The sequence below is a fragment of the Onychomys torridus genome, chromosome 11, assembly GCF_903995425.1.
Source record: "Onychomys torridus chromosome 11, mOncTor1.1, whole genome shotgun sequence".
In the NCBI taxonomy this organism is placed as follows: domain Eukaryota; kingdom Metazoa; phylum Chordata; class Mammalia; order Rodentia; family Cricetidae; genus Onychomys; species Onychomys torridus.
This window is the reverse complement of record NC_050453.1, coordinates 21,956,897-22,101,075: the sequence shown is the minus strand read 5'-3', so window position 1 is coordinate 22,101,075 and position 144,179 is coordinate 21,956,897.

Genomic DNA, 144,179 nt, shown 5'->3' with positions numbered 1-144,179 from the left:
GGTGTAAAACGTGTTTCTCTTGCTTGAAGAAAGCCACACATTTAACTACACTCCCACTGTTGGAAGATTCATCCCTAAATCTATGAAAATACTCATGTGGAAAATTTTTTTTTTCTTGCCAAAATTTTAATCAGTTCTTAGAGTTTTTTTTTTTTTAAACTTCCTTAACTCAAGTAACTTATTTAATTTAGACTAGCATGGCTGTAATTTTTTTACACAACCATTTTTAACAGCATTCTTTTTAACATTTTATTTCTATATTATGTTCATGGGTGTTTTGTCAGCATATATGTCCATGTCTAGTGGCTGTAGGGACCAGAAGAGGGTGACGGATCCCTGGGAACTGGAGTCATAGATGCTGTGAGCTGCCATGTAGGTGCTGGGAATTGATCTGGGTCGTCTTGGAAGCAGCCAGTGCTTCTAACCACCAAGCTATCTTTCTAGCCCCCATAATCACTTTTTATACTTGGAAAATTTTCAAAAGAGTGAAGCTTTCTCCCAAAGTAATTAAACCAACTTAAAAAATGTCTTCAGTTTTTAAACAAGTTATTTCCTAAGAGAAACTTATTTTGAACAGTGAAGTGGTTCTGAAAATTGTTTTTTGTTCCTACCATCAAATACATTTATTCTGAATTGGGTGGAGGTGTTAGTCAAAGTTTACAAATTAAAGATTGATTTATTCTTTAACTGATGAGGAAAAAAGCCTTCAGAAAACATCAATATCCACATGAGATGAATTGATTAAATTCTTATCTTAATAATTGAGGGGGGACACACACACAAATTTGACTTACTTAGGAACCTGTAAGAGCCTGAATATTCTCAAAAAATAGCTGTAAGGCAAAGCTATTAAAGTTTTCATGGCTCACAACAAACATACTGGAATGAAGATGGTGTTTCAGAATTGATTAAAGAAAGTTGATTGCGGAGACCATGAGTCATTTGAAATTCTTTAATCATGTGGATGTGATGAAAATGATAACTTTGGTGTTGTGGAGAACAACATCATTACTATCTTTGCTGAAAATTCTTTCAGTGGTATTTCCCCCTAACAGTATAGTAAACTGACCGGTGGCTCAGAAACATTGTAGCCTACAAATGGAACAAGTGTCTTGACTTTTCAATACAAAAATATGCTGATCACATTTACACCAGGCAGCCATTAAACCCTCACTGTCAGTTATTGGCAGGTAGGTTCCTCATCTAAGGGGTCACTCTGACGTGAAAATAAAATATAAAAGCAAGCAAGTAAGCAAACAGCCTCTGTGTCTAAAACACAAGACTATTACCCCCAAATTCTATTTCTATCTGTATGAACAAGCCTAGACTCTTGAAATATTATGATACCAAGAGAGATAAGAGAAATTGCTTAGATGTTGAATCTGATCTGTCAACTGTCAACTGAGTCCAGTTCAGTCCAGGTTTGCTAAGTGACATGCTTTCTACACCACCCTCAGGAACTTGCCTGCTGGTGTTGAGAAATATGGAAAATGATTTTGAGTAATTTTAAACCTAAATAATTTATAAAATATCAACATATTAAAATTAGGATGTAAAATATGCATTCCTTTTATAATAAAACATAAAACTGTGAAGACTCTTCATATTTGTGACAAGTTTGCCCCATGGTGTAACTCATGCTCTATAGAGGGATATACTCCCACTCACTTATTTTCAAGTGTGTGTATGTGTGTGTGTGTGTGTGTGTGTGTGTGTGTGTGTTTGTGTACATGTATGTGTGTGTACATGCTCTGAGTTGAGTGTTCCAAAGTCAAAGCTTAAAGCATGTATGAGGCAAGTTGATAGTCAAGGGTAAGGTACCTAATGGGAAATGAAGTTCATGGGAAATTATATAACTAATGTTCCTGGGAAGGGGGACTGGGGCATAAGAGTTGACTGGAAAGGAAAATACACTCAATACAAATATAACTGTATGCTGATCTCTGGTTCTGAGGCTGAGTTATACTTAGAGTTTGGGCACACAAACAAAAAAAATGAGTATAGTTGCATGCAAAGCTGGGACTTTGATTTTCACACAAAAGAGTTAGAGAATTCCAAAGCTTCTGGGAAGAAGATGGTCTGACAGGTGTGAGGAACTGAGCAGGAGAAAGGGAGCTCATCACCACCTTAAGCCTTTGCTTAGAGGAGCCTAGCTTTTGAGACTCTAACATAATGGACATGTTAGAAGAGGGATAGGCTGGGTTGATTTAAGGAGGTTAAACCAGGACCTGTGAACTTCAAGAGCACGCTTAATCATGAACCAGATCTAGCTCCATCTTTGGACTGTTTTCTTTTTTATTGGTAGTAACTTTTTGTACATTTAATAGTATGAAGAAATATGGAGACTTGAGAGAAAAGTTTATATCCATTTTGGGTGCTCAATCAAAAAGAGGGGAGAAGAATCCCCAAGACCATCATGTAGTGTAGATAGACTGTCAGCCTCAGGGAACCAGGGCTAGGGATACCAAATTCACTTTCTCCTTTTTTGTGAAGAAATGTTTTAAGAAACCCTTTAATTGGATGGGTTTGGAGAGATAAGAAGCAATATGTCTGTCAGGACACCCTGTGTGCACCATGGAAGAAGTTCTGGGCAGAAGTAGATGAAGAATGAAAGCTTGCTTTTTTAGGGGAAGGGGTCAGGGTAATTACTTATTTCTTAATTCTTTTTATTCTCCTTTGCTCAGACAAAACCCAGTAATTTAATGTCTCTTGAGACAGAGCTGATAAATGAGGATTAGGATAGTGTCTGGCACAAAGTAAAATGAAGATGCCTATTGAATAAATGAATTAATGAATCAATGAAGGTAGTGCAGCCTCACTTCTTGTAGCTCACAGTGGGGGAAACATGCACAAATGCATTCCAATGAGATACATGTTACTACAGGCCAATGAATATTAAACCACCACTCCATAATAATGTTATTTTATCTTTGACATGAGGGCAGGGTTAACAAATTATTCAGAGATTTTGAATGTAGTAGGAGAATATATTTTTTTTTCTGGTTGGGGAATATTTGAGAAAATTGTGATTAGCTGGACGTGACTTCTTAAATGACTCAATATTGTGTGATCAACTTATGCTTGGCATTGAAGATGTAATGTTTAGATCATCCCACAGGGTTCAATTATGCGTAGAGGATGACACAGTCAAAACACTCAGGTAATCAGCTATAGAGTCAGAACTTTCTGTAGGAAGGACAGAAGAGAGAAATTCACAGACATTCTGCAAATCTTAAGTTCTATGTAAATCTCAAAGGATTCCAGCTGTCATAGAAGACATCTTACTCCTTTGTCTGTGGTTTAGAAACAGAGATAGATAGGTGAGACCAGGGAAATTAAAGGCAAGCATTCTGCTATAAAACAAACCCCATTACAGCTTTGTGTGTGCAGTAAACACCACAGAATACAACTAAGACGGGGCAAAATAGAGCCAGAACCATATGGGGTTTGCCCCAGGAGTTTTTTGGCCTAAAGAAAAGAGATGACAGTTGTCTGGGCTCTTTGGGAAAAACTGGAGATGGGATGACAGCTAAGTGTGTATCTTAGGTTGGCCTTGTCCATTTGTAGTTGAACATTTAGGGGGTTAGGGCTCCATAGAAGCCAAATAAACTGACCTTTTAAAGGACTCAACCAAAACTTAAGTCCAAGTGGATCAAAGACCTCAACATAAATCCAGTTACTCTGAACCTGATAGAAGAGAAAGTAGGAAGTAGTCTTGAACGCATTGGCACTGGAGAGCACTTTCTAAATATAAGACCAGTAGCACAGACACTGAGAGAAACAATCAATCAATGGGACCTGCTGAAACTGAGAAGCTTTTGTAGAGCAAAGGACATGATCAACAAGACAAAGCGACAGCCTACAGAATGGGAAAAGGTCTTCACCAACCCTACTTCTGATAGAGGGCTGATATCCAGAATATATAAAGAACTCAAGAAATTAGACATCAAAATGCCCAACAGTCCAATTAAGAAATGGGCTATAGAACTAAACAGAGAATTCTCAACATAGGAAGTTCAAATGGCTGGAAGACATTTGAGGAATTGCTCAACATCCCTAATTATCCAGGAAATGCAAATCAAAACGACTCTGAGATACCACCTTACACCTGTCAGAATGGCTATGATCAAAAGCACAGAAGACAGCTTATGCTGGAGAGGATGTGGAGCAAGGGGAACTCTCCTCCACTGCTGGTGGGAATGCAAGCTTGTACAGCCACTTTGGAAATCAATATGGCCCTTCCTTAGAAAATTGGGAATCTGTCTCCCTTAAGACCCAGCTATAGCACTCTTGGGCATATACCCAAGGAATGCTCCATCATACCACAAGGGCATTTGCTCAACTATGTTCATATCAGCATTGTTTATAATAGCCAGAACCTGGAAAAAACCTAGATGCCCTTCAACTGAAGAATGGATAGAGAAAATATGGTACATATACACAATGGAGTACTATTTAGCAGATAAAAACAATGACATCATGAGGTTTGCAGGCAAATGGATGGATCTAGAAAAAATCATCCTGAGTGAGGTAACCCAGACTCAGAAAGACAAACATGGTATGTACTCACTCATAGTAGGATACTAGATGTAAAACAAAGATGACTAGACTGCTACACAACTCTAGGGAGGCTACTTAGAAAACAGGACCCTAGGAAAGACACAGGTATTGCCCAATGACAGAGAAATGGATGAGATCTACATGAGCAACCTGGATGACAGTGGGAGTAATGAAGGGCAAGTTTAGAGGGAAAGAGAGCTTAAGGGAGCAGGAGATCCCAGCTGGATCAAGAACAGAAAGGGAGAACAAGGAATAACAGACCATGATAAATGAAGACCACATGAGAACAGGAAGAAGCAAAGTGCTAGAGAGGTCCCCAGAAATACACAATGATACATCCACTGTAGACTACTGGCAATGGTTGAGAGAAAGCCTGATCTGACCTAGTCTGGTGATCAGATGGCCAAACACCCTAACTGTCGTGCTGGAACTCTCATCCAGTAACTGATGGAAGTGGATGCAGAGATCCTTGGCCAGGCCCCCAGGTGGAGCTCCAGGAGTCCAATTGTTGAGAAAGAGGAGGGGCTGTAAGAGTGTAAATTGTTGAGCCCAAGATTGGAAAAGCACAGGGACAAATAGCCAAATGAATGGAAGCACATGAATTATGAACCAAAGGCTGTGGAGCCCCCAACTGGATCAGGCCCTCTGGATAAGTGAGACAACTGAATAATAGCTTGAACTGTTTGGGAGGCACCCAGTCTGTGGGACCTGGACCTGTCCTTAGTGCATGAGCTGGCTGTTTGGAACCTGGGGCTTACACAGGGACACTTTGCTCAGCCTGGAAGGAGGGGACTGGACCTGCCTGTACTGAATCCACCAGGTTTAAATGAATCCCCAGGGGAGTCTTGGCCCTGGAGGAGATGGGAATGGAGGGAGGAGCTGGAGGAAAATGTGGGGGGTGGGTGGAAGGGGGAGGACAGGGGAACCCATGGCTGATGTGTAAAATTAAAACACAAATATAATAAACAAACAAACAAACAAAAAAAAAGGATGCAACCATCTAGGAGGAACAAACAATTCAGATTCTTTTGTCCCACTGGATAGGGAAGAGATGCTTTTTTCATTTTAGGGAAAGGTAGTGTGAATCCTCTTCACTGCCTTGATTGAGGGACAGCACCCACTTTGGCACTCACAGGTGAAGGCAGCCTTCAAAGTTCCAGGAATAACATTGGTGGGGAGATGAACTTCTCTCAGAGGCCAGCGTGACGGAGTGAGATACCACTTGAGTAAGGTTTCATGATCTACAGAAAAGTGGATGATAGCAAAAGTCCAAGAGGAGACAGAACTTCTATAATCACGTCTAGGGATTCTCAGAAATAGCTGGTATAATTCTGAAGCTAGGAGCAGGATCATGATTTTCTCTTAATGTAAAACCTTTTTTCCCCCCTGGATTGATGAGGTCTGGAAAAAGTCAGATACTGTCCACAAGCCAATTGGGATGGCTATGATTCAGACATAGGATTGGAATGTGTCCCTCTAGTTTGTATTTTAAAAACTCAACTCCCACGGAAGCATTGTTGAGAGGTGGGGTCTTCCATGTATTCAGTCACGAGGGCTCCTCCCCAAAGGGGATGAATGCTGTCATCTAAAGAGTGACAAGAGTTTATTTTCTTGTTAGATTCAGGCCTCTTGACCTATAGCTTTCTAACCTCCAGAAGTGTGAGGAATCTTCTTTTTCTAGAAAAAAATATATTACTCACTTTGTGGTAATCTATCATAGCTGCATCTAAGCAGGGCTAAGACAAACTGAGGACTCCAAAGCTTTGTTTTGAGTAGAGGCACAAGCATGTGCTAGGGCTTGATCATCAAGTCATCGAAGCAACGTTGATAAAACTGTGACAGATTGTGCGATATTGGGGGCCCAGGAAGCAGCATCTGGATCAGAAGGGACACTGGTTCATTTATTTTGCATGGATGGAAAATTCTTCCTCCATAGGTTGGAACAGAAGAGGCAAATCATCACATGTAGTCCCTACCCATAGAGGCCAAATAATTACGGCTTCACCATATAGTAAACACATTGTTCTCATCATAGAATGTGAGTATTTTTATTCTCAATGGATCCATTCGCTATTTTTCTGAACAATTTTTTATAAAGATCTTCGAGGCATTTTTGTATTGAGAGACCCTGACTGAATAGACCCAGATTTTTAGGTTAAAATGAGAGTGTCCAGAGAGAATAAAGGCAGGTAATAAGCACTATTTATGGGGTTTTGTCATTGTGAGGCTTATTTCTCTCTGGGTATGTCACTGTTAGTTTGAATGACTGCTTATTATTTCATCCATCACATGGATATAGCATAAATCACTAAGCCATCCAGTTATGTAGTGAGTATAAATCTTATTCAATAAACTCAGGTGAGCAAGAAATGTCACATCTCTATTTGCTTTAAATCAAATTAAATAACTCTCTGGGCTTTTGTCCTACAGGGTTGCTGAAAATTCAAATTTAGTCACCACTGGGGTTTCCCACCCAGTGTCCCCATCATGGAAAAAAGTTCTGGAGTCTTACATTGATACTCTAATGGCAGGGAGGTCCTGATGTGACCACTGTCTAAGCCTATATGGAAAAATGTATTTGTGTTACTTGAACCAAGTGGGTCACAGGTGTTTTGGTCCAGGTTGTGAGCCCTAAGGTGTATGGATTACATATACCTTAGAACCATTCTCTCAGGGACTCTGCTTGTATCTCCCAGGGCTGGCAGAGAGCAGAACCAGGATTCCTAATACCCACCAGTTCTGCCAGACTCAGTTCTTCTCCCTGCTTGGTATTCTTTTCATTCCTTCTGAATGCCTCTGTGTTTCTGGCCTTTTTCAGCTTCTAGCACGATTTCTGTAAGAGCTCAGAAGTTTGGAGGACAAATAATCAATAGAGAATTACCCCTAAAACCTCAGTGTCTCCCGTTGCACACTCAAGATGAAGAAGCTGAACCTGTGTGCCTGGAATAGGGTGTCCTCCAACATATTTTAGAGAAACAGAACTATATACGATAAATTAGCTGGTAATCATCACCCCACTCTTACTTAGGAGACACACTTACTCAACAGGCAGCAATGACTACTCACTGTGTGACAGGATTTATGCCAGGCAGTGAAAACAAAATAACAAACAGGGTAGGGTCTGATCACCACCCTCAAGGACTTTGTCATAGAGGACAATATGTATATACAATTGCCAAAGACAACATAGTAGATAATTTTTTGTGGGGAGCATTTAACCTAGAGTGGAGGGATGCAGGAAACAGTCCCAGAGACTCTTTCGCACAAATTGAAATTCGAAAAGGAACAGAAGTTGCCTGAGCCACAGAGAGTAGCATGTACAAGCATTTGGAGTTAGCTAAATCCTGCCATGCTTTAGGAACTGAAAAATGAACAGACGATGAAACTCAGGTTCAAGGTGGAGAAATGAAGCAAAGGTGTAAACAAGGTGCTGGTTGCCTAGGAGCTTGTAACACATCCTAAGGTCCTTAGAGTTAATAGGATTGACGTCTCCACTTCTCATCTGATCGCATCTTTTATTCCTACCTTACTTGTTTGCATTGCAGTAGCTGGAAAGTTAAAACGTTTAGCTTTCTGTCCTCCACTGGAGTTGGGAGGAGTCTTGAGAAAGAGTTCTGGGCTGTGAATAGTGAGGTGAGGAGACTTCTGTGGTTGATATATTGTGCATCCCAATAAACTTATCTGGGGTCACAGAACAGAACAGCCACTAGATAGACATAGAAGCCAGGCATGGTGGCACACACCTTTAATCCCAGGACTTGATATCTCATGTCTTGCTTGGGAAAGACACATGCCTTTAATCCCAGGAAGAGATGGCAGGAAGCAGAAAGGTATATAATGTGTGAGGACCAGGAACTAGAGTCTTTTTAAGCTTTTAGGCTTTTAGCAGCAGTTCAGCTGAGATCCATTTGGATGAGGACTCAGAGGCTTGTTTGAGGAAACAGGATCGGCTGAGAAATTGGTGAGGTGAGGTTAGCCAGGGCTTGTTCTGCTTCTTTGATCTTTTAGAATTAAGCTCAATATCTGGCTCCAGAGTGTTTTTATTAATAAGACCTTTTAAAATTCATCGACAGATTTCTGTAGTTGCCACTGCTTCTTTCCTCAGTCCTCTCTGCCTGCTGGTTCCAATGATGGGAAGTCATCATCAGGGACGGCAGAGATGAAAGATAACCATCGTGTTCAGGGATGGCTTAGTGAAGCCACTGGACCCAGGTTGAGCGCCCATGATGCGGACTGCTAATGGAATGGGGTGAATCAACAACATGTGTTTGCTTAAGTCACTTTGAGTGTGTTTCATGAGGGTGGGAGCCAATGACAACATGGGAACCGCTGGAGTGTTTTAATTGTGAGGGTTGATAGTTTTCTTTTAGAATGATGGCTCCTGCTGCCTTGTGAAAACTAGTATGGAAGGGGACAGAGTGGCTGTGAGAACACCAGTCAGAGGTGTGTTAGAAATCTAGGCTGGAGGTAAATAGGTCCAAAGCAGTAGTAGTGTTAGATCTGAGAAGTGTTTACAAGACTGTAGGGTGGGTGGAGTTAATTGGAAATAAGGGGGATGAAGCTGCTGAGGAGATTTTGGTTTAGATCATCAGATAGAAAGGATATTTAATTTATTTTAATTTATTTTTTTATCCATTTAAACAATACTGGGCTAAAATACCACCTTTTCAATATTTTGAATAATTTCTTTAAAATGGTGGATGGAATGAGTTTTCCCAGGGTCTCCAACCCAATAGTAGGGATTTGGAGCTATGGAAATGCCTTCAAGCTATAACGTAAATGCTTATCGTTAGTAGGGTCTAAATAAGGCCACAGGGGTTCCATTCCTCCTGGAAGATCTGGGGGAAGGGAGGAGAATCTGTTTTATTCCTTTATGTAGCAGCTAGAGCATGCTCACGTTCTGTGGCTTGTGGCTCTGTTCTTCCACCACAGATCTCTTGCTTACATTTTTATAAGGATCCTTGTAATTGCATTAAACTCATCTGTACATTCCCGGATCCTCTTGTTATCTCTGGATCCTGATTATACCTGGAAAATCCCTCTTGTATATAAGGTAGAATAAACACAGGTTTCAGGTGTTAGGTGTTAGACCATTATATAGTTTATAAATCTGTTTTACAAGGAGATATAGTTGAGATCTTAAGAACAAAAATTCTGAAAACTTGCAGGGTTAGCCTGGGTTATGACTAGCCCACAGCCTGTTGATGTAGGAGTGGAAAGAGCAACTCTATGCCAGAGTTCATGGATGTGGGCAAGCTAGTAGCTCTACCATTCTATAGCTGAACTTCTACTCCAGGCACTCTAGTGCCTCATCCCAGCTCACTACCCTTTTGTAACTGCCTTCAGGGATTATCTCAAAGAAGCTGGCTCAGGAAATTTAAGGCACATACTGATGACACCCCTAATATCACCAGATTGTGTTACCTGTGGACTCTGCCCTAAGGATCTTCCTCCTGTTCACCTCATGTGACATAATTTTCTTCCTATTATTTTATCTATAATGCTTCCTGTTCCACCTTGTCATTGTCCATAAACATCTTCACCTCAGTCATAAGCTCTCTGTTTTATGTCTGGGAAGCTTGCATTTTGCTCTATAACTTGACGAGTTTCAGCCACATTTGAAAGGGCAAGACATTTTGCCTGTGCATTTTATAAATCCTCTGAGGCAATGTTACCTTTCTACACCACCATTGCAGAGTGACTTTTCGTCAGCCCAGATTGGAATAGGACTTCCTCCTAGCTCTCCCTGAGCAGTGGGATTTCTGGTGAAGGTGGAATCATTCTGTATCTGTCCTATGTGGTTACCACTATGCTCAGGTGGGTACTGTTCTTAGCAATTCCACTTGTTTCATCTTAGTAAGAATGGAAGTATCTACAGGCAGTTAGTAACTGCTATATCAGACAGCACAGACCTAGACACTTCTCCAGACTTAATGGAAGATGAGAATAGGCTACAGGAGAGGAGCTTCTCAGTAGAACTGTATAATGAGGGAAGGCCATCACTTGGATAAAAGAAGAACAAATCTAGGAAGTTCTAAAAATTCCACCAAGCTGCCTGGCCCAGTTTTCCTTTTTCTACCAGATGGCAAATGAGTTGTTAACAAATTGTTGAAGGCATTCTGGAGATCCGTGGATTATGTTTTTATTCGTTTGACTGGGCAATATTTCTTGTTACCATTTTAAGTTCGCTTACGGAGTAATGGTTTTCATTATGGCATCTTTATGCTATGTCAGCCTCCCACTGACCTCTCCTGACCCCCGCCCCCCTCTTACTGATCCCTTTCACTTCACTAATAGATTCCCTTCTACATTTATGTCACACGTATCCCTAACTATTGTCAGTTATTTCTCTTTTCTTGTTTCATTTCTCTGTCTCTGTCTCTCTCACTCTCTCTCTCTTTCTTCACACACACACACACACACACACACACACACACACACACACACACACACACACACACACACACACACTTAAATCCTGGCTCCACTTATAAGGTGTTTAAGTTTGTCTTATTTCAAATAACATAAGAACTCCAGTTCCATCTATTTCCCTGAAAATGTCATTTCATTTTCCCCTTATGGCTGAATAAAACTCTGTGGTGTATTTGTACCACATATTCTTTATCCATTCATCTGTTGATGGATGTCTAGACCAGCTCCACTTCTTGCTATCATGGATAGAACAACAATAAGCATGGATGTGGAGGTGCCTCTGTAGCATGTTGAACTTAGAGTTCTTTGAGTTTATATGCAGGAGTGGTATGGCTGTGCCATACTAAAAATAGTATTTTATCTCATTTCCCCCTGTATTGTTCATTCTCTCTCTTGAATAACAGTGAGCTCATCCATACTTGCTGTTTAGTTAAAAAAAAAAAAAAAAAAAACAACCCAGCAAGCCCAGCATGTGCTTTTTGCTCATGTTGCTGTGCAGGAAATAGAAGAGTACAGCAGGGCCCTTCCTGTCTGGATTGTGAGGCCCAAGTCCTGAAGGCAGTCAGAAGCACCATGTTGACTGTGGCATTTGATGTATTGCCAGTTCAAAATTATGCCCAGGATGGGTTTTATTTTAAGGATCTGAGACAGATAGAGAATTGATGCCTGGTCCAAGAGAAAGCCCAGCATCGGGGAGGATGCTTCACATTCAATGCTAGGCTAAGGTTCAGTATCCTTCAGGAGCATGTGGTTTCTCTCACAGATTGGTGAACATGGCCTTCACTCAGAAGGGAGGGGTGTGTGGTGACCAAGACTGGGGGATGTCTTGAGAGCATAGGTGAGGTCAAGCTCAAGAGGAGGTTCTGAGGTTAATAGGAATGATCCAGGCTGAAGCAGCAAGACGAGATCCTGGAGGAGATGGAAAGGTAGTGGCAGCATCCTCCTTTCTATGCTTTTATAGCTGTGGGTGAGGAATTGTATGCACCTGGTGCAAGCAGAGCAGGGGAGCCTGAGAACGTCATCACCTAAACCAGGGTCTATCTGTAGGAAGTAACAGGAGAGCGGGAGAAGGGACAGAAAAAGAACACCAGAGACGGAAAGTCAAAGTGATGAGGATAAATACCACAGTGCATGATGCTTAGTGCCCTTTATACTCCATCTATTATTAAAGGCACTGAGACACTCAAAGGAGGACAAAAGAAAGGAGAGCAGTTCCTGACAAGTTCCCAACAAGACGTGATAGGATGCCAACAATGGATGGCTTTCTCCGACACTTGTCGTGCAGGGGAGATAAGCAGCTGCCTAAAAGAGATTACAGAGATGAGAGTCCCTACTGCAATGTGTCCTGAGACCTAGTTTTGTAGTCCTTCAGCTTGTTCAAAATGCCCTTTGCAAGTTATAGATAGTAAAGGACATATGTGTCCGTGAGGAAATATGAAGACTGAGAGCAAGGAAAGGTAGGATGCTTCTCTTTCTAAGAAAACGTTAATTCTTAACAGCTGATTCCCCAATGAGCAAATGTGTACTACCCCAAAGCCTTTTTTTTGGTCCAACCCCACGAGAAAGACATGATTGAGGCTGTCCTTGTCTCAAAGGAGTTCTCAGGCTAGGAGAAGAACCCCGTAGATGCCTAGTTATGCTCCCATGATGCAAATGTGTGAGCGGATAATGGAAAGGGCCATTTACTCTCTCTGGGAAATAGGAAGGACAGCAAGAGATGAACCATCAAGGAAGTCTTCACAGGAGCAGTGGGATTTTAGGCTTTACAAAATGAAGTAGAATTTTTCCCAGCAAAGGTCTTTGAGAATTAACGTTTATGTAGAAGTTCTGGAGCCAGATAAAGCAGCTACTTAGTGTTATGCTTCAGTGGCCATAGTGACTGAGGATATTTATCTCACTTGGTACAGCTAATGCTGAGGAGGTGCCACTGGGAACCTAGGACATTTATGTCCCCTCTCTCTGACCTCTGTACAGGATGAATAGGAGAAAGTCCCCAACATTCAGACCAATGGAGGTACTTCCTGAACTTTAGGAGTTTACCCCTATCTTTATGACAATCAAAAGCACCCCACAAATGTTCACCATGGACTGTGGGAGGGTGGTGTTACTGCCCAAGAGGTAGTGGACAGTGTACCTACTGACATAGGACAACCCTCTCACTTTCCATGAACAATCACCAAGCTTTAGGGAGGAAGAATACTTCTCTAAAAGTCATAGGGTGGGTTGAATTCAGATGTGGGACATTTGACTCAGGTCTCCTCATCTCCCAAACAGAGTGATTTGTGTTTTTTTTTTTTAAAAATCTTTTTCTTAAAATTTTACATCTATCTGTCTACCTATCTACTATCATCTCTCTATCTCTCTATCTCTCTCTCTATCTACCTACCTACCTACCTACCTATCTACTATCATCTATCTCTCTATCTACTATCTATCTATCTATCTATCTATCTATCTATCTATCTATCTATCATCTATCTATCTATCTATCTCTCTCTCTATCTACTATCATCTATCTATCTATCTACCTATCTACTATCATCTATCTATCATTTATATATTTATTGATGTGTATGCATATGCATGTGAGTGCCATAGCAAGTATCTGGAGGACAGAGCACATGTGTGGGAGTCACTTGTCTTCTCCCCCCATATGGTCTTAGCATTTGAACGCAGGTCATTAAGTTTGACTTCAGGCATCCTTACCCACTGAGTCATCATGCTAGTCCCTTTTCTACCCTTTCTTAACTCACTAACACTTTGGGATTTGAGGGAATGGCTTTATTTTAAGTTTCTAGGAAATTTTACATAGTTTTAAAATTGTCCATTATTTCCACTGAGTTCCTCAAAGAAAAGGTATATTTGGAGGATAATTAAGTTTATATAATCTCATATACTATATCTTTTTTTGCACAGGGGATTGAACCGAGGGCAAGTCGACAAGCTCTCATAAGATATTTATTAGTCTTGTTCACGTTTCTCACATTTGGAACTTTGATATTTCATACTATAAAATATCTTTAACATTTTATGCATGTGTTTATATTTTACCCAACACATAGATGCCCATTATAAAAAGATGAGGGCTGGGGATGAAGCTCAGTGGTAGATTGTTTGCTTAGTATGTTCAAGGTCCTGGCTTTGTTTGATCCTCTGTGCCACAAACAGAGAACTACAATGGAATGAAACACCTACAAATTAAAAAAAAAAACCTCTAAAAGATGAAGAATAATATAGAACTTGTTTTTTTTTTTCTTAGAAAAGTGATGACCTCTTGCCTCATTAATATCCCAAGTTCTATTTCACTTTGAACTTTTAAAATGCATGTTTCTATGGAGGTAGCCACCACTTTTCCAAAACAATGACAACCAGTCTGAAGCACTACGTTTGTTCGTGTGTTTTAAACAGTATCGACAGACCTTTTATCAGGACAGAAAATAGTGATGCATCTTGACCGCTTCTCTGATGGACCACGTCTGTCACCTCCTTATATTGCATCAGCTGCTTTGTAATCTTAGTTTGATTCCAGACAGCAGAGGCACATCCTAATATGTCTGTCTTCTCATCTTGCATTTTTGAGGACGGAAGTCTAATGTAATACTTTCTGTGATTTCTCTCCACCCCTTTGCCCTTCTCTCCTCATACGGCTTATATTTTCAGATCACCTGTGGAGTGTGCAGTCTGTTCTTAACAGAGTAAGAATTATGTGCTTTGTCTACAAATGGATTTTAAAAACTGAAGCTTGGGAGTGTTTATGTGATTATGATTTTGTGAATATTGTCTACTGCAGAGCCAAGTGATATAATTATCTTTTTCTTCCCTTGTTTTGCTGTTCCTTAGAGTTCCCAATCTTTCTCCCCCCTCTTGTATATCCTGTCTTTGCAGCAGTAAGGATATGGCCAAATCGAAGGCATTAGTTTTTCCTACCATCTGCTTACCTATCAATGCCTTATTTTTGGACTAAGCTGCTCTTTCTTCCTAGCCTGGGCTGACTGTGACTTAGGTTGGCCTAAGAGATGTCATTTCAAGTCTTCTTTTCATTACTCTCTGTGCTGTGGTTCCAGTCTCTTTAATCTCATCTCTTTCTCTTTTTGGCTCACCTCTTAGTTTTTCTAGAACGTGTCTTGAAGTAATTTTCCACAAAAGGCTGGGAAGGTTCTTACATACCTGGCAATGCCTTTCTTCTGTTCTTTCAGATTAATATCAAAATGGCTGTCAAATTCTAAGTTGAAAATACTCCCTCCATGTGTGTGTGTGTGTGTGTGTGTGTGTGTGTGTGTGTGTGTGTGTATGTGTGTATGTGTGTGTAGTATGTGCTCCTGTGGAAGTGTAGAGGCCATAAGAGGACTTTGAGTGTCCTGTTGTATCACCTGTTTGCTTAATCATTTGAGACAGGGTCCCTTGCCAAACCTGGAATGAGGCTGGTGACCAGCATGCTCCAGCCATGCCGCCATCTCCACTCTCAACAGCAGTGACATTTATGGTTACAAATGGTTACACTAGCCTGTGACACGGGTGTTGTGCATTTGTGCTCCGGTCTCCATGCTTGTTCAGCAAGTGCTTTTATCCACTGAGCTATCGATCCAGTCCCCCAAACCTTTTTCTCCCCTTGCATGTGATTATGAGGAATCTTCTCCACTAAAATTTATATTCACTTTCCAAATTTGATACCAACTTGTTTCTCATAATTTAATGAATTGTTTTTCTGCTGAAGAAAATTTTAAGATTTTCCCTATATTCTTTTTTTAAAAAAATATTTATATTTATTTTTATGTGCGTAGGTGTGAGCAAGTATCTGCAGATGCTAGAAGAGTCTCAGAGTCCCTGGAGCTGGAGTTATAGGTGGTTGTGAGCTACCTGATGTGGGTGCTGGGAACTGAATCTTGGTATCCTGAAAGTACATCCAGCGCTCTTGACTGCTGAGGCATCTCTCCAGCCCATTGATACCCTGCAATTTCCAGAACTTGGGACCAGGTGTGAATATTTTGGTTGTTTTGGGTACTTGGTAGACAATGTTTGTTTGGAAATTGGTTGTCAAATTTGGGGCATTCTTTTTTCTTTTATTATTATCCAACTGAAGTTTTCCCTTTCTGGAATTTATGCTACTTGGATATTGGAATTTCTTGGTTCAATTCTCAGGTTTTTCTCATTATGTAAATTAATTCTTTGTTCATAATGTTTAATTGGTCAATCACATGTTTTCACTTCTGAGTGTCTAATTTTTATTATTTGTTGATTTTTAAAATAATAATTTCTTCCCTATTAATGGGAGCTCGTATGTGAAGTTATAACCTGTGAATTTTTAGATTCTCCCCACTCATCTTCTCTGGTATTGTTCTATGTAATGCCAGCTTGGCACTCAGGATTCTCCTGCCGTAGCCTCTCAGGTGCTGGGATTGCAAGTCTGTGCCATCCATCACACCTGGCATAGAGTTTTATTTCAAAATTTTCTCCTGTCCCCCGAGCAGCCCGCACCACCTCCAGAGTTAATTTTCTCTTACCTTATCTCAGGATTTTCCTTCTTAGTCGCATTCACCTCAAGTACAAGCGCGTAATGGACTTTGGTCATCCATCATATTTAAGACTCAGGGAAAAAATTCAATGCGTGTATGTTTTCTGGATGAGTGTGTGGTGTGGCTGCTTTCAGGTGGTACATTCTTTAATTATGCAATTTAAAGAGCTCCCTACACCTTTGAGAACCCCCAAACATCACTCTCTCCATTTCTTTGCTTTATTTTGCTAATTCTCCTTAGAAAAGTACCCTTTGTTTAAGCATTTGTTTTTGGCATGGAAATAAAACACTTATTTTTCCAGCCAGTGTGATTCAAGGATTAAGGGAGGATGGTAGAATTGGTATTGTTAATAACCTTCAGGGTCTAACATCACCTGTCTGCTACTCTGGGTCTTGGGGGCAGGGTGGCGATTTCTAGGCTCTCCTAGGGAGATTATCTCCCTGCTTGCCTGCAGCCCTCCCATTGTGGTCATATATTCTAGACTACAGTTTCCCTTGCCCAGCTTCAGACTGTTTTATCCACTTTTCCTCTTGCAGAAATGTTTAGAAATATTTCACTTGCTAATAGCTACTCTCCTATTCTTTTCATTGCAGTGAGTTTATATCATTTTTATTCTTTTAACATCTTGTTAATGTTGCCTTGGGAGAGAGAATAAACATTTTTGCACACTTTGCAGATTTGAGTTAGAGAATCCTTCATTCCCTCCCACTGGATATTTTAAATTTTTTGAATTAAATTTCTTTTGTAGATGTAATATATGTACATCCTGTAAAATTCATGAAGTCCAAAAGGGTTGACAGTAAAATTTAAGTCTTTTTCTCTCTCTTGTTCTCTAGGTACCCAGTTTCTTATGCATCCTCCCAGACATATTCAATGCAAACATATAATATTTTTGTAATTAAAAAATTCAAGCAGAGGCTACAAACACACTCAGTTGGATTTCCCCTTCATATTCACCATTATCTCAGACTTTATACTGCTTTTTAAGGATTATTTTTATTTCTGCATAATGTTTCATGAATGAATACTTAAAAAAAAAAAGCATTGTCCCTTCCAAGGGGATTTGGGCATGGTGGATATGATCATATTTCATTGTATATGAGCATCTTAGTTAGGGTTTCTATTGCTGCAATAAAACACCGTGACCAAAGCCACTTGGGAAGGAAAGGGTTTATTTTGCTTACATTTCCATATCATTGGTCATCATTGGAAGAAGTCAGGACAGGAACTCAAACAGGGCAGGAACCTGGAGGCAGGAGCTGACGCAGAGGCCATGGAGGGGAAGTACTTTCTGGTTTGCTCTTCATGGCTTGCTCAGCCTGCTATCTTATAGAACCTAGGGCTACCAGCCAGGATTGTACCACCCACAATGGCTTGAGCCTTCCCACATCAATCATTAATCAAGAAAATGCCCCACAGGTTTGGTGGATCTCATGGAGGCATTTTCTCAAGTGAGGCTCCCTCCTCTCTGATGACTGTAGCTTGTGCCAAGTTGACAGAAAATTAGCCAGGACAATGAGATTCTAAAAAAAATTTGAAGAGAGGCATTTCTTTATTGGTGACCTCTTAATTTCTCCTCTAATCATTTACTTTTGTAAAAACACAACAGTTTCCTTTTTTTTTTTTTTTTACATAGTATTTCATGTATGTATGGGTATATCTGTCAGATAAATTCCTAGAAATGAAATCACAGTTAATTGCCAGCTTTCTTGGAGTGTTACCTTTTCTTGTGGCTGGGACATCATAGCTAACAAGAACAGAAAACTCATGGTTCAATAGATACAATCTCTCACTTCAAGGAAAGCAAAGGGTGGGTGGCTCCACGAAGGTGGGCACAGGGGCTGCTGGCTTTTTGGCCTTGGCAGTCAGGAAACCAAATCTAATTAGAGCCTCAAGACTCATGTCCCAGCACCATTCTCTCCACCCAGGCCCCATCTCCCAAAGGTTCTAGAGTCTTTCGATACAGTGCCATGAAGGTGGAGTTCAAACAAACATGGGGGCATTTCACACCTAAACCATCACAGGGAGTATCAATCTTCCCTCCAACAATGTCAGAGAATGTGTCTCTATACCTTTTGTAGCATAGGGTTAAGATCCAGTCAAAAGCCATACTTATTGTTTCAGCTTAGTTTCATATACAGACTTCTCAAGAGGTCCAAAGGTTGTAAAGAAGAGAACTAAGGCAAGAAGACACTGGGAATGTGTGTGTGTGTGTGTGTGTGTGTGTGTGTGTGTGCGTGTGTGTGTGTGGTTAGTGATTGATTACAGGAAACAGTTTCCATCTCTAGAGCTCAGGAACAAGCAAAGATGTTGAAATGATTAATTCAGAAGCTTGATGAAGAGCCTTGTAATACCGAGACTCAGACCTCTGTGGATTGGGAATGGTTTAGCTGGTACTGTGAAGCTGGGTGAGGGACCCTGTAGGGCTGAGATCAAACTCCCTGGAGGGTTGACTAGGTTGGAGACCGGGACCCTGCAGGATGAAAGATCAAGTACTGGAAGCCTTGCAAACTGGACTCCGAGGCTGCAGGAATTGGACAATGAGCCCGTGGGTGGAAACTGGACTGGTGTGTTGTTGGCAGGAACAGAAAACAGACAGGGGAGAGAATTTATTCTTTCTCTGACAGCTTTCCACTCTGTAACTCCTGTGGTGCAGAACCAAGGTCTGGGATCCCTACACTGGTACCTCTGAGTTTACTTAGAAAGGTAGGGCTGGAATCAGGACACAGTCAAGAAAACCAAAAAACAACAAGCAAACAAAAACCCAAAACAATAACAACAGCCAAAAAAAAACCCCAAACAACAAACAAACAAACAAACAAAAAACCTATAAGACATCTCAATGAATTGCTTTTTGATAATGTAATAGATGGAAAGCCATAGCCTGTCAGAGGTGTGAAATTTTTTAAATTTATTTACTTATTTAATTTTATTATTGTATGGGATCTTCCTACATTGTTTTGGTTGACCCTGAACTCCTGGGCTCAGGTAAACCCTACAAGCATGTTCTGAGATTGATTTTTTTTTTGTAGTATTGCTTACCAGTTTTCTTAGTAGGGCTGAGATGAGATGGAACACATCTTAATCTGGGATAGTTTGAGGATCCTTTCTGTAAGCCATCTCTGGATGTCCTCTGTTCCACTCACTTTCCTTCAAGTTACTGCTTTTGTTTCTCACCAATAAAGGAATTATTTAAATATGTAATAATATGGCCGGCACAACCCCCCCTCCCCTGTTTATAATCTACTTTCTGAATCATGGTGAATTTGTTCTGTATAGTTTGCATTTTAGCAGAGTCAAATTTGTCAGTATTTTCTTTTGTGGCTTCAGGATATATAAAAAAAGATTTCTAATTTTGAGATCCTAAACGTTTATTCTGTTTTTCCCTTTACTGTTAGGTTTGATTTTAAGATTTAGATACTTGATAAACTTGGAATTTTTCTGGCATGTTATTAATCTAAATGGTTTTTTTTTTTTTTTGCTTGCCTTGTTATCCACCCATCCCAACACTTTCATTAAACAATCCACATTCCCACCTATGATTTTAAAATTAATTTTTATTGTAATTGTTGTACTTTTAGGTCTATTTTGGAGCTTCTGATTCATTGACATGTCTATTCATGTATTAGCACATTATTTTAATTACTCTGGCTAGAATGTATTTAAAGCCCTTCTTATATCCCATTTTTAGAATCTTATCTTGAGCCATTTGCTTTTAAGATCTCATGACAATATAGGTTAACTTCAGGAGAGATGACATTATTACCTGATTGAGGTTTTCTATTTGAGAACATAGTCTGTCTTCCCAAATATTTTTCTACTTTTGTTTATTTCTCAACAACTTTATTATGAGTACGTGTTCTGTTGCTTTTCCCCCCCCGTCAGCAGCCACACCTTGACTTGGTATGTTTTCTGTCCCTAAATGTACACCTACCCCTCTTTTTATGTGAGATTCAGAATGGTAACATCCTATAGCTTTATTGAAAATCAACTTGCCTTTAGGTTTTTTGTTGTTTTGGTTGATTCAAGAGAATAAAGGAGAACAGCTGTATTTTCTTTGACATTTAAAAGTCAAATGCTCTCTCTCTCTCTTTTTTTTCTCACATTAAAAACACTAAAAGTTGTAGCTGGAGTTTTCTCCAGTCATGCCTGGCCCATCCATGGTCAGGACAAATCGCTCTCACCCGCCAGTCCCGCAGCCGCTCAGACCCAACCGAGTAAACACACAGAGACTTATATTGCTTACAAACTGTATGACTGTGGCAGGCTTCTTGTTATCTGTTCTTATATCTTAAATTAACCCATTTCTATAAATCAATACCTTGCCACATGGTTCGTGGCTTACCAGTATCTTACATCATGCTTCTCCTCATGGCAGTGGCTGTCAGCATCTCTCTGTCCCAGCCTTCCACCTCCCAGAATTCTCTTCTCTGTTTGTCTCGTCTATACTTCCTGCCTGGCTACTGGCCAATCAGCATTTTATTTATACAGAGCAATATCCACAGCAAAAGGTCCCATCAATTGACTGCAGGAAATCCATTTTGGCATGCGTGTGTGTGTGTGTGCATGTGTGCGTGTGCATGCGTGTGAATGTGTGTGTTGTGCCTGTACACATGGAGGACAGAAGACATCGTGAGTGTTGCTTCTCAGGTGCTGTTCACCTTTCTCTTTGAATCAGGGTCTCTTGCTAACTTTGAACTTGCAGATTTGACTATGCCAGCTAGCCAATAAGCCCAGGGAGCTTGCTGACTGTTCTCAAACACTGGGATGGCAGAGAAGGGGTTCAGGAGGACAGAGTCAGCCCCTCAGACTTGAAAGGCAAGAACTTTACCTACAACTGAGCTGTCACCCTCGCCCCATGAAATCCAGTTTTTGTCTCTGAAAATTTCTTGAAATTTCCATGGAATAACATAAGCTTGCATAAATGTTTGTCATCTCAGTCAGTCACCCGCTACCAAGCTAACTTCCCATGCATTCTGTAGACTGCATTTGTCTCTGTGAAGACCAGCATCCCCTACTGTGCAGCTGCTCTCATGGATCTCAACTGCTTGAGTACTGGTGAGCACTTCCCTGGAGGTGCATGAAAACATTTCCAGGAGAAATAGAAACAGCATCCAGAGGCGATGAAAGGGGACCACTCCAAGTGCTTGCGCTGGTGTTGAATAAAATGACTGTAGTCATTAGCAACAACCCTGTTTACAGCTTAGGTAGTTTCACCTCTTTGCTTTCAATAACTTTGAAGGAAGACTTCACCAGGTTGTCAGTGGAGGGGTGACTTTTGTTCTGCACATAATTTGAAAAGAATTGAAAGCGAATGAAGGACATTGCTATAATAAAGCTTCCTGCATTGGCATCTAGTTGTCTATGGGAGCAGTTGCTTTTATGTTTACATTAAAAAGAGAATAAAATTGATGACAAATCCTGTCTTACCATAGTAATGAAGAATGTTCATCCATGTATATATAAATTAATTTTCTAAAAAAGGCTCATTTATCTTATTAAGAAGCATATTTCCTGCCCAAACATGTTTTTATGTTTAAAATTATCTATCAAAACTACATACAAATAAAAATGGAAAGGACTACTTTATCCAGAGAAGGTTCTTTACAGTTTAGAGTTTTTGGCTACTGGAGATTAAATAAAAATGCATTTTAATTAATTCATTTACTTATTGTTGTTTCAGGGCATTATAATATGATGGTCAATAACATAGTTTGAACCATTAAAATTTACATTATGATAAAGTTCTGTGGGGGAAATGGGCTGAAAATATGAGTTCAAGAAAAAAAGGGATAATGTAAACTTTTGACTGGAAAGTTTGTTTGTGCATTTTCAAATGAATGAAATATATGAAATCTTAATATTCCTTGGCGTATATGATGTAATATAATTTTTAAGATGTCAAAACTTATTGTGTGTCAAAAACTATATAATTACTTATGCTGTGATGAGACATTTTAATTGATGAATTAAAAGTGGATGAGAAAGGCACATACATACATTTTCTCAATTCTTCCAGACTTTAGGCAACAAACAGAGACAAAGCCAAGAAGGAAACAATACATGGCTACTGCCTAAGTTTTATTGTTTGTAAACAGCTACTTTTAACTTCTAAATCTTTAAGACTAAGATAATTAACTAACTAATGTGTAGGGAAGGCAAATCCATCCAGATAAATGCAGTTTTGGAGTCTGGGCACATACTGCTGGATGTGTGTACTCTGCTACCCTGCCTTTGCTCCCTTTATAACGGCCTCCCCCTATTCACATGAAATGATCCCCCTTATTCTCCACCTCCACAAGAGTCCCTTGGAACCTGGCCTCTCTTTTAAATGTCAGACTCTGGCTTTTAGAGACCCAAGGATGTGAGACAATTTCCCATTCTGTTTCCCTGAAGCCTACATTTTGCTGTTTGTGCAGGTCTGCTCATTTCCTAGGATTGCAACATGACTTGCTCATTTCCTATGGGATACTAATGTCTGTTCAAGGAGCAGAGGTCTTACCCACAGCTTTCAGAGGGCAGCAGAATGTGGTCGAGGGACTTAAGTAACTCTCACATCTTTTGTACTGTTTTGCCTTAAACAGCATCACATATGGGGCATCAACAGTCTATTGGGGTAACTGTCTCCTCCCTGGTGATGAAATACTTGGCCTAAACATCTTTTATAGAATCTCTTCAGTCTCTTTTGGTAAGCAAAGGCTTGAATAATAACACACCGACCTTCCAGGAATCAGCAAGGAAGTCTCATACAGAGAAGATAAATTTACCTATTAGAATACAATCTGCAGAGATAAAGATATGTTAAATGGCATATGCAATTTATATCACTTAACAGAATGCAACCTACTCAGCTGAAACCTTTTATATTTCAATCCTTTCTAAGTTCAATGGACTAGCTTAAATGACATGAGAAAATTAAAAGAACCTTCAAGTGATTTTTGCCCTAGCACAAATGGTGGTCTTTCTGAAGCCTCAATTGCTTCTGGAAACTCTTTGAAGAGATTACGGGTCTCCTGGCAGGTCCCAGTTTCTTATTTTCAGTTTACCAAGGTACAGAACACAGGGGTTTCCTCCCCAGAGTGTTTTTTTTGGGTTTGTTGCAGTTTTAGCCCACAAGCATAGACTTCTTGTACTAACCTGCAAGAATAAGAGTTAGAAAGACATGTAGAGCAAGGACAAGTGGGGTGCCTCTGCTGTCTCTTAGCTCTGTTGTTTGCTTGCTGTGGGATTGGGGCATATGAAGATGTAGGACTTCTGGCCTAGAACTCACTATCCCCCAACCTCAGCTGCTAATTTCTGGGATTATACACACATGCCTCCAGAGCAAGACTTCTTTGGACATTTAGTTCTTAGGGTAAATAATTCAGACTTAATAATAGTGGTGGACGTGGTGGGGCTGGAGAGATGGCTCAGTCCTTACCTACATATGCTGCTTTTTCTGGATTTTATTCCCAGCAACCATGTGGTCATTTACAACCATCTATAACTCCAGTTCCAGGAGATCTGATGCCCTCTTCTGATCTGTGTGGGTACCAGTGTGCATGTGGTGCACATATAACACATAAATAAAACAAATAAATCCAACAAAAATAATAAAGAGTGGTGAATGTAGCTCAGTGCAAGGTCCCTAAACACACACACACACACACACACACACACACACACACACACACACACACACACACTAATTTAGACGAATATAAAATCAAACAAGATAAAAAAATCAACTCTTTATTCCTCTTCCTCTTGTTAAACATAAAAATACAGGCATTTCTTAGCAACTTAAAAAAACTCAACAATTTTGAAGAACTCTCATAAATATTGAGATCTCATTAAAATTATATTCTGTAACAGAAATGTTAGTTTATTTAGAAATTTGTCTCTAAACAGTTTTCTTCCCTTCCAATACTTTTCTGGATTCCAGTTTCACAGAATTTCTGCATGTCCCTTTATCTGGTTTTTGATGTACACATGAAAAATTTTTCTTCACTTTTTTCTTTTGACTTGTTTGTCTTTTGGTTCTGGATTTTAAAAAGTGCATTTAAAAATTTAGATACTAAATGTACTGTCAGTTTTACACTTTGCAAAGCTCTTCTTCATCTGCTTCCCATCTTGCAAGTTTTTAATACCTTTGGCCTTGTAGAAGTTAAGATTTTGATGTAATCAAATGTATCAATAACTTTTTTATCATTTATATTTTTGTTTAAAAGGCCTTAGTCTTTTATGTTCAATTCAGAAATTTTATTGTATGTATTTCTTCTGTTTTCCATATGAATAATTGAGAAAGCCTTAAGGTTGAGCAGTAACTTTTTATTTTGCTTCTAAATCGACAGCTGATTCTGCCAATACTTGTTATTGACCAGGATGATTTTTTGTTCTCTAAAATGTCACTGTACTGTTCATTTTATATTGGATTGCCCTTGACTCTCCATTGTGTTCATTATAGTCCCGGTAATAGGCTATTCTAGATGACACACTTTATAATGTGATTTGATGCCTTCAAGAATGATTTTCCACCTTTCCAATTTTGATTTTATTGTATTTAATTGCTTTTGTTTGTTTCTTTTTGCTACTAAAATTGGTTTTATTATAATACCTTAATGATTTATTGCTTTTGTGAAGAATGCTTTTGTTTTTTATTTAATGATTATTATAATTTCTGTCAACTTGAAGCATTCCTAGACATACCCAGGAAGAGAAAACCCCAATTGAGCTATTGCCTTCATTAGATTGGCCTGTAGGCATGTCTATGGGACTTTTTTTAAAATTGCTAATTGATCTGTGAGGGCACATCCCATTGTGGGAGGTACCATCCTGGTGGGCCTGCACTGTACAAGAAAGTAAGCTGAGCAAGCCATGAGGAGCAGGCCAAGGAGTAGTGTTCCTTTATGGTCTTGGCTTCAGTTCCTGTGTGGGTTTCCCTCGATGACAGAGTATAAGCTGTAAGCCAAATGAACTCTTTCCTCCCCCAGTTGCCTCTTTTGTTGGTATTTTATCACGGCAACTAAAAGCAAACTGAGACCCTGATCAAACACGTGGTGGCTTTCTCATTACTTCCAATTTTCAGTTGGTTGTGTTGGGTTTTCTAGATAAGTGATCACATTGTTTCCAAGCCTGATAGTTGTAAATCTTCCTTCCCAATATTTATGCTTTTAAAATTAGCATTGTTGCCTACTGCGAAGACTTCTGGCTGATTTGAATGGTGGGTGTGACAGAAGGCATCTGCTTTGTTTCCTGATTTGCAATGCTTGTGATATTTCAGCATTTAAAACACGTTAAATTGAGATTTCCCCCCTCTATTTTAAATTTACTAATTCAAAAATGGATTTAAATTTTGTTACATTCTATTTCTGTACCTACTTGATGGTTTTTGTTTTCCTCAGTTAATGAGATAGAGTATCTCAATTGTGGTCTTCTATGGCACGGCTGGCTACATTCCTGGGTTGGATGCTGCCTGGTTACTATGGATATCGACCTTCATCAGATACTCTGAGTGCTTTGATTTGTTCCTATTGTTATAACTTTTATGTAAGTAAGAGTGATGTATGGTTTCTTTATGCTTTTCTGGCCTAGAACTTGTGACTGTTAGATTAGCGATATAAAGGCAGCTGTTTTGGCTTTTGTTTCCATTTTGTATTTTTAAACAGTTGGTATATGCTGGGAACATGTAGTTCCCTAGTAAGCCGGGACTTACTATAATCTACCTGGTAGACCTATACCTGAAGAAGGAATGATGCTTTCCAAACAATTTCTCCTGTGGTTCAGGTTTGTAAACATTTGTGCCTATTTTTCTCAAATTTTGCAAATTCTACTCTTAGCAAACACTGTCCAATTCATTTAGGTTTCACCTTGTTCTGTAGAACTTACACAGCATTCTTTCTGTAATTTTGTCTTGATAATTTTTATTATTGCTTATACATCCTTCACTGATCAAAAATACCATCTATTTTATCAGTCGTTTCTAGTAATTGGCTTTGTCTTTTAATGTTCAAGTCTGTTAATATTTGTTATTTATATTTTAATAATATTTGCTTTATTGTAGCAGGAATCTTAGAAGGTCTTATTAATAAAATAAAACCCAAGCCCAGTTATTGGGGTGAATGCTGGAAGATCAGAGAGACAGAACAAGCCACAGCTACCTCACCTCGCCAGTTCCTCAGCTGGTCTTATTTCCTCAGACTAGAAGCTTCTGAGTCCTCATCCACGTGAATCTCAGCTGAACTGTGCTGCTCCAAAGCCTGACTGCTTAACCAGCCAAATGCTTCTAGTTTCTGGTCTTCACGCCTTATATATACTTTCTGCTGTCACTCCCTGGGATTAAAGGCTTGCTTTCTGGGATTAAAGGCGTATGTCTCCATGCTGGCTGTATCCTTGAACACACAGAGATCTGCCTAGCTCTGCCTCCCAAGTGCTGGAATTAAAGGCGTGCAACCACCACAGCCTAGCTTCTGCAATAGCTTTCTCTGACCCATTTTCTAGCCACCATTTTTGGCTCTGTATCTAGTGGCTGTCTGTTCTCTGATCCCAGATAAATTTATTAGGGTGCACAATAGTTTGGGGAACACAATACCACCACACTTTATCTTTATTTTTATGACATTTATTTCAAATTATTTTTACTTCTTTGAATTAAAAGTACATTGTATTTTAAATCTCTTTGTGTGTGTGTGGTATAGACATGTGTTTCTAAGGGCATATGCATGTGTGTTCAGGGTGTATGTATGTGGAGGCCAGAGGTTGATGTCAGATGTCTTTTTCAAACATTCTCCACCTTAATTTTTTGAGACAAGGTCTTACACTGAACCTCACGCTCACCAATTTGGCTAGAATGGCTGGCCAGTGGGTTCCAGGAATCTCTGCCTCCCTGGTGTTGGGATTACAGTCCAGTGCTGCTGTGCTTAACTTTGCATGTGGTGCTGGGGTTTCAAACTCAGGTCTCATGCTTACGTGGCAAATAGTTTATAGAATGAGCTATTTCTCTCGCCCTTCATTTTATTTTTAAAATGTGTGTGTGTGTGTGTGTGTGTGTGTGTGAGAGAGAGAGAGAGAGAGAGAGAGAGAGAGAGAGAGAGAGAGAGAGAGATATGGTGCCATCCATGGCCAGAAGAGGGCATTGGATCCTTAAAACAGGAGGAGATAGAGGTGGTTGGCAGCCTCCTGATGTGTGTGCTGGGAACTTGGGTCCTCTGAAAGAGCAGCAAGCCCTGTTAACCATTAAGCCATCTCTCCAGCTCCATCCCTTATTTTAGATTTTAATAATTTTAAACAATATATTTAAGTGTTTATATTCACATGCCAATTTAATTCATTTTAAGTGTTTATAAATAACCATTTTCATCTTCAAGTTTGCTTTAAATATATTTTTGATTAATAATTAAATTGAGTATATTTATAGCATACAGTATGTTTTGGAGTATGCATGTTTTGGAAGTTTTGGAATGGTTAAATCTAGCTAATTAACACATGCAGTACTCTGTGTATTTAAATGTTTGTGTAGTTAGAACACTTAAAGTTTATTCTGTTAACAATATTCAAGTAAAAGGATACAGAGTTACAATGGTATAGGGTTCAGTTCAACAATGGGCACTATAGTTAGTAACAATATATTGTGTCCTTGAAAGCTAGAGGAATTTTAGCTTCCAGTGGGTAGGGGGTGTTGTTTGTAAGATTTTATTCCCAGTTTACCTGTATTTTAGTTACTGATTATACTACTTGTGACATCTGCTTCCTGGACCATGTTGAAATTGGCTTTGAAGCCATTGTGCAATCAAATATATCTGTTTCCTATGAATAGTCATATATTTACAGTGTATATACAACATATGAACATGCATATGTCCTATGCATGAGATTAACATTATTGTTTTGACTCTTCTATGTTTTGCTATTTTTTAAAAGAGCATCTTAAAGCACTGTCTTAGTTTGGGTTACTATTGCTGTGAAGAGACACCATGACCACTGTAACTCGGACAAAAGAAACATTTAATTGTGGTGGCTCACTTACAGTTCAGAGGTTCAGTCCATCAAGGCAGGGAGTGTGGTGGTATACAGGTAGGCATGGTGCTGGAGAAATAGCCGAGTGCCCTACATCTTGCAGGCAACAGGAAGTCAACTGACTGTCACACTGAGTGAAGTTTGAGAAAAAGACCTCAAAGCCCATCCTACAGTGAATCACTTCCAACATAAGGTGTGGCCCAGTTTAAAGATGTGCCCTCCAACCTCAAGGTCTGGATTAAAGGCCAGTGTCATCCAGCCTTCTTGAACAAGACTAGACTTCCTCCAACAAGGCCACACTTCCTAGTAGTGCCACTCCCTGTGAGCTTAGGTAGGGGGTCAAATACATTCAAACTACTACAAATACATTTAATCTTTCTCATTTTTACTTTTTGACAAAGATCTCACTATGCATCCCCAGCTAGCTGGTAACTCACAGAGCTCTGTCTCTCTCTGCCTCCCCAGTGTTAGGATTAAAAGTATGAACCACCACACCTGCTTGATCTGCTTGTAGAGAACTTTATCTTAGTAATGGGAGTAAATATTTGGCAATTTCTTATTGTGGCTTCTTGCCACTAAGCCAGGTTGTTTGTTACATTCTTTGTCATTGATGCTTATTATTTGAAACATTATTCTCAGTACAAATATATATGTTCACTCATTAATATTGTTTCCATTGTTAATATCAAGTATCCCATTTCTTAAAAAGCATTTGGCATTGAACTCCATTTTTTTCCTAATTCAACATTGTTCTATTTTATTCATCTGACACTTATTTTTCCTATTTTGTTATTATTTCTTTGATTGTGCCATTTTTAGTGTTTCTTGTAAACATTGTTGATAGTTTCATTTAATTAACCCAATAAGTACACTGCCAATTTCTAATAGATGTATTTACTTAATCACATTTAATGTGATGATTGATAGATTTGGACCTGTTCCTAGGCTTTCTATTCAGAAATCTGTATAATTTCCTTCTCTTCTCTCATTTTTGATTGACATTTTTGTAAATACCTTTTAATGACATAGGAGTTAAGTATCTTAGTCTATTCATCAGATGACTACTCATATATTAACATATATTTTAACAAATACTTATTTAATAAGGCCTGAAATAATTAAGCAAATTAGCTAGTGTTTTTCACTCTTTATGAATTCCATGCACTATAACTATACTGGTGTTTTTGATCTTGAGTGCTATATTAATATTTAATAATACTTAAGATGAAAACATTTGGTTTAAAATAAATTTCAGACAATACTTTCTTTATCATAATGGAGGCAGGCAGTTAAGAGCTCCTTTTCCTAAAGAACAACCATGGAGCTTGGTAAAACTCTCAAAAACATTAGCTGCAGCTCTGAATATTTAGTTAAAACAACAACAACAACAACAACAAAAAACAAAACCATACCTCAAAGAGGGAAACCAAGCCTGGTACTAGAAACCTAGGCAACCACTCAGGGCCAGTGACGTCATGGATGTTGGAGGAGAACCTGCAACCACCACTTCACTAAACAGCATAGTCCCTAACTACACTTTAAATATTTGTCCTTATACCCCTTATGAGTGTAGTCCTGCTGTAGGACATTATAGCCAGTTAAAATGCAGAGCTGTGGAGCCCAGTCCCAGTGGATACCTTACAAAACACTGCCACACTCAAGGGCTCAGGGAATAGTGTGGAAGAGGGGTGGGTGGAAGAGGGGTGGGTGGAAGAGGGGTGGGTGGAAGAGGGGTGGGTGGAAAGATGAGAAGAACCAGGTGATCAGGGAGTGTGCTGTGAGATTGTGTCTCCCACTGATGTCAGAAGCTACACCCATAAAATCTCACCAAGGTGACTGACCCACCATGATGAACAAGGATGAAAACAACAGACATCCCTAGGCAGGTGGAGAAAAGCCCACAAGGCTTCAACTCTGCACAAAGAACTGCAGGCAAGGCAAATGAGGGATGCTCAGAGGGGAAGAGTGTCTCTTCAAGACACAAAGCCAAAGACTTCTCTGCAGAAGCTAGAAGATTCTCATTAGATTAAGAACATTGTCCTTTTCAATGGTTGATCCCAGTGGTAAGCTAACAGGGAGGGCCAATGCCCCTACCAGCCTGAAGCTATTTTCCTATTTGGACCAACCTATGGATCAGGAGGCCATACAGGCATTTGAAGAAGAATTCTGGAAAATGAGACTACCACAAAAGATTTGAAGAATTCTTCATTCATCTTGGGTTAGATGAAGTTTTTGTGCTCACACAGATGACAGTGGTGTAGGCATAGATATCCCAGATATCTTTGGCCTGAAGGGTGGGCACTCATACTCAGGATATGTGAAAGAGCCTGGTAGGAAATAAAAGCCAGTGAACCTTGAAAACAGTCTACTGTTTATTGTGTTCTGAAGCCCACACACATTTCCATCAGCAAGCTTTAGTCAAAGTTTTTAAAACTACCCGTTGGACAATATTTGCCTGAATCCCAGGAGTCCAGGGGTAGACATAAGAAAAAGCATGGAAGTGTATGCAACTATATAGACAACCATACATTCCTGGTAGGCAAACTGCACAGACTTAGACAAGTTATCAAACAAACAGTAGCAGCCCTTAGGGGAAAAGAGTCAGAATCCAGTATTGCTTCAATATATTAGTTAAAATGTCAAGTATTCAACAAGATATTATGCAAAACACATAAAAGTGTGGCTCATATTCAGGAAAAATAGGCATTTAATAGATCCTAACTTTTACTAGAAATTGTATTCAGTGGCGAAATAGGTCAAAACAGTTACTATCAGCTCTGTGGTAGAATACTTACCTAGCTTGTACAAAGCCCTGGGGCCACTCCAAAGTCCCACTTGGGGCATACACTGGTCACATACACATAGACACATACCGCATGTGAATACATACATGCACACATACACCACACACATACAACACATCATACACACATACATCACATACATATACACATACCCACACATGAACACACTCCACACATACCACATATATTTACTCATACACACACACACACACACACACACACACACACACACACACATTCTCCACACATGCATACACATTACACACACACTTCACATGCATATTTTATACACACACACATACACATTGCACACACACACTTCACATGCATATTTTATACACACATACTACTATAAGTAACATTTTTATAGCAACATTATAAAAATGATCAAGTATAAAAGAAAACATCTTTAAAGAACTAAGAAGTATGATAAGATAATGAAATGAGGGCTGTAAAGATGGTTCAGAGATTAAGAGTTCTTGATGCAGTGCTCACATCAGGCAGCATATAGCTCCAGCTCCAGGGGCTCCCAAAGCCTCTTCTAGCCTTCAAGGGCATCTGCACCCATAAAGTGCACACAAGCTAAGTCACATAAACACATATGCATAGCAAACAAAATAGATGACACAGAGAATAAAGAATTTTAGAAAGGACATACTGCTGACTTAGCAATGAACAGAAGTTGTGTTAATGGGTTTGAAAAGGCTTATGAACCAAAACCATGTTTTTCTTCATGTCTCCATGGCAGATTTGTATTGGTAAAAAAGAAGGAGGAGGAGGAGGAGGAGGAGGAGGAGGAGGAGGAGGAAGAAAAGGAGGAGGAGGAGGAAGAAAAGGAGGAGGAGGAGGAAGAAGAGGAGGAGGAGGAGGAGGAAGAAGAGGAGGAGGAGGAAGAAAAGGAGGAGGAGGAGGAGGAAGAAGAGGAGGAGGAGGAAGAAAAGGAGGAGGAGGAGGAAGAAAAGGAGGAGGAGGAGGAAGAAGAGGAGGAGGAGGAGGAAGAAGAGGAGGAGGAGGAAGAAAAGGAGGAGGAGGAGGAAGAAGAGGGGGAGGAGGAGGAGGAGGAAGAAGAGGAGGAGGAGGAAGAAAAGGAGGAGGAGGAAGAAGAGGAGGAGGAGGAAGAAGAGGAGGAGGAGGAAGAGGAGGAGGAGGAAGAAGAGGAGGAGGAGGAAGAAAAGGGGGAGGAGGAGGAAGAGGAGGAAGAAGAGGAGGAGGAAGGAGAAGGAGGAGGAAGAGGAATGAATTTTAAGTTAGAGAAATCTGAGTAGCAGGGAATAATGTTGAAAGGAATGGTAGTCTGAGATCTATGTGACCATAGAAAGCTTAGCAACACACAGAGGAAGCGAGAAGAACAGAAATTATTGGAAGAATTAGGCAGCATCCACTTTCAAGGAAAAAAATGTCTGAAAAATGTCCTTATGAAAAAAATTCATCCAGTGACCCAAGAAGGCCAACAGACTCCAGGTAGGAAATCTATAAGGAAATCCACACGCGGACCCATGCTAGTGAATTTTTTAAAGAGCCAAAGAAAATGAAAAGGCTGAAAACCAGAAGAGAAAAGTGGAAATGACATAATTAATTGTCAGCCAACTTCTTACAAAATATCCTAGAGGACAGAAGACAGTGGGATGACACAGTGAAAGACAGCAAGAGAAAAACAACGCCTGCCAAACTAAACATGTGTGTGCACCAAAACTGTCTTTTAAGTGTGAAGATGAAAGACATTCCCAAACAAACACACATCAAATTAATGGACCAGTGCATCTGGCCTTTTTCTTTCGTTGGCATGCTCTTGTACCCATGACATGATCACAGTGTTGTTATTTTATGTTTTGAAGCTGCACAGGCCGATTCTCACATTTTATCAGGAATTCTTGGGCATTTTGGTTTCCAGGTCGATTTATAATTATTATGTTCACTTGAGGATTTGGTTGGATTTTTGCCATTGTGCCAGTGTGTATTATATCAGTAAAAAACAAAACTCAGAAGTCTGACTAAGGGAATCTATCTAAAATGCAAATGGTCTTAACTACAATGGGATTTTTGATACTGGAGTAGTATCTCAGAGAATGAAGATTAAGTGACTGATTAAGGTGAGGAAGGGTGGTGTGGTTTGAATCAGAATGTTTCCCATAGGCTCATACATTTCATGTTTGTGTCGCAGTTGGTGGACTGTTTAGGAAGGATTAAGAGGCGTGGCCTTGCTGGAGAAGGTGTGTCACTGGGGGGTGGACTTTGAAGTTTCAAAAGCACATGTCAGAGGCTCAGGATCTCTCTCTCTCTCTCTCTCTCTCTCTCTCTCTCTCTCTCTCTCTCTCTCTCTCTCTCTCTCTCTCTCTCTCCTCTCTCCCTCTATTTGTACCCTGTTTGTGGATAAGATGTAAGCTCTCAGCAACTTCTCCAGTGCCATGCCTGCCTGCGGCCATGCTCCCTGCCATGATGATCATAGGCTCACCCTCTGAAACTGTATGCCAGCCCCCAATTAAATGATTTCTTGTATAAGTTTCTACTCTAAATTATGGTGTCTTCACCATAGTAGAACAGAACTAAGACAGGTGGCAATGTGACTCTTCTTATCACTTGTGTATCTGCTTTCTGGGTCTCCAGGGTGACAGAAATCTCATTCTCTGGGATCCAGATCAGTAGGACAGTTGTAGATCTTTGGGAAGAAAAAAATTTTAGCATTGTAACTTGGGGCCTGTGTCTCCTCCAGTGTGGTCACCTGTGGTCAGGTGGCAGGGTTTGGTGGTATTGGTGTCACCATGGGACCTACTTATTAGAGATGATCTCATTTTATCTTCTTACTGCAATTGAAGACAATACCATCTGCTAGTTTTTCCTGGAGTCTAAGCTCTTTGGGGGACACTGCTTTCTTCTTTGTCATGGGCGTTGCGGGTGGATGTCAAACTTCTGCGCCATTATTCTTACCTTTATTTCTGCGCTTCCAGCTTTTCTTTTCTGTGTAAATTTTAAAGGCCGATATTAGAGCTCACTGCCCGATTTTGTGACTGTGTCTAGTTATTGTTCAGCCTGTACGTTTTGTAATGCTGCATGCCAATCACTGAGGTTTACGTTTCCAGTGTCCTTTTTAATGAGTGAAATGTAAAACTGTACTGTTCGAGCATGCCATAGCCTTTCATTAAACCCCAGTCACTCCTACTAATATCATCATTTCTTTGTGTTCGAGTGCTATTGTGTCCTGAGCTTTGTGTTTGTCTTTTATGTGCACCTGACTTTTCCTGTGGCTGCTGGGGTCTGAGGTAAAGCTCCCTTGCTGTGAGGCAGCCACTTACCTGATGGAGCCACTGCCCCAGCCCATACTTTCAATTGGTTTTTACAAAATAGGGATTCAATAAAATTTTGAAACATCTCAGCGGTTCTCACCTCTACTTGTTATTGCAAAATCACAAGATGATGGGGGAGACTAGAACCTACCACCTTGAAAATTGTTTTGGTATTATTTTAATTTTTTTGCTATAAACACAGAAAACTACTTTAATCACCAAACAGTTGACATTTAAGTGAATATAGACTTCTTTACATTTTTTGAAATGTATTTGTTTGTTTTGTAAAATGTGTGTTTTACCTGCATGTATGTCTGTTCATCGTGTGTGTGCCTAGTGTGTGCAGAGGCCAGGAGAGGCATCAGATCCTTTGGAACTTGAGTTAACAGATGGTTATTAGCTGCCATATGGATGCTGGGAATTGAATCTGGGGTCTTCTGGAAGAGCAGTCAGTGTTTTTAACAGCCGAGTCATCTCTCCAGCCTCTTATATATAGACTTGTTATAAAATATTTTAATATATGAATGTATTTATAGCAAGCACACAGATACTCATACTAACACATGTATATACATGCACATGTGCAAATACACATATGTAAACACAAATATTCACAAATGCCTATACACAAAAATATCCATGGACACTCATCACATAATGAATGTACACATGTAACACAAATTGCTAAAGGTCTTATAATAAAAAGCCCAGAGCCTGATATTGGAGTGAAAGCTCAAAGATCAAAGAAGCAGAACAAGCCACAGTCAACCTCACTTTGCCAACTCCTCAGCCTAAAAGCCTCACCCAAAAAGGGCTTCTAGGTCCTGTCTCTTCACGCCTTATATACCTTTCTCTGCCCAGCCATCACTTCCTGGGATTTTAATACCACTCCCTGGGATTAAAGGTGTGAGCTTTTACCACCTGGCTCTGTTTCTCTTTTAAAATGGGTCAATCTTGTGAAGACCAGGGTAGCCTTGAACTCCTGATCTTCCTGCTTCCTCCTCCTAATTGCTGAGATTAAAGGTGTGTGCCACCACTGCCCGGCCTCTATGGTTAATCTAGTGGCTTGTTCTGTTCTCTGATCTTCAGGCAAATTTTATTAGGGTACATGTATTACCACAGATGCACCCTTACACACAAACATACACACTCACATTTGCATATGTACACTCATGCACACTCACACAAAGTCACACACTCATACATTCATACATGCACACAATCACAAAACACACACTCACATACATACTTACCCATGCACGTAGGTGCTCACAAGCATCCACACTCACACACGCATGCACACTTGCCTGCCTACACATTATGTAGGTACACTCACGAATGTGAGCACTAACACACTTGCAAATACATGAAGTCATATACATTGACAGATGAAAACACATACATACACACTGACTCATGTAGTTACAACCCCACCTTCACATCCTCACATGCATACAGACTCATACAAACACATTCATGCTATCTTATGCATATATTCTCACACTCACAAAAGAGCACTCATACATGAACATACTCACATGTGTATTCATGCACATGCACACTTATATACACACACTCATATTCACACGTATACACAACCACCCACCCACACTCAAAATGACTACATGCACATGCATACTGACACATACAGCCATAGGCAAAAACATATACATGCTCACACATAAGTAAAAACACACCTCTATACTCACACAGACACACTCACATGTGCATTTATGTATCCACACACACACTCCTATACACACCTACACACTCACAAGTCACACACACATGTACATACACATACACACAGACATTTATTTATAGTCACAAATTCATACACACAATCATGCACATATAAGCAACACCCATATACAGTTATACAAGTACATACATAATACACACCCACACATGCTCACACTTACAAACTTGTATAGTATACATACATTCATACACATGTGTATATATACATGCATATAAAACATGCACACATCCACATTCCACCTCATGTGCATGCACACACTCTCTCTCACAGACACAGACATAAAAACACACAAACATCAACTATCACAGACATAAACATATACAAATCAGCACACAGCAGACACATATAAACTTACGCACATTCACATGTACACTGTGTTAACACATGTGCATACACACAAAATCAATAAGTAAAAATTTAAATCTCTTTAAAAAGAGATAATAAACAAGTTTTGGAAACCACAGGTAATATGAAAAACTAAAACAGAGAATCCAATTTCGACTGAGGTTATGTAGGTTAGGAAAGATATCCCTATGGAGATTTCATCTAAATTGAATACTGTCAGATTAGAAGAGCATCAGAAGTATAGTGGGAAGAGGCAGATGGAATCTGGAAGAAGATCTGGAACCATAAGGAGGTCTCCATAGGCTAAATTGGGTCTCTATGCCCCAAATTTACATTTTATGTATTACTCTCAAATCACCTTAGTGTATGACATTAACAGGACATTTTAGGAAATAATGACGGTCAGTGAAGTCACATGAGTGGACACTAATGCAATGTCACTCCATGGAAGCAGCTCCAGGAGCACGCCCATGCAGTGGGAAAGACACAGAAGGGCCTTCTAGATGTCAGGGACAGAGCCCTGAGACCCTGTTGACAAGATCTCAGACTTCCATCCTCCAGGATAGGGAAGTAAGGAAGTTCCAGTTCAGCCCCTCATGTGATTCCTTTGCACTGGTGGCCCCAGCTGACCGACGGCATGGTCACATTCATTATTTATCTTTCCCTCTGCCTTCTCATGGCTTCTTAGCATTTTCTTCATTCCAGACTCCCTTTTCTTGATGTGCTCCCTAAAGCAACCATCTTTTTTCACGGCCACAGCCGGTTCATAGCTCTCTTGTCTGAACTTGTGGGTTATTTATTTCCTTCGCCAGGTTTATTTTCTCCTATGAAGTCCGTCACACCCATGTTACTGCTCCCATAGTCATCATTGTGTTTCCAGGCACCAGCCAGCCTGTCTCACAAGGGCCCTTAGACGGTCGTTTTCATGTATTTACCTTCTACAAGCTTTTCTCCCAGACCAGGATTTTTCTATTAACAGAGATTTTGTAAGGTTCATTCACTGGGAATGATACTGTGGGATCTTAAACAGCCTGTCATGCCCACTTTCCACTGCAGCTATTCCAACTTGTCACTCTTGGTCTTTAAGGTACCTTTGAATACAGTTAAGGCATGTGTTATGTCTCCCACATCTTACTATTGCTTACAGGATGCAGTTGTTCCTTTGTGTATGTAGGAGATTAATGAATTCCAGGGCCACCCTACAGATAGTCAAAATCAACAAATGTTCAAATCCTTTATACAAACTGGTGTATTTGCATACAACCTATGTGCATCTTCCCATTTGTTTAAAAAACATCTCTAAATCAGTCATGAAATGTAATAAAATGTAATTGGTATATACAGAGCTGATATACTGCGTTGTACAGGGATTAATGACAGACACAGACATGGTGGTTTGAACAAAAATGGCCCCCAGGGGCTCACAGGGAGTGGCACTATTTGACAGGATTAGGAGGTGTGACTTGGTTGGAGGAGGTGTGGCCTTGTTGGTGGAAGTGTGTCACTGGGGGAGGGCTTTGAGGTTTCTGAAGCTCAAGCCAGGCCTAATGGCTTGCTCTCTTTTCCTGATGCATGCCAAGATGTAGAACTCTCTGCCCTTTCTCCAGCCTGTGTGCCTGTGTCTGCCCATGTGCTGCCATGCTTCCCTCCATGGTGATAATGGAGTTAACCTCTAAACTGTAAGCCATCCCCAATTACACGCTTTCCTTTATAAGAGTTGCCATGGATATTGTGTCTTTTCATAGCAAATAAACACTGACCAAAGTGAGTAACAATAATTTCAGTCTTAAGTTGGTTTAATCCATGAATGTGAAACTTTTAGGTTTGGAGGCCAAATATACTGTTAAATTTCCCTCCACCCCCCTTCTCTCTCTTCTCTGGTCTGATGCAGGTTAGACTAGCTTCAATTAGCTGAAGATGAATTTAAACTTTTGGTCCTCCTGCCTTCATGGCTCTGGGGTGCCTGGTTTATGTGGTTCTGTGGATCAAATCTAGCGCTTTGTGCTTGAGAGGCAAGCACCAACTGAGGTTCATCTCCTGCTTGTCTATCTCTTCATATGCAAATTATATAATCCTTTTTTCTCTCCTCTCCTCTCCTCTCCTCTCCTCTCCTCTCCTCTCCTCTCCTCTCCTCTCCTCTCCTCTCCTCTCCTCTCCTCTCCTCCCTCCTCTCCTCTCTCCTCTCTCCTTACCCTCTCTCTCATTGGCTTTCTTTCTTTCTTTCTTTCTTTCTTTCTTTCTTTCTTTCTTTCTTTCTTTCTCTCTCTCTCTCTCTCTCTCTCTCCTCCCTCCCTCCCTCCCTCCCTCCCTCCCTCCCTCCCTCCCTTCCCTCCCTTCCTTCCTTCCTTCTGAAACAGAGTCTCAAATATGTGACTCAAGTTGGGCTAGAACTCACGATCATTTTGCTTACAGTTCTTAGGCACTTAGATTATGTATGTGTAGCACTTCATCTGGTCTTTATTTATATTTCTCTGTTTCTTTTTTAATGATTACAATTAGCATACTAGGTATTGGATATTATAGTGGTCTTTTGAACAAAGTGTTTACTAATTCTCCTTTCTACTCACCCCTCTCACTTCCTGCTACCCAGATTCCTCTTTGTATCCTCCCAAGTCTCTTTACCCCTTTCATGTGCCATATTTATCTATTCTTAAAAATTTGTTTTACATTTTGTGCATGTATGTGTTGTGTGGGTATATGCATATGAGTGCAATTGTCTGTGGAGGCCACAAGAGGGCATCAGGTTCCCTGGAGCTGGAGTTACAGATGGTTGTGAGTCACCTGACATGGGTGTTGGGAACTGAACTCAGGTCCTTGGCAAAAGCAGTATGTGCTCTTTACCACTGAGTTATCTTTCTAGCCCCACATCTATATTTCTTAATGACAAATTCTTGACATGGAGCGGCTAGAATTTATTAGTTATTGCTTGTCATTCACAAATAATGTAAAAAATTTGACATTTCCACCAAACAGGTATGTATTCTATCAAATTCAGTGTTTCTCAGTTGATATTTTCAATCTTTAAAGATTTTCCCAATGGTATAGGTTATAGAAATAAGTCTAATTATTGCTTTATATGTGTGTTCTCCATTCTCAGAGGGCTGAGCATGTCAATCATTCATGTTTATGGCATGAGAAACCTTTTCAAGTGCTTCACACCTCTTCCTACCACATTGTTAAACTGTTTGTGAATGGTTTCTAGGGATCCTCTTCAAGCCAACTTTTGTCTATTGTATTTGATGTATGCCAGATGATTTTACAAGTCTATAAATTGGCTCTTAATTCAATGATATCTTTTCATATATGTATGTGTGCACACGAGTGTGCGTGTGTGTGTGTGTGTGTGTGTGTGTGTGTGGTGTGTGGTGTGTATATGTGTGTGTGTAGGTGCTTATGGAGGCCAGAAGAGGGTATCAGATCTACTGGAGGTGGTTATATGTGGTTGTGAGTCACTTGATGAAGGTGTGCTGGGAACTCAACTACAGTCTTCTAGAAGAGTAGCAAGCACGTTTACTGCTGAGACACCTTTATAGCCCCTCTTTATTTTTTTAACTATATAAAGATTAGAATTATTAGTTTTTTTTTTTCTGGGCTTGTTCTTATGTTTTTTAAAGAAAACCTCACTTACTCAGAGTTACCTCTCTTCTGTTTACATATAATCTATGTCCACATATCTATAGTCTGTAAAAATGTGTCCTAATACTGCTATTTTCAAAAGACTAAAAAAAACCACAAGCATTTGAAATTCTGCTTTATCTATGTTGTGAAAGATGGTCCAACCTTTTTATATTCATTTTGTGTATAGAAACTGAGAAATTCAGTCAATTGTTAGGATTCAAAATCAACATACAGAGATAAGAAGTTTTTATGTGCCAATAAAGAACTCACTGAGAAAGAAATTAGGAAAGTAACCTCTTCATTTTGTGTATAGAAACTGAGAAATCCAGTCAATTTTTAGGAATCAAAGTCAACATATAAAACTCAAGCTTTTTGTGTGCAAATAATGAACTCACTAAGAAAGAAATCAGGAAAACAACTTCTTATGTAAGAGCAATAAGAAAGTAAAATACCTAGAAATAAATCCCAATAAGAAGGGATCAGAATGTGGAAGACAGCCTGTGTTCATGGATTGGAAATTGATTTGTTAAAATATCTACAATCCAAATGGGTCTATAGATACAATGCCATTTCCACCATTTCTTCCACTAGAAGAAACATACAACCTACATCATATGCAAGGACAAAAGACTCCAAAGCTTTTCTTAACAAAGAGAGCAATGTTGGAAACATTATAATACTTGACTTCAAATTTAAATGATGTGTTCCCCATAGTGTTGGTCTTTTGAATATTGGTCCCAGTCGATGGTGCTGTTGGGGGAGGTTTTGGAGGTATGGCCTTGTTTGAATAAGTGCGTCCCTGGAGGCAGTCTTCCAGAAAATTTAAAGGCTCAAGCCATTGCTAGTTCATGCTTTCTACTCTGTGCTTGCAGTTTGAGACATGAATCCTGAGCTTCCTCTTCCTGTGAACACACTTTCACTCCAATCCTCTAGAACCACAAACCCAAATAAACTCTTCTACAGGTTGGAAAACAACATATTATCAATGCTATAATCACAAAACAATATGGCATTGGTGTAAATACAGACACAAAGACCCATGGAACAGAATGGGGTATCCAGAACATAGAGTCATATGTTTCCAGCTTTCTGATTATTGACAAAGGCATTGTATTCGTTTCCTCATTGCTATGACAAAATAGCCCCACATAAGGCACTTAACTGATGAAGGCTTTATTTTCCTTTAGAGTTAAGAGTTAGTCCATTTTGGTGGGGAAGCCATGCTGCTAAGAGGGGAAGGCATTTGTCACACTGTATTAACAGCAGGTTTCTGTCATCCCCCTCCCCCGTCAGTGACCAATTGTCTCCAGTAAGACTCCACTTCCCAAAGGCTCCACAGCCTTCCTAACTGTCTGGGGAACAAGTGTTCTAACACATGAGCCTGTGGGGGAACATTTCACATTCAAGAAACAACAGGCACCTAAGCATACATTTGAGAAAAACCAGCCTCTTCAACAAGTGCTACTGGGAAAATGTGGTATTTTCACACACACACACACACACACACACACACACACACACACACACACAAACCTACATGGTCACATACATGCACACCCCCATATACACTACACACACACAAACACACACACACACACACAAACACACAGATCTGCATGGATGTATACATGGATGCATGCACCCCTATATGTACTACTACACACAACACACACACACACACACACACACACACACACACACACAAATATCCTTTGTAATATGTTTTGAAATCAAGTTTTATTAATAAAACTGACTCATACCTGTACAAACACGAACCCACACAAATAAAGACTTTAATGTGAGATCTGTAATCTCAAAACCACCAGAAGACAATATAGAGAAAATACCTCAACATAGGAATTGGTACATACATTGATTTCCTGGGTAGCTCAAGAAAAAAAAACAAAAACCCCGCAAAAACCAAAAATTCAGATTACATCAAATTAAAAAGCTGCTGCGCAGTAAAGGAAACAATCAATCAATAGATCAAAATGACATCATACAGAATGGAAGAATTTATTTTCTAGCTATTTATGTAACAGAGGATAAGTATTCATAACAAAAAATACCCCCAAAACATAATAAGAAAACAAATAATCTGGCATCCCCCAGATGTGTGGGGGTCACAATCATCCAGGAGCCCGCCTGGTGCCAGAGGCGCCAGGCAATCATACCAGTTACTGCTCAGGCGCGCGCGAGAGAAAGGCAACAGCTAGACACCACCCATTGTGGCTTGGATGGGCAGTACTCACAGTACCAAGAACCACCTGTGAGCTAACCAAGAGCCCTGGCAAAGAGCGGCTGGGCACCATTGTGGTGAGAGAGTACAGGATGGGGAGGTGGAAGAGAGGAAGAGGCAGAGTGGTTTGTGTTTTGGGGAAAGAGGTGGGTCTGGAGAGGTGAAGATAGTGAGGAATGGGCTGATGTGAATGGCCAGCTGGCCACCTGTCTGGGCCTGGGCTATGACCAAGGGTCATGTCTTGATCCAGGGCCCTGGAACAGCCGAGGGGGCCTGTGTTGATGTCAGTCGCTCCTGGCATCATGGGGGCTGTGCAGGGGCCTGTGGTCTAGATTCCTTGGGTGTCCAGGCCTTGCTGGTGTCTGAGGGCTGTGCTGAGACAGCAGTCATGCCAATCTGGGTGGCCTGCACAGCCACCTGGAGCCATGGTGATAGCATCGCCTGGGTTGCTGCCGAGGATCATGTCTGGGTCTGTGGTTCTGCCATGGCTGGCATCTGTGTTGACACCAGGGCCCATGTTAGATGCCCATGTTGCCACCAGGGCCCACGTGGATGCCTGGGGTCTGGGTCACAACCTGTGACCATGCTGGTGTCCAAGGACTGTGCCACAGCTGGTGCCAGTCTGATTTGGGTGGCCAGGGATTTCAACGGGGCCATGGTATCATGCGGACCAGGGCTGTGGAAGAGGGCCATGTCTTGGTCCGTGGCCCTGCTGCATCCAGGGTCTATGTTGATGTCTGTGGCTCCTGAGACCATTGAAGACTGTGTTGATGCTGAGTGGACTTTGGTGTCACTTGGAGCCATGGTGTCATCCAGGCCGGGACTGCTGCTGAGGACCATGTTTAGGTCTGTGGCCCTAGAGCATTCAGGGTCTGAGTTGATGTCCGGGGCTCCTGTTATCACTGAGGGCCGTGCGGATGACCAGGGTTGAGTGGCCACCTTGGACCATGCCAGTGTCTGAAGACCATGCTGTGCCCAGGGCCATGCTGATCTGGGTGGTCAGTGCTGCCACGGAGCCATGGAGACATTCGGACATGGGTTGCTGCCTAGAGTTCTGTCTGGATCCATGGTCCTGCAGAGGCTGGGGTCTGCGGTAGTGTCCATGGCTCCAGTTGCCATCAAGGACTCTGTGGATGCTGGGGTCTGGTCAGCCACCTGGGACCATGTTGATGCCTGGGGGCCATGCTGCTGCCCGAGTCATGCTGATCTGAGGTTGCCTATTCTGCCACCGGGGTTGTAGTGGCATCCAGTCACAAACTGCTGCCAACGGTCATGTTTAGGTCTGTGGTCCTGCTGCGGCTGGGGTCTGTGGTGATGTCCATGGCCAGGGTCATTGGAACTTTTCTATGCTGAGCCGGCCCCACCCTTCACTGGCTCTGGGATGGCCTCACAGGATATTGTAGTAAGCCATCTGGCCCCACCTTGCAGGGGAGAGCTCACCCTAGAACTGAAGAAACAAGGCCCCACCCCTCACCCTAGGCATGCACCTCACCCGGGAAGCACATTAGAGCTGACCCTGTGGTTGGGACCCAGGTGAACTGACCCTGAGGGCGTGAGAGCAGGAAAGCTGACCCCACCTCTCAGCTATCATGTGGTGGCATAGGTGAGGGGAAGAATCCCTGTTGCCTTCATCCATTATCACCTGTCAGGTAGAGCTGGCCCTGGAATCCACAGAGTGGGAAAGCTAGCCCTGACCCTCACTGGCTGCAGCACATGAGAAAGTAACCTCTGCTTCCCATCTGGGCAGCACACAGGAGCTGACCTTGCTGTCAGGGACACAGATGAGTCAGCCCTAAGGATTCGAGAGCAATAGAGTTGACTGCCCCCCTCCCCCATCTGCCATGTGGTGGCATGGGTGAGGAAAAGATGCCCTCCCATCTTTGCTACCTGTGGCAGGTGAGAGATCTGGCTCTGGGGTCACAAGAGTGAGAGAACTAACCTTGCCCTACACCAGCTACAGCACTCAGGACTTGCACCCTGCGTGGGCAGCACATTAGAGCTGACCCTGTTGTTGGGCTCACAGGCGAGCCAGCCCTGAGAGCATGAGAACAGGAGAGCTGGCCCCACCCCACTCCCCTACAGCAAAAGAAAAAGAGTGCCCTGCACCTTGCCTGGACAAAACAGTAGAGCTGGCCCTTATGATATGAATAAGGTGAACCTGGATCTGAGGACCTAAGATCAGGAGAACTGGCCCCGCTCCTTGCTGCAGGCTGCATTGGATGAGTTAGCCATGGCAGTGCTGGAGAGCTTATCCAGATAGTGACAATGAGGGAAAGCTAGTGAGCTGACCAACCCAGCTACTATCCAGAGCCAGGACCAGGGCTATGAGTTGACCCACCCCAACATCCACCAAATCTTTGAACTGTTGGAGCATGTGAAGGGAATAGACCCATATATCCAAAACAGCAGGATCTCCATGACACAGGACAACAACAGGATATCCAAGAGGAGACCCAGTGGGAGCCCATTATCATCAGTGGTGTAGCAGAAAATAGAGATCTTGAGCCAGACCAAAGACACCCCCCCCCCCCCCCCCGCCCAGTAATGACCACTGCAAGTAAAGAGGAATGGGCAAAGAGTAAACTGTGTGTCTCAACGGGCCACACTACAGCTTCCAGGACAAGATTCTTCTCCTTTTTGTTTTGTTTTGTCTCCTTGTTTTTTTTTAATTTTATTTTATTTTATTTATTTTTTTATTTCACTTTTAAATTTGGTTTTGTTTGGGTGGGGGAAGTCACAAGAGCAAAGGATGGATTCGAGGGGACAGGGAGATAAGTGGGATAGGAATCATGATGTGAAATCCACAGAGAATCAATAAAAGTTAAAAAAAGACAAGAAAAAGATAATCCAACCAAAATATGGGCCAATGTTCTGAACAAATGTTTGAAGAAGAAATACAAAGGACTTAAAATAAATAGATGGCACATGCTCAATATTCTTAGCCATTAGGGAAATAAGAATCAAAGCACACCAAGGTTCTGTTTTTATCCCATTTAAAATGGCTGTTATTAAAAACTATCTAAGAACAAGTGACAGCAAAGATGTGGGGAGGGAATACTTACAGGTCATTGTAGGATGTGGGGAGGGAGTGCTCAAGGTCATTGTAGGATGTGGGGATGGAGTGCTCAAGGCCATTGTAGTATGTGGGGAGGGAGTGCTCAAGGTCATTGTAGGATGTGGGGAGGGAGTGCTCAAGGTCATTGTAGGATGTGGGGAGGGAATACTTACAGGTCATTGTAGGATGTGGGGAGGGAATACTTACAGGTCATTGTAGGATGTGGGGATGGAGTGCTCAAGGCCATTGTAGTATGTGGGGAGAGAGTGCTCAAGGTCATTATAGGATGTGGGGAGGGAATACTTACAGGTCATTGTAGGAGTGGGGAGGGAGTGCTCAAGTTCATTGTAGTATGTGGGGAGAGAGTGCTCAAGGTCATTATAGGATGTGGGGAGGGAATACTTACAGGTCATTGTAGGAATGTAGCACAGAAAATGGTATAGATATTCCTCAGAAAACTAAAAATATAACTAATATATGATCTAGATAATGACTTCTGAACATATAGCTAAGGGAAGTATAGTTAGCATACAAAAGAGATATGTGTATATCTATTTTTTTGTTTTATTTTATAAAAAATAATAATAATCCCAATCATAGTTCCCTCTCCCTCCTCTCCTCCCCTCCCCTCTCCTCTGCCTTCTCCCTTCCACTCCTCCTCTCTTTCTATTCAGACAGAGCAGGCACCTCATGGATATCAACGAGACATGGCATATCAAGTTGTAGTAAAACTAGGCACCTCCCCTTGTATTAAGTCTGGACAAGGCGACCCAGTAGGAGGAATAGGGGGTCTCAAAAGCCAGCAAAAGAGTCTGAGACAGCCCCTGCTCCCACTGATAGGCCTCCCACAAGAGCACAAAGCTACACAACTGTAACTTATATGCAGAATGCCTAGATCAGTCCCATGCAAGCTCCCTGGTTGTCAATTCAGTCTCTGTGAACCCCTATGAGCCAAGTTAGTTGATTCTGTGGGGTTTTTTTTGTGGTGTCCTTGTCCCCTCTGTCTCCTACAATCCTTTCTTTCTCTCTTCTGCAGGATTCATCAAGTTCAGCTTAATGTTTGGCTGTGGGTACATCCGTTTCCATTAGTTGCTGGATGAAGCCTCTCTGATGATAATTGGACTAGGCACCAATCTATGAGTATAGTAGAATATCAGTACATTAACTTTTTTTTTTTTTTTTTTTTTTTTGCCAGTCATGTTTGGGTTTATCCTATTTAGCCTCTGGGTCCTGGCCCTCACTCCAGGCAGTGGTGTCAGGGGTGGAATACCTCTTGTGGCATGGGTCTCAGGCTGGACCAGTCATTGGTTGGCCACTCCCACAATTTCTGTGCTGCCTTTACCCCAACACATTTTGTAGGCAGCACAAATTGTGGATCGAAGGTTATGTAGCTGGGTTGGTGTCCCAATCCCTCCACTGTAGCCTGGTTACAGGAGATGGCCAGTTCAGTCTCTGTATCTCCCATTGCAATGAGTCCTGTAGGTTTCAGGGAGTTTCCATTGCACTAGGTGTCTACCTTGCCCCGAAATGCACCCCCTTTTCCAGTCATCTCTTCCAATAGTTTCCCCCTTCATCCCACCCCACCCCACCTGATCCCTCTTGATCCCATCCCCACCTGTCCCCAGTCCACTTGGGAAATCTATTCTCTTTCCCCTTCCCAGGGAGATCCAAGTGTCCCCCCTTGAGCCCTTCTTGTTAACTAGCTTCTTTGGGTCTGTGGATTGTAGCCTGGTTATCCTTTACTTTACAGTCATATCCACTTATATGTGAGTATATATCATGTTTTTCTTTCTGGTTCTGGGTTACCTCACTTAGGATGATTTTTTTTTTCTATGAGCATAGTTGAGTATGTGTCCTTGTGGTAGGATGGAGTGTCCTTTGGCATACCCTCTTTATTATGAAACTATTCTCAACTATCAAGATGTGGAATTAGCCTGGATGTAAATATAATCTGAAAGTAGGAGCAGAATGATCAGGTACTGGACAGGGGTCTGCAAAGTAGGTAAAGAGGGGAGGCTGGGGAAAGGTAGATGAGAGGAGTTACATAATTAATGCTCAGTGTATGTACACATGGAAATATTATACTGAAACTCATGAAGTTTTACAATTAACATGTGTTGATAATTACAGTTAGAAATTTGTTTGTTTATTATTTATTTATTTTTTTTTACTTATTTAAAATTTTACCTTTATGATAAGAATTCACATATAAATGGGTCTTCTGGAAGTTTTCTTCCTGTCATCTGTTGGTGCATTACCATGTCAATAACATACTTAAATTCTGGGAGCTTTATAGTACTCTTTGATATGTATCAGGGCTATTTTCCAATCATTATTTCCCCCCTTTCACATTTTCTTGGTTGCTTTCATGCATTTAAATTCCAGATGAATTTTAGACTTAGCTTATAAGAACATTTCATAAAAAAAAGTCGTGTTGAAAATTAGATTGGAATTTTATTATTTTTGTACCAGTTGTTATATTAGCAGCAGAGGCACAAACTCATGTAAAATATAAACGACTCTGAAAACACAGAAATGAAGTAAGAAGGATCCCGAAGTATCTCAGAGAACCGAGAGGATCCTTTGTTGATTAGCGGCACAGTGCTGTGGCTGTCCTTCAGTCCCTAGCAGCCGCATCTCTGTGTTTTCTCACCTTCTCCTTGAGACTCAGAGCTTTCAGTTGCTGCTATTCATGCACTCCAGGTTAAGTTCCAGTTAGCTCTAAGTCACTGAGTTAGTTGGCTTCCTATTACTGTAACAAAATACCAGAGACAATTAATATATAAAGAGAAAATATTATTTCTGATGACTATTTTGGATCTTCTAGTCCATAACTGAGTGACCCCCATTGCTTTGAGCATCTGGTGAGGGAGATATATCATGGTGAGGAGCACGTGGCAGAGGTAAATTTCCTGTCTCATGAAATGGGAAACAGGGAAGAGAAAGTGACTAGGGTACCACAGTCATTTTCAACACCATATTCTCAGAGATGCACAGACCTACCCACCCCTATAGTACTTCCTAACAGCTCCACTCCCAGGATCAAGTCTTCAACACATGGACATTTGAGGGCATTTAGCATCCAAGCTATAACATTATCTCAGATCACAGGTCTTTGTAGCAGGAATCTTAAAAGTCTTATCAATAAAATCAAACCCAGGAGCCAGGTATTCGGGTGAATGCTGGAAGGTCAGAGAAACAGAACAAGCCACAGCTACCTCACCTTGCCAGTTCCTCAGCTGATCCTGTATCCTCAGACTGGAAGCCTCTGAGTCCTTATCCAAATGAATCTCAGCTGAACTGCTTCTCGAAAGCCTGAATGCTTAACTAGCCAAAAGCTTCCAGGGTCTGGTCTTCATGCCTTATATACCTTTCTGCTTTCTGCCATCACTCCCTGGGATTAAAGGCTCACTTCTTGGCATTAAAGGCTCTTGTCACCATGTCTGGCTGTTTCCAATGTGGCCTTGAACTCACAGAGATCCAGAGGGATTTCTACTTCTGGAATGCTAGGATTAAAGGCATGAGTGCCACCGTTTTTTCTAGCCTCTGTATCTAGTGTCTGTTCTGTTCTCTGACCCCAGATAAGTTTATTAGGGTGCATAATATTTTGGGGAACACAATACTACCACAGGTCTTCATAGTACACATGTCTCTACTGCATGCATGGGTTGGGTTGGAAACAATGCAAAGTTTGATCTAGTTATTGCCTCCTTCAATTTACCTGAATTTAGGCTCTGTGGGTTGTACCCATTATTTCTCCAGTTTGCTATGGTTAACCTCACATTTCTTCCACCAGTGGATATGACGCAAACATCACAAAAATCATGTAGTGTGTAAAATGGCCAATGGGAACAGGAGGGCATAGAATGGAAAAAGAGAACCCTTCTTCAGTGTGCTGAAGAGAAGGAGATGATAATTATATCTCAGTAATAAGTAAGGGGAAGGAGAAGGAAGCCAGAATCCTCGTTTATGTTTTTGGTCACAGACTTTCTTGAACTTTGGCTTTCTTCTGCTTTGGTAATTCTACGTTCTCCTTGTTTTAGACCTTGATATGATTGTGATTTTCCTCCCCTACTAGACTTATCTTCATTCCTAAGGTATCTAAGCAACCAGAATTACTGAATATTAAGGATTTGGGTTGTTTTATATTAACAATTAGAAGAAGCACTTACTTTTCCAGGCAGCCCATGTTATGGTAGCTTTAAGACAAACCTGGTTTCACATGTTCTTGGGTGTTTAGGGCTTAATGTATTCTAGCACTGTGTACAGTTTTAGTAGGAGAGTTTAGAGACAGAAAGGGGGACATGGTTGGTTAGAGCATCTCCTTTGGTCTCAAAAAGGACTGATGTGTTTAGTTACCACTTCTGAGTGGCAGCCCTGTTTCCTAGGACAGCCAGTTAGACACATGACCCGAGGTACTATGACTCCTTTCTTTGGTTCTTTTCTCAGTAGCATGGAGATCACACAGTGGCCTAGTGGCTGCTCTTTGTTCCAAATCAGCAAAATCTTTGCTGGTTTTTCTGGTGTTTATATTTCTGGCATATACACTAAAATTTCCACAGCACATAATTAATTACTTGTTTTTCTTTTATCTAGATTGTCTCATTTACTTAATTTTGAACTAATGTTCTCTGCGTTTCAGAAAGCTGCCTGAAAGCCAGTTTAGAATTAGTTAAGGTAATTGTAAATAAATAGAGGTGCCTGTGTTAGAGCAACTGTTACCTGATTTTCAGATGGGAGAGAATGTTCATTTAGTCCTTAGTAAGAGGTGGCCTCCCTCCCTTTCTTCCTTCCTTTCTTTTTTCTTTTCTTAGACAAGGTCTTATGTATCCTAGATTGACCTTGAACTCATAATATAGCCAAACTACACAGAAGACCCTGAACTCCTGATCCTTCTGCCTTTGCTCTTCAAGTTCTGGACTTACAGGTGTTTATCACCACACCCAGTTGTGTGGTGTTGGAATCAAACCCAGGGGCTTCCTGAATGCTAGGGAAGCACTCTGCCAGTGGAGTCGCATCCTCAGCTTCTGGTGAGAGTTTAAGGATACTTTGTAAGCCAGATGCCCAACTTGCATTTCAGAGCAGACCCCAAGACTGAAGCTTGTGGTGGTGTGTACCAGCCTTTTCCATCTAGTGGTTCACAGCTGCACTCAAATAAGTTTGTGTGTTTAAAAATAGTAACTGCATTTAGTTAAGTAGCTAATAAATTATTTAACACATTTTAGTTTTTCATTTGGAAATGGGACAGTTTTGTCTCCTTTGAGTGAACACTCTGGCTAATGGCAATCAGACAAATGTGCTCAGAAAGCCTGGTTTATGGCTTGATCATTGCGTAGTTTTAAATAATTTTATTCATAGCGGATGGTATTTAATTTGCACCCATGGTGGACTATTGATAAATACAAGAACCATAATGAAGCTTTCTGTTGAAGTATAAGTTAATGGCAATAATTTAGCAACTTCACCTCAAGATATCTTACTAAATTTTTAAGTGGCATTCAGTTAATTAAACCCCTTATGTAGCATATTAAACATTATTCAAATTAAGAGGGAATCATTGTCAGGATGATATTGAACAATGTGTTATTTTCAGAGTTCTGTATTTGGGTTCCAAACCAATGTGCTATAATATCAATTTTTATAGTATACTTAGATGTTAATATTTACCTTAAAGTAAATAGCACGTAATTTGCTAAATATAAAAAAAAATCTTTCTACATTGTGAATTATTAAATATATTATTAAATGAATTTAAATATAGTATTTAATAATACAGTGATTAAAGTTTTAACTTACAATAATTTATTTATTGTATTTCATACAAAAATTAAAAACATTTGTTGAAGGAGCCCAAAGGTGCTCTGTGTGTGTTTGTGTACGCATATGTGTATGTGTCTTTTAATAGAAAAAGCCTTTATAAGTAAAAAAGAAAAAAAAAAGGTTAGAAAACAACTTTCTGTAGGTAGGTATCAAGTTACCTACTATGTTTTGTTGTGAAATGTGTGCCTTTGTCAGAGAGAGTGTTATGCAGGACTCTGTGGTGGTATTGGCAAATAGGGGATAAGCAGAGAGAGTATTGATTTCTAATATGTTTGTTCTTGAGGGAAAATATCTCCTTCATTCATGACAGAGAATGATGTCATTTTCTACTGGAGAATGACGAGTTCAGCATTAAATTAATTGATTTAGAATTGGCAAATAGAAGTCCATGCTGTTGTTCCTATGCCTATCCTCTACCTGGTCATTATGGCCTTCAATTTATTAGTCTTTTTAGTGCTGAACGACTAAGAGTATAATTGGCAATAACAAAATGGATCCCTGATTACTGAGAATGTTGCTGGAAATCTATGGGAACTTATATCTGGTATAAATGTGTTTAGATTTTGGGTTCTTTCTAAATGCCTATTCTGAAATAATAGGCATTTCTCCACTTTTTTATTTTATTTTATTATTATTTTTTTTTGTGTGGAACTTATCATATAGTCCTTATTAAACTTGGAGAACACTGGCTACTTCTTATTTCCAGGACCTATCAATGTAACATCACCAGTGCAGTGCCCTGCTATGGGGTCCAGATGGAGATGATTGGGTAAGGGTACTGTAATTTCAGAGGAGTCAAGAGGTATTATCACTGTAAAAGTTATTGTTCCTCTCAAGGCAGGCATGAGTGACAGATTGCTTCTATGTTTTTCTGCATAATAAAACAGAAAATAATTCATTAAGTAGAAATTAGCAGATAGCTACCTTGGAGGAGGGAAGTTGGGCACAAAGTCCCATCCTAGCTGAAGAGCTTTTGGTATTTGAGAGGTGGGAGGGGGAGAGAAGAGAAAGGACAGAGGGAGAAGTGTGGGGGAGGACCTGGAAAGAGTTGGGAGAGGGAATGAATATGAAAAAATACATTGTATGAAAATCTCAAAGAATCAATAAAAACATTATTAAAAAATAAGTTAGCAGAAAAGGATGTAGCTCAGTAGTAGAGCCCCTGTCTATCTTATACAGGGCCTTGAAGTTAATACCTCATATTATAAAAAAAAAAGGTGATGGAAGAAATTAACTGGTAACACACTTGCAGCTTTCAAATCTTTGATGGTTGTGATAATGTTTTCAGCCTTACCCAGAATGCAACTTGGCCTTCACTTGACTACCATAGAAGACAGAGTAGTACTTACTGACCTTTGCTTGGCACTTACTATTATAGAAGCCAGTCTTCATGAGTCATTGCCCCAGTGTAGGAAATTTCCCTTGGCCTCAAGAGCTAGGGCCAGAGAATCAAGTGAGATGCTCTCATATACACAGTACTCGAATGTACTGGATGAGGAAGTTGTCTTGTCTCTGAGTTTTTTTTTCACCTTTGTGTTTTGGACTATACAAATCAATTGAGATCCTATTGACTGACTGACTTCTGAGACCTTCATAGGGTAAGACAAAGAAAGAATCAGTTCTATATGGAAGCACTATCAAAGAACCTTGGAAACTGTAACATTTAGGCCTAATTTACTTCAAGTGATCCTATTCTGTTACCTGGTCAATCTACATCCAGGATTCTTCCCCCTCCACTTTGATTTTAGAAATTGCCTAAAAAGGCTGTGCCATAGAAAAAAATCATATCCCCCCCCCTTGGGGGATTTATTTTTCAATATTCAGTTATTTCCTTGCTAATCTACCCATAAATGTATCAGAGAATCTTACTTTACATTATATAAATACCATATAATTATTAGTTTTCACATTGTATATTATTTTATAGTATATATCCAATATTTCTACCTTCTGTAGACTTTGAAAGTTTTCTGCTGTGTTTGGTTTGGGATCTCTGTACTTTAGTGATGTTCAGGCCAATCCAGAGTATTTCCCAAACTCTCAATATATATTTTAACAATTATGTGTATCTGCAAAATCTAGTACTTTACATTTATTGCTGCTGATGAATGCATCCGTTGATGGCAAGAGATGTCTGCAATTCCTCCCACTGGGCATATCTTCTTTAATCTGATTCTCCTCATTCCCTTCTTGAGTACCAATTCGGGATATTGTAGAATAATAACAAAAGACTAGGTGCAGCGGGGCTTGTTTTATGACTTCAGACATGCAGCAGGAAGCAGCAAGACATATGGAATGGGAATTGTTTTATTGTGTGGTAGGGACTCATCATCCTCCACTTCCTGGCCTTCTAGACTGCCCACATCCTATGGGTCAATAACCCACTTTTCATCGATACAGAGATTTTCACATGAGAAATATGGAGAAGTTATGAATGTAACAGGTGTTCTTATTTGTCAACTAGCAAAAATAGCTTTTTCAAAGTGATTTTCAGTGGTCTCAGCTTAGTGAGAACTGGCAGTGAGAGTCATTGACCATAGTCACGAAGTAGTCATATTTCTGCTTCATAGTCGAAGTAGACCCAGGGGTGTCTCATTTGTCTTCCCCCTACTCTAAATTACCCAATGTCATCAGAAGCTAACCTCAGCCTACACTTCTGAATTTCTCCGCCATCTGAAATCTCTATGGTCACAGGCTGAGCTCAGTCCTTCAGGCCCCTGGACTCAGGTTTCTTGTTTGTCTAGAGCCTTCTCATCCTTGACAGAGGTTTCATTTGCTCTTTCCCTTGGCCTTGTTTATAGTGTTGACATTTTTAGAGGATGAATTCAAAGTTTTATTCAAACTTCATTCTTTTCCTTTCTATTAATTTAATTAATCTCAGTGCGTCATTCTATTGGTTTACTTTTTATGTGATGTTTTCTAATTGTCTTAACTTCTACAATTTAACATTGAATTCATTTACATTCAATCATACTTGAAACACATTTAAGGCTATACTATGTCTTCTTATCTTCCTTTTCACATACGTCATTAACCTAAATACAGTGGAATTAAGTATGTGTGGAATGAGAGAGTTGATTTGTGTTCTGGCATGTGTGCCTCCCTCCTCACTGTATGGTAAATTTATTGACCAGCACTGTTCTAGAGACCATATCTGAGTAGCACTGTTGTAAAAATCTAAGAGCTTCACTAAGACAACTTAATGAATTTGATGAATATTTCAGAAAATATATGGTCTTTGTGTGGCATAAAATACTATAAATCTAATAATGTATGTTCTTGTCACATTATCAAATCCTCTGTGTTCTTACTCTTGTCTATTTGATCTATGAGTTTGTGTAGAAAGACTGTCAATTATATACCATGATGGAACTGTTCCTTTCTCTTTATATTCTTTTTAAAAACTTAAATAATTACATAATTTTCTCTCTTACCTTTCCCCTCCCCAACTTCTTCCATGTACCTCTGGCCTTGCTTCCTCTTGACCTCATGGCCTTTAAAAATTTTTTGTTCTAACAAAAATACACACACACACACACACACACACACACACACACACATACACACACCCCACATATATAAATATAACCATTTCAGTCCATTTAGTGTTCCTGGTATGTATATGATTTTAGGGTTGATCTCTTAGTATTAGATAACCAATTAGGGACTCATTCCTGGGGAAGAATAATTCTCTCTCTCTCCGCAGTCATTAGTTGCTTGCAGTTCTTTATCCAGGGTGGGTTCCAGTGAAATTTTCCCTTTCATGTTATCATGTCTACTGGTATCGTACTTGTTCAGGTCTTGTTTAGGCAGCCATATTGTTGAGGTATCACAGAGGAAGCTTCTCTGCCTTTCTAGAAGACACAATTGCACAGCAGCTTTCCTATTTGTCTAGCTCTTACAGTCTTTCTGCCCACCTCTTTTGTGATGTATTCTGAGCCTTAGCTGCAGGAGTTTTGAGGTAGATGTATCCATGGGAGCTGGACACCTAATAAGCACTTGTTCTCTGTATTTTGACTGATTGTAGTTTTCTGTAATGGTCTCCTTATGTTTTAAAGGGAAGTTGCTTTGATGAGAGTTGAGAGCTACATTTATTTAGATTATGATTAAGAATTAAGCTGGCTTAGTAAAATGGTGGTAATAGGTTCTCTTCGAAGATCCATGACCCTACCGGTAGTACGTAATTGGCTAGGTTTCCAGTACCAGGCATGACTCCAACCCCCACATTTGTGATACAGATATAATAGGATGAAAGGGTAGATTAAGGAACTTACTTCTAAAGAGCAACAACTTGTTTAAAATGTTTTACATTGGTGTAGATTTTAGTCTATTGATACAAACTTAGAGTTAATTTTGTTACTGTGTGCATATTTCTACTCATGTTTAAGACATTATGTTTATATAGCTCATTTTAAATTGTAATGGATAATTAAAAATAGATTGATAATTAGTCATCTATGATAATCATACTCATAGCCATGTTAGTTAAGTCTTTTAGGTATACATAGAGATATTTCAGATAGATAGGTAATCTTCAAATACTTCAAAGACCTACAGAATGTGGCATTTAAAATATTTTTTAAAATTTAGACTTTCTGGACAGTGAGACATGTCTGCTCCTGGCAACACCAATTTACTTCAGAGACAACGATGGGCATTGAAGACACTTCATATCTTATCTTCACCTTGGCAAAAATAGCCATTTGGGCAAGAAACTGTTCTTGCCTGGACTGCTTGATCGACTGGACATGCAGGACCCATAGAAAGGTGACCAGTAAACTTTGCTTGACAAAATGGTCCTTCAGGTTCCTGCTTCACAGAGGAAACTGCCAGACATTCTACAGGACACTGAGAGAAGTGACCAAGAGACCCTGTGGGCTGAAGACAAATGCCCCAACATTACAAAGGAACATTAGGTGACTGTCCAGGCTGCCAGCTGTCTCTGTCTACTCTTGCAAGACTCCTGAAAAATGCTTACATCCTTCTCCTGGTTCTCAGGTAATATTATATCCTTCTGAGGTCTTTGATGTGGTTTAAGACTAGATAGTCATAATTTCCTCAGTTATAATAAAAGATAAGTTAGATATAAAACCTTAGACTCACAAATATAAGATAGATAAGATATCTTCTTTAATATTGTAACTGTAATTCTTGCTTGATAATTGTTTTGTTATATGTAATTGTACTATATAAAAGTTAAAACTTTCCTTAAAAAAAAAGAAAAGGGTAAGTGCTGTGGATATCCCTCTGTGTAAATAAAGTTCTGATTGGCCAGTGGCCAGGCAGGAAGTATAGGCGGGACAAGAGAGAAGAGAATTCTGGGAAGTAGAAGGCTGGGGGGGAGACACCACCAGCTGCCGCCATGAGAAGCAACATGTAAAGACACTGGTAAGCCACAAGCCATATGGCAAAGTATAGATAAGCAGAAATGGGTTAATTTAAGATAGAAAAAGTAGATAACAACAAGCCTGCCACAGCCATACAGTTTGTAAGTTTCTGTGTGCTTTCTTGGTTGGGTCTGAGCGACTGTGGGACTGGCGGGTAAGAGAGATTTGTCCTGACTGGGCCAGGCAGGAAAACTCTAACTACACATTTGAGTGAGCCTTAAAGTCCAATTAGAGAGCTCTTGGTTATCATCAAAATTTGAGTGCCACTACTGCACTATTAGGGATATCTTGTTATGCAGGTCAACTGGTCATTGCTTTAGTTCACAGGCATCAAAACTGAGTAGGACTACTTGGAAGTTTACATAGCACCTTCCAAAGCTTTCAGATAAGATCCACCTGGATTCTCTTGTGTCTAGAGTGCATAGTGTCTTCAGCAATAGGAACTTATGGTCAACCTCTAGAAGGCAACCAAGGGCAACAGTAAGAACTTACACTGTTTAAAGAGTCTCTTGAATCCCCTGACCAAAAACTCTAAAGGGGAATTTCTAATACCTGGTATTGGGGGTTTTGTTAGATAGTCTATGGATCATCAGGGGAACATTGTCAGTCCAAGTAGCATGACTTCATCTAAATGATACATGTATATGTACACACATAGACTTAAGTGTATTTTATGTAATTTAGGTAAATAAATTATAATGATTTCTTATTCCCTTTTCAGATACCTTGGTCCTGTTGATGAGGCCAAGAACCAGAGACTGAATAGGTCATGGACTTTAAGTAAAAAATATGCTATTTTTCTGCTTTGTGAATGTAGAAATAAAATGACTCAAAATATCATACTGTCATATACATAGATTATGTCTCTCAGCTCTCAGCAGAGAAAAGGTTACTATTGAAAGGTATATGTTGATTTCAGTCATTTTCTTTTAATGTTTGTGTTCTTAGTCATACTTCATGTTTTAGTAATTATAGCATGATTTGTTATCTAACTATAGTCTCTTGGTTTTGCTTACTCCTCCTTGTCCCCAACTATTGCTTTCTGTATTCTATTTGGGATTGGTCTTCTGGATATGATTTATTTTAGCCTGTTTGGAGCATGAATGGCTTTTCTTTCTCCTTAACAATGAAAAATAGTTTTGCTTTTGTTGGGTGTAATAATCTAGGTTGGCTATTTTGGTTTTTTAGAATTTGGAGTGTATCGGTCCTGGCTTTTTTGGCTTTCTAAAGTTTCCATTGACAAATCAGCTGTTTTTTTTTCATTTCAGATTGTTTTTCATAAATATGTGACTTGTGTTTTTTCTTTTGCAGCTTTTAATACTCTTTCTTTGTTCTTTATATTTAGTGCTACAATGTGAAAAGTTTCTTTTCTTTTCTTTTTTTTTTTTAAGATTTATTTATTTATTATGTATACAGTGAGTGTTCAGCCTGCAGGCCAGAAGAGGGCACTAGATCTCTCATTGTAGATGGTTGTGAGCCACCATATGGTTGATGGGAATTGAACTCAGGACCTCTGGAAGAATAGCCAGTGCTCTTAACCTCTGAGCCATCTCTCCAGCCCTCTTTTCTGGTCTTTTGTATTTGGTGTACTGTGTTCTTCCTATATCTGTGTGGGTATATCTTTTCTTAGTTTGGGGAAATTTTCTTCTATGATATTGTTGAATATCTGGTTTATGCTATTGCACTGGTATTCTTCCCCTACATCTATGCCTGTAATTCAAAGATTTGATTATTTGATGGTATCCCATATTTCTTGCATGCTCCTTCCCTGTGTTTAAAAAAATATTCATATTCATTTCTTGTTTGGTTGGATTCCTCTACTTTATCTTTGAGTACTGATATTACATATTCTATTTGATCCATTCTATCTGTAAAGCTTTTCCTTGAAATTTTTTAGTTGAGTTATTAAAATTTTAAATTATGTGATGGTTTGAATGAGATGTCTCCCATAGTCTTGAGCATTTGAATGCTTGTCCACAAGTAGTGGCGCCACTTTTGGGGAAGGCTTTGGGGGTGTGTGTGGCTTTGTTTTAGGGAGTTTGACACTGGAGGAAGCATTGGAAAGTTTGGAGTCACATCATTTCTAGTATTCCCTCTCTGCCCCGGGGTTATGGTTCAAGACATGAACTCTCAGCTGTTCCCTCTGCCATTCCTGCCTGCTGGCTGCTGTGCTTCCCTGTGAGATGGTGATAGATTCTTATACCTCTGGAACAATAAGCCCAAATATTGCCTTGATAATAGTGTTTTATTCCAACAAAAGAAAAGTAACTAATACAAATTCCATTTGAGCTCTCTTCAATATTCTTATCTCTTTCTTGAATTCAGTTTCCAAATCCTGGATTGTCTTCATCATTTCATTCAGCCTCTTGGTTAAATTTTCTTGGGTATCATTCAGCCATGTATTTTCTTTTAAGTTCATTCTTGTAAGTTCCATTGGGCTATTTCTTTGTGTCTTCTTTAAATACCTTGAATTCTCTCATGAAGTTTATTATTGTTCTTTAAAATTTTGTGTCTTGGGATTCATCTAGGTCATACTCATTGGAGAATATCTCTACAGGACTGGTGGATTTGCTAATTTTTTAAATTATGTCATTCGTATATCTCTATTGGTGGAATTTTTTTTTTTTAAAAATAGAAGTTTCTTGCATTACTTGGGTCAGATGTAAGGTAGGAACAAGAATTGAAATTCAAATCCTCATGCTCTAATTTTGCATCTACTGTTACTTTACATACAGCAAGGAAAAGTGAGAAACACTCCCCTTGATTTGTTAATGAGACTTGCCTACAAATAGTCATGATCTAATAAACTTGTGCCTTATGGTTATCAGGGATGCAAGATGATAGGAATATATGATAGGATGGGGTTGTACCAGAAAACTGCAGCTAATTTATCAGTGACTCCCTAATGCAGAGAAAAAGAGAAAACTATGTAAGTAAAGCTTAAATGCTTGTGTGGAGAAGAGAAAAGAAATAATGCAGAATAAAGAAACTTTTCTGTCCTTTCATCTGGCCACAGTTTCTAAGTATCGTTTCAAAATAACATTTGCATGCAAGTACATTGCTGTGAATGAGCCATATAGAATCAAATTGCTTGTAGTTTTTTTGACACTAGGGATTTTGTCATAAACAAAATGTAAAAGGAAGGGCCAAGCTCACTTCTTCAGCTATATAACTGGGATGATGAGCAACTGTAGACTGAGACTTGGCAGCACAAAAGATTTCCTTTTCCTTTTCATGTTTTCACTTTACTATGCTGTGTTTCCAGTTAATTAAATTTATAGCCAAATAGCCAATGGTTAGAACAGTGGAAATAGGATTATTAAGTCACTTTACATATTTTGAAAAAGATTGACAGGCCATCAGTCATAAAGACAAACAGTCCATGATGCTAATTACCATAGAAATTAACTAAAAACTATGTCCTAGGGGCTGGTTTTCCTAAGCACAGATGCACGGATAAGATTGGTGGCTCCAACAAAAGGCAAAGAATTGGAGATCAAGAGTTGTCCAGCACTCCCTAGTGCTCTTTAATGTGTATACATACTTTAGAAATATTAACCTGTAGGAAGAGAAGATGATTTATTAAATTGCAGCATCTCGATGTAAAAATCAATGTGTTAATTGCTCATTTATCTCTCTAATAAGTATGTATTGGAAATCTAAACATCGTCTGCGCTAGAGTTAGCTCCTGGTAAAGAGAAGTTGATCAAATACATGTAGACAGTCAATTCAATGAGTATGTGATGAAGAGCCAAATAAGGAGATATGCTGTTTTCTTGTGTTGTGATACATGTTATGGTTAGGTAAAACTAAAGCACCATGAGAACAATAAATAGCTTCTGGCATGCATTTTAATACACTATGTATACATACCCACCAGGAAGTGAAAGTTACATGGACATGACTATCTTGTATACCTTTGCAGGAGCTCTTTCCATGGGGGTGAGGGTACAGACAAATGTCTACCTTATCCTTATAGAACACTATTGGCAGGCCAAAGTATGATCCCACCAAAGAAAAACTTGGGAAACCACTGATTATTTTTTAGGATGGGGAGCTTACTTTCAAAGTGTGGGTAAATCCTACTTACAGAAGCATGGGTGGCTCCAAAGTAGCTACTACTGAAACTGTCACCCCAGCATGGTTGATGAGTTCTCATAGCTACACAGATAGAATCTCTACTTATATTAACCTTCCACACTGCACTTAGAGACCATGAGAATATGATCAATTACAGCAGAACTATATGTAATTATTTGGGAGGTACAAGAGGGACTGGATGAGACATCAGGTGAAGGTCTAATGACCCTCCCTATATCCTCTTTCTATGAAGGAGGGTCAGTAGCCAACAGGCCTGATCTAGGAAGTAGACACAGCTGCTCTGATGAAGATGATGGTGTCACACTCAGAGGATGACTCTGCAATGTATACATATATATTCAGATGAACATGTTAACATTCTGAGTTACTGTGAGCTTTGTTAGAGCCAACTCTAGTGAGCCTACCACTGTAATTTGGGGATTATATGGTATAGACATAGAGTCTTGTCTATGGAGACTACACTAAGATTTTTTTTTTAAAATATAAAAATTTTTAAATGTATTCTTTGAGAATTTCATACATGAACGCAATATATTTGCTTCTCATTTCCCCTCCAATTCCTCTTGGGTCCCTTCCGTATTGGCCTCTCTGAAATTCATGTTATGTTTTCTTTTTACATAATTCATTGAGTCTGATTAGCACTGTTCATGTATACGCAGGTCATTCATAAGACTATGAATGTCCTACCAGAATCATACCTCTACTGAGAGTTAACTCTCCCTCCCTAGCAGCCATTAATTGTCAATGGCCCCTCAGCTGGGGTGGAGTCTCATGCACCCTCTCCTCATCTATGCTGGAATGCTGGGTATGGATTGATTTTGTTCATTCCTCATTCCATCACTCTGACTACCTTTCTTGCTGGTTCCTACCTGGCGCATTTTGTTCATTCAGTTTTTCTCACTTCCCCACATCATGCTCCAGAATGTATATGAACACTAATCCTTTCCTTGGTCCTAAATCTTCAGCCAAAGCAGTAGCAGTAATGGCTGCCCTATCACAACAGCAGGAGCCTATTTTTGTTCTTTATCCGCTATATATATATCTCACACTCCATTCTGTAGTGTTTACTCAGTCCAAAATGAAGCCATTTAAATTGTTTGTCTAAGCTATTTTGCTATTTAATGTTTCTGGGTTTTTGATTTTAATACTTTGCGACTCTTCACAAAGCTGGAAATAACTCCCCCTCCTTACAAATCCTCCATGCTTCCATCAATGCTGATTTTTAACTCCTTTCTTTCTTCAGCTTCTGCCTTCACAGCAGTTGCTGCCCCCCACTGCTTTTTCTTTTCACCTCCACCAGCTTTGAGACAGGGCACAGAAGGCAAGGTTTCTAAATGTCATGAGCTGTCACCCTGGCAAGTCAGAGAGGAGAGTGAGGGACTCATCCATCAGGCAGCAGGAGTCCCTGCTCTTGGGGACCATCACAGGGCCATATTGCCCACAAAACTAGATGCTGTCCTCTTGAACGCCTGTACTCCTCACTGTTAGGAAACACTTGGATGTTAGAGCCACAGAGGACCACTGAGCACATGGAATCCAACCCTTCCATTTCACAGCATCATTATTTTGGAAAGAGTCTCAATATATATATATATATCACAAATTGAGAGTTAAATCATTAACTTAAAAAACTAGTACTGTGGTCCTATTCTTACAAGGTAGTAGGCTTGCTCAATGATATCTTAGGCCAACTCCAAGGCCGTTTAATTGCTTCTCATAAGTAGAATAGTCCATTGGGATTAATAAACACAAACTTGTTATTTTTAAATTTTACTCAAAATTCTGTGCACAGTCCAGTATCCTATACATCATGACTTTCCATCTACACAGAATAATTTAACAGTACCAATGTCTTGATGAGTTGGGAGGTGGCAGCCTGTACTTCCTTTCTTCTAACGTCAGCTTCTTGTTGGGGAGGAGACAGTAGAGACTGGAAAATAAGGCAGCTATCCATAGTGAAGTGCTGTGGATATCGCTCTGTGTAAATAAAGTTCTGATTGGCCAGTGGCCAGGCAGGAAGTATAGGCAGGACAAGAGAGAAGAGAATTCTGGGAAGTAGAAGGTTGGAGAGAGAGACCGCCTACCGCCGCCATGAAAAGCAACATGTAAAGACACTGGTAAGCCACAAGCCATGTGGCAAAATATAGACTAACAGAAATGGGTTAATTTAAGATAGAAGAAGCAGATAACAAGAAGCCTGCCACGGCCATACAGTTTCTAAATAATGTAAGTTTCTGTGTGTTTACTTGGTTGGTTCTGAGCGTCTATGGGCCTGGCGCGTGGCAGAGATTTGTCCTGACTGTGGGCCAGGCAGGAAAACTCTAACTACAGTGAAGAGCCGTCAGCTCTTCATTTCATCATAACTGCTCTTTTGTACATGAGTCCCACATTGTAAGTGAATGTGAAGGAGCAGTGGGGTTTCCTTTGTAGTTGGTGTCACTGTGAGTCTAACATTATTTAATTACTTTCGCATTTACTTTTTATCAAATGTTGTTCTTTGGGCATTCCACTGTAGAGTCTTCATCCATGCCTCCATCTTGTTCATCTTCACATCTACAAGAATGATCTACCCATTGGAGACTCTGACATTTCACTGGTCCCTCACTGCAGGAAGCTCACTCCACCGCCTCTCATTATCATAGTCCCCATCAACCAAACTCTGTCCCCCCTGGGGTAAATAGGTCTGAGTCTTCAGCTTTCATCGCTTTCAATTGTATCTACTTAGTTTATAGGAGCACTAAGTAAATGCCACATAAAATGGTGACTGCATAGGCTAACTCCTGCTCTCCTTTGGGGACCTACCACTTCTTCTCCACTATGTCCTATAAACTCTAGCAGCATTGAATATTCTGGTAATATAATGCCTTATAATTAGTGCAAAATTTAGATGTGAGATCCCAGCTTATTGAAGATGGTGAAGAGGTTTAATCACTTCAACTTTTATAGCAATCGTGTTGAAACAATATGTTGAATGCTTTTTTCCCCCAATGTTTAAGATCCTGGCCATTCAGACTTAGATCTGTAAGCTTCAAATATTGACTCTGCCAATCATGACATGACTTTGAATTCTGTTTTTCACGAGAACCAGAGTGCAAGCAGAACTCACTTCAGAGGATTCCTGTGTGTAAGTGGTAAAAGCACAATTTCTGATTCAGTCTGTTGCTATGCACAGAGCAGCTGTTTAATAAGTAAACAAACAAACAAACAAAAAACCAAAACAAAACAACAAAAAGAAAAAGCTCAACTCTACGTTATTTTTTTTTGACTCAATGTATTTTTTTCTAAAATTCAAGTTAGTTATTATTATTTTTTTAATTGTCTATGCACTCCAGGGTTTTCTTCCTGGCCAAGTTTTGCCATAAATCTGTCTTGGAAATGTTAGGCACATTTTGCTCCCTATGGCTTTTTGTATGTGGGAATGATCATATCCTATATCTACTGTTAATTTTATTTAGTAGAAATTTACTTATATTTTCAATCATTTGTTGGAAACTCCAAATGTCAGTGCTCTGGTGATGGATTTTGTATGATTTATTTTTTTTCTTAAGGAATTCTTCATTTTAGTAGGCCTTTTTGTGAGATACAAAGATTCAAAAAAATTAAACTTATTTGAGTATTATGGCAGAAACAACTATATTTTTCTTGAGAAATATTAATCAAACTGAGTGAAAAACATTTCCTTTATAAATGTGGAAGGGCTCATCTCAAGTGTCTAAACTTCCACTTTCTCTCTGCTTACCAGACCTTGATCATAAGCTAACAAAAGCCATCTCAACCTCCCCCAAATGAGAACTCACCTCAATCCTGCATCCTCCAACCTCCTTCCCTCCCAGCCCACTAGAAAGCTTTGCTGATGTTGTCTGCAAGAGTTGTTTCTTCTTCCTCCCTTCCTGTTCTCTTTAACCTACTTCAGCTTGACTGCCGTGCACTCCACTCCACAGAGATCGCCATCACCAATTCCCAGAGACCCCTACATTACCACACACTCTGTCATTTATCTCCCTGTCTTCCTTCATCTTTCAGCAAGATTCAGAAATGAACCATTTCTCTAGAGTGTGCCCTCCTTCCAGCTCTAGCGACAATGTTCTGATCTTATGAGTTGTTCTATCTTATGGTCTTTTCTGGACCTGTCCCTTCCTCCCCCCTTGAGATGTTGGCATTCTTCAGGGCTCCATCCTGGGATTTGCCTTGTTTTTTATAGACAATCTCTCTCTCTCTTCCTTAAAGAGCTGACTTTGTCTTATTCAGTCACTTCAGATATATGCTAGTGATTTAAAATCATGTATTTCTAGTAAAAAGTTACTTTTTAAACTACCTATTCAGCATTAGCAGCATGTAAAAAGATGTCACAGCACAAAATTCTTTGAATTGGAAGGTTTTTCCTTAATCCCTCTCCCACTTAAAACTACTTTTCCTATTTTTGTCCTTCTCCAGTCCTCACTAATAAACGGTGTGACCATTAACATAGACATTATACCTAGAAAATTATGAACTATGCTTATACTTTCTTTATCTCTCATTCTGTCCAATAAATTCTCTTAATGCCATTCCCAATGCTTGCTATGAGCCAATCCACTTTCCACTAACATCTCTCTAGAACCACTTATCATCACATTTTATTTCAATGAAATCATAATTTACAGACTCCTAAAATCCTCTAAGTCTACAACCCTCATGTTTGAAGGTATATCTTTGTGCATCATGTATCTACTTTGAGACCTATCCATATACACACGTGCACTTATTTTAGTCAAGGGAATACATATTTGTATGTTCACACACATGCCTATCCACATGTGTCAACTTCCCTCCCCTGCTTTACACAGTCAGACAGCTTTGCATGACCCCTCAAAGAAAACTAGGCTCTTTGCCATGTTCTTCAGGCACTCACAATCTACCCATCCTCAGTTCCATCTCATTTCCTGCTCTTTCCTCTTTGCTCGTCAAGCTTAATTCCCAGATCTCCATAGTCTTCCTTGTTATTGGGACTTTGAATTGTTTGAGAATTTTCTCATCTCAGCTTTTGGTGTGGTGCATCATATCTCCCCCTTTAAGGTTAGTCTTGTTGAAAGGTTTCCCCCTTTAAAATATATTACCCTCTGCTTCCTCACAGGAACATTATTTTCTTTCTCCAAACTTCAGTGAAATACAAACTATTCAATTTCAGTTGTTTACTTTTTTGTCAGATGTCTAGCAGAGGACTCACCACCACAAAAGGGAAATTATTATTTTTTTATTTCCTTTTTTAAATATCATCAGCAAGTAACACTGTGACTGGTATGAAAATAGGTATGTGTACTAGACAAAGAAATAATATATATGATTAACAATATTGTACTGAAACTAAATGTTATATTGGGTTGAATGCTAGAAACATCAGTGTCAAATCTAAGCCTGTATTTAATTCATTTATTTCTTTAGCCATTACAGTTGGAACTCAGGAGCTTCCTGTTTAGAAAATACAACACACAAAATGGTATTAATGAGCTTCACAGCTTAGTTTCTTCTCTCAGGGACTTTTAGACTACGTAATTAACCAACAAGCTATATTCAAATTCTAATTTTAATGAGACAGACCTTTATAATTACATGTAGCTTTCTTCTTTTACACATTGCTACTATGACATTTCTTAACTATATAGAGAATTGGTATAAATCCAATTTAGAAATTAAGAATATAATTTTACTCTTTATTGTATATTTCTTCTAATTGTTGGCCCTTGGGTCATATGGATATAGGATCTTCTCTGTTCATTTTCCTGTAATATGACTTTTTATTAGCTATGATAAAGAATATCACTCTGTTGTTGGAGCCTCGTAATGGTGGGCTTTGTATTGCCTTATTCTTTCTTATCTTTATTGAACAACTTGAAAGCTCCATCACAGGTTTATCAAGACAATTTAAGTCACCAGATGGGAATTACAGTTAAAAATTAAAAAGTAGAATGGTAATCTATTAACTAATCATGTGAGTAAACCATAATAATTATAGTAATATTTTTTGTCACCCATGAAAATGTACATATGCTATCTTTTAAAAAAAATTCCAAATCCCTGCTCGTGAGAAACCTGGTTCAAATAATTGCCAGAAAATGTTACTGAATATTCTGACAATGTCCTTTTTCTAATAGTCAGCATCACAGTGTTCTAATAACATGCCACACCTCAAGTTTTAGTCTAGGGCCAGATCCATATTTAAGTGTCTTCTTGAACCTCCACTGTCTGTGGGCATCAGCAGTCTTGGAGGACCAGAGGAGAAGAGTGTGTTCAGGGTCCTGTTTCTCATGTCTGGCTGCATTTCACTTCCTCAAAACCCAGGCCCATGGTTTTCAGTCCGAATAAGCCCTGCTTGCTGTCATCCACTTCATAAAACCCTCTTTGCTGCTCTGATATGGCATATATAAATTATAAACTGACTAGTAGATAGCTACAGTAAGGCTAATGAAAGTCAGGCTTTGTGTCTGCCCACTTACATGGCTTCACAAAGGTTCTGAATAAATCTTATATATTTATAAAATTTATAAAATTAAGACATTTGTGTTAGTCAACTGTATGTTCCTGTTTTTTAAAAAAATGCCTGGGCAGATACAGAGATCCATGGCCAGGCACCAGGCTGAGCTCCGGGAACCCAACTGATCAGAGAGGGGAGATACTGCAGGCATGATGGGAGGATGTGCAGAGATGAACGGCCACACTAGTGGAAGCCCATGAACTGTGGACTGGTGGCTGTGGAGCCCCCATGGGACTGGACTAGGCCCTCTGGACACGGAAGATGGTTATTTGGCTCAAACTGTTTGGGGGGCACCCAGGCAGGGTATTGGGATCTGTCCCTGGTCTATGGGCAGGCTTCTGGAATCTGGTGCCTATGGTGTGACACATTGCACAGCCTTGGAGCAGTGGGAAGGGGCTTGGACTGGCCTAGGCTCAGTGTCCTGGGCTCTGCTGACTCCCCATGGGAGACCTCGATTTGGGGGATGTGGAAATGCAGGGTGGCTTGGGAAAGAGGGCTGAGGGGTTGGGAGGAGGAAGGAGGGGGTTCTGTGGATAGCATATGGAGTGAGTAGAAAATTTCTTAATAAAGAAAAATGAAAAAAAAAAAAAGCCTGGGTAATTGTAATTGAAAAATATGAAACTTTTATTTTGCTCCCAGTTTGTGAGGTTTTAGTCAGTTGGCTCTGTTGCCTTTGGGCCTGTGATAAGGCAGATTGTCCCAGCAGGTTTGCAGGCCAGGGGAGCTGCTCGCCTCATGGGTCTATAGGATGCAAAGAAAGAGGAAAAGCAAGGTCCTGGGACCCTTCAAGTGTGTTCCTTCAGTGGCCTCTGACCTCCCGCTTGGGCCTGCTGATTAAAGGATCTCCCCTCAGTACCACAGGCTGTGGAGCCAGCCGTATGTACACACAGATCTTTCCAGAATCTTGGCTCTGGTCATCCACGAACACTGTCTTTTCCTGTTCAGACTTCTCTCCACCGTAGTTCCTTTCCTGTTGCTGACAGGAGAGTTGTTGAGGGTTGTTCTGATCTTCAGGTGAGGAGAACGTTAGCTGAGTTACTACTTAGCTCTGGATGAGCGTAGTAGATGGTTTAAGTAACTTTCCAGTGTAGTGATCTGCTCTAGTCCATCCTAGTGGAGATGTGAGTGCCAGGAAAACCCTCCCCCAAGAACTGACTCTCCTGCTTCACAGCACAGAGGTGGAAAGCTAACCTTCCTGCTGCAGAGTGGTGTATTTGCCAGTGCTGGGGTACAAGTCTGTGAGCACAGAGAGAAAGACAAGGGTGAAAAATCTGGCCTGAGAAGCTAATCTGTAAAAAAAAAATCATAAGCCTCAGATATGTCTAATTTCATTAGCAGAAGATTTGAGTTGTTTCAATGCCTAATGAAAATAAGAGTTTTTCCCCCATAAAGAACTTATTCATAATATGGAATAGAATATTATAAATACATTATAATGTTTTTGGCATTTGTGATGAGAATCAAGCATCCAGAAGCATCAGAATGCCTGCGTTTATGAGCATAAGCCTGCAGCACTACAAACAATAATATCACATGTTGAAATTGCATTTACCCTGCACTCCAGCTGCAATAATGGAAAATAAACACTGATCAATGATGCTAGGGGAATGAATTATTCTTTTAGCTTCCCTACTGAAGTGATATTATAATATTACTCCATGATAAAGAGAAGATCAAACAATATGAAGTAAAAACTTGTAGAAAAAGAAAAATACTGTAGAAGCATGTGCGCTAACAACACATTAATTATTTTTCTTGATTTCATAATGTTTGTGTTGTCAGGCTTTGGCCTTTGTAGTGTGTTGAAATTTGTTTTCTTGATCTAAATAAGTACTTATTGAAACACCTAATATTGTATCCATTATTTTTTATTAAATTTTTAGGAGAAGACCCCCTAAATGATAAACTTCAGGGTCATAAAGTTGTATCTATCTTTGTGTGCTACCTACACACAATTCCTTTTCCAGCTTTGGTATAGAGGCTTTTGCTTCATCTTCTTGTGTCTTGTTTTGTTGTATTTGGTAGTTTTCTCTTGGGGGGCTGTTCTGTTTTGAAGGGAAAGGGAGGGAAGTGGGTCTGGTGGAGAGGGGTAGTGGGGGAAGCTGGGAGGAGTGGAGGGAGAAGAAACTGTGGTTGAGTTGTATTGTATGAGAGAAGACTCTATTTTCAATATATATATATAATTAAGGCATATATACATATATACATACACACATATAATAGATTCTTGTTTTATAATATTTTGTTTGTTTTCAGGGGGCAGAGCTAACCACTAGTTAACCATAGAGACCAGGCCATGGTAGCACACACCTTTACTCCCAGCATTTGGGAGGAGGAAGCAGGAAGATCAGGAGTTCAAGGCCACCCTGTACTACACAAGACTGAACAGTCTAAAGGAGAAACAGAGCCAGGCAGTGGTGGTGCAGGCGTTTAATCCCAGCACTCAGGAAGGAGGTGGAGACAGAAATATAAGGTGGGTAGAGACAGAACTCCCCCAACCTCCCCCTCCCCTCGCCTTTTGGTCTGAGGATTAGTAGAGTTAAGAAGTGTCTGTGGTTGCTCCTCTGCTTCTCTGATCTTTCAGCTTTCATACTTGGTATCTGACTCTGGATTTTTATTGTTAAAGACTAATTAGGGTCATATATATATGAACAACTCAGAACTTTAAAATGAGAAAACTTTATAATAAGGAAGTGGGATTATGAAGCATAAGTATAAACAGAACCTGACATGAACTGTAGCTGACCATAGTAGCTGCTGATGATCTGATTCATTGAAACATGAAGATTGAAGGACATTCTTCAAGAAGGGGAAAGAATACTCTTCCCTCAATACTCATGGCAGCTTATTTCCTGAAAAATCAGATATACATGTTAGCATTTCCAGCATTATCTAGCCAGGACCCCTACAATGACCGTGTATGCACTATGAATATTCATGCAAATGTCTAGCCAGAACCCAGGGTCCTATGGCTGCGCATGTGTTGTTAACCCAAAGTCTTACACTGTACATCACGTAATCTGTGCGCATGTACTGCGTGATTGAACCTTTAAAAGCGAACTGCACCTGTTCCTATCTCTTTCTCTCTCTCCCGGTCACATCTCTTTCAAGGCAGGCCTGCAGATTACCCCCATTTCACTCCCTATCAAAAAACCGTTAATGTGGACTTTGTTGTATTTTGTGGTCTGTTTTTACCGCTGTTAAATACAACACATGAGAAAATACAAAAATGCTTTTGCACTTATTTGTCAAAGTCAAGACAAATAAATTATAAAATGCAGAACTGGGTATTTAAAAAGACGTCTACAAACAGGGAGATTGTTAGCATGAAAGGTTGACCCGGTGTCTTGAGTTTCATAGTATGTTCAGGTGCCTACTGTTTTCACAAATGTCTCCCTCCTACTTGCTATTAAGACAAACAACACCCAACACACACACACACACACACACACACACACACACACACACACGCACACGCACACGCACACGCACACGCACGCACACGCACACACACAGACATGAACACACACACACAGACATGAACACACACACACATGCACACACAGATATGAACACACACACACACGTATACACACACACACACACACACACGCACATGCGCGCACGCCCACACACACATGCACACACAGACATGAATAAACACACACACATGCACACACAGATATGAACACACACACGCACATACACACACGTGCACACACATGCACATACACAGACATGAACACATACACACACATGCACACACAGATATGAACACACACACACATGCACATACACATGCACACACACAGACACACACAGACACACACTCCTTAAGGCTTTCTGTGGATATGTACTCTTTACTTCATTATCCTTTGTTTTGTTGTTGTTGTTGCTATTTTGTGTCTCTATGTGTATTTGTGTTTATGTGTAGGTGCAGGGGTGTGTGTGTGTGTGTGTGTGTGTGTGTGTATCTGGAGGCCAAAGGTCAGCAATGAGTGTCTTTCTCAATCACTCTCCTCTCTATTTCTCGAGACAGAATCTGTTACTGAACCTGGAGCCCACTGAATCATGTGTCTTCTGTCCAGCAAGCTCCAAGGATCTCTGTGTTTCCCCTTCTCAGCACTGGAGTTAGGGAGGGTGCTCTGAGGCACAGTTTTCACACAGGTGCTGGAGGTCAAACACAGATTCTCATGCTTGTGAGCAAGCACTTTTCCAATGAGCCATTTCACAGCCTGTTTTGTTTGAGACAGAGTCTCATTCTGTACCCTATGCTGACCCCAAATCTGGCAGGTGATCCTCCTGCCTCAGTGTTCTCAGAGGCATGAGCCTCCAGGTATGGCTGTCTCCTCTTTTATTTCCAACAGCCACAGTAACTTCCTTTATCCTTTAGAAACCCACTGGTCACAGGACAGTGTAACTACAGTTCTGAAAGATAAGAAGTCACAATTCACCCTTTAAAATGTAGATGCTCTGGGCTGGGCCAAGACCTCCCGTTCTTATCCTGCTGACAGACTGAAGGGACTCCTTTAAGAGAAAACTCTTTCCATGTTTGGGTTCTGTAAGTTAGCATAAAATATCCCCAGCTCACACTACATTTGGCAAAGGGCTGACTGCAAAATGGGAATTTCTGTTTGGAACCACACCTGGCAATGACCTCTGGCTTCTGCCCTATCCCTTTAAGCCTACAGAGTGATGTAGAAACTGTTTCTCTAGAGTGAGGGCAGTACTCTTAAGTGTTACCAGAGTCTAATGATACAGTCACCATTAGCTCAGAATGCTAGTATTATGTCAATAAAACATCAGGTGCTGGAAATACATCTGGCGATTGTTCTCTATTCAAATTTTGTTTCTGGGGAAATTTGCACCTAATTCTCTTTTCTTGAACAGCAAAAATTACATACAAAATATTAATAATATTAGTAATAGATATTGTTAATAATTGCAGTATTGGCCATATTCTGTACTAAGCACTTCACTATATTAACTCATTTAACACTCTCAAATGCCCTTAAGCCAGGTACCACCACTACCTGTATTTTACAAGTGAGGCATCAGAAGCATGAGACAATTTGGTGCCTTGAGATAGCCACATAGCAAATAAGGGGCCTGAGTCAAGTATCAAGCTTAAGAGTCTGTTTACATCCTAGACGTCTAATTTTTTTGAAATATGTACAGATAATCCTTTTTAAAAAATATTGAACAACCTAATATAGTATTTTAGTGTTTACTAACCATTTTCCACCACTGCATCCTCTGTGCATCTTCCTCAGCAGGCTTATAACACAGTTCTCCCCGATTTAAGTGTTCTGTGCATAGTTACTCCACATCTGCATCGATAAAAAGACTGAAAGACAACTCTGAATTGCTTTGGTTCTCTTGGCTAGAAGTGATGTTCATAGGCAAAACTTATGGTCAGTGTGCTTTAGAACTCCTCATGGTTCAGACTCTTCCCTTATCTGTGAGATGCCACAAGATGCCCCATCTGCAAAGTGAATGGCTGTTTATATATCCCAGAGATAGGCAGCTTAAAAATCAGATGCCCACCTATGTGCTATAACACAGGGAATGATGTAAACTACATTATGCTCAGGTGCTGGTCCATCCCTGAGAAAACTTAGGGCACCTATGAATGTTTTTATTTCCCCATGTATTTTGTAGATTAGGGAGTACCCAAGAATTTTAATACTACTTAGGACAGTTTTCCCCAGGGTATTGAGTTTTCATCTGCATTCAGAAAATAACCATGCTCTCTGATGTTTTAACCACTTGCCTTCCGCCACAACATTCAGTTGGTATAACTGGTAAGACCTGCCCAGGAATAGCCTATGATATATCAGCTTTAATTATACCAGGTTTTAAAATCCAATTATGGTTACCTTTAGGTTTGAGTGATAGCATTATTTTGTTTTTAATACATCAGGTGTTTTATATATATATTTATGGCTAGTCTCCATTCAAATGATGTCTGTTTCCTGTAAAAAATTCCACCAGTCTCTCCCTTTCTGGCTAGAGAGAATTTAGTCTCTAAAACTGGAAGGGAGGGGTTGGAAAGATGGTTCAGTGGTTAAGAGCACCGGCTGCTCTTGTGGAGGACTAGAGTTTGGTTCTCAGTACTCATGTGAGGCACATAACACCATGGAACTCTTGTTTGAGGGTGTATTATGCCTCTCCTGGCTTTCACAGGCACCCCCCCCAAATAAAAATAAATCTTTCAGAAAAAGAGATCTTTACAGAATGAATACAATTAAAATGCCGCCAGTGACATCTAATTGTGTGGCTGTGGATTGAGAAATTGTCCCTTGGAATGATGAAAGTAATGTGCAAAACAAGAAATTGATGAATTAGATTAATGGTTTCCTGTCTGTGGATGAGTAGCTCTGATAAGTCTAAGAAGTTTTTGAGTAGGTGTTATGAATCCACAGGTATTCAGTTCCAACTTGCCAACTGAACAAAGATGCATTACTCTGTCCATATACCTTGTCACCCACTTGTACTTTCCTGCCAACTTGCCTTGGTTAAAATCTTAAGTCTTGAGTTGACAACTGAAAATGCTTCAAGCACTACCTAACCTCTCTATGATGTAATTTCCACACTACTAACCACATAGCATTGGAAGGAGGGACAAATAGTGATAAAATGTGTTGCATATTTAGCCTTGCCCCTGATCATTAGAGAGAGAGTGTGTGTGCTGTTTATGAGATAAATATACTGTAAGGAGACAGGTATACTGTCTTTTCAACAGTTCATATCCAATGTTATATGGACCTTGGCTTTACTGAACATACAGAGTAAGCCAGCACATTGACTCTTCTGTTTCCTGATTTTGGAAGAAACAGTCAGTGAATAGGCTAAGTTCTGATGCTTCTCTTTCAGACATGTTGCAAGACAATAAAATTCCTGTTAAAAGCTCCTCACTCTGAATTTAGCTTCAAGGACATGTCATAGAACAAAAATCCCATCATTTATGCATGGCCATTAGGGTTTTATGTCTCCAAGGCACAAACTGAAATACAGATTAAGTCTCCTGGGAATTTGCAACAGGTCTAAATCTGGGCAGAATGATGCTATTATGCATTATGTACATAGGTATTTAGATTCAAAATCCACACAATTTTTTTTGTGTGTGTGTGTATGTGTGTGTGTGTTATTGCACCATTTATCATCACAAAAACCTTCAAGGCAAAGAAAGGTTTTTTACATTTATTTTTGGTGCCCTGAGCCTATTGATTCCTTTTCAGAATAATATTCTCAAATGCACGCTCACAAGAATGATAATCACAGAGGAAGCAAATTAGTTTAAAATACAATTTTCATAAGATCCAAAACCTTCCTGTGCCTCAAAGCACATGTTCTTGGTCAAGACAAACTAAGTTCAAGAAATGAGAAGCTACTCATCCAGGCCTGTATATAAATATGGATGGCATTTTTATATACGATTAAGAATATATAGAATGCAAACTGTATCAAGAAGGGTAATGGAAGTTCTCATTTGGTGCTTATGTATGCCTTCTGAATTCTTACCTTTTTCTGTTGCTTAACTTAGTGATGTTCTGCTATTTGATATTTTGATCATGTTCTGATAGACAAAGCTTGCTTGGAGTCGGAGGGCTGACCAAAATTAACCAAAGAGGTTTTAGAGGACTGTACACAGGACAGGAAGTAGTAAGGTGGGCAGAGCGGGATCTCAGGTTTTTTTTTTTGTTGTTGTTATTTATTATATTTGTGTTTTAATTTTACACATCAGCCATGGGTTCCCCTGTCCTCCCCCCTCCCGCCCCCACCCCCACTTTCCCCCCAGCCCCTCCCCTCCAGGGCCAAGACTCCCCTGGGGATTCATTTAAACCTGGTGGATTCAGAACAGGCAGGTCCAGTCTCCTCCTTCCAGGCTGAGCAAAGTGTCCCTGTGTAAGCCCAAGGTTCCAAACATCCAGCTTAAGCACTAAGGACAGGTCTGGGTCCCACTGCCTGGGTGCCTCCCAAACAGTCTAAGCTATTCAATTGTCTCACTTATCCAGAGGGCCTGCTCCAGCTGGGGGCTGCACAGCCTTTGGTTCATAATTCATGTGTTTCCATTAGTTTGGCTATTTGTCCCTGTGCTTTTCCAATCTTGGTCTCAACAATTCACACTCTTACAGCCCCTCTTCTTTCTCAACAATTGGACTCCTGGAGCTCCACCTGGGGCCTGGCTGAGGCTCTCTGCATCCACTTCCATCAGTTATTGGATGAGAGTTCCAGCAGGACCGTTAGGGTGTTTGGCCATCTGATCACCAGACTAGGTCAGATCAGGCTTTCTCTCGACCATTGCAAGTAGTCTACAGAGGATGTATCATCATGGATTTCTGGGGAACTCTCGAGCACTCTGCCTATTCCTGTTCTCATATGGTCATCATTTAATTGATTTCAGGGTTACATTTTAACATATTTAAATCCCAAATTATCCCTTTAACAGGTGGTGTGATAACCCAGACTAGTTAACCTTTCTAAGACTTATTTAGCCACCAATAAAATATAGATTGTAATAAAATCTAATTAAATTTTGACAGTAATATTTAACTCATAAGATTTTTTTTTTTTTTTTGTGAACAGTGTCAGTTATATTGAAACCAGTGTCTGGCACTTACCAAGGGATTCTGTAAGTACTTATTTTATTCTGCAGTCCTTTACACCCATGTTTCTAAGTTGTGAACCAAATACTTGTACATTGAATGGCACCCCAAGGAAGCCTGTGGCTCTACTTAGACCCATGGTCCTCATCCACCAGATTCTAGGTATACAGCTGAAGGTACAATGAGAACAAATGTGTGACTATAAAATTGCCCAATTTGGCACAACCCTATTATTATCGCTGGAGAAAGCCAAGCCCAGGCATAGCTGATGAGTTAACCAGATAAGATGCAGAAAACATTTCCTTCTCCTTTTTGGTTTCAAGCCTATTTCTGAAGCCATAGAGCTCTCTGGCACAGTTAGCACCTGACGGCACAGAGGCAATGGCTACTGCCAATGGAGGGTCTGCCCAGCTGTGGCTACCACTGCTGCTCATGTGAAAGTATGGATTCATGTTACTCTCCACCCCAAAGGGACCAAAATGCATCTAGAGAGCATAAGGGTGGGGATGTTAGTGGTTTTTTGGTGACTTTGCAGCACTTATACAAACCATGGGAGCATTTCTTGGCACTGTGTAGTAGAGAGGAGCAGAGAAAACTGGCCTGAGCATCACTCAGTGGGAAATCAGGCTGATAGCTTGCATCTTTTCAGTCCTCTGGTATCTACTAGAGTACAAGACAGATACCAACGGAGGACAGAGGATAGAATGCACTTCCTTCTCCCCATTGATCATTAAAACTTAACAGATGTAGGTTTCATTCCTACATGCTGATCCTAGTACTCGTGTGTCCTGGAAACAGGGGACAGATGCTAACTTGCCCTTTATTAATTCTGCAGCTCTGGGTAACATGCTGGTTGTTCCTCCAGTGCGTCTGAGCATTGCTCTCCACTTGGGTGACTGTACCCCACCATACTTGTTTTCTTATGGCTGTGAATCTTCCTCACCCTGGAAAGCCTGCTTCCTAGTCACCTGTACCTTATTTGGTCCTTCTTTTCCCTTGTTCAAAAGTTTTCTGTATATCAGTTTCCTCTTTTAAGGCAGCTCTTCTTTTGCTTACGCCAACAGCCATGTCTTATGCTGACATGCCTCAGCCTCTGTTCTAGGCCTTTCACACATACCCATCCAACCTTCACATCACCATTTTGATTGGTATTTTATGACTGAGAGTCCTGTAACTCAGATTACATCAATTAGTGGATCTTGCACAGCTGACGAAGACTGGATTCAATCTTAAGTCTCTGGGGTCTGAATATCGTCCCTTCACTACGTCACTCCTTGTCATTGCCATTTAGCCATTTCTTTGGTTTCAGTTTAAATTTTCACCACATCTCCTTGCTCCGGGAATCCATTCAAGACTGACACCCTTTTGGTGCTTCTCATGACTTTCTAAGATTTCAAATATTCCTTACTATAAATATGCACAATTAAATAGTTATTATAACTTAGACCTTATAAAGCTTATATTTTACCAAGTCTGTTTTGTATTTTCCTTTTCACTATTATAATTTAACATACATTATATAATAAAGTGTATCAATCCTTGCTGTAGTTTGAAATGATTGACAGTTGTTCCTGACATGTTTTAATGAAGTCAAGACTTTGACATTTATTTATTATTACTACAATCAGCTGTTTAATAATTATTTACTGAACACTATATATCATTATGATAAGCAGTTATTGAGTGTGACTAATACTATCTCTATCTACAAAGAGATTGCAATTTCTATTTCAAGATACTGAAATTGAAAAGAAGAGAATTAGAGTAGGTGAACCCATTACATTATAAGGTAGTTTAGTTGTTTCTAAAACTCTTGCTTTTGTATGCCACCTTTGTATTTAGCTTGGTTGCTTCCCGAGGTCACAACACTGTTTACTTCATTTTTTATTGTTTTTCCTAGATATCAGGACAGAGTTTTGTTATCAGCTCTGCCAGGGTAGATGGGCCATTGATTGACTGTTGACATGCTTGTACTTTTGAGACGGATAATTTCCAATGATTTAAAGTTTTTTTATCTTCACAATTTTACTTCCTTTAAGCTATTCAGAAATCTGTGTGTCCTTGAACCCACCATGGATTAGAATATTTACAGGAGAGAAAGTGACTCTTACATGCCATGGGAATAATCCCCTTCAAAACTCCTCTACTAAATGGATCCACAATGGCACCAACTCTAACGTGATGACTTCACATTTGGACACTGTGAGTGCCACCATTCAGGATAGTGGAAAAAGACACAAGTCCAATCCAAGGATTTTACAAGAGTAATCCTATGACCTAGAAGTGATGGAAGGTAAATTTAACAGATATGGGAATATATATCTCTTATTTGAGGAGTGACGTACCTGAAGGTTGGAAGAGTGTAGGTAATTTTAAGACCAGGATCACTGGGGATTAGACTCAAGACATCTAGTGTATTCTTCTACACAATTGCTTACATTTCTTTCAGTCGTTATATAGTCTATTCTGTCATCAATATATTCCTCAGCTCTGTTTCTTCTATTTTACCTAGATATAAATATGCATTATGTGACCAAATGGCATGATAGGCATATGGACACTGAAAACAGCTGTGTATGCATAATTGGATCATAAGTAAAGGTTGTTCTGAACAATCCATGCACCATGAAAGATACCTGTGTGCATTCCTCATTTCCTTTGCTGTTGCTAAAAACAATTCTAATGTTTATTTCATCTTTATTACTCTTTTAGTGTCAAAACTTAATATAACATATTTAAGAGTCAATAAATGTTGAATAAACAAACTATCTTTTGAATGGATAAGCTGCACATTATATTTTTTCTTTTATGAAAAAGGTGTTTTAAAAATCTCTAAACCGATTCTAAATACAAATGAAACAATAAAGAATAGTTATTTATTTCATTGTAAGTATATTTGAGAGGAGTCCTTAAAGGGCTTTTCTTAAATACCATATACAAGTTAACCATATTCTCATTCAAAATTCTCCATTTGTGAATGTTTTACAATTCTTAAAAGTGGCACTAGCCATAGAATATGATTTTTATATCTTCTTGAGTCACTAGTGACAAATATTCACTGGATATCTGCCTCCTTCTAAAAACTGCATTAGGCACCAGAGGCACAGAACCAGATAAAGCCCTGACAACTTGATACACAGATCTACATAGGGAGGAGGGCAGTAAGTAAAAATTAAACACATAGTTAAAACTGAGAAGCCTCTGTGAGGAAGGAGAGAACAAAATAAATCCCCTAAGCTAAAACTCCACAGGATGTGTATTTCTGCCTATTTTGGCTTGACTAGACTCAGGTACAACAGATTTAAAGGGAATTCTGCATTTCAGGCCTTCTGTATGTGTGCTCCTTTTGGGCAGGAGGAGGGAATTGGTCAGGGAGGAGGAGAGCAGGGCAGGGAGGAGGGGAGCAGGCAGGAATGGCTTTGGAGAATTTATAGCTCCAGACTGACCTTTCAGAGGGAGAAAGGATTCAGTGGTGTAGAAGTCAAGTTATACATATTGTGTCTTTGTTCTTTAGTTTATCTTATGAACCAATAAATGGGTGGGTGATCATCCATGGGTGATCCTTTTTTATCTGTCTGTAGGTCTGTCTGTCCATTTCTCCCTACAACTCTTCTTCAGTCTTACCATCCATTGTTAAATAAACAACCATAATGTAATGAATGCTCTTCAGAGTGGCTGATTCTTCGGGCCTCTGCTGATGGAAGGTGTGTGAGTGTGTGTGTGGTCCTTCCTCATTAGATGCCATGGCTGGAAGAACTGGGATGTCCACATGGTGACCTGCTACAAGGATGGCCTTAGTCTCACATACTATTATGATGGCCCCAATACCTTCATTAGAAATGCCACATTTAATGACAGTGACACCTTTCACTGCTGGGGCAGACTTTATGGGCTGCACTTTGACTCTGAGAAACTCAGAATTATTGTAATAAAGGGCGAGTTGATAAAGAAATGTAGAGTCTAAAGCAGGGGAAAGGAAAGTGGACATACGATCCAGTGTTTGAAATTGGTATAACCAGGGCATCTGTGCTTATCTGGAAAGGCTAATAGATTTGCAACAAGGAGACCCAGCACATATCCCCACAGCAGAGTCCTTATTTGCCAAGTGTTAATGGTAATACCTGTGCACAAAGTGGAGTTTTCTGAAGATTTTAATGGGATAATCTTGCCAAATGGCTTTATAAACTGCCAGGGCCTGTCCAGACATAAAAGATTACAATTAGCATTTTGATCTCAAATTTATCTATTGCTCCTAAGAAGAGTGTTTGTATCTATGAGATTGGAAGTGGTTTGGAAAGCTGAAGGAAGCAAGGATACAAAGAGCTTGGAGAGTCCATATTAGCTGAGGATGGCGGGGAAGGAAACCAACTCCTCAGTGAGCTGTGTGCAGGTCCTGGAGGATGAGCGTGAGCCTGCTGAGGGCAGGCAGGTGGGCTGCCTCTATGGCTCATAAGACAAGCCGCTCTTACCAAACATCATGTAAGAGGGGAACTTTGAAATGCTTGCCTTTGAAGGAGGAAATTTTGTTTTATCTTGTCATGCTCATAATTATCTGTAAAAAAGCAAGAAGTCAAATCTCAAAATTAAGCTCTGATGGTGTTTGCTAATTTGAGACTAAAATGCTGTTTAATTATCTCTGCTTCACTCTGTGTCCTTTCTTCATGCAAATAATCAGTGAATAGCATCATGTCTCCCATAGATTTCACCAGCTAGAGGAACCTCTAGATAAGAATTATTGGGAATCACTTGGGTGCTGTCAGGCTAATTTAGGTGGAGAATCATGCTTATGTCCCTCTTAAGGAAGAGGGGTCTCTGAGCCCCATCTTTCAGTTTCTAATCTGGATTATATACTTATATCTGTGCTTCATTCTAGCTACACAAAAGCAAGCATGATTGGCTACAACCTATTACCCCTACTGGTGGTGATTTTGTTTGCTGTGGACATGAGCTCATTGGTCTCAAACCAGAAACAGCTCACATCAGTTTTGAAGATTCAGAAGACAGGAAAAACACAACAAACCTTGAAACTTAACTCCTAACCCACGCACATAAAGGAACTGATGCCATTGCTGGAGAGACAATTCTTAAGTCAGTTCCCACAGAGTCCTCAATAGCTTCACAACTGTCAAAGGTCATTCACATTATCCATAGAAATGTCTGTACCCCAGGATTTGCGTAAATGCTTCGTTAAACCGACTGCAGCTGGTTAAGTGACATGTAATAGCAAATGCTCAATACACACCAGTTTAATGAGTTGAAGAACGACTTGATTGCTTCAGTAGTATTTGTGAAAGAGAAGCACAATTTGAATAAAGTAAGTGTGGAATCACTTTTAGGGATCCTGGCCCTTTTTATTTGTTTATTTTCTTCTAGGGCAGTGGTTCTCAACCTTCCTAATGCTGTGGCCCTTTAATACAGTTTCTTATGCTGTGGTGATCTCCATCTATAAACTTATTTTTGTTGCTACTTCCTAACTGTAATTTTGATACTGTAGTGAATGATTAAGTAAGTATTTGATATCTGATATATCTGATATGTGAGCCCAAAGGGGTTCTGGCACACAGGTTGAGAACAACCATTCTAGAAGAAAGACCCATGAGGGTATACATTTAAAATGTCTTTTTTTTTTTTTTTTTGTCATGATAAGCAAGAGGTAGCACAGAAGACATGACAGAAATCTGGTGAGGTGATAACATCTTCTGCTCTCCCATCCATTGTTGCGAGATCTTGATTCTTGACAAAAATTCCAAACCATGATGAAGAAGTTTAGACTGGAATCCCCATGTGATCAATTCACCCCTCTTGGGTCACCCAAATTTATAGGTAGAACTTGTATCATACCTCCATAGTGTGATTTGACCAAAGGCTTTTGAGAAATCCAGTAAATAATAAAATCTGTTGATAGTCTAGAACCAAATAAGTTTTCAGGCAAAGGAAATAGACAGTTTGGTTTGTATATTATCTATCATTTTATGTTACCAAAACACTCACTGAGGGCCTGGGTCTGCCTCACAGTGTCAATAGGATGAAGTTTCTCCCCAGCAAAAATACCCATTATTAGGACTAATCCATACAGTGTAAGACATGGATACAAATCTTGATTCTTTTAGTTTCTGAGTTTGTGATTTGGGGAAATCTATGTGTATATCCATGAGTGAGTGTTTCATTTCTAGAATCGGAATAAGGATAGGTACTGTGTCAAGCTCAGTTCCTGCTCCATGCTCATGCAGACAATGAGTTGAGGCTTAAGGAAAATTCTAAGGGACAGGGGCTAAGCTGTCAGTGCTGAACAGGAGGTTATGACAAACAGCATGTGGGAGCAGAGGGTCTCAAGTTTGCCCAGACCTTACACCTACTGACACAGTGGGGAAAGGGATAAGAACAGTTTGTAAACACTGATTAGACCTGGAATTTTTATTTCGCTAGGAAGTGTTTGAGGGGTAAACAAAATAATTACTTCAGCCTTTTCTCTTTGGAAGACTGGTTTATGATGTGAACTTCCTTCTCCTACTCCTCATTTCACCCTCATTTCATATGGTAAGGAATGACTACATTCCTGCCACGTGGGTTCATGGAAATAGGTGTGGTGGATGCAGAAGAGATTTCTTGTGGAATGCAGGCAAGGGAATGTCCCCACTGGAAACTCCTGGGTGATTTTATGGGAAACTTTCTCTGCTTCCTGCCCAAGGCTCAACTCAGGATAAAGCCTTCAGACCACAGTGTTGCTAATACACACAATCAAGACACATTGTTCCACAGAATTCCCTATAATGCCAGTGTCTTTGGCACTGAGTTATACAGGAAGCCACTCCTTTGTGATGGCAAATACTCAGAGTTAGGAACCAAGAGATACTTGATGTGGGCAGAAATTCCAGACTTGATCAGTTTGAGAGACATCTGAGGGAATAGCTAGGATCCTGAATGTCGTCATTCTTTTGCCTCCCTCCATCCCCAGTCAAGCTTGGGAGGGCCATGGACAGAGCAAAGGGATGGAAGTACAAGCTGTTTCTTACTGAGTGATGGGCTGGGCCAGGAGACTGGGAAATCTTTGAGATTCGTTTTTTCCTGTATGGGAAGGGATTTGACAAGGTGGTTTCTAGAGTCTCCCTAGTCTCAGACACTGCCACTCATTTTCCATGTAGTGATCATCTAGGCTCAGAGGCTCAGAAGTCATTTCCCACCCATGCTCCATCACTGGACACCCAGATCTGTCACTGCCTCATGTACTGAGTGTCATATATAAATTCTTGGTTTCTTTTAGACCCATGTCTACCATTTCTTTTTTGTTTCTTTATCTTTCATCACCATTTACATTTTAATCAAGAAGCTATATAGAAAACAAGGTTTCGCTTAAATGCTTAGTGATCTCTAAATTGAATAGTTTCTAAAAAGTGTGTATTTTGTGTCGACATATAGGAAATATTTCTATCTGTGTTAAATTTTAACTAGATTCTACAGACTAGTAGAGAAATTTACCCATTACTTACTCAGCCTCCTTTGGTCACCTATGATCTATAACTAATTGGTCCAGGCAAGACCGTATAATAACCCTAAAATAAATCATCACAAATCACCACGAGTTACCAATAGTCAGGGGAAGGCAAACAAACCAGCATTTCCTAACTTGTGGCTCATGGAAGCCAACTTCTAAGGCCACCCCAGAATAAAGACTCAGATGAAACTTCTACCTAGAGAGACTGGGAACTGAGTCCTTGGAGGAAGGTTATCTTAGTTAGGGTTTCTGTTACTGTGATAAAATACTATGCTCAAAATAAATCTGGGAAGCAAGGGTTTACCACCTCCTCATCACAGTCTGTTATTGGAGGAAGTCAGGAAAGGAAAGAACTCAAGGTGGAATATGGAGGCAATAACTGATGCAGATGCCATGGAGGAGTGCTGCTTATTGGCTTGCTCCTCACAGCTTGCTCAGCCTGCTTTCTTATAGCACCCAGGACTGCTTGTCCAGGGATGGCACCACTCACAGTGAGCTGAGTCATCTCACATCAATCATCACTCAAGAAAATGCACCATTCATGTCCACAGGCCAAACTTTCGGGGGCATTTTCTCAACTGAAGTTCCTTCTTCCAAAAGGACTCAAGCAGGTGCCAAGTTGGCATAAAACAGCTAGCACAAAAGGGCTTGTATTCTCTTTAAACAGAAAAGAACAGCACAGGAACATCTCTCTAAACCCAAAGATGTAGTTTCCTGCTGTGGAGGGCAGAAGCACCCAAGACAGTCCAGGTCTATGGATGACTGTAGGGAGTGGCATTGTCTTCCAGCCTTAGGTCACCTGCCCAGATCCAGACAGTTAATTACCAAGTTCACGTCCCCATCTGGTGCTGCACCAATTGCCATAGTATTCTCACTTAAGCTATACTCCACGAATGCTCGCAGAATCACCATCATGTTCACATGCACATACCATTTGCTACACCTGTGCTCTTTCATTTTCAGAATTGAAAAGGTGTAGGCTGTACTGTCAGTCTTGTTGATGTTCAACACAGCACAGTAAGTGGGAAAAGTCCATCTTCAATGTTGTGGGGTCAGGGTGCAAAGAATTTTAGAAAATTCAGACAGAAAAACCCAGAGATTAATTTTTAAAACCAATTTCAAGGAGTTTGTATTAAATTATTGTGGTGAAAATCTTGTCATGGTAGATATAACTTAGAATTTGGAACAAAATATATTTTAAAGCTGAAAGGATCTCACCTACCTGTACTAGAATAAGTTAAGGCTAAAATTTTTATTTTCCACAAATGCCAACTATTTTCTGTGTAAAACACCCCCCCCCCAAAAAAAAAACAACCAAAAAAAATATACTCAACCTCAAAAGTCAAACTTCATGTCTCTTTTCTTTAAATTATTATTTTAAATAATGAATAATTACATATTTATCTATGTCAATAATTTACCCTTTTTGTAATCAAGTTAAAAAAAACTTTCACTTTCATTTTCTACTTTTGAATTAACTTAAATTCTACATTATTTTGTGTCAGACTTTTTCTTCGATGACATCCTGGTTCATAATTATTGTAACATCACAAAGGTTTATTTCACCTACACTGGATGGAGTTGGTGATTCAAGAGACAGTGTGGCAGACAGTATTCATTAGCAAGCCAACATGCAGGAAGGTCACTGACTCGCATTTTCCACTGACATACTCTCTCTTACCCCAAGGGAGAGTACTACATCATTTCTTTTTTTTCTTGGTTATTTTTTAAATTTTTTCATAAAAACATTTGTGTCATTGTCTTTCCCCTCCCCCAACACTTCCCAGATCCTCCCCCACTCCATACCTGCTCAACCTCATGTTCTTTTTTTCTCTTAAAAGAAAACCAAATCCAAAACCAAACAACAAAAAAGCACATACACACTAACACCCGCCCCCCCCAAACTGGAGTTTGTTTGCGTTGGCCAATTACTTGTGAGTTTGGGGCCTAACCTGGAGTGTGGTTGCTATACCCAATGTAACTTCACTGAAGAAACAGTTTCTTCATTAGGGGTGTGACTTTTTGCCCACTTTCCTTTTGTGCTAGGATTTTGTCTGGCTTGAATTTGTGCAGGCCTTGTGTTTTCTGTCACAGTTTCTGTGAGTGTCTGTGTGCACTGGTACTGTTGTGTCTGGAAAATGACATTTCCTTGGAGTCCTCCACCACCTCTGGCTCCTACAGTCTTTCTGCCTCCTCTTCTGCACAGATCCTTAACCCTTGAGGGAGGGATATGGTAAAGACATCCCATTTCGGGCCGAGTCTCCCACTCTTTGCCTATTGTCTGCCTGTGAGTCTTTGTGCTAATTACCATCCATTGCAAGAAGCTTCTAAGATGAAAGTTGAGTGATGTACTATGGGCATAGCAATATGTCATCAGGAACATTTTATTACTATGTTCTTTTAGTAGTAGTATTATACTTTCCCTTAGGATCCATAAACTATACAGACTCAGGTTCTTGACCTCACCAACAGTGTCAGATATGGGTTCTAGCTCATGGAGCAGGCCTTAATTCAATAAAAAGTCATTGGTTACTCCCATAACATGTAAGTGCTTGACTTGTACAGTGTTTGTAAGTCTCTCTAGAAGTATTTGTAGTGCACATCATACTTTGTTTATGTAGGCCAGGGGATCCAAAGGGGACAGAAATGATCCAAGTTTCTATGTTAGTTATGATGACTTGTAACTGATTTTTGTCATGGTCAGCGTTTCTGGTGAGAACTCTTCTGGGTATAATCTGGGACTAGGCAGAGAGTGTATGGGAAGAAAGCATTCCTGTAGTCAGTTTATGAAAGTTAGACCAGTTGCAGCTAATCCTTATGAGCTAAGGCAGGCAGGAACAAGGAGAAAATTCTCAGAACTGGGGTGGTATAGGTATGCTTTCACTATATTCTCTACATGTATGTTTTATTTTCTCATTTTCACTTTGACTTTTAAAAGACTTAGAAAAATTACCAATGGTAGTGTATACTTAGAAAAATGAATAAAACATGACTCAATAATGTAAACACCATTAAGCAGGTTGACTGTTTATAATCACCCCCCAATATTCTGCCTCTGTACCCCCAGACAATTATAAACGTTCTCTTCCCTACAAACAAAACCATCCCCTGGTTTGTTTGGCAGCTATTTCTTTGTGTCACTTCATGGTTTTTGTGTCCCAACATACACTACAAATGTCACAGTTCACATATTCCTGTCTATGTTCAGTCTTTCATGAACGAAATAATATTAGGTACACTATTCTGTACCTGTCTTATGATGTTCAACATTGTGTTTCTAAACTCACCAATTTTGTCATGATACACATACTGTACAGATTTTCAACTGTGGCACAGGGTATTTGTGTTGTTTCTAGCTTAAGGTTATTATAAATGGTTCTGCAGTGAACACGCTTAACAGGACACAGACGTATTCTGACATCGATTCCCTAAAAATTGAGTGTGGTACAATTTAATTCATTTTTGACACTAACTACCCAGAGCTAGCACAGACCTCACAAAATAAGGAAAAGTTTCTTCATAAGACTGCCACTAGTTCAGACATCAGCCACAAATCATAGGGAGTGCCCAGGCTTCTGCCTGGCCTACTATAGACTTCAGAATGCCATTTTCCATCTTAACTGTGGTACATTGCAACACAGATCCCTCGTCAACTGCCTGGAGTTAACATCATGTTCAATAGTGATCTCAGTTCTTCATAGGTCCAGCCCTACTTATTTATTTATTTTTTTTTTTTACTGAAAATTCATACAGTGTATTCTGATCATGGTTTCTCCTTCCCCACACCCTCCCATATCCTCCCCACTTCTCCACCCATCCAATTTCACACCCCCTTTCTCTCTCTTCTTAGAAAATAAACAGGTAAATAAAAAGCAAACAAACAAACATTAAAAATAAACAGTGAAACATCACAAGAAACACACACACAAAACTGAAATCCATAAAACAAAATCAGAAACCATAATATATCAGGAAAAGACCAATAAGATAAAAAATGTCTAAACAAAGCAATATGAAACAAAAAAATCCACAAAAAGACCATTGAGTTTGTTTTGTGTTGGCATTTACTGCTGTACATGGGTCCTGCCCTTAAGTGTGTTTTGTATATCCAGTGAGACTCCAGTGAACAAAACTGATATTTTCTTTGCAAGGGGTTGTCAGTTGGAGATAAGCTTCTTAGTTTGGAATAGGAGCTCATGTCCACTTTCCCTTCTCAGTGCTGAGATCCCATCTGGCTTGAACCTGTGCAGACCCTGTACATGCTGCCACAGTCTCTGTGAGTTCATATGTGTGTCCATCCTGCTGTATTTAGAAGGCCTTGTTTCCTTGGTGTCATCCAGTCCTCTGGCTCCTACAGTCTCTCTGCCCCTGGAAGGGGAGGGGTTTGATGAAGACATCTCATGTAGGACTGAGAGTTCCAAGGTCTCTTACTCTCTGTCCAATTGTGGTTCTCTCTATTAATTCCCATCTACTGTAAGATGAAGATTCTTTGATGATGGCTGAGTGAGACACTGATCTATAGATATAATAGAATGTTATTAGGAATCATTTTATTGCTAAATTCCTTTAGCAGAACAGTTGTATATAAGATAAGACCCACTTCTGATGTCAATTGCAAATCTTAGGGGAACTTATATTTGGGGATATCTATGAAATCAGGACATTTGATTATCCTTTCAGGTTTGATAGTTCACTAGAATATGATACCTGTGACCATAGTTTTACAGATGGGGAAGAGTCAAATGAAGATATACTCAGGGTAAGACAGGTAGGAGAGCACTATAGTAAAGCCCACGTCTTCTTTAAAATTTGGGTGTTTCAGCCTGTCAACACATCAAGCTGAAAGCTCCAGAAGGCTCCACTGAGCTTCTGTCTCCAGGATTTTTTATTGAAGCTTTACCACATAGATGTAACTGGCCGAATTATTGACCATAAGATTGAACACACTCTTCAATTTCCCCTTCCTGGGGTCAGGAGGCTGGGAATTCACATCCTCTAATAATGTGCTGGTCTTTCTGATGACCAGCTCCTGTCTTAAAGTTGTTCAGGATCTCATAACCATGAACAGAGCCAAAATGTTTTTAATATATTTTTTACCAGGTAAATAAATTTTTTGGTGACATTTGCATAAAAGTAGTAGCAGTAAATGCATCCTATGCAAGAAAATGCATAACTGCTTTACAAGGTAGCGACCTTAACTTATACTCTCATTGGTAAACATTTCTGAGAGTATAAATTGTTTCCCATATTTGTCAATGCCTGACAATGTCAGGCCTTTTAATTTTGTCAATTTCATAAGTAATAGTGATATTACACATTTTTTCTTATAATTCATTTTTGTACATATTCAATGGATATAAAACTTTAAGCTGGTAATTTTTTTTCCTCTACTACATTGAAACACCATTCCTCTCTCTCTAGCTTTGTGGTTATGATTATAAAAATCACTTTTCAACTTGCTTTCTCTTATAAAGATAGTTTGTCCACAGAGGATAGCACACCAGTTGGTTAGCCAATCCCAAATTATCAGCCCTGGAAACATGCTTACAAGTAATTTTGTTCAGATTGAGCAGATTATAGTTAGGAATATATATGTATATCCATATCCATATATGTATGCAATAACAACAATAAATGAAAACAGAGGCCATGAATTTGAAGAGAGCAAGGAGAGGTATCTGGGAGGTTTTGGAGGGATAACAGAGAAGGCAGAAATGTTGTAACTAAATAGTAATCTCAAAAATAAAAGAAAAAAGGAGTACAAATTATCCACTCATGTGTGTGTGTGTGTGTGTGTGTGTGTGTGTGTGTGTGTGTGTGTGTGTGTGTGTGTGTGTATGTATGTGTTGGAGAAAGCAGCTACCTAGATATTCTAAATGCAGTTCTGTTTTCTTTTTCATTTATTTTCTGCTATTGTACAGTGTAATATCTAGATGTGAGATTAAAAAATATTTATCCTGTCAGTAGCTCAGTCTTCTTGAATATTTGGACTCATGTTCTTCTTTGGTTTTGGAATCTGCTCAGCCATTTATTACCTTCAAAGTATTGTTTGTCCCATATTGCTTTCCTCTCTCTCTTTGGGCACCTGATTAAACATTGGTTACCCAATCTTATTCTATTTTCCATTTCTTTTATGTTTCCTGTACTTTTAATTCATCCATGTCGAATTCTGTTTCTTAGGACTTATGCATTTTAACATGTTTTTCTCATTTTAAAGTTTTGTTAACTTTTCAGTCCCAGAATTTCATTTGACTCTCTCTCAGATATGTACTGTCAGTTTTTCTGGTTCTCTGTAGATATTTTCAAGCATTAAAATGTCTTTTTAACATGGCGAGCACAGTAATTTTATAATCTGTGTCTGATAATGTCTATATATGATGCTTTAGAGGCAACTTTTAGATGTTTATTGTTTTTCTTGAATCTATTTCCTCATGTGCCTGATTTATTTTGCTGTTTTCACTATAAATAAAAGAATATCTGTAGTATTATACAGAATGAATCTCTCCCTGAAGAGAAAGCTTGCATTTACTTCAGCCTAGTAGCCTGGAACAAGGGTGCACCATCCAAGATCATTTTAGCTTGTGTTCAAGGTTGGTGATTCCTTGGTCATGTGATAATATGATGCCTGGTAATAAGGCTATGTAAATAGTGTTTAACTCTTGGGTCACCCTCATCCTAAGGATGGAGCTCACTAGGTTTCAACTTACTGTAGAAAGTGATTTATATTATATTGTTGATTGTTGATTCGCTTTTTGTACAGGTTCTAGGCACTGGCCATTATATTCTGGTCCTTTGATATCTTTAAAAGGAAAACACAAGATTCCTAGGATTGATGAGTACTCTTAGAGCCAAAGTAACTCCCATGTTCACTTCTCTCCTTAGGCTTCTGGTCTACCTTCAGTCTTGACTATATGTGTTTATCTACAATTGTTATTACTGTGCTGTTTCTCTTTTCTTTAATCTTTACCCCGTGTCCCTCTTTCTCCTTCTAAGTCTCCCAGTTTTGTAGATGAAATTATGTTTTACGTAAGACCAGTGAGATGGCTCTGTGGATGGAGACATTTCAACCTGAGCTTGATTCCTAGATTTCACAAGGTATCAGGAGGCTCTCCAGATGTGTCATTCCTCTTAATGCTTCATTTGCTTGATGTGGAGCTGGTCCTCCATAGCATATGTGAGTGATGTTCTTACAGAGACTTTCAGTCTGAGAATGGTTCTATAATAGTATCACCATTCTTAGGAACAATAGTTAAAATGAAAATCCTGTATTTTAAATAATGAAGAAATAGTAAAATATCAAATTATAACACAAGTAACAGCAAAGAAAAATCAAACATTTGGGTGTCCCAAAGGAACCAGGGTGAACCAGAAGTACGCTGCCAGCAAAGTGTACCTCTTAAAGATGAGAGTACACACTGAAGCATTCTTTGATCCCAAGAAAATATTCAAACAAGTTGTAGAACACTTAGAAACTTAATAACAGTATTAGAAGGTCACTGTGAGTTTTGAAGTACTTTTAATTCAGTGCTTTGAGAAATAGTATTAATCACAGAATATATGCTAATATGTAAGAAAGAATGAAAATAAATGTATTAATCATATATCTCAAAAAGTTATTAAAAACCTAATAATATTATCTAGTGGAGAGCAAAATAAAGGAATTAAGAAAGATAAAAGCAAAAATTAATGATTTAGAAAACAGGGGAATGAAAAATTATTAATGACTAAATGAAAAACTGTCCCCTTGAACAATTAATAAAACGGAGAATGTAATAGCTAATCTTCATCAGTTTTGGTCATGGGCTGTGTATGTAAGTCTGAAGTCTATGGAGCAGGGATAGGCTGGAGCAAATAAAGTTGTCAGGTCTTGCACAGGTTTTTATTCTTTTCTTTCTTTCTTTTTAATCTGAGAAATTCCATTCTGTTCCCAAGAAATTTCAACAGATTGAATTGTCCTCAGAATATCTAGAAAAAATTTCCTTACTTAAATCATACTGCCTATAGGCCACAAGATTCCTTCACAGAAGCATTTATCTAGATTAGTGGTTGGCAGAATAAGCAGAGACTCCAGCTGACCATCACTTCATCTAGTCAAGAAAGCAGGAAGGTTGCACAGATCCCTCCTATAATAAAAGAAGGCTGAAGAAATAACCATAGACTAAAAGAAATTTAGAAGGGCCATAATGGATGAACTTTAAAGTCCATTCAAATGAATTTGAAATATTTAGAGAATAGATACATTTTGGGACATACATGATCTCAGAAAGAATAGAAAACTCAGAACACCACGTTTTTTTTTTTTTTTTTTTTTTTTTAAATCAAAGACACACAGGCAGTTGTATAGGTGCGGTTTCTTCCAAACATCCCATCAGTGAAGAGGTAACCTGGCTATCTTCTAAATGCTCCTGAAGCAATGCTGTATCTTTGGGTTTCTGTGTTCAGATAATCAACAAGCATGGGTGCCAGGCACATGATCATTGAGCTCTTGAATACATCTTATTCTGTGGGGGCACTGTATTCTAGTTTCACTGAATTTGAGTTCATTTAGACTTAAAAAGCCACATGTTTTTGTTGGCTGTTATATTTGAGAGGGCTGCTCTAGTAGGGTAGATAAAAGATCGAGAGCTTCCAAATTCTTTTCATAAGTTCAGTGAGGCTAATAAAGATTGAACATAAAAATACCACAAATCAATGTCATTCATAAAAATTAATGCAGACATATCAAATGAAATTAGCAAGCAGAATCAACCAGCTCTTTGAATGTGTAGTATGATACAGAGACCACAGGGAGTTTATTGTAGGCATTAAAAGTAGTTGAGGGACCAGAGGTGAGTGCCTGGGTTATAGTCAGAGAGGCAACTGCGCCTGGGTCCCACCACTGGACACAGGCCACCTCGGGAGGACCTGACCAACTTGGCCCCAGTTGCCTGCCAATCGGCAGGCCCTGTGGGAAGGCTCCCCTTTTCCAAGACTGTAGGCAGACACTGCAGTCTCCACACCCTGCCCCCACACCCATCTGCTGGGGACCCCAGCCACTTCCTGAGACTCAGAGACCAGCTCCCAGCTTCCATCCTGCCCTGGAACTCCCACCTGGACCAGAGACCAGAAGAACTCCCATCTGGACAAGAGGAGTTCCCATCTGGACAAAATAAGGAGACATCAGGGACTTCCCGAGACTCAGAGTCCAGCCCCCCAGCTCCTATCCGGCCAGCACTCTCATCTGGACCAGCGCTCCCATCTGGCCCAGAGCTTCCATCTGGACCAGAGAGAGGCTCCCTAAATCTGTCAGCTCTCTCTGGACCAAGTACACTGATAAGACCAAGAACGAACACAAGAGGAGATCGGCAGAGGTCAAGGCAGAAGTACATACAACAAAATAAAGAGCAACACAGCATCATCAGAACCTAGTCCTCTCCAACAGCTAGACCTGCACATCACGGAATGGAAGAAGAAGAAAACAACCTTATAAGTAACATCATGAAGAGGCTAGAGCCTTATATAGAAGAAATCAAAAATAAAGTAGAGGAACAGACAAACAAAAAATGGGAAGAACGCTATAAAAAACTAGAGGAAAGGACAATTAAAGCAGAAGAAAACAATAAATTCTTGAATGAAAATCATGAAAAAGCAAGGGAGACAATCCAAGACCTGAAGAGGGAAATAGAAAAAATGAAGAAGACACTAGCAGAAGGAATGTTGGAAATAGAAAATCTAAGTAAACAAACAGGAACTTCAGAGGCAAGTATAACCAACAGAATGCAAGAGATGGAAGAGAGGATCTCTGCTGTTGAAGATACGGCAGAAGAAATAGATTCATCAGTCAAAGAGAACACTAAAACCAACAAAGTCATGACCCAAATTGTCCAAGAAATTTGGGACACCATGAAAATACCACACCTACGAATAATAGGGATAGAGGAAGGAGAAGAATACCAACTCAAAGGCACAGAAAATATATTTAACAAGATCATAGAAGAAAACTTTCCCAGCTTAAAGAAGGAAATGCCAATGAAGATACAAGAAGCCTACAGAACACCAAACAGAATAGACCCCCCAAAAAAGTCCCCTCGGCACATAATAATTAAACAACTAAACGTACAGAATAAAGAAAGAATATTAAGGGCAGCAAAGGAAAAAGGCCAAGTGACTTATAAAGGCAAACCCATCAGAATAACACCTGAATTCTCGATGGAGACTTTAAAAGCCAGAAGGACAGGGACAGATATAATGCAGACACTAAGAGAGCATGAATGCCAGCCTAGACTAATATACCCAGTAAAACTTTCAATCATCATAGATGGAGTGAACAAGAGCTTCCAAGACAAAACCAGATTTAAACAATACTTATCCACAAACCCAGCCCTACAGAAAGCACTAGAAGGAAAATTCCAACCTAAGGAAGGCAGATACACCCATGCAAACACAGGCAATAGATAACACAACAGCAGTAAACCCCAAAGAAGAGAAGTACACACACACTACCACCAAAAAATAAAAATAACAACAGGAACGAACAATCACTGGTCATTAATATCCCTTAATATCAATGGACTTAAGTCACCTATAAAAAGACACAGACTAACAGAATGGATATGAAAACAGGACCCATCTTTCTGCTGCATACAAGAAACACACCTCAAACTCAAAGACAGACACCTCCTAAGAATAAAAGGCTGGGAAAAGACTTTCCAATCAAATGGTCTTAAGAAGCAAGCTGGTGTAGCCATCCTAATATCCAGCAAAATAGACTTCAAACTAAAATCAATCAAAAAAGATGATGAAGGACATTACATACTCATCATAGGAAAGATCCACCAAGATGAAGTTTCAATTCTGAACATTTATGCCCCAAACACAAGAGCACCCACATATGTAAAAGAAACATTACTAAAGCTTAAATCACATATAAACCCCCACACATTAACAGTGGGAGACTTCAACACCCCACTTTCACCTCTGGATAGATTGGCCAAATTGAAACTTAACAGAGAAATAATGGACTTAACTGAGGTTATGACTCAAATGGACTTAACCGATATCTACAGAACATTCCACCCAAACAAAAAAGAATATACCTTCTTCTCAGTACCCCATGGAACCTTCTCTAAAATCAACCACATACTTGAGCACAAAGCAAATCTCAACAGATACAAAACAATTGGAATAACTCCCTGTGTTCTATCAGACCACCATGGTTTAAAGTTAGATTTCAACAACAGAAAAAAACTACAGAAATCCTACAATCTCATGGAAACTGAACAATGCTCAACTGAATCACCAATGGGTTAAGGAAGAAATAAAGGAAGAAATTAAAGACTTCCTAGAGATCAATGAAAATGAATACACCACATACCCAAACTTATGGGATACTATGAAAGCAGTGCTAAGAGGGAAATTCATAGCACTGAATGCACACATAAAGAAGCTAGAGAAATCTCATGCTAGTGACTTGACAGCACACCTGAAAGCCCTTGAACAGGAAGAAGCAAAGTCTCCCAGGAGGAACAGACACCAGGAAATTATCAAATTGAGAGCTGAAATCAATAAAATAGAAATAAAGAGAACAATACAAAAGATTAATGAAACAAAGAGTTGGTTCTTTGAGAAGATCAACAAGATAGACAAACCCTTATCCAAACTAACCAAAAGACAGAGGGAGAGCATCCAAATTAACAAAATCAGAAATGAAAAGGGGGACATAACAACAGACAATGAGGAAATCCAGAGAATCATCAGGTCATACTTCAAAAACCTCTACTCCACAAAACTGGAAAATCAAAAAGAAATGGATAATTTTCTGGATAGTTACTACATACCTAAGTTAAATCAAGACCAGAGAAACCATTTAAATAGTCCAATAACCCCTAAGGAAATAGAATCAGTCATTAAAAGTCTCCCAACCAAAAAAAGCCCTGGACCTGATGGTTTCACTGCAGAATTCTACCAGATCTTCAAAGAAGACTTAATACCAATACTCTTTAAATTGTTCCACACAATAGAAGAAGAAGGCATATTACCAAACTCCTTCTATGAGGCTACAATTATCCTTATTCCCAAACCAAACAAAGATGCAACAAAGAAAGAGAACTACAGACCGATCTCCCTCATGAACATTGATGCAAAAATACTCAATAAAATTCTGGCAAACAGACTCCAAGAACACATCAAAACAATTATCCACCATAATCAAGTAGGCTTCATCCCAAGGATGCAAGGGTGGTTCAACATACGAAAGTCTGTCAATGTAATACACCATATAAACAAACTCAAGGAAAAAAAACCACATGATCATCTCACTAGATGCAGAATAGGCATTTGACAAAATCCAACACCCCTTCATGATAAAGGTCTTGGAGCAATCAGGAATACAGAGAACATACCTAAACATAATAAAGGCAATCTACAGCAAGCCAACAGCCAACATCAAATTAAATAGAGAGAAACTCAAAGCAATACCACTAAAATCAGGAACAAGGCAAGGCTGTCCCCTCTCCCCCTATTTATTCAATATAGTACTTGAAGTTCTAGCCAGAGCTATAAGACAACATAAAGAGATTAAGGGGATACAAATTGGAAAGGAAGAAGTCAAGCTCTCCCTATTTGCAGATGACATGTTAGTATACAGAGTGACCCCAAAAATTCAACCAAGGAACTGTTACAGCTAATAAAAACCTTCAGCAACATTGCAGGATACAAGATCAACTCAAAAAAATCAGTAGCCCTTCTATATACAGTCGACAAACAGGCTGAGAAGGAAATCAGAGATACATCACCCTTTACAATAGCCACAAATGTTATAAAATACCTTGGGGTTACTCTAACTAAGCATGTGAAGGACCTATATGACAAGAACTTTAAGTCCCTGAAAAAAGAAATTGAAGATGTCAGAAAATGGAAAGATCTCCCATGCTCATGGATAGGCAGGATTAACATAGTAAAAATGGCGATCTTACCAAAAGCAATCTACAGATTCAACGCAATTCCCATCAAATTACCAACACAATTCTTCACAGATCTGGAAAGAATAATACTCAACTTCATATGGAAAAACAAAAAACCCAGGATAGCAAAAAGAATCCTGTACAATAAAACAACCTCTGGAGGCATCACAATCCCTGACCTCAAGCTCTACTATAGAGCTACTGTAATAAAAATAGCTTGGTACTGGCATAAAAACCGACATGTGGACCAATGGAATTGAATTGAAGACCCTGACATTAACCCGCACACCTATGAACATATAACTTTTGACAAAGAAGCCAAAAATATACAATGGAAAAAAGAAAGCATCTTCAACAAATCGTGCTGGCATAACTGGATGTCAATGTGTAGAAGGCTGCAAATAGATCCATATCTGTCACCATGCACAAAACTTAAATCCAAGCGGATCAAAGACCTCAACATAAATCCAAGTACTCTGAACCTGATAGAAGAGAAAAGTAGGAAGTACTCTTGAACGCATTGGCACCGGAGATCACTTTCTAAATATAACACCAGTAGCACAGACACTGAGAGAAATAATCAATCAATGGGGCCTGTTGAAACTGAGAAGCTTTTGTAGATCAAAGGACACAGTCAACAAGAAAAAGCGACAGCCTACAGAATGGGAAAAGGTCTTCACCAACCCCACATCTGACAGAGGGCTGATATCCAGAATATATACAGAACTCAAGAAATTAGACATCAAAATGCCCAACAGTCCAATTAAGAAATGGGCTATAGAACTAAACAGAGAATTCTCCACAGAGGAAGTTCAAATGGCTGAAAGACATATAAGGAATTGCTCAACATCCCTAATTATCCAGGAAATGCAAATCAAAACGACTCTTAGATACCATCTTACACCTGTCAGAATGGCTAAGATCAAAAGCACAGAAGACAGCTTATGCTAGAGAGGTTGTGGAGCAAGGGGAACTCTCCTCCGCTGCTGGTGGGAATGCAAGCTTGTACAGCCACTTTGGAAATCAATATGGCGCTTCCTTAGAAAATTGGGAATCCATCTCCCCCAAGACCCAGCTATAGCACTCTTGGGCATAAACCCAAGGTATGTTCAATCATACCACAAGTGCATTTGCTCAGCTATGTTCGTATCAGCTTTGTTTGTAATAGCCAGAACCTGGAAACAACCTAGATGCCCTTCAACTGAAGAATGGATAAATAAAATATGGTACATATACACAATGGAGTACTACTCAGCAGAGAAAAACAATGACATCATGAGGTTTGCAGGCAAATGGATGGATCTAGAAAAAAATCATCCTGAGTGAGGTAACCCAGACTCAGAAGGACAAACATGGTATGTACTCACTCATAGGAGGATACTAGATGTAAAACAAAGATGACTAGACTGCTACACAACTCCAGGGAGGCTACCTAGAAAATGGGACCCTAGTAAAGACCCAAGGATCACCCAATGACAGAGAAATGGATGAGATCTACATGAACAACCTGGATGACAATGGGAGTAATGAAGGGCAAGATTTGAGGGAAAGAAAGCTTAGGGGATCAGGAGATCCCAGCTGGATCAAGAACAGAAAGGGAGAATGAGGAATAACAGACCATGATAAATGAAGACCACATGAGACCAGGAACAGGCAGAGTGCTCGAAAGGTCCCCAGAAACCCACAATGATATATCCTCTGTAGTCTGCTGGCAATGGTTGAGAGAAAGCCTGATCTGACCTAGTCTGGTGATCAGATGACTAAACACCCTAACAGTCGACTTGGAACTCTCATTCAATAACTGATGGAAGTGGATGCAGAGAGCCTCAGTCAGGCTCCAGGTGGAGCTCCAGGTGTCCAACTGTTGAGAAGGAGGAGGGGCTGCAAGAACATGAATTGTTGAATCCAAGATTGCAAAAAGCACAGGGACAAATAGCCAAATGAATGGAAACACATGAATTATGAACCAAAGGCTGTGGAGACCCCAGCTGGATCAGGCCCTCTGGATAAGTGAGACCATTGAGTAGCTTGATCTGTTTGGGAGGCATCCAGTCTGTGGGACCAGGACCTGTCCTTAGTGTATGAGCTGGCTGTTTGAAACCTTGGTCTTACACAGGGACACTTTGCTCAGTCTGGAAGGAGGGGATTGGATTTGCCTGTTCTGAATCCACCAGGTTTAAATGAATCCCCAGGGGTGCCTTGATCCTGGAGGACATGGGAATGGCGGGGTGGAGCTGGGGGGAAGGTGGGGGTAGGGGCGGGAGTGGGGAGGACAGGGGAACCCATGGCTGTTGTATAAAATTTAAAACACATAATAATAAAGAAAAAATTATTTATTCAAAAAAAGGAAGATAGAAAGGAAGTGCAGGAGGGAGGGAGGTAGACAGGGAAGGAGAGAGGGAAGAAGATACATCTACTCTGGAAGGATTTATCTTTCCTCAGACTTTTAATCTAAAAATAATGTAAATAAAGACCAAATTATCCTAAAATAACCTCATACCCTAGGGTCTTAAAAGTGCTGAAAGTGTTTTATTACTATTATTTAAGTATAATAAATTTTAAATAACTTTTAAATAATAAATTCAAATTAAAAAAACGTAGCTGAGTGGTTGGGAATTTAGCTCAGTGGTAGAGCGCTTGCCTAGCAAAAGCAAGGCCCTGGGTTCAGTCCTCAGCTCTGGAAAAAAAAAGTTGAGTATGTACAAGATCCTAGGATTAATCCCTAGTACTATATAAAAGGCTAAAAGTTTAAAAAGAGATTTATTGATGTAAGTTATCATATGATGAGAATATCACACTGACTCTGGGCTGCTCTCTAACACAACAGCATTGACTGGATAGCTTAAACAACAAAATGTACTGTTCACAAAATGAACAATTCTAAGAGAAGTCAAGAGCCAGAGTCTACATGGCTAGGTTCTAGCAAAGATCATTACCATGTTTGCAGATGCCCATCTTTGCATTGTATCTTCAATTGGTGGAGTCAAAGAGGGTGTCTCTCATTTTATGAATACAGTAATCCCACCATGGGGCTCCACTTTCATGATATGATTACTTTATTCAAACCAGTTAGTTAGTCTCCAGAAAAAAAAAATCAATGGAACATTTATTTACATTAAAAAATACTTGCTGGTGGTAGTGGCGCACGCCTTTAATCCCAGCACTTGGGAGGCAGAGGCAGGAGGATCTCTGTGAGTTCGAGGCCAGCCTGGGCTACAGAGCGAGATCCAAGAAAGGTGCAATGCTACACAGAGAAACCCTGTCTCAAAAAAAAAAAAAAAAAAAAAAAAACCAAAAAACTTAATACTTAATATGTTGGCTCACAGGATCACAGAGGTGAAAAATGTCCACAAAGGCTGTCTGGGAGCCAGAGTCAGGGAACTAGGTAGAACTCTTTCCAAGAAACTGAAAGCCTTGGAATAAAAGACCACTGATATAACTCCTTTCTGAGGCATAAGACTTGAGGATTACCCACGATATCGATGGAAGTCTCAACCCAAAGACCAATGCACCTTGAATATGATGTCCAAGGATAGTACCATCATTGAGGAATTTTGAGAGCATGCAGCCTGTAGTTTATGACTGTACTGGCTGGTTTTGTGTGTCAACCTGATACAAGCTAGAGTCATTAGAGAGGAAGAAGCCTCAGTTGAGAAAATGCCTCCATGAGATCCAGCTGTAAGGCAATTTTCTCAATTAGTGATCAATGGGGGAGGGTCTAACCCACGGTGGGTGGTGCCATTCCTGGACTGGTGGTCCTAGGTTCTATAAGAAAGCAGGCTGAGCAAGCCAGGGGGAAGTAAACCAGTAAGCAGCACCCCTCCATGGCTTCTGTATCAGCTCCTGCCTCCAGGTTCCTGCCCTGTGTGAGTTCCACTCCTGACTTCCTTCAGTGATGAACTACAATGTAGAAGTGTAAACTAAATAAACTTTTTCCTCCCCAATCTGCTTTTTGGTTATGGTGTTTCATCACAGCAATAGAAACACTAATTAAGATAAATTAGTACCAGTGTAGTGGGGGTATTTCTGTAACATAGCTGACCATGTTTTTGAAAGGATTGTAGAAGGACTTTGAAAATTTGGGCTAGACAAGCCATTGAGTATTAAGAGATCTGTGCGATGTTCTGTGGGAGTTTGGAAGATAAGAAATGTTGAGAACAGTGCAGAGGATGGAGGCCTGGCTTCTGAAGTTTCAGAGAGATGGTTAAAGACTATATCAGGACCATTTATTGCTTTGAATTAAGATTCGGTGTTTCTGGTTAGCTGGGTCTGAAGAATGAGCTGTGATGAACAAGATACCAGAACTACTAAAGCAAAACTTTGCTTTGATGGGATACTTGATGCTGGTCATCTGGAGCTAAAAAATTGGCAGTGATTAAGAAGAGACTAGCATTACTGAGGTGAAATCTTCTGGGAAATGTTTCCTGAGAGAATAGAGGCAGCCAAGGTTGTACCTCATGCTGGAAGCTGGACTTGGTAATGTATAACAGCACTGGTTTTGAAGGTGTGAAGGGGTCATGGAGTGCAGTTGAGCTTGGCACTATAAGAGGCCAAGAGAGGCCATTGGTGAAGATGAAGCCTCAGTGGCAGTTGAAGTCTTAGGACTGAAGGGGCCATGCAAAGAAGTTGAGGCTTGGCACCATGAAGAGAGCCTATGAGAGGCTATTGGTGAAAGTGCAGCCCAGTTGCAGCAAGGGAGCCTATCAGTTTTAGAGATGGCAGTGCCATGGGATGACCACCAAGAACAGCAGCAGCGCTGGAGTGGAGCCAGCTGGAGCCTGTGGAAAACAAGCTGTGTGTGCTGCAGAGGGCAGAGCTAGGGAAGTGACCCAAGCCCTTTGGAGGAGTCCAGAAAGGTGGTGAGTAGATCCCATCCATTGGATGGTTGGAATTTGGTTTTGTTTTGTTTTGATTGTGACTATGACCTGGTTTTTCCCTCTTGAAGTAAGAAAGCATTTTACTGGAGCCCACAGTTGAGAGACTTTGGATTTTAAAAAAGAGATTGACTATTTTAAAGGAACTGAAATTTTAATGTGTTCAAATCTGTAAAGACTGTGGGACTTTTAAAATTATGTTTTTAATATGAGATCTTGGGGATGAATAAGAGAGGAAGGGTTGTGGCATAATAGTGATGTGTTTGTGTGTCAAGTTGACAAGGGGCCAGTTGTACTGGCTGGTTTTGTGTGTCAACTTGACACAAGCTAGAGTCATCAGAGAGGAAGGAACCTCAGTTGAGGGAATGCCTCCATGAGAGCCAGCTGTTAGGCATTTTCTCAATTAGTGATCAATTGTGGAGGGCCCAGCCCACAGTGGGTGGTGCCATTCCTGGACTGGTGGTCCTGGGTTCTATAAGAAAGCAGGCTGAGCAAACCAGGGGGAAGTAAACCAGTAAGCAGCACCCCTCCATGGCCTCTGCATCAGCTCCTGCCTCCAGGTTCCTGCCCTGTGTGAGTTCCTCTCCTGACTTCCTTCAGTGATGAACTGCAGTGTAGAAGTGTAAACCAAATAAACCCTTTCCTTCCCAACCTGCTTTTTGATAATGGTGTTTTCACAGCAATAGAAATCCCAACCAAGACAATAACAGATAAGCAATAAAAACATGTCCAGGGGATTCCTACTATAATGAAAAATCTGAACATTGGTTTATTGATGTTAGCCAACATACTTGAAAGAGAAAAGTAGACAGGAGAGAGAAAAGTAAAAGGAGAGAGAGAAAGGAAAGGGAGGATGGAAGCTTAAGTTGGTTTTTAGGAAAACCCTAGAATCACCTGAAAATGTATTAAATTGGTAAGGAATTTTAGAAATGTAGCTGAACATGAAATTACCATCAAGAAGGTAATAGTCTTTATATAGACAAACAGAAACCAGTTTGAGGGCATGGAGGGATTTGATCCAGCTATTGTACCAACAGGGAAACACTCTTTCTTTCTTCTCATTCTTTTCTTTGGTGGTAATGGGAATTGGTAATGGGCAAAATTTCTGAGAATAATCTGAAGAAACATGAAAGAGCTAGTTGAAGAAAACTTTCTGGCTGCTACAGGGACACAAAGGGGAGTATAAATGAGCAGAGAAGGACAGGGTGGTTTTGGATAGCAAAATGCAAGCTCTGAATGCAGTGCCATCTTACCAAGTCACCAGTGGGGCTGTTCTTCAACAAAGCAAACTGATTCTAAAATTCACCGAGAAAACTAAAAAAGCAAGAATGAATCGGGTTATTTTTCCCATCTAATATGTAGTACCATACAAGTTAAAACAGAACGATAATTTCACATAAGTAGATAGACCAGTGTATCAGGATAGAAAGGCCAGCTATGAAGCCAAGTGCATCCAGGAATTCAGGCTCCAATAAAGACATCATTTCAAAACATGAGTGCAGAGGAAGAGTGCTCAAGCATCTGGGCAGCCATCTGGAAAAAGATGTGTCCTCATGCATACTTAACATGCCAGACCAAAATGGCTTTTGAGTGAATTAAAGATTTAAATGCAAGGGGGAGAAGAAGATATAAAGCCATAGATGATTAGAACAATCAAGAGCCTTTAAGAATAATTCTGGCAAGAAGAAAGCCTAAGCTCGACACAGAGCACAAGTCATGGAAATACTGATAAATTCAACTATACTAAGTACCCCTTATGACAGAGACATAGCCAGAAGACAGATGATCTAGAAAAAATATTTACATAACAAAGGACTGGGTTTTGTACTGTGCTAGAGGCTTTCATAGATTGTTTGGGAAGAGTCCAAGAGCCCACTAGAAATATAGGCAAAAGGCATGAATAACTACTTCAGAGAAAAGGACATATCAGCAGCCCATAAAATCATGAAAAGATGTGCAACATCCTTTCTAATTGGAAAAATGCAAATTGAAACTTCACTGTGATGCTAATTTTCATCTAGCAGTTTGATAAAGATCAAAAAGTTTTAAAACACGGTAGACTGGCAAGCGCCAGGTGAAGAGAGTCCCCCTTTATGTCTTGTAGGCAGGTAAACTGAGCTCTCTGCGGCCAGAGGACGTGTGGATAGCCAGATTTGTGACTGCAGTTTTGGAGAGACACTGGGAGAAGCATCTGGGTTTCAGGGTATGAAGAAGTGAAGTGTGACTTCACCTACAAGCACAAATGACTTTATGCCAACCCTGTTGTGATAGAAGCATTGTGTAAGGGAGTGTGAGTCCACATCACACAAGTGGTCTTGGATACTGATTATAACTCTCAGCTTGGACTCATAAGTTCCCATGAAAGTTCTGCTATTACATCCATTCATTCACCTGTGTCTTCAAATGCCCACTCTGCTATGCCCTAGGCACTCTAACTTGGCACCCACACTCTAAGTTGTGCTTGTCTTGTTTCCCTATCTCAACACTGATTTTGTTTTCCTACCTCTGGGGTTATGAACCATGGCACTAAGCTAGTACCTAAGTTTGTTTTTATCCTGTCCCTACAGGATCCACTGTGGGAGCCCAGGAGGTCTGCATAGAGGATGATTAGGGCCATGGGCCTGAGTGCAGGTGTCTGAAATGGTCTGCACTTGGCTGTGCTGGGGGAGGAGATCTTTTGCTCCACCCCCTTGGCTTCTCTATAAATACTCTGGGGCAGAGACAGTCAGGGCCCGTTGGAATAGGTTCCAGGCTTCTTGAGGCCATTCTTTATTTTCTGTTTATCTCCACAATGTAAATCGTTCTATCTAATGTTTCCTGCTGCTCACACTTTAGAAAACTCTGGGGAGCTGTGGGGTTGGTGGGTAAATGCCCCACAATCCACCAGTTGGGCTGATTGTCCACTGTGTCTTCAGTGAAGTGAAACAGTGTAAGCAGCATTATGCCTGAAATACTATGGGACAGCTGCTGTCCCAACCTTAGGCTATTGATTCAAAAGCAAATATGAACTGATTGCTCACTAAGGTACAGAACTGCAGGTATGCAGCGAACAGAGAAGGGAATGGCTGCCCTGGCAGGAATCCTCCATTGATGGCTGAAAGGAACAGACCCATTGGATGTGGGTAAGTGTGCCCTCGAGTGGGGAATGCATTTAGGAAAGCGAAGCAGTTGTGCCTAGATGGACTGTAAAATTTCCCCACGTAAGAAAGGGAGCAGGGTAGCTAGGGAGGTGAACAGCTTTCTCTGTCTTAGAAGCTGTAACAAACTGGCTGAGGATGACTGTACCCAATGGCCCAACCATTTATCCCCAGTGTTCTGCAGAGAGACTTTGGACAACCAGAGGGATTAAATCAGGTGAGAATCCTAATGTCAAAACTTAATGCCAAGCGGAGGAGAGGGAGCTAGAGAATTGCAGAGATGACTTTCTTTGTCAAAAAAAGCAAAAGTAGTATACTCATGGGAGCAAGCCTCTGTTTAATGCTCATAATTAAATGGATCTTAATTATGCATAGGGTGATAAATGTTAATTGATATGAAAGAGAAAAAAAGAGAAAAGTCTCTTTGTAAGTATATGCATATCCCTAAAGACTTAAAATTAAAGAAGTATTTAAGGCTAGGATTCTCTCTCTATAGAAAATGAGGAAATGGCATGTATCTTTGGCTTTAGGAAGAGGGAATGGGAATAAGTAAATACCGCTCTGTACCCAAAGGCAGGATGCCTCTGACAGCTTTTCCCTGGATACCTCCCACTACAAATTTTCTCAGTTTATGGCTGCAGGGTATTAGTAAGGGAATCAAAGATTCAAATATTACAAATACACAGAATCTGGCTTCCAAAACTGTGTTTACTGTAGCTAATATTTATCAAGTGACTAACTTGCTAATCATTATATCTAGTACTGTACCTATCATTATAATTTTTCCAAGGCAGTTTTTAAAATGAAAGTGTTATATACATATAATTATGCAAGCAATCAGAATTATACAATTTGATGCATTTTACAACATGAGTACACATATAAGTATAATTTAGGTCAAGAAATTCAGTGGATGCAGAGATGATGGAAGTGGATGCAGAGATCCTTGGCCAGGCCCCAGGTGGAGCTCCAGGAGCCCAGTTGTCGAGAAAGAGGAGAGATTGTAAGAGTGTGAATTGTTGAGACCAAGACTGGAAAAAGCACAAGGACAAATAGCTAAACTAATGGAAACACATGAACTATGAACCAAAAGCTGTGGAGCCCCCAACTGGATCAGGCCTTCTGGATGAGTGAGACAATTGAATAGCTTGAACTGTTTGGGAGGCATCCAGGCAGTGGGACCCAGACCTGTCCTTAGTGCATGAGCTGGCTGTTTGGAACCTGGGGCTTATGCAGGGATACTTTGTTCAGCCTGGAAGGAAGGGACTGGACCTGCCTGGACTGAATCTACCAGGTTTAAATGAATCCCCAGGGGAGTCTTGGCCCTGGAGGAGATGGGAATGGAGGGGAGGGGCTGGGGGGAAGGTGAGGGCTGGGGCGGGAATAGGGAGGACAGGGGAACCCATGGCTGATGTGTAAAATTAAAACACAAATATAATAATAAAAAAACAGACCAAAAAAAAAAAAAAAAAGAAATTGAGTGGAACATTGTCAGGGCCCCAGAAGCACTCCTTGCACCTCCTTGTTGTGATCAATCTCTCTGTTCTCCCTAGAAGTCCTCACTAGCCTTATTTCTAGAATAGATTGGTTATGCCTACCTTCAAACTGGATATAAGACAGAATTAGTTTGCATTGGGTTGTGTCTGGCTTCTCACATTAAATTTGTCAAATTTATTAAATTTAATATTTTATTCATTCTCATTGCAAAGTTGTGGTATATGACTCTAATATACTTAATCCCATTTACTATTAAGGGATATTTGGAAAATTTCCATTGTTTGGATAGTGTGATTTTTGCTTTTGTGAACATTATAGTGCACATTTAAAAATGTGTGTATTTGGGGTTATTTGAAGAGATAAACTTGTAGTTCGTAAGTTACCAGCATGTTCAGAGTTAATAGAAGCTGCTATGCTGTTTTCAAAGAGTGGGCGTTTATCTCTCTCATTCTGCTTTAAGTGTCATTGTTGGAGTGACTCTGTCTCCACACAGGCAACACTTGAACCTCAGACTCTACTGGATGATCAAGAAGACTTCAGGTACCAGGCCCCATTGTGCACAAACACATCCTTTCTTCCCCATCTTTGGGCTCAACTCAGCTGTGACAGACAATCTCAACTCACCTCAGGCTCACGTCTTGCCTGAAGTATGCAGTGTGTGCTCCACTTACTCTCTTGAAGATGTTGCCACACAATAGAGATTTTGGGTAATCTGCTTGGCAAACAACTGTGTTCATTCCCAAAATGTAGGATGGAAACTGCTTGGAAAAAATACTTCTCCCAATGTATTAAGTTGAGTCTTCTGTATCCTTCTTGAGAGATTCTTAGTAGAAACTAGCCTCTGTCATCTATAACACTGATTTTAACAACAGCTCTTTATTTTGGATTAAAAAAAATAACTGCTTACAAGTGAGCTCTGCTTGAAGGTTTCAGTTTTCTGTGGTTCTTGATGTTGCTAATCCATGAGATGTCTCATTGGAGTCTGTTAATATTCTTAGAATTTCCATGACTAGCACAACCAATTTCCTGTATTAACATCCCCATTTTACGTGTAGAGTGCACCCTGTTTTACCACTACAAAAATAAACCGTTCCAGCCTCTACTCCGCTACTTTACGGCCTCAGTGCTTTTTCTCGTTCTGGCCCAGTTCCCGTCTCATAGCAATGAACTTGCACCGGCTCTTGAAATTTTCTCCTCTATATTTGATCTTGGCCGTTTATTATTTCTTTGTGGCAGGGACAAGAAAACATGACATCATCACATTGCTGAACTATGGAGGCTGACAGTCAGGATTCAAATCCTGACTCAACTGAGTGTGATGTGTACAAGTTCTTATCTTCTCCCTGTCTCTAGTTCCTTAGGGACCAGGAGAGAATGACAGCGGCATCTTAGTTAGGCTTGAGTTTACTTTTGTAAAGCACTTGAGACAATCTTAACAGATAAGAACTAAGCAACTATTAGTTTTTATTGTGACTCTAAAATCTCCATTCTCACTTTGCTTTCTTCCTCAAGCTATTACTCTGCATATACTGGTCCACCATGGGTATTTCTATTAATAATTTCCATGAATTAATTAGTTTCCTTCATTCACTTAAGATATGCTTGCCAAGGTATGCAATTATATTCCATATTTCCAGTCTTCAATCTGCATGTCATTTTTCTTTGTTGATTAAACATCTTGGAAAAATTCTTCATCTGTTCTGTCAGTTAGTTACTATGCTTTATTTCCCAAGATAAGTTTATATTTGATAATGTCAATGATATTACTCCTTTCTCAGGAACTACTGAAATAACAATAGCTCTAATTATGTTCTGGCTTAATTTTATGAGGCATTATTATATATGAAATACTAAATTCAGGCCTACTGAAGGTAAGTTTAGTGCTTTTATGTTATATGCTCATTGTATATTTGATAGAAAATCATCAAGAGATATTTAATTTTTGTATCTTCACTTCTCCACAAAACATAACACATTGTATTATCTATAGTTTCCACACATTAAGTAAGCCCCTCAAGATGGAGCTGGTCACTCCATATTGAAACAACCTGACTTAGCAATTAGCTTACTACACAAATGACTGAAATAAGATTTTCATTAATTTGGAAAATTAAAATTCATTTTCAATTTATTTCTGTCTTTCATTGTCTTTGCTTATAAATTATTTTTAACTTTTACTCTGGATTTTTGACACATCTTACTTTTGAGATTATAATTTTTTTTGAGATTACAATTTAATTACAAAGTTTCTACTTTCCCATTCCTCTCTCCAAACCTTCCCGTATTATCCCCTCTGCTCTCCTTTGAATTCATGGCCCCCCACTAATTGTTATTGCATACATATATGTTTATGTATAGTATAAACATATACATTCTTAAACATAAAACCTGTTCAGTCTGTATAAATGGTACCTGTATGGTATGTGTGTTTTTGGGGCTAGCTTTTTGACACTGGACAGCTGACTGCTGTGCTCCTCCCTGGAGAAGGCTGCCTCTCCCATTCCCAGCTTTCCTCAGTTGTCTACAGTTCTTGGTGAAGGGCTAGGTGTCCTGGACTTCTCCCTGCCCTGTTTGTTATGTTTGTTGGTGCCATCCTCGGTTCAGCTCACATTTGGGTGGTCATGTTGGGGATTTTTATTCCACGTTCTCCACTCATGCCTGCTCTTCTTCCCTGGTTACAGGATTTCAATATCCTGCTGCTCCATGAGGATCCCAGGTCCATGTCAGTGTGTAGTTGGGTGGATAGAATGCTGAGCTGTTAATGTGGAGCTACTAACAGCAATGCTTCCAAGATTAGCTGAGTCGATTAACTACACTTGAGTTTCAGATGTCTTACACACAGAATAGAATGAATGCAGTGTTTTTAGGATTAGTGTGATTATTTTAAACGGCACCATTCTGATTTGTGTGACATACTTCTGCTTCTGTCACTATCATTCTACATCATCTTAATGTCCCTCCAAAGCCTCACTTTACCTGTGATGCTGACTTCTTCACATGGCCTCGATTTCTTCCTTCTCCATCAGTCAAGTCTCTTCCCAGGGGTATAAACACAAAAGACTTATTATGTGTGTCATGTGAGATCTTCTGGAAAGAAGGAAGGTGCAAGCTAGCCCCCTGTGCTCCTGAGAACCATCCTCATACTCAGCCCTGTGCTGCCTTCGACATATTCCTTTGTTTTATGGGTCAGGGTATAGCAACAGTAAAGCCAATTCCCCTGGAGGGGGAGGGGGAGGGGGAGGAGGAGGGGGAGGAGGAGGAGAAGAACAGCAAATCGCATCAAAGCTCAAGAGTTGTGGAAAAGTATAAGGACATGCCTGCCAATTTTCCTGTGGTGACTAATAGCTGTGGTGTTGGAGAGGGCTGGGAAGTGACTTTATGTATGCATGTGCATAAAGTCTCAGAATTATTATAACATCAGTTGATCTAGTGATGACCACAGTGAACCACTATAGTTGTGGTTCTGCACACCATTGTTGGTCTTGGCTTTCTCTGCAGGGTACAGGTAGTTCTGAACAAGGAAGATGGCATTAGAAAAAATTGCAATTATCATATTAAGAGTTTCAAAAATATATGCAAAAGCAGTGTGATGATACAAACCAAAATCACCACAGGGAAGAACATTCAATAGGAGTAAGAGATGATGGAAACATTCCTATTTGTCAAAGAATTAGGACAGCAAATCTTGTGTACATACATACGCTTAGAGGAAAAAGTGAGAATCTAAGGTGGGGGTTTGAATATTGACAGTCCAAAGCCACAAAGGACCTGGATGTTTATACATAAGCTCTAGACCTGGAGGGAATCTGGTTTGGTTGAAAAACAAATTCAAATAGGTGATACAAGTAATCTTCTGTAAATATGATTTATGTGTAAATGACTGCAGTAAAAAAATGACCGTTGGCCACTCTCTGGAGTTCTTGGAAAACAAATCAGTTCTAAGGTGCCAGTAATGGACTGAGTAATCTCTTAAGTAATTTATGATAATCAAACACACAAACATATGCGACTGGAAAGAAACAAAATAAAACAAAAAGGCAAACAATTCTCAAACTCACCTTGCCTACAGGATACTCAGTGTTTTCAGGGAAAGAATAACAAAATCTGTGCTTTCATTTTTTTTGTTTTTGTTCTGTGAGGTATATCTATCCTGTTTCAGGCACAGGAGCACTAGCTTCCAGTGCAGGTTGGCTTTGAGGGCATACCCTATCTTGGCCTGCCAGTGACAGGCTCATGGAGGTATCAGTGTGTATTAATGTTCAGTCATGTGTTAAAGCAAAATAATCAGGGAGTTATTAACCTGGGGTTGTTTCTGGACCCAGAATCCTTACCAAGTGAACAGAAACTTTCATTTGAAATATTTACTGCAGCTGGCTCATTTCACAAAATGTATTTCTGCAGAAGGGACTTATCTTCCACCTTTGGGAGGCTACCAAGGGCAACAGCAACAGCCTATAATGTTTTGGAAGTTTTTTTGAGCAATCCTGACCAACAACTCAAAAGAGGGCTCCTCATGCCTGGTATTGGGGTCTTTGTTAGGTAGGCTATGGCTTTTGGAAAGAACCCTGTCAGGCTAATGTGGAGTGGGGAGAGCCTAAGAAGCCTCCAGCCTAGACAAAAAGTTATAGGCAACTAAGGAATGCTAAGAGTAGGAGAGATAATCTCCAGGCAAGAGCACACCAGTTCATTATTGAATACCAAATGGCCAACCCTGGAAACACACGTACTGACTGCACAGGTTGTATTTCTGTATTTAGGAAGAAAGGGATATGAATTTGAGAAAGAGTTAGGTGAGGTACATGAGTGACTGGAGGAATGTAATTATAATCTCAAAAAATAATTCTAGGGCTGGAGAGATGGGGCAGTGATTAAGGGCACTGGCTGCTCTTCCAGAGGTCCTGAGTTCAATTCCCAGCAACCACATGGTGGCTCACAACCACCTGTAATGAGATCTGGTGCCCTCACCTGGTGTGCAGGCATATGTGCAGGCAGAGCACTGTATACATAATGAATAAATCTTAAAAAAAATAATTCCAGCCTTCATATGAGCATTTGTGCCCAGTCTTATTGCATCTAGTGATGCCATGTTTGATTGATATCCCTGGGAGACCTGTTCTTTTCTAATGGGAAACAGCAGAGCAGTGGATCAGGGGCAGGGGAGAGGTGCAGAGGAGAAATGAGGGAGAACTGGGAGGAGTGGAGGGAAGGGAGGCTGCGATTGGAATGTATTGTATGAGAGAAGAATGAAAGGGAAAAAAGATAGCAAAAAAGAAAATGTTTTACTATAGAATTAGCATAAAAACATCCGATTTCATTGCTGCACTTTCAAAGTGAATTTTAGTAGACTTCTCTCCACCTTTCCTCTCTCCCAGCCTTTGCCTCCTCACCCTGCTGTGTAACTTCTGGTCTCTTTCCTCTCTATGTCACATGTGTCCCTTTGCCCTCTCTCTCCTTCCTTACCCTCCCCTCTCTCGGTCTCTTTTCAGTTTCTTTTTTTAGGTTTTATCTACATTTACCCCCATTTATGTTCATATATGTATACATTACAAACTAGAGTTCACATACAAAGGGAAACATCTTTTTTGTTTTTGAGTTGGCATCACCTCATTTAATATGATAATTTCCAGACCCATTGATTTTCCTGCAAATCTCCCAATTTTATCTTCCTTTAAAGTTCAATAAAATTTCACTGTGTGTGTATATCACACATTTTCATTATCCACTCACCTGTTGATGGATAACTAGACTAGTCCCACTTCCTTTTCACCGAGACTAGAGCAGCTGTAAACATGATTGTGTAAGCATCCATGTATACAGTCCTTTGGGTACATGCCCTAAAGTGGTATAGCTGAGTCATATGGTAGTTCTTTCTTGAGAAACCTCCAACGGATTTCCATAAAGTCTATACTAGTTTGTACTCCGACAAACAGTGGCCAAGCATCCTCCTTCCCCCATCCTCACCGGCATGTATACTCAGTTTCTCTGATGATTTGGGATTGGCTAGCCAGCTAACAAGTTGGTTTTCTCTGTAACTGTGGACCTCCTATTCAGCTATACTCCTGAGTGCTGGGATTAAAGGCCTGTGCCACCAACTATACTCAAATCAGGTAAAAGCCAATCCAATAATTTCTTTAGGTGGCGTTTGTGCTCAGTTTATAAAAGCCAGTTGCTCCCGTCCCAGTGTGTCTTCTCACTATACTTTTTCCAGTGTGGGTTTTGCCTAATTCTTGAGTTATATTTTGTCATATAAATGGCTACTAAATTTACTTTGCCTGAAGCTTTTCTGTTAATGCATGTGGCAAAAGGAAACACTTTAAGCCATCCAGCCCTCAGTCTTTGCTCTACGCTTGTATTCATTTGACCAGTGAAGTGTTTTCTTCCCAGGGGGTAGGCACTCTGACTTTTCTTCTTGGAGCCTTACCTCATTCAGTCCCGTTTAGGCATGAGCCAGGAGCAAAACCTCTTGTTTGTGGGATAAGTTTGGTGTATAATCTGTCTTCTTCATCTCATGTCACCAGTGAATTAAGAATAACAACTACTCAACTGTTAGTTATATTTTCTTCCCTAAACGTGCTAAGCTTTAAAAATTTTGAGTATGGTGTGTGTGCGTGTGCGTGTGCGTGTGCGTGTGTGTTACAGAACCTGGAGTTTGATGTTGGGCATCTTCTTCTATTGCTCTCCACTTTATCTCTTGAGACATGGTTTCCTGCTCAACCCAGAGGTTGTTGTTTTGGCTAGAGTAGCCGGCATGTAAGACCCAAGGACCCCCTTGTTTGTGTTCCCCTGGCACTGGGGTTACAAGAGCATGTGCCACCTGGCTTACATGGATTCAGGTCTCTACGCTTGTGTGGAAAGTACTTTACTCATTGACTTATCTCCCCAGCTCCACACTGTTTTTGATAACATGTAGCCCTTAGTGCTTCTCTGGCTCAAAGAGATTCAGATCAAAGTTTCCCAAATTATACTTCGTAGGAACTCTGATGGAAGATATCTGAGGCTTTTTCGAAAAGTGAAGACTCCAGGTTCCTCACATGTGGAAATTCAGTGGCAGTGTATCTGTGCCTGTTCCAGGCTGGCTTTGTGGATCTGTGGCCTGTGAGGCACTCAGACCCAGGGTTCAGAAGGCATGTATTTGGGCACAGTGCCAGTACTTCCTGCACAGTTGTATAATGTTGAACAATGTGCTTCTTATTTTTTATCTTGTAATAACTTTCCAGATTGTGTGGGTTTGCCCAGTGGGTTTCCTTTTTGTGAACATGTTTGGTGATAAATCTGAGGGTAGTACCATAAGAAGAGACTTTCTTTAAACACTTCCCATGAAGACCTTGAAGAAGTTTAATATTAATATTGGTGAGATATGAGGAAAAGGATGGTCTCAGTACCTGTGGTAATGTAATTCTCCTAGAATATTTAATTATCAATACACGTTCTTCAAAAAAGTTCCTTTAGATTTAGAATTCAAAATATTGATATATTATTTTCCACATTCCCCTTTAGGGATATTTATTTAGTTCTGAATTTTTATTGCTTTTGCTTCTATTTTCTTTACTAAGGCTGTGTATCCCATAGAGTATTAAAGAGCTTCTAAAGAGCAAGCAGGCTCCCTTCTCTAGTCTTCCTTATCTCTGGGTCCTCCTCCTTAGAGGAAATTCACTTGGCTTTGTCTCCTTGTATTTACTTCTTATTTCTGTTCTGTTTCTCATCTTGATTTATTAAATTTAAGTAATCCATCAACTTCCCATTGTAATATGGATGACTTAGATTTCTTAACCCATTCCACAATCATTCTATTATAGATAATGTGCATTTTTTCACATGTAGTCTTAAAGTGTGTTGGTTTCACATATATTTTTCAGGTTCATGAGATTATACTTTATACTTACTTGTGCCTTATGTTTTCTCTGAGCGTTGTGTGCTTGGGTATGTTTACATTTTTTAAAAACATGTGCACATATATGGGCTAGCACATTAAGAAATTTATTCACTTCAGTGTGACTGGTAATAGAAAAATATCAATGCCAAACTGAATGGCTATTAACAGGGCATGGGTAAAATGGATATAAAAAGAATACCCATCTTTAAATCCAAAGCATAAATAGGATCTTGTTGCTGGCTGGCAGGTGCTGACAGGTGCTGAGAGATCAAAACTCCTCACCAGGTGAGGTCTGAACAGTCACTTTGCTGAACCCTCTGTATGAGCCATGTGAATATTTAATGCTTTGGTGGATGGTACTTGGGCCCAACAATGTGCTCAAATCATACCTCCCATTCTGTAACATTTCTATAGACTGGCTTAGTGCCCTGGACCAGCAGGGTGTTTTTCAGTGACAGAGTCCCAAGGGAAAGGACCCGGAGGTCAGAAGATAAAGAAGATAGAAGATAGAGAATATAAGAAGTCCTGGTATCGGGGGGTGGTGGTCTTGAAAAAGCCACATCTTATTCCAAGCAAGTTTATTAAGAAGTACAAAACCTTATATACTATTTGGGGAGGAGAAATGAGACAGAGTCAACAGAATCTATCATATAATGGGACTAATCTGTAGGAAACTAATAAAGGAGAACACAGGGTGTCTTAAGAATGACCACATAGTGGTGTTGGGACTGATAACCACAGTCTCATAGGGTGGGAAGAGGTGAGTTCTCAGGCTCTGAAGCCAACTCTCCCCAAGGTCCTGGCCCCAGGCAATTACTAGCTCTGCCAAGCTTTAGAGAAGGGGCTGTGTTCCTTCTCCATACATCAAACACTTGGTGGAAAAGGTCCCAAGGCTCTGGGCCCAGGCTGTTACTGGCTCTGCCAAATGTGTTCTTGGTTTTGAAAAGAAGCTGCGTTCCTTCTCTATACATCATGGCCTCAGGGAAAGCCTTAGTTATTATTCCAGCCCTCAATACTTGGCTTCCCCTTTACTCTGCATCCCAATATCCACAACCTTCTATTTGTCTTTTTGGGCCTTTCCTGCCCCCTCCCTCCACTTCCTACAATTTTTGTCCCATAGAACAGAACTCCAAAAGCTCATAAAGCAGATGCCAAGTCATTAATAATAGAGAAGAAATTTAAATTTTTTATAGGCCAATCTTTCCATTACAGAAAATAAAGGGCTAAATATATTCATGTGTGGTTAAATAATTATATGGCTGTCATATTTTGTTTATCTTTGTGTTCTCTGCTCCATACACTTCCTCCAGCCCTACCCTCACCCCCAAGAGGAATAAAAACCTAGGGAGAAGTGATGGGATTCAAGCTCAAGGAAGACACACCATCTCATAACCATGTGACCGCACATATCTCCACGTGAAGGCTGGTCATCCATAATTTCATATGAACAATGGGTCAACACTTCTCCAGGTTCTCAGGGCCCATTATCTCAGCTGCTTAAGAACTACCCTTCTAAATTTAGAAGTCCAAATTTGCTTTTTACTGTGAATGTTAATTAGTAAATTAGAAGACCATCAAACCACTCTCTTGCAAATACTTACAGAGCCCAATAGATGTAGTCTCTGTATTGGGAGACATAAAAACACAAGGCTTGGGTGAGGATGGGGAAAGCCTCATTTTTCTCCTGATGTGATGATGGCAACACTCTTCTTAGGTCTCAGTGAGTCTTCATTATTTACCTTCTGACTTTTGAAATTAGATTTTTAAACATTTCTCAGAGGTAGAGGGTTTGGAGGTTTTCAAATGTCTCAAAAGGCCTGAGAATGGGAATAACACTAGGTAGAGGATAGGAAAGGGGCATAATGAAAAGACCAAAAAGTGTCTTCTGACTCCTATGGTACTGCAGCACTCATTAACTAGTAGCTGTGATTGCCTGCTCAAGGTCAAGCATTCTACTATGGAGTGGGAAAAGGGTCTCATGATCACCCCCAACTGAGAAGCTATGGATAGTTGGTGACTTCTTGTAAATGGAGAACCAGTTTTCTTCAAGGACATGGCTCCTGATAAGTTGGTCACACTTCAGTGGATGGTCCCATACCCAGAAGTATATAGACAGCACAAAATGGAGTGAGTCATGAGTAACTGAATTAAAAAAAAAAAAGAAGTTGGGGGGGCAATAGGGAAATGGCAGTGGATCATATCTGGGGGGAGTTAAGAATGACTATGATCAATATGCATTGTATCACATTCTTGAAGAATTAATAAAGTAGTTTTCAAAAGTGAATGGAAAGGGTATATTAAATGCTGAGTCTGAATAAGTGGTTTATTATTCTTATATAGGTATCTGAGAAGAACAAGTTTGGAATAGTCAGATCAATTTAGTTTTTCCTCCATGTCTGCCTTTTTGCTACAGAGGTTGATGGGCCAGTCTTTTCTCATCTATGTAAGAGTGAAGAAGTTGTGCATGTATAGGCAAAGCTTTGTTTCAGGACAGTTGAGGCCCAGGCCTCACTCGTAGCTTGCTCTTATCCTTTGCTTAGCCTCATCTGCACAGTTGTTCGTATTTAACACAAGCTTATTGAGACCTATAAGTTGGTGGGGCTGGCTCCCTGCATGCATGCTTAACACAATTTTGAAAATGTGCATAAAGCCCTCACTTTTGAAGGTTGAAAAATAAATCCCATGTGTTATTAGATGAACCTGTTGAGAACCAAACAATTTTTACAAATCCTATTTCCATGTAATCAGCTTATTGATCACTTTTAACACAGTGGGATGGATATAAACAGTTTGATTTTTCACTCTCCAATTTCTGTTTCCAACCAGGCTCAGTAGAATTTCTATTTCCCGTGTCTTACTGCTATATTGGACAATTGCCATGATGTGTCTTTTTCTTTCAATTATTGAAAGTTTTGGTTTCCTTTTCCTAACTCTGTCTGCTACCTTAGGCACTGTCGTTCTATTGATTTTCTTTTTGTCCCACTGTTGGGGTTGGGGATAATAATAAGGAAGATGAAGCCGATTATTTAAGCTTCTTGAGGGGGGTAAAGAAAGAGAAATGTCTGATATTAAGTTGAAAAGCTTGTTAGAGTCTCCCAGGGGTCGTGATCACATACTCACTTGCTGTCATTGACACGTTGACTCTGACGCGTTGGTACACGAAGACTGGAATTGAGATATTGACAATGTCATTGACACAAGGATAGGATTTTTGTCTGGGGAAGGTATTTAAATGCTAACCTTTGTACACATGTGGGTTCTAGTCCTTCCAAACCTTCTAGACAGTTACTTGACATGAGAAAGAAGAATCCTGGCCCTCCTCAGCTCCTCCTCCGAGAAGCTGTCCTTGCAAGTCTCTCTTGCCTGGTGACCACCCTTGGGAGAAGAACCTGCAAGCAGTCACAAGGCAACATATTTGGCACAGCCCACTTAATCACAAGGAATGCATATCTTGCTGTCATGTCATTGCCCTTGTATTCTGGTCACTCCCTAGTCTATTGGTGATGGAGAAGTCCGTCCCCTTTAATGGTACAGAATAGTCAAACAACATCTGACACTGATCAGATGAGGTCAGCAGCAGTCTATAGTGACATATATCCACAGTCAGGTAAGGAGGATCACAGGGTGCTTGTCCTCAGGAATGGGGTGAACTATAAAAGTTGTCAGAGAAAGGCTCTACTGTGACTAGAAGATGAGGTCAACCTCGATTTCTATGGTATGAATGTCTCTGAAGAATATTGAAGGTTGGCAGTGTAGCATGAATCTTAAAAGGTCTTATTAATAAAATCAAACCTGAGGCCAGTTATTGGGGTGAATGCTGGAAGATCAGAGAAGCAGGACAAGCCACAGCTACCTCACCTTGCCAGTTCCTCAGCTGATCCTGTTTCCTCAGACTGGAAGCCTCTGAGTCCTCATCCAAATGAATCAGCTGAACCGCTTCTTGAAAGCCTGAATGCTTAACCAGCCTGGTTCCTGGTTTTCACGCCTTATATACATTTCTGCGTTCTGCTCTCACTTCCTGGGATTAAAGGCATGTGTCACCATGCCTGCCTGTTTCCAATGTGGCCTCACAGAGATCCAGAGGGATTTCTGCCTCTGGAATGCTAGGATTAAAGGCGTGTGCTACCATTGCCTAACCTCTATGTTTAATATTGTGGCTGTTCTGTTCTCTGACCTCAGATAAGTTTGTTAGGGTGCACAATATTTTGGGGAACACAATACCATCACAGGGCAGAGTTGAAATCTGTTAGGCAGAGGACCAGGTGAACTAGCTAGGTAGGAACCTTTCTCACCAGGTGGTAGGCATGTGTGGCAAAAGCAAGGAACCTCCTGGTGAGGCTTTTGTGGCCCTGTGAGGCTCAAAGATGCAGAATAGAAGTGGGAGTGCTGGCCTTCTCTTTGATTTCCTTTTTTACTTGTTTTCTAGCTTACGGATCAGATTTCTGAGTCTATTCCACAAAATTATCAAGCATGGAAAGAGATACTAGTAAACTCTTTTTTTTTTTTTTTTTTTTTGCAGAATTACCTCTTATCTACAAATAGATTTCTGGCTTCAGAAAAATGAAGGAAATGAATGGGTGGGAATCTCATATCACTGCAGAATTATACTGTTATTGAGCTTTCCATTACTGTAACAAAGTACCCCATGTAACCAGTTGTAAAAGAGGACAAGTTTATTTTGGCTTATAGATTTAGACCAATTAGGTTTTATATCTTAAAGGTTCCACCATTTCTTAATGATGTCACAGACTGAGAGGGCCAAGCCTTTACTAGACTCTCTGGAGGATACATACAAACTATAGCAAACTCCAAGGCTACACCTGAAGCCCATGATGTGGCTCTTCTTTGGGCCTGTGGGAGTAAATAGAAGGATGTCATAGCTGTGCTTGATTGGGAGTAGAAAGGATGGTTCTTTTCAAAGTCTGAGAGAGGGATCAGGACAGAAATGTCAGTGACCATCTTCAAAATATGACTTCTTTTCAGACATGTCATTGATTTAAGGAGATCAAGAACGCCACTGAATACTACTTACACACATCCTTTGAAGGTATGGTCTTTTCCTGGCAAGAGAATTCCAAAGATAGCTGAGTTTAGAAAAGGAATAGTTACTGGTGCTGAGGACCCTTCAGGCTTTCTTGTGTTACTTTGAGGATTAAGGCATCAGCTTTTATTTTGTATTCTCGTAACTAAGCTTTCAACATTTCCATCGGGGTGGGACTAGAAGTTTAGAGTGCTTTATGGTTGAATTTCCATACTGAGGCATTCAGGATATTAGTGAAGGTATGTAGGATAATACTTTAATTTTCTGGCCACAGCAACATGGAACATATTGAGTCTGCCATCTATCATGCAATGTCAGTGTTGATATGAGGTTGTACATCTAGTCCTAGAATGCCCTACTGTTCTTTCCATACCCTTTCATTTCCATCCTCCAGTTTTGAGAGATATTCATAAAAATAGTGGGTGTGAGATGAAACAGGCTGAGTGAAAAGACTCACAGCTATGCACTTGGGCAGCAGCTTTGCCTGATGGGTAGGGGCTACCAGCTACCCTGATCTCTATGTGACTCTATGACACAAAAGAGAAGAAGGCCAGGTTGAGTGAAACACTTGCCTTCTCTTCCTCAAAACAGCTGGAAGATCTTTTTTCTAATTTCAGTTAAAGATCATATTGGTTCTTGGATTCTGTTTCCATCTACAAGGGGATATTAGTATCTGCCAATCATTGAAAACTTAGAAACAGGTGCAAAGATCCACCTTCTCCCACACTTTAGTCTCATGATAGTTCATTTCCTTGTCAGGAGTCCCTCTCATCCCTGTGTAGTATCCTAGCTCATCAACTACTCTCAGCACTTCCCCATAGGGAGATTTCTTTCCAGCACATTCTTTCTGGATGAACCCAATTCGTTTCTATTTTGAAAATTGACTTCTATAATTTATGGTTTCTACACCATGGACTCGGCATCACTCTCCTCAGTTCTAGGTCCACAAGTCTGTCTGCTTCTTGCTCATTTTCCTTTGAATAACTCACAGACATTTTAAACTTAAAAGACCCCAATCCAAATCACTGTTTCCTTTTCCATAGCCCAGTCACTTCTCTCAGTATTCCTTGCACTGGTTAACTGTTCACCAGGTTGCCTAAGTTAAAATTTTTAGGATCATCTTTGACTCCCTCAACTTTCACATTTAATCCATCACCAAAAATTGTCAATCTTCCTCCCACAGACGTTTCAGCTCTGTCAGTTTCTCCGCATCAACTCACCCTTCTCCTCAGCCTAGTCCACCATCACCTGTCTTCTGCAGTCCCACACTGCCTTCCCAGCCAGTCTTCTCTCTTTATAATCTGTCAACTCTTATGCGAGCAGGCGAGCTTTCTGAATGAGAAATTAAGTCATGCCATCACTTCACTTGAAGACACATAAGCACTCTTCATCATCTTTAGGATACACACCCTTCAGAATGGATTATAAAGTCATTCATCATGTGATTAACATTGTCTTTCCACTTTGCTCTCCTGTCAATGTCCTGTGAATTTTAAGTCTTAGCTCTATTAAACACTCTGTAACTTAGATTATTTTATTTCGTAACTGTTGCAGCTTCTGCTGTCTGGGATATACCTTTGATCTTCTTTTCCCAGATCATTCAGCAGACACTTCATCTAGACCTGCAGACTTGAGCCCAGCCTTTTGGGTCTTCAGATTTTAACCTTTTAAACTCGACTTCTCCTGGTTGTGCTTCCCGTCAGCATTCCATGTTTATTTTTCATGAATTTCATCAGACCTTGTTGTAATCAAGTGATTGATTGTTGAACATATCTACTTCTGTGTTAAGCAGGAACTGGGATATTTTAGTCATTTCTTCAGCTCCATTGTCTGGTATGATGTCTGCATGCAATATACCTTTAAGAATTGAAGTTCAAAACTTTTTATTGTGATGTGTTTTTGTGTGTGATGAATGTGTGTGGGGGGCACATGTGTGATGGTGTATGTATGAAGATCAAAGGAAAACCTGTGGGGTTTGTTTTCTCCTTCCACTTTATGTGGGTTCCATGGATTGGGCTTAGGTGGCAAAAACCCTTGCCCAAAGAGCCATCCCACCAGCCTAAAGAAATTGAAATTTGATAATAGGTATGTGTTTGTATAAACTCATATGTATATATTTGTGTATACACATTCACATAGAGATATATCATCTGTTCTGTCTCTTTTATGTCCCATGAAAAGGGAAAATATAGGATTCTGTGTCAGATAATGTGGAAATTTGAATATAATTGGCCTCGATAATATCATAGGGAGTGGCAGTCTTAGGAAGTGTGGCCTTGCTGAAGTAGTTGTTGCCTTATTGGAGGAAGTGTGTCACCATGGGGGCAGGCTTTGAGGTCTTCTATGCTCAATGATACCACCCAGTGACAGTGACTACTTCTTGTTGCCTGCCTATCAAGATGTAGGACTCTCAGCTCCAGCACCATGTCTGCCTGCATGCCACCATGTCTCACCATAATTTGTTGAGGTCAAGGTGTCTCTTCACAGCAATGGAAACCCTAACTAAGACAGAAGTTAGTACCAGGGACTGGGGTATTGCCTTGTTAGGCCTGACCATGCTTTAGTTTGGATGAATTTGGACTTTGGTACTTTGGGTTAGGAAAGCAGTGGAATGCTTTAAGTATTGCTGAATAGGTCATACTAGTAGGAGCATATTAGTTGAAGACAGTGGTGCTAAGTGACTTGATAAACTGTAGGGGGCTACTTCAAGAGGTTTCAGAGGAGAAGAATTTTAGAATGTTGCCTAGAGACCATTCTTGTGATATTTTGGTAAAGAACGTGGCTGCTTTTTGTTTTTGTCCAAAGAGACTGCCTGAGGCTAAAGTGAAGAGTTTTAGATTAATTTCATTGGCAGAGAAAATCTCAAAACTGCCTAGTATAGACTCTGTTGTGTGGTTATTAGTGGTAACTCTAAAGAAGATTAATAATGAAAAGCAAGCTGAGCCAATAAGAATACAAAGTGTACAGATTGAGAAAAAAGGCACCAGGAAGTGGAATAGAGTTACATCCTGTGTTCAAGGAGATAAATGCATAAAGAAATGGAAAAAAGAGAATAGTAACTTCAGGACAAGAGCCTACCTATTTAAGTTTTCAACTTGTGAAAAGGAACTAAAGAAAAACCCAGAGCCAGGTGTGGTGTGGTGGTAAATACATTTAATCCCAGCCCTGAGAAGGCAGAGGCTGGCAGATGATCTCTGAATTTGAGGCCAGCCTGGTCTACAGAGCAAGTTCCAGGACAGCCAAACTTAGGCAGTGCAGGTAACAATCAAAAGCAGAAAATGGTGAAGATATAGTTGAATGAGGGGGGCCATGTTCTAGCCCCAGTAAGCAGTAGAACTTGGCAGCTTCAGCCACATGGTTCTGGCTTTGGAATTAGATAGAAGAAAAGGATATAGACTTTGCCTCCCCATCTAAGGAAAGACACTGAGGCCAGAGATTTGTCAGGGTGTCCCTAAGTGGAGGCCTAGAGAGACCATTGAGTAAAACTGTAAAGTTGAAGTTTGAATTGCCTTGGAGAACCCAAGATGTAAGAGATGCCGGAGTCCTGGGATACCTGCCAAGGAGGGCATCACAAGAGATATAAGTGTGTTACAGTCAACAAAGCTGAACAGAGTTGGAGATCAGAAGAGGATTTGACATCTCAGACATGGAGATGCAGAGTTTGGAGTTTGCCCAGTTTTCAATATTGCTTTGGTTCAGTATTTCCTCACTATGCTCCCTTCTCTGTGTTTTGGAATGGTAATGTATCTCCTGTGATGTTAGATGTTGGAAGTATGTGATTTTTAAAAAATTTTGATTTTTATAGAAGATTACAGTTAAGAGATTTCATGAATCTCAGAAAAGACTTTGAACTTTGAACTTTTCAACATTGTTGAGACTGATAGACTAAGGGGACTTTTGCAGTTTGAATAAAAACATTTTGAATTATGATATTGTTACAAGCCTATGTGGGCCAGGGAGTGGAATGTGGTAGCTTGACTGTGATTGGGCCCCATAAACTCATAGGGAGTGACACTCTTAGAGGTATGGCCTTGTTGAAGTAGGTATGGTCTTGTTGGGAGGAAGTGTGTCACTGTGGGGGTGGGCTTTGAGGTCTCCTGTGCTCAAGATACTGCCCAGTGCTGGAGAATACTTCTTGTTGCCTTCTGATCAAGATGTAGCCAGCACCATGTCTGCCTGTACACTACCATGTCCAACTATGGTGATAATGGACTGAACCTCTGAACTGTAAGCAAGCCACCTCAAATAAATGTTTTTCCTTTATAAGAGTTGCCATAGTCATGGTATCTTTTCAGAGTAATAGAAACCCTAACTAAGAGAGGCAGATAGCTTTGCTACTTATTAACTATATGGCAGTTTACTTAACCTTTCTAAAATGCAGCTATAACAGTGGAGGAAAATGATACCTTCCTCTTTAGATAACTACCACTATTCCATTTTGCCATCTTGAGAAGAGATGTCCAGAGAGTGGGGATATGCATAAGGCATGATTATAACTGATAGTCTGATTGTGAACCTTGTTCTTGACCTCTAAGTCATGCTGTCTCTCAAGGGTTCACTTTCACGGGTGATTTCATGCATTGTTCATCTGCTCTTTCTTCTCTACTGCTACCTGAAAGGAGGAATGCTGCTGTCATCCAGCACATTGAGAGCTTTGTCATATGACAAAAGAAAAAAAGAAAAGAAAGAGAAAGATCATACAGGGAAATACAAAATTCATCAAGCAAGAGAATGGGGGCTCCTTAAATAAAACCAAAACTTGCCACACAAGAACCTGGATTCTTCACAGGACTGGAGAGCAGTGGACACTTACTGGACACTCACTGCCAACTCACCAACCTATGAAGAAGCAGCTCCAAATGTGCTCATTAAATGTTTCAGTTTGGTAGGTAGCTCATTGAGATATGGTTGATAGTAAGAATTGTGCTAGGCCCTGGGATGAAGAAGCAGTCCTCTTGCAGTAGAGTTGATACATCAAGGAGGCAGACTAGAAAATGGGAGATTCTGATATAATGCCAAGTGGGAGGCATACCAATGTTATTTAAGAAAAACCCTTTTACAGAAAGGATATTCAGGAAGAGACCAGAGTGACTTCTAGTTATGAGACCTCAAAGCAGAATATCAGATCTAACAAGATGATTAAGGATGAAGAGATGGCTGTGAGACAGTGAAAAAAACACACACACACACAGTTTTGAAGTTAGCTGGTGGATCTTAGCATCAGTTCTAGTCTTTTCAGTGTCCAACTGTGTCTTGAAGTGAATGAGTTAAATTTTCTATCATTAACCCCAAAGTGAAGATACAAGTGCATATATTAGGTGCTAGGGTGAAGACTGTTGGTAAAGTGCTTGCTAGTCAAGCATGAGGACTTCAGTTCAGATCCCCAGCACTCATATACAAGCCAGGGGTGGCAATGTGAGTCTGTACTCCCAGGACTGGGGAAGGAGAGACAGAAGGACACCTGCTAGTTGAGATGATGATTTGAGACTCTATCTCAAATAATAAGGGGGAGAAAGATTGATGGAGATTCCTGATGTCCATGTGATTTCTACACACGAGCTCACTCACATTTACCTGTATGCACACTCATGCATGAGAACACACACACACACACACACACACACACACACACACACACACACACATATACACACTTGCAGCTATCCCCTTACAAATGCACACATCATAACATGGCTTTAAGGATCAAATCTGAAGACTGTTGTGAAGTGCCACATCCCTTGTTTTAGGGTTTCTACTGTTGTGATAAAACACAATAAGCAAAAGCAACTTGGGGAGGGAAGGGTTTATTTCAGTTTATAATTCCCAGGTCATACTCTGTTGATGAAGGAAATCAGGGCAGGAACTCAAGAAGAGGCCAAGGAGGAATGCTGGTTACTGGCTTGTTCCTCATGGCTTGCTTAGCCTTCTTTCTTACATAACGCAGGACAACCTGCCCAGAGGTGGATCTGTCCCCTGTGGGATAGACATTCCCAAGCCAATCATCCATCAAAAAGATGCACCACAGACTTGGCTACAGGAAAATCTTATGGAAGCATTTTCTCAATTAAGATCTCCTCTTCCCTGATATGTCTAAGTTGGTGTCAAGTTGACAAAAACCAACCAGCATATCCTCTAAAGTTTAAGTACTAAATGAAGTAATGCTGACAGTTGTTGAGTAGCACAGTGTCCATTCCCTTTAATATGCCCTTGAGGAATGATATCTGCCTTCTTCAGGCCATGTTTCTATACTGTTTGGAATCCCTGTTCCCTTCTAAGATGAATTTCTAAAGGGCTAGAGTCATCTGCTATCTACCCCTTACATCCATTTCCAGTCATTCTCACTTCCTGCTTTCATTTTCATATCTAGTCACTGTCTCCACTGCAAGAGAAATAAGGGTTGAAGAACTAGGCTGTGAGAAATTTGGATATTTGGGGCCCAGCACAAAGGAAGCTAAGCTTTTACCCCAGTACCATTGAAAATTGAAAACTACAAAGATTTTCAAGCCTCTGAGTGGATTTACTTGTCATTTAGCCAAAAGGATAATTAAGAAATGTCCTGATGGCTAATTGAATATGGCACATCATTCTATTAAAAATATTTCTTGTTAAGTTTCAAAGACTATTCAAGTAAAGGGACGGGTGTTTTTCTGTACAACTCCATGGCCTTTTGTAAAAATCTCTACTGCTTCTGGTTCTGTGTTGCTAAGGGATTAATCAGTGAAAATGACAAAATCAACACTGGGGCCAAGAGAGGTCTTAAAGCAGCTGAAAAGTTGGCTTGCAGGAAACCTGGGCAAAGCAGAAATAGAGACCCATGTGGGCTAGCCGCTGTGGATTTGCTTAATACTCTACACTTGTCTTTAGGTGAGGGCCAAATGAGAAGGGCATAGAACAAAACACAGCAAGTGCTGTGGTTTATATGTTTGCTCCTCCAAAATTCATGTTGTAGCTTAAGCCTTCACGGGAATGTATTAAATGATGAATCCTTAAGGAGGTGATTAAATCCTGAAGACCGAGCACTCATAAATGGGATTAGTAACCGCATAAAAGGGCTGCAAACAACCAACTAGGACCCTTGTAACCTTTCCATCTCTTGCACCATATGAAGACAACCTTTCTGTCCTCTCTGGAGTATGGAGAACAAAACAATATCCTGGATGTAGAAACTGAGTCCTCACTGAACAACGACACTGCTTTGATTTTTGGACTTCTCAGTCTTCAGCACTATGGGGAATACATCTACGGTTTCCATTTGCTCAGTCTCAGGTATATTGTTTCAAGAACACCAGTGGTTTAAGACAGTAAGTATGTCTAGCTGTAAAAAACATAGCAAGAAGTGAAAGAATGGAGTTTTGTACTAGGAAGTATACAACCACAATGTGAGGGATTATCCAGCACCTTTTCTACAAAGCACTGTTCCAAGCAAAGAGCATAATAATGAGGAAAACAGTTTCTGATTCCAGAGATGACCCAATGATAGAATGAGTAACAAAAGGCCAAGAAGATAATGTTCTAAATTGGTATGCCTGTTAGTTTGAAATGTCTGCTTAACATAACCTAGAATCATCTGGGAAGCGAGTCTTTTCTTTTTTTCCGAGACTGGGTTTCTCTGTGTAGTTTTGGAGCCTGTCCTCTGTAGACCAGGTTGGCCTTGAACTCACAGAGATCCACCTGGCTCTACCTCCTGAGTGCTGGGATTAAAGGTGTGTGTCACCACCACCTGGTAGGAAGGGAGTCTTAATGAGGAATTATCTGGGTTAGCTTGTGAGGGGGTTGTCTAGATTGTTAATTGAGGTGGGGAGACCCACTCAGAATTGGAGCTGTACCATTTTATGGTCTGGGCCCTTGACTGGATAACCACAGGAGAAATCTAGATGAGAGCAAGCAGGCAGGCAGCAGGCATGTATTGATTTTTCTCTGCTCTTGAAAATGGATGTGCTGTGGATCAGATGTCTCAATCTGCTGCTTCTGTGACTTTCTTGCAACACCGGACTGTAACCTGGAATTGCAAGCTCAGTAAACCCTTTCCTCCATAACAGTGCCTTTGGTTGGGGGTATTTTATCATCAGGACAGAAATGAAACCAGAAGTGTGTTTTCTCTCAAAGAACTTTAGGGACACAGAAGGAACAGCTGTCGATGTGGCTGGAGGAGGGTAAACAGTGTTGCTGAAAACAATGTAAAATAGCAATTTCACTAGGAGCATACACAAAATAAGGAGGGAAGGGGACCAAAAATGTCTCTCATGACCAATGGGGAAGAATTCAAAGCATTCTATTCAGTAGCAGGTGGGAGTGAGTTCAGATGAGGACTGTACGCTGGGTCTTTCACCTCTGGGCACTCTACCTTTTGAACGTATAACACAGAGCGTTATTTTGTAAAAGAACCAAAGGCATCAGTGTTTAAGACTTGATCCACAGCTGACCTCCTAGAAGCAACAGAGCTGGGTGTGGTTCTTTCCTTCAGTAATGGATTGCCTTTCTTCTCCACAAGCTCTTCTTCTCACTTCTGATGTTAACTTCTGATGCGGCTGATGGCATACTTGCTCTTGTGAGAATTAATAAAAAAAAAAAAAATTGTGGGCAAGCCCTTTCTCTGTGATGCCTGGACTGACGGAAGGGTGGCTGTGAGGAGGGTTTCCATGGACAGTGGGAAATGGTTACTGCTGTTAGAGTAGGCCAGAAGATGTGTTGATCAGCAGCTGCCTGCCTATCACTGTGCTACTGTCCTGCTTTGTCCCATTTTCAGCCAGCCTTCTGCACACCTCTGTGGCAGGTCAGAGGACAGGTTAATAGTTACTTTTTAGTAGTAGTAGCTGTGTAGTTGTGATGGTTAATTTCACGGGTCAGTTTGACTGCATTGAGGGATGCCTAAGAAACTGATAAAGCACACTCCTGAATGTGTCTGCAAGGTTGTCATGACAGTGAGCTTTGCATGGGCTGGGGGGGAGGGGACATGCAGATGTGGGCAGTACCAAGCAACAGGCTCAGAGAGGAGCTGTAAAGGAAAAGCAGAGGAAACATCTTTTTATCTTTTTCTTTCTTTCTTTCTTTCTTTCTTTCTTTCTTTCTTTCTTTCTTTCTTTCTTTCTTTCTTTCTTTTCTTTCTTTCTTTCTTTCTCTCTCTCTCTCTCTTTTCCTTTCTGTGTACTGCCCCCCCCCCCCCCCGCCCCCGAGGTTCTTTGGCTTTTGGGCCCTGACCTGTCCTGTATCATTGTCCTTATTTCTCATTATGAGGTTTTCAGCTTCATGGACCAAGCAGCTGCAGATTTTTCTTTCCCTAGCCTACAGATGGCCATTATGGGACTGTTTAGCCTCAGGCTATGTGAGCCAACCTAATAAATCTCTGGTTATAATTATATATACTCCATTGGTTCTATTTCTCTGGAAACCCCAACTAGCATGCTGGTCCATAAGGAAACCAACAGAGTTATGAGCTCATGGTACAAGAAAGCTTGATGGCAAGAGGATGGGTCCTTTCACAGGAGAGACTCTCATCTTGGGGGAAGGAATACCTACACATTAGGGACTTCCACCTTCAGGTGGGAAGGTGTGGATCTTGGTGGCATGACTCTAAATGGGCTTTCAAAGGCTTCACCACATGCCCACAACTCTCAGGCCTAGCTCTGGCCTGCCCGAAGCTTTAGGGAGCTTTGATGCAGAAATTGCAAAGATACACGGCAGAAATTGAGATGCCAGACATTGAAGGAGCCTTCCCAACCTAGACTCTCAGAAGTTCCTAATGGTACTCACTGCTCTGGATGAACTTCTTGGAATATGAGCCCCCTAGCCCCCACTTCTCAGTGAAAAGAAAAGAAAGCATTCACGTAAATGCAAATGGCATTAAGGAATGAGCAGAGAAAATATACCTGACAACTAGTGCTTTGCCGCCTTATTGTTACATGTTTACTCTACATTATCCTGGATTCCACAAAGGCATTTCTGCACAAGTATACAATGTATTTGAGCATACCCTCATCCTACCTCTCCTCCTCCTCCCTGTTCCTTCTTTCCCCAGGTCTCCTTTCCCCTTCCTTCTCTCTTCCCTCTCCTCCTCTTTTCCCACGCTGGCCCCCTTCATTTCACTAGACAGTTTTGTTTCTGTTTTTATGCCACACAGTCATATGTGGTTTTATGTTTCTGTACAAAATCTAGGATCCACAAATGAGAGAACAAATGTCTTTATGAGGCTGACTTAATTTGCTGAATAAAGTAACCTCCATTTGCATCCATTTTCATGCAAATGACAGTACAGTGGTGCCTCCTTCTTTATAGTCGAATCAAATTCTATCCTGTATATTTCCCTATGGATCATGTTTTCTTTATGCATTCTTCTGCCAACCTAGGTTGGTTCTATAACTTATCTACTATGGATAGTATATCAATATACTCAATGATTTGGGGACATGGGGTCTTTTCCTGTAAATACCTAAGGGAGTTAGAGCTGGGTCTCATGGTAGATCTATTTTCAGTTTTTTGAGAAACCTCCACATTGACTTCCATAATGGCTGGACTACTTCATGTTCCCACCAGAAGTGTTTTCTTTTCTCCATATCCTTGCTAGCATTAGCTTTTTATTTGTTGTCTTAATGACTATTGTTCTGATTGGAATGAGGTAGAATCTCAGTTTAGCTGTAATTTGCATTTTCTCTGATAGCTACTGAGTTGATCACTTTTTCATATGGATGTTAAAATTTCATTCATTGAGAACTATGTGGTCATTCATTAGCCCATTTATTGATTGAGTTCTTTGATTTCTCATTATACAGTTTTTTTTTTTGACTAACACTCTCTTAGATGCACATACAGTTAGAAAAGATTTTCTTCCATTCTGTAGTCTCTATCTCCTCTTAATTATTCCCATTGCTGTGTAGAAACCTTTTAATTTCACAAAATCCAATTTGTCAATTGTTGGCATCACTACCCTAAGTGATTAGAGTCTTTTTCACAAAATCCTTACCTATGCCTATATCTTAAAGTATTTTCCCTACTTTTTTTTCCTCTAACAATTTCAGATCTTGTATTAAGGTCTTTGATCCATTTGGAGTTTATTTTTGTACAGAGTGAGAGATAGGGATCTAGTTTCATCCATCTCTATGTGAATATCCTGTTTCCCCAGCATCATTTGAAGAGATCATCTTTTCTCCAATGTATATTTTTTGTCTTTGTCAAAAATCAGGTGTATTTTTTGTCTTTGTCAAAAATCAGGTGTCTATAGCTCTGTGGACTTATATATGAGCATTTTATTCTATTCCATTTATTGACATAGCTGTTTTTGTGCCCCATACTGTGATACTTTTCTTATTGTAGTTCTATAATGTAACTTGAAATCTGGCAATACCTCCAGCACTATTATTATTATTATTATTATTATTATTATTATTATTATTACTATTATTATTATGTATATAGTGTTCTGCCTGCATGTATGCCTATATTCCAGAAGAAGGCACCAGATATCATTACAGATGGTTGTGAGCCGCCATCTGGTTGCTGGGAATTGAACTCAGGACCTCTGGAAAAGCAGCCAGTGCTCTTAACCTCTGAGCCATCTCTCCAGCCCTCCAGCACTCTTCTTTTTGCTTGGGATTACTTTATCTGGAGTCTTTTGTACTTCCATATAAACATCAAGACTGTTACTTTCTATTTATGGGACTAAAGAACAACATTGAAAATTTGATGGGGTTTGTATTGAACTTGTATATTGCTTTTGGTATAGTATTTGTGACAGATTGATTTCCTGAGACAGTATATATTTCAGTAAAGTCACAAAACAAAATAATCCTAAACACTCTCTGCCACTACTGTGATGACTAATCTTGGGTGTCAACTTCACACATCTAGGAAGAGGGAACCTAGGAATTGTCTCCATCAGATCGAGCTATTGGCATGTCTGAGAGAGGCATTTTATTGATTAATAATTGATGCAGGAGGGCTCAATCCATTGTGGGCTGCTATCTCTGGGTAGACGTGTCTGGGCTACACAAAAAGGGTAGCTGCATGTGAGCCTGGGAGCAAGCCAGTAAGGAGTGTTCCTCCATGATCTCTGCTTTGGTTCCTGTCTCTAAGTTACTGCCTTGAGTTTATGCCTTGGCTTCCTCAATGATGAACTGTGAATATAAGCTGAAATAAACCTCCTCTCCAAGTTGGTTTTGGTCAATATTTTATCAGATCATCATAAAGAAACTAGAAAAATTATTTAAGACAGCAGTGTATGAAATGTATGCATGTAAAAAATACAGAAAAAAACTTTCTAGAAATTTTTGGGAGTAAGGATATATAACGTGACTATACATCACAATTCAAATGAAATAGGTATATGGCTAGATGTGGTGGTACATGCCTTTAATCCCAGCACTTAAGAGGCAGTCAGGAGAATCTCTGTGAGCTTCATGCCATTCTGGTCTAGGTAGCAAGCTTCAGGACAGCCAGGACTACACAGAGAGATCCTGTTCTAAAAACAAACAAAACTGTTTTTTATTTTTTTGAGTTTATAATATAATTACATCCTTTCCCTTATTATTTTCCCTCTGGAAGACTATTTTTTTTCACTGTCAGCAGTCTGTAGATGCCTGTAGTTCTTTGCCTAGGGTTGAAACCTCATGGATTTTCCTACTTTTACATTAGCATGTCTAGTTGTGTTGGCATTGTTCAGGTCATGTTTAGGTAGCCATGTTGGTGAGACTTCATGGGTGGAGCTACTAATATTTCTAGACGACACAATCTCACAGAAAACTCCCTGTTCCTCTGGCTCTGATAATCTTTTTTTTCTTGCTCTTCCACAATGGTTCCTGGGCCTTGGGTGTCAAAGTTGTGTTGTAGATATTATCAGTTAGGACTGGACTTCACAACTCAGCATTTTGAACAGTTGTGGTTTTCTGTGATGATCTCTGTTGCAAAGAGAAGTTTCCTTAATGTGAGGTGGGGATTATATCTGTGGGTGTAAGGACCAATCTTTAGACTGTAGTTGGGGACTCTACTGGCTTAGTAAAGTGGCAGCTACAGGTTCTCCAACGTCCGTGACTTTACTAACCCTAAACTGGCTGGGTTTTCAGCACCAGGCATCATTTTTTTCTTGTTGAGAGTGGTTCTTAAGTCTAATTTGACAGCTGTTGGTTACCCCAAAGTTATGTGTGCTACTATTGTATTCCTAGGGTTATCATGCCATGTTGGTCATACAGTTCATAGGCATCGTAGCTGGATAAGATTGTTGGCTGCTTCCATCATTTGGAGGTTTGCATGGCCCCACCTCTGGTACCATGAAAGCTAATCTTCAGGGAGGGGGCTTTCAGGTCAGATCCAGTTTGGAGCCTGTGGGACCTCAAGTTGGAAACGTAATGCCCAATGTAATATTGGGAAGTGAGACCTGATAATAGATAAAAGCCATTGTGAGTAGGTTAATACTCTTGGGAGGAGTGGTTTAGTTATCCAAAGTGGTTTATTATGAAATTTACTTTAGTCCTTTCTTGCTCTATTGTTCTCCTTCTCTCTCTCCCTTATTCCAGTGTATGATGGTGCAACATGAAGGTCCTCAGCAGGTATTGATATCAATCTCCTGTGCTTATTCTCCAGGACCATGAGCTCCTTTCTTTATAAACTACCCAGCCAGTGGTATTCTGTCATAGTAACACAAAACAGACCCATACAATGGTTTCTTTAAAAAGTGGCCTTATGTGGAAAGACATTTTTCCTTTTCAGTTATTTTGTGAATTAAATGATTTAACAACCTGTGTCTCTATATGGCTCCTGGCTGCTGTCCTTATTGTTTCTTGTTGTTCTTTTTTTTTTCCATTATGGCATTATTTACCAGCTGTCAAAGTGTGTGAAAATGAAGAATACTTTTATGGTTCTTCTTCCAAACAGTGCCTAAATCTTTTTGACCAACTCATTTTCTCATCATCGCAATTAGAGAGGAGCTGGTTTCGTGGAAAGAGCCAGCAACCATAGAGAATTGGATCAGCACACTTAGACTAGAGAAGTGGGAATCATGCATGATCTAAGTCCCCACTTAGCACAGTGAGGACTGTATAGAGTGGAAGCAAAGACTTTAGTGCAAATCAAATAATAAAGACTAAATTTTCAATTATTAAGCTACTATATTCTGATGTTCTTAATGTGCTCTAGTTTTTAAAAATACATACCTATCACCTTCCCTTCAAGATTCTGACACAATTTTCTTTCAGGGATCCCTTCACTAGTGACTCTCTTCACCTTGCTATCTATTTCTAACTTCTGTAGATTTTATTGTGAAAGTCATAGCCACCATTTTTGTTGATAAAACATCAGACAATCACCTTTGAATAATCTCTCTGTGAATATGTATGTGTGTGTGTGTGTGTGTGTGTGTGTGTATGAGTGCATGTGCTAGCATGTGTGTATCATGGTACACATGGAGATCATAGGGTAATTTTGCATGTTGGTGTTTTGTGTACTCTAGTAAAATTTACATGAAGATCAGAGAGACAAAGGAACAAGCCACAGCCACCACCTCTCACCTCACCAACTCTTTAGCATGAAAAAGCCTCAGCCCTCAGCCGATAGACCTCTAGCTGAATGGGCTTCCTCAGTCGAAAAGGCTTCAGCCAAAAAAGCCTCTAGCTGAAAGGGACGCTTCTGCTGAAAAGCCTCTAGTTCCCGTCTCCTCACGCCTTATATACTTTTCTCCTCCCAGCCATCATTTCCTGGGATTAAAGGCTGTGTGCTTCCAAGCAAAGGTGTGAGGTCTCAAGTACTGGGATTAAAGGTGTGCCATCACTGCTGGCTCTGTTTCTCTCCTAGACGGAGTCAATCTCATGTTGTCCAATGTGGCTTTGAACTCACAGAGATCCAGATCTTTGCCTCCTGAGTGCTAGGATTAAAGGTGTGTGCCATCACTGCCTGGCCTCTGTGTTTAATCTAGTGCCTTGTTCTGTTCTCTGATCTTCAGGTAAGTTTTATTAGGGTACACAATATATCACCACAGTGTTTGCCTTCCACTCTGTTTGAAAGAGGGTCCACTGTTGTTCACTGGTATATAAGCCAGGCTAACTAGCCTGTCATCTTCCAGGGATTTGCCTCCCCCCCCTCCATATTGCTGTATGAACACTGGGATTATAGATGCAAATTTGGCTTCCATGTCTGGCTTCCAATGGGTTCTGGGATCTGGATTCAGGTCTTTACTCTTGCATCACAAGTGCTTTACCAATGGGGCCATCTCCTGAGCCCCAAACAATCAGTTCTAAGTGACTTTAAGAAGTACCTTTCTTCTCCCAGTATTCTCCATCTATACTTTGATCTCACCTGGAATCTACTATCCCTTCTTCCTCAACCATTCTACCCCTCATTGGCCTGTTACTCATTTCCCTACTTCTACGTGTACTCTAGGCCAAACATACAAAATTAGAAGCTAGCACCTACATGTGAGAGGGAACATGTGGCATTTGTCTTTTGGGTCTCGACTGTCCTGAGTATATTCTCCAGTTCCATCCATTTACTTGCAAATTTTATGATTTCACATTTCTTTATAGCTAAGTAATATTCCACCATGTATATGTATCACATGTTTATTATCCATTCATCTGTTGAAAGACATCTAGTTGATTCCATTTCCTAACTATTGTGAATAGATCAGAAATTAAAATGAATGTGCAAGTATCTCTGTAGAAAGATATGAAATCCAAGCCAGGCAGTGGTGGTGCACGCCTGTAATTCCAGCACTCAGGAGGCAGAGGCAGGTGGATCTCTGAGTTTGAGGCCAGCCTGGTCTACAGAGCGAGTTCCAGGAAAGGTGCAAATCTATACTGAGAAACTCGAAAAACCAAAAAATTCTATTTCCAGAGTTTTGAGAAACCTCCAGACTTATTTCCAATGTTAGTGTACTAGATTATACTCCTAACAGCAATGTATACGAGTTTCCTATTTACCACATCCAAAGCCAATATATGTTATTTATACTCCTAATGATGGCCATTCTGACTAGGAGAAGATGAAATTTTAAAGTGGTTTTAATTCACATTTCCATGATAGCTAAGGATGTTGAATTCTTTTTTAAGTGTCTACAGGCCATTTTTATTTCTTTGAGAACTTTATATTGAGATATATAGCTCATTTTTAATTGCATTGTTTGTTTTGGTGAATTTTAGCTTTTAAAATTTCTTTGTATATTCCAGACACTAATCTTCTGCCAGATGTATAGGTGCCTAAACTTTCCTCCCGTTCTGTTGTCTGCCTCTTTACTTGATTATCAATTTCCTTTGCTGAACTTAGGTGTTTTTTTTTTTTTGTTTGTTTGTTTTTTGTTTTTAGCTTCATGAGTTCCCATTTGCTGATTGTTGGTTTTATTTCCTTTGCTGAAAAGTCCTCCTGAAATTCTTACTGTGCCTGTAAGCTGAAGTGTTCTCTTGATGTTTTTCCTCTGGCAGTTTTAGAGTGTCATACCTCATGTTGAGGCCCTTGATCCATTTGTAGTTGAGTTTTTTTCAGGGTGAGAGGTAAAGATCTAGCTTCATCTTTTGTATCCTGGAAACCATGTTTCCCAGCACCAATTGCTGAAGATGATGTCTTTTTCTCATTGTATATTTTAAGATCTTTGTTAAAGATTATGTAGCTATAGTTACATGTTTTATATCTGGGTCTTCTACTCTACTCCATTGAGCTCTGTGTCTATTCTTGTGACAGTATGATTATTATTATTTTTTTTGCTATAGCTCTGATATGAAAGAGCCAGGGGGAGAACACTGGGAACTAAAGGTTTAAGTGGGGATCTGGGTAGGCAGTGGGGGAAATGAGAAATAGGAATGACTTAACTAAAACTAAGAATGTGCGAAGATGCCTTATGAAAAATTTGTAAGTATTTAAAGCAAGAAAAAGCATAGTCAAAAACACATGGCCAGGGAAGTCATAGGCCCTAGGGGAAGAGCCTATCAATGTTATTTTTCTAAATGGTCATATTGTCCAAATCTCTTCTAAATATTTATATTCATAGATTTATGCTGCTCTTAGCCTTTGTCAGAGAAGCTTCTTGTTACAGTGGGTAGTGGTTAATACAGAGTTATAACTTCAAAACGCTGAGGAAAAGCAACTGTGAGCTCATTCACAGACAGAACATTCGTATTACCCACCATCTAGCTCAGGGCACAGGGCACATTATAGGAGAGGAGAGTGGGAAGAATGTAAGAGCTGGAGGATGTGGAAAAGTGCTATGAAAGGCTGGCCTTTGAACATAACATGGCTGTTACATACATAAACTCACATCAGCTCTATTATCCATGCAAGACCTTCACAAGATCAAGAGGGTTAAAAAGTCCAGCTTGGAGGGGCTCCTGATGCCTCACATCTAGATGAGGAGCTAATGCTGGTTTTTGTCTCCTGACAAATGGAGAATCACTTTTCATTGATGGGGTGTATGTGGTCATATGTGGTTGCCAGTTTTCTCATGGGTGACCCCATTTCACAAACCTATATGGGCAGCTTTCATGGACTTAGAAGATTTCTTAAAAGGATCTTAAGTTAGAAAAGAGATGTAGATATGTTGGGGGAAAGATACTGGGGAGGCTGGATGGAGGGAATAGGAGATAGATATGCCCAAGATACACTGTACAGATGTATGAAATTTTCTACAAATGTATCTCTTACTCCATCTCTGAAATTTGGAAGTGCTTTTTTAAAATCATGCCCATCATCTCTAATATATCACATATTCATTTGAAAATGGCTGAGAAAGGTTTTGAAATATGTGGAAACAAAAGTGGGATTTTTAAGTGAAGATATTGAGGTTATATAATCTGAGGTTGTATAGTGCAATGAAGACACAGTACTGTCTGTCTCCTCAGAATAGGTCCATGGAGAAATTTGTTCATACTTCTACATGTGGTACATTTGACTATTGTGTCTATTGACCTGTAAATAACACAGTTCAGTAGAGGAGTATTGAAAGTGTAGGTGACTTGTGGAAGGAGGTCTTGTTCTACAGAATTTTCTAACTTGAGGTTGAGGTAGGCAATAGAGGCATGGCCATAATTGCCAATGCTCAGAGTAATTAGAGAGATACTGGTGACAAAGGCCTTCTTTATTCAGCTACTAGCTAAACAATCTTGGAGACAGTGGAAAGGATGAGGACATAGGAGATGATGTTCAGACCCATAGGAATCACATCATAAATAAACTGACAGGAAAATCATTTTCCTACCAACAGTAGTATAAATACAGGGGATTTTCACGACAGGGAAGATACCACAGAAGAAATGATCAACAACCTTATGCTGAAATTGTAAGGTAAATATGGGTATCACCATGGTCAGAATAACGGAAGTTTTTTTTTTTTTAAGCGGGACACATACTCTTCTTCATGAAGACTGTCTCTCATGGATTTGCAGGTAACTACATAGCAGTCATAACATCTCTGCGAACAAGAACTAGTTGGTGGAGGCTAAAGTAACAGAGTGCTTGTGTAGTAGAACCTCCTGGGCTGGTTTTGGGCTACAAGGCTGGTGAACAGCCATGGTAGAACCACCATTATGTACCCTGTCTCTGACCTAGCCAGTATGCTCACAAGTACATGGAGATAGGGGAGTGCTGGTCAGAAGTAAAGTTGTCACAAGATAGCACAGTACTATTAGTGGGGATCAATTGCACAGGATGAGAAAACATACGAAGAAGAAACATCAAAACCTGTCACCTCTGCCAGGTTGTGAGGTCTGTTCTTTGTCATTCTTCAGTTGCTGTGTCTCAAAGCAATGCAAGATGTCAACACAAAGAAAATTTCATCGTAACATGGATTCTGGGATAGAGTTGGAGAAATGGGAAGAGAGGGAGAGGGGTGGGAAGAAGAGGAGAAGGAGGTTTAGAAGAAGGAGGAGGTAAGAGAAAGAGAGGGAAAAGAGACAAGGAGGAAGAAAGGGGATCAGTGTCTTTGTGGTTCTAATCAGGGGCATATTGGTTCACATGGTCACGTACGCCATGCCCTTCCCACCATCTGTCTTGCTCTCTCTTTAGTCTTCCCACTAATCCCTGGTCCCCAAAGCAGCATAGTGTGAAACAGCTGCATATCTATTCTGAGGGACATACTGTTATACTGTTGTGGGGTGCCTGGGTAGATGGCCTTTCATTCTCCTGTAGGAAAGCCACAGGAGTCTTGTCTCACCTCACCCCAGATTTGCCCTATCCTCTGTCCTAGGGAAAATATGAGCATCTGGGACAACACCAGGCTGAGTTAGATACATGGGTGGATAGCTTTGCTTAAAAGAAACTTCTAGTAATTCTGTATTGAGGACAGAATTAATCTGAGGGAGAGCTGACCTTCAAGAACACAGTAGGAGTTGAAGATGTGGTATTTATTCTTCCAGCCAGAGTGGTTTAGGTAAGACGAATTACAGGCAAATATTGCTCTATTGTAAAAGTGTCTGCAGGGACTTAAGGGTTTGGGGCAAGTAACCAGACAGAGAAGGGAAGCTGCTGGGAAGAAGTGGGAGGCTCCGCAACAGCAACAGATTATTAGACCTCCAATAAAGCTAGGGGTGGTAGGCACACTAACATTTCTTTTGGGAGAAGGAGGTTGAAGAATAAAGAGATATAATTTATTTTTAGGTTACTAAATAATCTCCCTCATGGGCCTGAAGCCTTCATTTAATACTGTTATGAGCATGGCCTTTAGTTTGAGCCATTTGGAAAGTGGAGAGAAGTGGATGATGGTTTGGTATAAGAAAAAGGCATCTTAATGCCCCTTGTTCATAGAATCCCTTTTCTCTCTCTTCGATTGGACTCCTGGAGCTCAGCCTGGTGCTTGGCTGTGGATCTCTGCATCTGCTTCCATCAGTTACTAGATGAGGCTCTATGATGACAGTTAGTGTATTCACCAATCTGATTACCAGGGTAGGCCGGTTCAGGCACCCTCTCCACTATTGTTAGTAGTCTAAGCTGGGGTCATCCTTGTAGATTCCTGGGAACTTCCCTAGCACCTGGTTTCTCCCTATCCCCATGATGTCTCCCTCTATCATGGTATCTCTCTCATTGCTCTCCCACTTCATCCCTGTGGAAAGCTATAGAGACAACCAAACCAAGCTATGAACTTTAGACCAACAGCTGTGGAGCCTCTATGGGCCTGAACTAGGCTCTCTGCATAAGTGAGACAGTTGTGTAGCTTTATCTACTTAAGGGACCCCTGGGCAGTAGGATCAGGTCTGTCCCTGGTGCATGAGCTGGCTTTCTGGAGCCCATTACCTATGGTGGGACACCTTGCACAGACTTGTTGCAGGGGGAGGATCTTGGACCTGCCTCAACTAAATGTACCAGGCTTTGCTGACTCCCCATGGGAGTCCTTGGGAGTGGGGGATGGGTTGTGGAGGAAGGCTGGGGGAGCAGGAGCAGGGAAAAGGGGGGATCTGTGGTTGGCATGTAAAATGAATAAAAAAATGAAAAAAATACAAAATAAGGAGGCATTACATGGTGGGGTGTGAAGTCCAGGATAATGTAGAAAAGAAACCCAAAGCCTTCCCTTGTCCTGCCTTCTCTCTTGCATCACACACAATATTTTGTGGAAATTGGGCGAGGGACTCTGAGATTGCTATCATATATCGAGTGTTGGTTTTGAATAATTTTACTTAAAAAGCAGGAAAATATCAGCTGTCACCATATTTAGGTAACTGCCACTGGGAATCTAGGAAATGATCTAGATTTTTGGGAGTCTGTGAAATCCAATCTGGAAATCCCTGTGCTTTAGAAAAGCCTCCATCTTTGCAAACAGTAGCCATGTACTTCAGGTAGAGACGAGTGTGACACTTGTAGATGACCTGATTTACATGGAAAGTTGTCTCTAGTCATAGCCTCCCCCTGAACATTTTCACAACCCTCTCTCTCTCCCCTAGAAGAATCCCAGCATGTGCTTTTTTCTTTAGTTTGTTCTCTATTTGGGGGATTTTAGAGTCCTCCATACAGCAAGTGCCTCACCTGTCTTTAACCTGTCTCTTGTAAGGTGCTCAATGAAAAATGGACATGAAAGAGCTCATGGCTCAGATGGTAAATACAGAAGACTTCCTACTGTCCTGGAAGTGAGGGGTGATGGTGAAGAGATGGAGAGGGTGTGTGTGTGTGTGTGTGTGTGTGTGTGTGTGTGTGTGTGTGTGTATAACTCAGTTCTCTCTAGTCTTTTTAGAGGCCTATAAAGAAGAAACAAGGAAGCAAGGAGTACCAGAGTTTGCCTTGGGAAAGGAGAAGAGGTCAGGAAGGGCACAGAGTTAAAGATGGGTTAGCTCTATCCTGGAGGTTGGCAGAGCTGAGTCTCAGTGGTTGGAATGCCTGTCAATGAACATAATGACTATGTTCACAGGGGCCCTCCCACCCCCACTGGCTGCAATTTGAGTTTGCCCAGCCGGAAGTGAGTGCAGCTGAGCATAGTAGCGGCAACCCTTCTACCCCCTAAGACTGGGCCCTGTCTGTGGCTGAGCCTGCGGGTGTTTCTGTGTAAGAAGCACCCCAGCAGATAATCTCAAAAGCACAATGTGGCACAGAAAGGAGCTTTCAAAAATGATTTATACATTCCAGCAGGATAAAAACCCTGTGGGAGAGTGAGAACACTGAAATGTGCTCATGCATCGAAATCTTAGCCATGAAGCCAATGTTCCTTCCAAAGACGGAAGGAAGAGAAAGCAGAGTAGGGAAGCATAATGTGAGGGTGAAAAGGAAATAGCTTTGGAAAAAGGAAGAAATTCTTATGGATGCTATAGACCTTCCAAAACACTTCAATCTTTATAAACTAAATTGATGCCTAGAAACAGAATTTTTTAATTAAAATATTCATGGTAGATTAAGCCTTCATAATTAAGTTTTGTATGTGAAAGAATAGTGAAATTAAAATAAAAAGTAGCAATGTTCACCTCTCTTCCTCTTCCCTGTTTCCCCTTTCCTCTTCTTTTTAAGTAAAATGAGTCTAAGGAGCCAGGGCTGACTTCACAAGAAGGGGATGATGGCATGAATACTGGAATGCATAAGGGAAGGATGGACTTTGCTTGGCTCCCTAGACCCAATTTGACTGTATGGAATATGTCTGTACTCTTTTCTGGTTTTGGAGATTACTAAACAATTGTGATTTATTTCTGAAAGATTACTACAATGATAGAAAATCTGATTGTCATTTTTTATGAGAACAATTATAGCATTCTGGTACTTGCAAGGCCCAGCCTTGTTAGTCACGAGGCCACCCTGGTGACGTTAGTAGGTTTCTTACATCCCCATACATTGCTGGTAAAGGCATATGTGAGCAATTGTATACTGCCATAGGATCCAAAAGGTACAATAGCCGAGACAGATGCCTATGGTGATATTTTATTTGTACTGAAATGTGATTTTTTTGTATGTTAATGAAGTTGCCTTGGGGTCAGAGCAAGCTATAGCAGAAGCTGGGCAGTGGTGGTGCACGCCTTTAATCCCAGCACTTGGAAGCCAGAGCTAGGCAGGATCTCTGTGTGTTCAAGGATACAGCCAGCATGGCGACAAACGCCTTTAATCTCAATACCAACCATAGAAGACCTGGAAGTCTGTACAGACAGGCAGTGACGAGGAGGTCATGTGGCTGGGTTTACAACCAATGAGAAGGCAGAACAGAAAGTCTGTATAAAAGACAGGACACAGGAAGTAGGTCTCTTGTGGAGAGGAAAGAGAGCAGCAGCATTGAAGGTAAGGTTTTCAGCACTCAGCTATTGCTCTGACCTCTTGGCTTTTAACTCTGCAATTGGCTCTGTGTTTATTATTTAACAAGACGGCTATATCTATAGATGCCAATTTTGCCTTTAGAGGAACCACTCCATAACCTCTGTGATTAGTAACAGCACCCCCATGAGAACTAGTTCTTTTATCTAGCTCTTCTCTTTTGGGCTAATTTTCTAAGGGATTTACTGAACTTGGGTCTACACAGAGTCAGAATGCAGAAAAGAGACTGGGAGGTCCTCACAAGTTGATCATACAAGGAAACTGGGCTGACTTTGTTCTTATGTGGCCTGCTACTTAATTTCTTCCAGCAAAAAATACATCAACTCACTTGAAGGAGTGAAATTCCTTGGGTGCCATTCTTTTCTTGAATCTTTGTTAGCATTTTCTCTTCTGTTAATTTTCAGTAAAATAGACTTTGGTAAAGTCAAGTATGGTGTTCCTCTGTCTATGTTTCAAGAGCTTGCCTTATTTCTCATACTAGCAGGGGACATGCATGGGTTTGTCTGAAAAATAATTAGGTTCGGCGAATGAGACCAACAATGGGATATGAATAATTCTCCCACTCCCCTTTTTTGTCTGTCCTGTAGAACTACATACAAAGAAGTTAAAGCAAGGGACTTTATGTTCCAGGGAGGCATTCTTTTCATTATCCTCATAGGAACACTAAAACACATGCCCTGCCACAGCATGTACCTAGGAGGTCTTTCATGCATCTTCACATCTAATCCCTGCAAGATTTCTATGAGATTACTTTGGACAAGCTGTTGCAGCCTCTAGAGTACTGAGTGAAGGGCTTTGCATCTGCACTTGACTCTCATTCCGATGAAAGTGTCTGACTCTGGCCAGTGTTAATAGTGTGAAATTTTCTTTCCTTTTGGATCCTGTGGCTGTATACAATGGCCCACATATACCTTAGCCACCTCTGAATGGGAATGTCTCTTGGAATTTCTCATGCTGATCTTAGAAAAGAATGGCCATAGACAAAAACTAAATAGAAACTCTGGAATACAAGCTCATTTTTTTCTTATTTGTTTATTTTTATTTTAAAATATTTTTTATGTATAAGTGTATGAATATGTGTATATGTATTTGTATGAATATGTGTGTGTGTGTGTGTGTGTGTGTGTGTGTGTGTGCGCGTGCGTGTGCATATGAAGGCCAGAGAATGACAACTGATTTCTTCTTCACCTGCCTTCTACCCTGCATTTTGAGATACAGTTTTTTACTTAACATAGAGCATGGTGGTTTGCCTAATCTGTTTGGCTACAGAGCTCCAGTGATCTGTCTGTTTCTACTTTCCCAGTGCTGGTATTACAATCACCTGCTTTCCAGCCTAGCTTATATGTGGGTGCTGGGGATCCAAACTCAATTCTCAAAATTTAAGCAGCAAGTACTTTATGACTGAGTCATCTCCTCAGCCCCTAGCTTACAAATTTAGATCACTGTATATGCTTATCATGCATTTAGCCATGCCCTGGTAAAAACTAAAGGTGATTCTTTAATAGTTTCCCTGTTTTGTTCTTTGAATCATCTTATACATGTATTCTTTCCAGACAACACAAAGTCTAACAAATACTTAAAAAATGTTCCATGTTCTCCAAATATGACTACACTTGATTTTCTTTAATGCTCACAGAAGACCCCTTTTGTTTCTATTCCAATTAAGTCTGAGCTAAGGTATATTTCAAGTCAAAGAGACCTTATTGCTTTAGCCTCAGACATCCCCACACAGTTTCCCTTTGAAACTGCAGAGCATTAATGCAATATCTCTTCTCTAGAAGTTCATAATGGACTATTCTGGTAAAAAGTCAGTCCTGGAAACTGGGAAATGCTTCTACCTAATCTTCTGTAGCCACATAAATAAGAATCAGATCCCCAAAGTTTTATCAAGATGATTACTAGGTGCCTCATTGCAAAACTATATGTTTCCCTAAGTCCCACAGTTTTAATGACAAGCACTGGGAAAGGCGAATTACCATGGCAATTTTGGAGTAGGCCATCATTTGCCTGGATTATTGTGACCCTCAAATATTTCTATATTCCTTATAGATTACAAATCACTCAAGTTGTTGCCTCTTTGACTTTTTGCTATTTCTACTGTAATTGAGAAAAATTTTCACAATCAATTGTCAGGTTTTCTATTTCGTATATTAAACACAATACTTAAATGCAACTATCTTATGTTTTGAAAACTATTTTTTGAGTATTAATATAATGACATCATTTTGTTCTTACCTTTCCTCCCTCAAAACCCTCCCATATACTCTTTGCTCTTTTTTTCAAATTCATGGTCTCTTTTTTCATTAGTTGTTGCTACATATATACATACTCCTAAATATATAAATTCAATATGCTTAATCTGTATGTATGTTTTCAGGGCTGCCTATTTGGTAGGAGATGACTAATTGGTGTATTTTCCCTGGGGAAGACTATTTCCCCCACTCTCAGCATCCTTAGTTGCCTGTAGTTCTGTGTGTAGGGCTGAAGCCTCATGAGCTGTCCTTCTTCTACACTGACATGTCTATTGATGTCATTCTTGTTCAGATCATGTTTAGGCAGGCAGATTGTGCTATGGGATGTCTTTCTGTATGCTGTGAAGATGTGTGGCTCCCATTG